Genomic DNA, 144,179 nt, shown 5'->3' with positions numbered 1-144,179 from the left:
GTTGTTTAAGCACCAGTAGGAACGTTGCCAAACACCACCAAACACCATTGCACAGGGTGGAATAGTTGACATTCAACAGCAGGGGCAACATTAGATGCCATTTACAAAACAACAGGACAGACCCAGTTAGGAAAGTATGGGCGGTTTGGGCTTTTGACACAAATACCTGTCACAAAAATGATTCTTGAACGTCACCAATGGACTCAGTATGAATAAGCCAGACCTATCTTATGTACAGATAACATCCAGAGGTAGTGAAATCCTACAGTGTAGGGAAGTTGTGTCTTTTTTTGGGGGGGCTAGAAGCCTCAACACTGACAGTAGTGAAGTGAAAGTTTCCTTTATAAAATTCAATGCTTGAGGCAATCTGAAAACCATGCTTGTGAGGCACTTTTATTTTTCATTTCAAATCAGGTAAAGAAATATTTTTTCTTGTTTGCAAAATAGCACTCCTAAATACAGACTGCCCTTCTTTCCCTTTTGATAAATGTTATCTTTCACATACAAGCAGTGTGATGCACCTTGAAAATGCCTCGAACAGGAACTAGGCTTCTCATGGTTTCTAATATTCAAAAATCAGTCTGAAAAAACTGCAACATACCTGTTCTCTGATGCATGGTTTTTGCAGTGAAGAATGCCTGGTCATAATCTGTCTGACACTTCCAAAGGAAACGCCAGTGTCATTTACCACCAGGCTGGAACTGCTGAAGTCCCATGCTTGGCTGTGTCCCAAGCGTATTCCCCTCAAACCAAAGCATTCCTTGCAAATCCAGTGGGTGCCTTTTTTCTTCCTTTAGCAGCACCAAGGTATGGATTACAGCACCGGCTGTCTCAGAACCAGCAAATGACTGCACTGTTCATTCTGTGCTCCCACAACGATTCTTTGAGGTATTAAAAAGGTCAGTTCCCTGCAGCAACTAGCAACAAAAATGTTGTGTCTCCCAGCCAGCACTTTGTATCTCTATTTTTGCAAAACATGTCCTGAAAAACATTTTTTGTCTTATTGTTTCAACTTTCACCAAGTGCTTGGAGCTTTCCTTCTAAATTGACCTTTTATTTTTTTCTAAAGAAAGCATGGTCTTCTGAACAGCATGTAGGAGTTTTCAATTTTAGGAACAGAAACTTTTATAAGTAACTATTGACTCTCAAGAGTATTTTTTTATTGACACTATAGATTTTTCCTGTATCCACAGAGTCTATAGTTATTTTACATATTTTAACAGCTGCTATTTTTTCAGCTCATAAACCACTCTCCTGCAACTACCTGCCAATTATATGCAAATGCCTATTTTAGTCACGTCATTTGCTTTTAATGGGTTATTCACGATTGTCCATAGATTGAAGTGGGTGTTATGTGTTGGATTGAGGCCCTAACATAGGCACGCCATTTCAGAGGCAGAAATCCTTCGTGCCACAAAGACAGGCAGGCCCTTCACCCACTTAAGGCCCTTTCACCTATATTAGCCCTCTCTTCACAATAACGAGCAAAAGAGGCTGTCCCTAATCTGACATGTGCTCTGGGTGGCGAAGACGGTCCATCCTAAATACGTCATATCCATGTCCAAAAGTGACTAAACTAAGTCACAACAAATTCTAAGAAACAGACCCTTAAGCTCTTGGGATTTTCCCTAGCACAGGATTATTGATTTCACCAAGAGCTCATTAAATATGCATGAACCCCTATCCCCTAAGGGTTCATTCCTCACGTCTTCCTCTGAACGACTTTACGTCAATACCAACATTCCAAGGCCCCTATCAGGTATAAATATACCTCGCTTTGCCCAAGCAAACCAGAGGAGACCAAGACTTCCATGCCGACACTCTGACCTGAGACGCTGCAACCTGCATCATACCACAGCTCCAGCTGGCAGAAGTCCATCCACCCATCTTGGAAGGTCCAGCTCGAGATCAGGATGAGGTCCCACTAAGAGAATGGGATTAGAATAAATCCTGAGGGGATTCTTGGCTCTCTAAGACCTACACACATGCTAGGTACACTTAGGTACATCTAGTTAGGCATCATAGGGGTATAGGCTTTATCTTAATGCATTCTGTATTTCATGTATGCGTTCATTAATATTGCGAAATGGTAGAACTATACAATGCCTTTTTATTTAACTGCACTGCTGGCCATATATCTCTGCCACTGTCCAACAGTAGTCTCAGCACACATAACCAGTACTAGAATAACAACTGTGCAATCATTTTTATTGTAAACACACCTGACTGTTTCTTCTATGTACTTCTCTGAGATGAGTGACTGAATGAAAAGTAGTATATTGTTGACACAATCCTGAGAGATCAGGGTGTTATGTTATGTGGTTGGCAGAAGCTATTCCCTTCTTGTCTTCAAGAAGTTTCTAGTGGACTCTGAGCTAGCTGGTACGCAGTAATTAAGTTTAATATACATGATAGGGCATACTAACCTCAGTTCTATGCCAAGCCTGTCGTGTATGTTATTCCAATGCGCAGAACCTATAAGGGAAATAGGAACTATACTACACATCAATGGGCACGGGATGGAGGCTCTGAGAAACACAGGAGCCAGTATGAGCACTGTCACTTGTCAGCTAGTGTCTTCAGAGCAAGTAGTCCCTAATGTGTTCCACCAAGTTGTTGCTGCTGCCTACTGTGAGAGCCACCACCCAGTGGCCATGGTTCCCTTTTAATGGTGGGGTTCTCAGGTCTCCATAAGGTAGCTGTGACTGCATCTATGCCTGTGGAGTGTCTGCTTAGCAGTGATCTGGAACGTACCATCTGGAAGGAAGTGGATCTCGTGAGTGGCTGAGCCTGACCACACGGTCCCTGGGAGCCCGACATGGTGATCAAGAGGACATGGAGCCTAGAAGAATGGTCCAGATACCCACTAAAAAGAGGAAGGGCACAAGGCGCTGTAAACCCGTTCTTGAGATTCCCATGTTCTAGAAGGCGGTAGCCCTAAGGGGAAAGCCCCAGTATCTACAGGGGAAGATGTAGCTGCACTGGCGAACCTGCCTGAGCTGACCAACTGGCAACAGGAAGGAGGTGCATCTAAGGAAGAGTTCTGCAAGGCATAGAAGGAGTACCCTACTCTTGTGGGTCTGCAGTAGCAGTCTGAATCCCAAGCAGCTGGTGATGCCTCTAGCAGGCACCTGATTTATTGTGAGAATGACCTCCTGTATTGTGAACCTAAGGCTCCTGAGCCTGATGCAACACATGTATTGGTGGTATCCGATTTCTTCAGGATCTTTCTACTGGGTCTGGCTTATGATGTGTTGCTGGCAGGTCGTTTTGGGGCAAGACAAGACCTTTGGCAGGCTTGTCACTCATTTATATTGGCCTAAATTGGGGAAGGCCTCAAATGCGTTCTGTAGATCCTGTACTACCTACTAAGCAAGTGGAAAGTCATGGGAGAAGTGTAAGGTCCCCCTGCAACCATTTCCTGTCATTAGCACACCTTTTGAGTAGGTTGGCATTGACATTGTGGGGCCTTTTGATCCCAAGACAGCCATAGGCAACATATTCGGTCTGGTCTTGGTGGACCATACCAGCTGGTACTTGGAAGCTATTCTTCTGAGGACAGTGACTGCACCCATCGTAGCCAGGGCACTGATGAGGAACTTTACCATCTGGGTTTCCCCAAGGACGTGATATCTGACTGTTACCGGAGTGTTGGGGTAACCTACAAGTTTGCCACTCATTACCACCCCACACCAATGGGTTGGCTAAAAGTTCAACCCACAACCTTAAAGACATGATTATAGGTCTACCTGAACACATGAGGTGTAAGGGGAATGTCCCCCTGCCATGTCTTTTGTTTGCCTACAAGGAGGTACCACAGAAGGGGGTTGGCTTCAGCTCTTTTGAACTTCTGTACTGGCACTCTGTGAGAGGACCTCTCAGTTTGATTAAAGAAGATTGGGAGCAAGCTCCAAAGAAGCTACCCAAGGATGTAGTTAGCTACATGCTGGCGCTCTGCAAGCAGACAGTCCACTTCAGGAGTCGCACACAGGAAAACCTACAAACCAGCCAGAAGGACATGAAACACTATATGACCAGAATACCACTCTGGTGGAGTTTTAACCTGGCCAAAAAGAGTGGCTGATGGGACCAGTGGAGCCCCAGGCCCTGCAAGACAGTTGGTCCGAGTCTGATGAGCTGAAGGAGCACAAGAGTGATATTGCCTACTTGGTAGACCTCAAAGTTTGTAGGAACAATTTGAGGGTCCATCATGTAAATAGCCTCAAGCCCCACTTTCAGAGGCCTGAGATTACCATGCTCCTGGATTCTGATGATGGTGTAGAAGAGGAGAGCGAACCTCTCCCTGAACTCTTATTTTCCATGGGGCAGGAAGAGTCAGTGGAGGGTGTAAGAGTCTCCCCTACACTGACCCTAGATCAACAGAGAGACTGCAGTGGCAGTTTGCCTCTTTGTTCTCCCTCGAAGCCACTGGTGCAGGGCTTAATTGTGAGCCGCATGGACTATGGAAATGCTCTATTGGCCTCCATAAATGAAGACCTCCTTCCTAAACTGCAGATTCTGCAGAATACTGCGGCCAGATTGATTCTAGATCTACCTCCAAGGTCGCCTTCATGCCCTAATCTAAAACTTCTTCATTGGCTTCCAAATAGGAAAAGAAGACATTTGAAAATCTTGTGCCTAACACATAGAAACATCTATGGTACTGGTTCTGGCTATTTAGAAAAAAAACGTAAAAGATATCAGTCCACCAGAATTTTGAGGTCCAGTTCTAAACTTCTCCTCACCCCTCTGCGAGTCCGCACTGTGCGAAACGGAGGGCATTCTTTTTCACATCTTGCGCCTAACCGTTGGAATAGGCTGCTGCTCTATCTATCGTCCATCTCAGATAACCTGGACTTTCGCAGAGAATTGAATACATGTCTGTTCTAAATGAAATCAGGTCTAATCCCGGGTAGTGGAATCTCCCGCAAGCGCCATGAGACCTAACAGTGATTAGTGCGCTATATAAGATTCTTTGACTTTGACTTTACTCAAGGACTCACTACATGGTGTACCCATGATATTGATACTGTGGACAGTACACCTGTGAAGAACCAAATTTACAGGTGGTCTGAAATGGTGGGAGCTAACATTAAGGAGGAGCTCTCCAAGATGCTGGCGTTAAGGGTTATTGAGCCCTCAAACAGTCATTTGTCCAGCCCAGTTGTGTTGGTTCCCAAGGCTGCCCCTTCTGGTGTCACGCCGGAATTTAGGTTCTGTGGGGACTACTGTGAGCTCAATGTAGTCAATAAAACTGATGCACACCCCATCCCCAGAGCTGAAGAGCTACCTGATCGGCTTGGAGCTGCAAAGTTCCTTAGCACATTTGACTTAGTGCCTGGGTACTGTTAGATTGCCTTAATCAAGGGGGCCAATGAGTGGTCAGCGTGCTCAACACCATAAGGGCCCTTCCAGTTCTGAGTCATGCCTTTTAGTTTGTAGAATGCCCCAGCTATTTTCCTAGAGGGTGGTCAATCATTTTCCGGCTGGGTTGAAAAACATGAGTGCTGCTTACCTAGACAACATTGAGGTCTTCAGCTCTAATAGGAAATACCACTTGAACCACCTCCAGGAAGTGCATCGGGCTCTGCAGAGTGCAGGCCTGACTATCAAGGTCAGTAAGTGCCAGATAAGGCAGGGTTCCCTGGTTTACTTGTGACACCAAGTAGGGGGCAGCAAGGTGCACACCCTCCAGCCCAAAAGTTGCACCTCCTGGCCTGGATACCCCAAGACCAACATAGAAGTAAGAGAGAGCCTTCTTAGGCCCCACTGAGTATTACAGATATTCATCAAGAGATAGGGCACCATTGTTGCTCTCTTGACAGAGCTAACTTAAAAGAAGCAGCCACATCAGGTGATCTGGACAGAGGTGTGCCAGAGACATATTGACACCCTGAAGGAAGCCATGTGCGCAGCAATCAAGCTCAAGGCCCCCGATTTCTCCCAAGAGTTTGCTGTGCAGACAGATACCTCAGTGCATCCAATAGGGGCTGTGCTCACACAGCTAAATGTAGAGGGCCTGGATGAGAGTGTAGCCTTCATCAATAGGAGTCTACCTCACATGGAACAGAGGTGGAGTGCAGAAAGGGAAACCTTTGCTATGTTCTGGGCGCTGAAGAAATTAAGGCCATACCTGTTTGGCACTCACTTCTGGGTTCAGACAGACCACAGGCCCCTCAGATGGTTAATACTTATTAGGGGTGAGAATCCTTTACGGTGGAACACTGTCTCGGAATAGACCATGCCAGTGCTGATCGTCTCTCCCGGTTCTTCCACCTTAGTGAAGAGAACTCTGAAGGGGTTGGGTTGATATCCCCCACTTTAGCTGGGGGCCATGTGTTAGTCCTGGCATCCTTGGCGTGGTTTCCCTAGACATTTTGCCCTCTGACCTCCTGCTTGCTGACTTCGTTTTTGCTGGGTTTAGGATTCTGGGCACTTTACCTCTGCTAACCAGTAATAAAGTGCATATGCTCTGTACGTTCAACATCAACATGGTAGCATTGGCTTATCCATAACTGCATATTTAATTTACTTATAAGTCCCTAGTAAAATGCACCACATGTGCCAGGGCCAGTAAATTAAATGATACTAGTGGGGCTGCAGCACTGATTGTCACACCAACTTCAGTAGCCCTTTAAACATAGCTGTGGTCTGCCACTGCCAAGCCTGTGTGTGCAGTTTTAACTGCTTTTTTGACCTGGCAAGTGAATCCTCCTGCCAGACGCAAACCTTTCTTTTTAATACATATAAGTCACCCCTCACGTAGGCCCTAGGCAGCTCTAAGGGCAGGGTGCAGTGTGTTTAAAAAGTTGGACTTGTACTTTTAAGTTTTACATGTCTTGATAGTGAAATACTCTTACATTTGTTTTGCACTACTGCAGGTCCTGTCTCTCCCTCGTTTAACATGGGGACTTCCTAATCACATGTTATATGTTTAGTTTCCCATTGAGACAAAATAGGAAAATCAAAGTTGGTATCTCTGGACTCAAAATTTAAAAACACAACGTATGATGAAGTTGGTTTGAACTTGCAGTTCAGAAAATAGCACTTTTTAGAAAGTTCAAAAGAAAAAAAAATGTTGTGCTGTTCTCAAATGATCCAGAGATTGTGAAGCAGGTCACAGTTGATGCTACACAAAAATAAATGGGAATCCATTTATTTTTAATGTAATGCCCTCACACACCCCTTAGGGTGTCATGCTTCATCATCGGGCTGCTCCTTGTCTGGCCGGCGCTGCAATGCCTGACGGGCTTCCGATGTGGGGCACTTTGGTGGAGATCTTTTTTCCAAATTGCCGTTTGGTGCCGTGGGGGTGAGGGGCCTAGTGAGTATAGATGAAAAGTGTTGTGCCTCTCATCTCACTGTCATCCTCATTATTGTTGCTCTTAGAGTGTTAGCTAGCATTAATTCTGTGTTCTCTTACCTGTATGTATTCCATGCTCCGCATTCTGTTCCTGGTGGTTGCTGAGGCAGGATGGTTCATACTTGTACTGCTGTACCTGTTAATAAACCTACCTAATTCATACTTCTGGACCACGACTCTTCACTTCATTTTGGCGACGATTTGGCCTTCCACGTCATTGAGAAGTCTCAGCTGTTCCTGGGAGGTGTTGATCTGCACGTTTTTCGTCTGCCGGTTGGTTGGTGTTTCCCTGTTGGTTTCCTGTTGGCGCTGGCTGTTCTCCAACCTGCCTTCCCGCTGTCGCCTTCGGAATCAACACTCTTGAGGTACTGTTTTTGCACTTTTAAGATTTGCCGGCATCCCTGTGTACGCTCGAGCGCACAGCGCGAGCAACGCACAGCGCGAACGTTCTTGTGCGCCAGCATTCTCTCGTGCGCATCCTAGTGCGAGTACTCATCAGAGCGCCTTCCGCTTGCGCTGTCAGAGACGCCGTATGCGCCCTGACGTCATCGCGCACAGCGTCGAACGGCCATTTTGAATTCTCCTTCGTTTTGCCAACCACGCATTTGTTTCTACCGGCAATCTGACTTTCTTATACAATATAATGCCGATTTGCCAACCACGTTTTTTCTTTCTACCGGCAAGCAACTTTATTGAATCCTATCGTGCTTATTAAGCACTTTCTTCTTGGACAAGTACATTTAAAGTACATTCTACATTTTACTAGTGCTTTCAATATACATTTTAATACAAGTACATTCTATTCTTTCATTTTTTTTTCTGTCACCTGCCTCAGCTTAAATCCGCAACAAGTACATATTGAAGCATATTTACATATTTACATGGCAACTACTGCAAACCATACGATTTCTCCTCCACCTGCCTTCCTCATTGAAGGTGAAATTCCGACCACTGAATGGGAAGAGTGGTTAGGATTATTTGAAAATTACCTTGAAGCCATAGATGGTCTTAGGTTTCCTGCGACCAGAAAGAAGGCTATCTTATTAAATTCCTTAGGGAAAGCTGGACAGCACGTTTTCAAATTTCTGCCAGAGCTTCTAAATGCAGATGGCGAACCCATTGATAACCCCTATAATGAAGCAAAATTGAGGTTGGAAAAATATTTCGGAAAGCAAATACACATTGTCATGCAGAGACATAAATTTTATACTGCTCCCCAGAAGGGCAAAGACACAGTTGATCAAATGGTTGCTCGCTTGAGGGAGTTATCTCTTAAGTGTGACTTTGGAGCTATGGCTGACCAGATGATTAGAGACCAATTGATAGTACAGTGCAAAAACAAGAGGATGCAACAGAAACTTTGGGCAGCTAAAAACCCTACGTTGTTGGAAGCCATCACAATTGCGAAAGTTGTCGAAGAATCTGACAAATGCATGGAAGAGATGCGGCTTCTGGAAATTAAGAAGGAAGAGACTGTCAATGTTGTCAACAAGTCGGATAAAGAACCTGCTCCAAATATAGACAAATTTAACTCTAAACTAAAAGTTTTTCTTCCCAAATCTAGGTCTTTCTCTAACAATCCTGGTGGGAAGGTGAAATTTGTGGGATGTTTTCGTTGTGGTGACATGTCTCATGCTGCTGATTTTCAAGGTTGTTTTGCAAGAGATAAAACTTGCAGAAAATGTGGTAAGCGTGGCCACATCAGCAAGGTATGCAAATCTCCTGCATTTAATAGAGTTAATTTTGTCGAAGACGACTTTGTTGCTCAAGAAATGTCCTTGTGTGTGGATGGTGATGACAATGCTCATTTTGTCTTACAAAGGCCAAGGGCTTCCTTTATTCTCAACGATGTTACTGTTACTCTTATGGTTGACCCTGGCTCAATGTTTTCTATTATACCATACAGTATGTATAAGGAGTATTGGCCAACAATTCCACTCCTACACAGTGACTTCATGCCAAAAGGTTATACAGGGAAAGTTATTACATTGATGGGAGACATGGATACTTCTTTTCAATTTAAAGGTAGATCGGCTATTGGCAAAGTTTTCATTTCTGAAGAGGGCCCAGCTATTCTTGGGTGGTTACAACAGTATGATTTACATATCATTCTGGACCCAAGGTCCGATGATGTAGTACTTGCTGTTGAAGATTTCTACAATGTTGAAAATGTTCTTTCTAAGTTTACTGATGTTTTCCGTCCTACTTTGGGTAAACTAAAAGGTTATTTACATGAAATTAAGGTTAAAGAAAATGCTTCTCCAGTTAGACATGCTCTAAGAAGGATTCCCATTGCCGTTAGAAAGGAGGTTAAGGAAATGCTTGATGATATGCAAAAGCAGGACATAATTGAACCAGTGGAAGCTTCCGAGTGGCTTTCGCCAGTTGTGGTCACACAGAAAAAGGATGGTAAGCTCCGTTTTTGTGTTGACCTTCGTTCCCTAAACCAGAACATCATAGTTGACAAATTTCCCTTGCCCAACATTTCAGAAATGGTTCTCTTAATGGACAAGGTTAAATTCTTTAGCAAACTGGACCTAAGGTCCGCTTATCATCAAGTTGTGTTACACCCTGACTCCAAAAAATGTACTGCTTTTGTTACCATTGAGGGGGTGTTTCAGTTCAAAAGATTGCCTTTTGGCTTAGCCTCTGTGGCAAGCGTTTTCCAACGTATGATGTATTCTCTATTCAAAGACTTAAAGCGTGTCCACTTCTTCCAAGATGACATCTTGATTACAGGGATAGACGAGCTTGAGCATAATTGCAATTTGTCCAAAGTTTTACAAATCTTATCAACTGCTGGTCTCACCCTCAGAAAAGACAAATGTCAGTTCTTGTTAACCGAGATTGACTACTTGGGGTACACTATATCACAGAATGGTGTTAAGCCCAAAGAAGATCTTCTAAGAGCAATCAAGTGTGCCCCTATTCCTACTGACAAAGACCAACTAAAGTCTTTTCTTGGTTTAGTAGAGTACTACTCAAAATTTGTACCTAACTTCTCGCACAAAACTGAACCTTTACGAATGTTACTTAGGAAGGGTGTGCATTTCGAGTGGGGAACTCAACAGTCTCAAGCATTTGAACTGATTAAGAGTGATATTATTAATGCGGGCATTTTAACAACTTTTGAACCAGGTAGAGACACTTACGTTACGGTTGATGCAAGTGCTTATGGGATTGGTGCCGTGTTATCTCAGAGGTGTGGTGGCAGTGAGAGGACTGTAGCGTTCGCTTCTCGCTGTCTCAATTCCTCTGAGCGTAACTACGCTGTTATCGATCGAGAAGCCCTGGCTGCGGTATGGGGCGTTTCTCACTTTCGCACCTATCTATGGGGCATGCAGTTCTGTCTAAGGACTGACCATAAGCCCCTCCTTAAAATCCTGTCTCCAGGTGGGGCTAATAATGGTTCTCCCCGCCTGATGAAGTTTGCTGCCAAGTTACAAGACTATACTTATAGATTAGAGCACATATCTGGTTGGAGAAACACACAAGCGGACTGCTTGTCACGTCTTCCTGTTTCTTCAGAGAGTGTTAGTGAGGATCTTGAAGACGAGAGCGTGTGCTTGATTGCTGCCTTCGAGGATGTTTGTTCTCCTGAGTTCCACTCCATCTCTAGAGAAGAGTGGCATCAAGCTGTCTTAGAAGATTCTGACTTTAGTGAGTTGGTTGATGCAATTCGTTTGGGGTGGAGAAGGGAAGGGGATGTTAAGCCTTCCTTGTGTTCCTTTGTTAAATTACAAGAAGAGCTGAGTCTGGGTGTTTCAGATGATTTGGTTTTGCGTGGTGAGAGGTTTGTCCCACCCTTCTCTCTTAGGAAGAAACTTTTTTGTTTAGCTCATGAGGGACATCTTGGGCAAAACATGACTCTTAAGAGGATTAAAAAGAACTTTTGGTGGCCCGGAGTTGACGATGATGTGCGTAGGTGGGTTGAGTCTTGTCTTTTGTGTAAAGAGAGTGAAAAGAGGTTGAAGATTTTTCCTCCTTCACAGGGCTCCATCGTAAGCACAAGTGATTTGCCTTGGGATAAGATCTGTTTAGATTTTATTGGTCCCATGGATTCCTTACCTTCTGATTGTAGGTTTGCCTTAGTTCTTGTTGATGTGTCCTCTCGGTAGTTATGTGTAGAATTCATGAGGAACATTACCACTGACGCTGTTATAAAGCAATTGAGGTCTTTGTTTTTAAAGGAGAGTTTTCCGAAAATACTAATTACAGATAATGGCACCCAGCTTACGTCTTCCTCTATGCATTCCTTCCTGGCCAATCATGGAATTAAACATATCTGCACTTCCCTTTACAACCCCCAAGGTAATGGTTTGGTGGAACGAATGAATCGATTGGTCAAGGGTACTATACAGTTGTCTGTGCAAGGACAAAAGGATGTACGCAGGGCTGTAGAGGATATGGTGTGGTCTTACAATACTACTGCTCATGGGGTTACTGATTTAGTCCCTTTTGAATGCATGCATGGAAGAATTCCCAGAACTAAATTGGTCCCGCAGTGGTTGTGGGAAGGAACTGTTGTTTCTAAGGTAGTTCCTGGAAAAGTTGGTAGAGTTGAAGTGGGTGACTTGGTCAAAATTAAATTGGGCCGTAGGGAATTTGGCATGAACAAGTTTTCCGATCCGATGAGGGTCAAGGAAGTTCATAAGTGGCATGTCGTGCTAGAAAATGGACAAAATTGGAATTTCCGCAGGATTGCCTTGTATGCCAAGCATGAGGTTTCGGATGGGGGTTTCGATGTGCAGTCTTCCAGGGATGTGTCCTTGAGGAGGGATTCTCATCTCAAGGGATCTCAGTCTGCTTCAGATCTTTCCCAGGGTACATTTCAGTTACCTAGTTCTTCCCTACCGACACCTAACTGTTCAAAGAAATGTTCCTCTGTACCAGAGTCACCAGGAGGAGTGACTCCTAATTTAGATCGGTCCTCCTTTAGGAGAACTCATCGTGTTCCTAGGAGATTTGATGAATTTGTAAGATATTGATTTTCCACTGTATTTTGAATTTGATGCATTTGTTAGATACTGATTTTCCACTGTGTTTTGCTTTATTGTTTTTGCCCTCTTTTGTTTTTTTTTCTCCCTTTTTCTTTGTCTTGTTTTTTTTAGTGTTTTTTTTTCTCTTTAAGGGGAGGAGATATGTTGTGCCTCTCATCTCACTGTCATCCTCATTATTGTTGCTCTTAGAGTGTTAGCTAGCATTAATTCTGTGTTCTCTTACCTGTATGTATTCCATGCTCCGCATTCTGTTCCTGGCGGTTGCTGAGGCAGGATGGTTCATACTTGTACTGCTGTACCTGTTTATAAACCTACCTAATTCATACTTCTGGACCACGACTCTTCACTTCAAAAAGTAGTGTGGTTAGGGTGTGAGTTAAAACAGGTCTGGGAGTACCAACAAGAACTACTTTAATTGGAGTTTCTCCTACCCTGATTAAAATTGAGAGGAAAGGTGCACTGCTAGGGTAATGTCTTAGGGATGGCGCTCTTCCCTGGGGTTGGTCAACATGTTTCTTCGCTATTCTTCAAAGTCTAGAAGCGGTTTATCAGGACCTAAAAAGTAAAAAAACGATCTACACTCTGTGTCCTATGGTGGCCCTAAAATTCATCATAAATCAATTAGTTCAAATGTAACCAGCATACCTTATTCTGTTAAGTGGCTGGTAGTAATGGTTCTATCTGAAAGGAGGAAAAAACATATTAACATATACATTTGACAAGCCACTATAACGTGGGTATCATGTGTTATTGTGTATATCCTGCTCACAAGTGGTATACCAAGGTGAGATGTCAAAAGCATTAACATCCCAGGTGCCAGAACATAACGTGGTTACTAGAATGCATTGTCATACCCGTAACACAACCTCTAGAATGAGACCACGGTCGCCTAAGAAAACTTTCAAAACTTACCCTACTTGAAGTGAGCTATTGCTGCATCAATCCCCAGCAGGTCAGAATATGAGGAACTGCCCTGTGTACAGTAGGGAGAGGAAAGGGAACATTTTAAAAAGAAACATATCAGAAGGAACAGAATTGCACACTTTGTAGTCGTATTCAGGGTACTCCTAACAATCAATCTCTCAGCCTGATTTTAATAATCCAACAGTTTAGAGTCATAGCCCCTTGCAGATGGGCTGCCACATCATTTATTCATCGTCATTGCAGTCTAATATGTGAATCGGACACAAGCATATTTAATTGTGTGTTGTTATTTTGCTGGTTCGAGTCTAAACCTGCAACCAACTATGCGTCCTGAGGCGCCCATAGTTTAATTCCTAACATTCTCAACAGGATTTGTGAGTAAGAGGTAACATGGACAAACTCATACCTAGCCTTAGGTTTATCTTTCCCTGCATCAGAACTACCCAGTGGTGGAGACGCGCGTGCGTGTCAACCAAGATGGCCGCCGCCACCGGAGGTCTGTGATTAAAACGGCCCAATTTTCGGAAAAACAACAATTTTTGTGTCATACTCTCGGCGCAAATGACAGCGCTTGAATGCTGTTGCTGTTTCCTACCTGTATGGTGATTTGTGGATGATTTTAACAGGCGGAAGTCTTCTTTCTGGCTTCATGTTTCCTGCTCCCAGCCTCTCCTTCAGGTACTGCCATCTTTGAGTGCCTAAGGGGCGGAGTGTTCTTCAGGAAAGAGCCTGGCTTGGGCCTAGCCACGCCCACAGTCCAATTTAACTGCTGCACTGTTAGTTTTGAAAAGATTTTTGCTGTTTTTTTCACTAATTACCTCATTTATCTCACATTCTGGGGCTATTTTTCGCATTTTGTGTATTATTCACGCCTCGTTGTGAATTTAATCACCTCATAATGGCAACGAAAAATCCAGTTACTAATAAAAGAAAGCAGCAAGTTTCTCCCCCCAAATAAATCTAAAGTGGTGGAGTCATCTGAACCTTCCCTTGCATTAATTTTGGAGGAACTTCAAGCATTGCGTCTGAACACTGACTCTATTGCCTCAGAAGTTAAAAATATCCTTAAAGATATGGCTTCTATATCGATGAAAGTCTCTGATAATTCTATCAAAATTCATGAGAATAAGAACAAAATTGACGCTTTCACGACTTTAGTGGCTAAAATACATCCTATGCATGCTCAGCTGTTGGACATGGAAAATCGTAATAGGCAGTACAACCTTCGTATCTTTAATTTGCCTGGAGAAGTTGAAGGGTTTGGTTGTTGTTTATATCTGGAATCTCTCCTTCCTGGTCTTCTGAATATCAAATTTTCAGAAAAATTTGAGGTGGGTAAAGCCCTATGAGTCCCCTCACACCGTAATCCTCGTCATACCAAACCCAGGCAAATGATATTCAAAGTTCTACGTCATCATCATCTGGTTCTAATCAGGAAAGCTGCGAGAGGAATTCCCTCACTTTTAGTGAATGGTAACAAAATGTTTATTCATCAGGACTTTGCTAAGGAAACGGTTGCTATTCGTAAAGAGTTCTCAGCTTTTCGCCCGCAGCTAAGAAGCCTTGGATTTAAGTATGGACTTTTTGATCCTTCTACAATGCGCGTCTGGAAAGACAACGTTTCCAAATCTTTTCAACGTCCTGAAGATCTCAGGCAATTTCTTGAACAACAAGCCCCACCATCAATGGATACTCATGATCCTAACACTTGAGTCTTTCTAATTTGACTTCTCTTGACACATACATGCATAATCGCATATATATGGGCTCCAACGGTTTCTGGCCATGCTTGTGGAACAGGTGTGTGTTTCCATGTGTCTATTTGTGTTTCTTGTTTGTTCCTTCTTCTTTTTTTTCTTTTTCTCCTATTCATATCTCGTATATAGAGTTGCTATTTGTATTTATACTCTAGTTATGCTTTTCCTCATCTCTTCTTATTTCTGTCCTTTTTCTTCCTTGCTTCTTATTTCTAATGGCTAATATTCATAATATTAAAATTATTTATCTTAACGTGGAAGGTTTGGGTCACCCAGTTACGATCACAAAAATGTTAGATTATTTAGGTAGATGCAAAGCTGATATTTGTTTTGGTCAGATATCACAGTATATGAGTAAAAAGTGGGTAGACACTATTGTATCTTCTCCTGCTAAGGGAAAGAAAAATGGGGTTGCAATTTTCTTCGCTAAAAGATTACACTGTAAGTTTTTAGGTAAAATTTCAGACTCTGAAGGTAGATATATTGTAGCCAAAATTAAAATTAATGATTCTACTCTACTTTTGCTCAATATTTATGGTCCTACGGCAGATGATCCTACGTTTTGGTCCACTATCACTACTGAAGTTTTAAAATTAGGTAAAGTTCCATTGATTTTTGGGGTTGACTTTAATGTTATTGCAGACCAGTTGTTGGATAGGTTATCTGCCACTAGATTCCATCCTCCCAAAGTGTTCCATGCATTTAAATCCTTTATTCATACCACAAAATTAGCAGATATTTGGTGCTTACACTTCCCTACTGAAAAATGTTTTACCTTTTTTTCCAATCCTCACAATTCCCACTCTAGAATTTATTATTTTTTAATTTCCCCATCTCTTATTTGATCTGTAACTACCCCAGTCATTGGTACTATTGACATATCGGATCACGCTTTAATTTATTTAATTTTAAATGTTTCTTCCACTTTCACTAAACAAAATAGATGGCGTATGAATACTGGTATTGTTCTCGATGGAAATCATAAACCTAAATTGTTACAGGCTATTCAAGACTACTTTTTGTTTAACCCAGAAGACTCTACTTCAGTAGTTAATAGATGGGATGCTTTTAAAGCTTATATTAACATTCTCTAGTGTGGCTCATGAGAATAAGCTGTGCAATACTAATGTCAAACATCTAGAGAAGCAAATAGCAAAATTTGAGAGACTATTCATTACATCCAATGATCGCCAATACAAAATCAAGCTACAAAAGCTTCGATATGACTTTAATGCTATCCTTAGTAAAAGAGCTGGGGTTCAACTTGCTAAATCTAATGCTTGGTTCCGTTTTAATTCCAACAGGTCTGGGAAACTCCTTGTAACCTACTTACGTATTAAAAGGGATAAAACACAGATTACCTCTATTCATGGTCCTCAAGGCAAGATTGCATTGTCCCATAATGATATTGTAGAACAATTCCTAAAGTTTTATTCTACCCTATATAATAGCCCGATTTTTGTGATAATTCATTAATTTATGCTTTTTTGAATGCTTGTGATTTACCTCAAATTTCCCCTTCAGACAGATTTGGATTGGATTCACCCATTACTAATGATGAAATCCTAATGGCCATCAAATCGCTTCCCAAAAATAAGTCTCCGGGACCTGATGGTATCCCTGCTGAGTTTTATAAAGAATTTCAATCCCACCTTCTACCTTATTTATTTCAACTTTTTTCATTTTTTGTTTCTTCTGGAACCATTTCAGGCTCTTTTGCGGAAGCTTTAATTGTTGTTCTTCCTAAGCCTGACAAGGATCCTACTTTAGTCTCTAATTATCGACCTATATCCTTAATAAATCAGGACTGTAAATTATATGCTAAAATCCTTGCCACTAGATTAGCCCCTGTTCTTCACTCTATTATTCATCCTGATCAGTCAGGATTTATGAAAAATAGATACTATGGTAACAACACGCGAACCTTGTTACATGTTATTGAGCAGAGCTCTAGCCTTCTTGACCCTGCAGGAGTTATGGCTTTAGATGCAGAAAAAGCCTTTGATAAAATTCATCAGCAATTTTCATTTAGTACTTTATTGTCATTTAATTTCGGTCCCTCTTTTATTGCATGATCTCTGCCTTATACTATGCCCCCACTGCTCGTTTATGTATCGATAGCCAAATTTCCTCTCAATATCCTCTTTTTAGAGGTACACGACAAGGTTGTCCACTTTGTCCACTTTTATTTCTGTTGGGAATAGGGCCTTTCCTTAATTATATACGTAATTGTGATGATGTTCAAGGTATTACAATTAAAGATGTTACTATTAAAACTTTAGCATATGCAGATGATGTGTTATTGTTTATTAGAAATCCAATCTCCTCTGTCCCATCCTTATTAGACATTATTGCCAAATAGTCGTTTTTGGATATAAACTCAATGTTACTAAAACGGAATTTTTTCCTCTAAATGTTTTTTGCACCACTGATCTGCTGCCTGTATCAGATAATATTTGGCAAAAAAAGTAAACTTATATACCTGTGCATTCTATTTTCCTCGTCCTTATCATCAACATTAAAATTGAATAGTAACTTTATTCTTGAATATGTTAAAAATATGACTTCTAGATGGTCTTCCCGCGGCAGGGTCGTGGACCAGGGTCAGCGGACTCGATAATTCTCATCTCGGTGCCTACTCTAACCAGGGATCACACTCGGCAACTCTGGGCATTAGCTTGCCTCATCTCCACAACGGCCCCCCACATACGCTGGGGATGCATGGTTTCACCTTGGAGATACCCAGTAGGGACCATCTCACAGGGAAAGCCAGGACGGGTTCCCCAGCGGTCTACTGCGCAGAGATACTCCTTCGGGAGTCGATTCTAGCGCATTACAAACCCACAATTAATTAATTTATCAATTAATTAATCTTACCTGGTGGGGGAGAATGGAATCTATAAAATGAATATTGCTCCAAAAATGTTTTACTCCCTTGCTATGATTCCCACTCAATTTCCTCAAATATTTTATAAAGACATTGATAAATTGTTATCCAAATTTCTTTGGAACAATAAACCACCTCAAATTGCGTACAAAAATTCGAAAATTCCTAAATGTCAGGCAGGTTTTGGCCTTCCTGATTTTTATCTTTATCAGAAAGCTTTTATACTTAAACAAAGTTCCATATGGTTTAATGCTTCCCTGATAATTAAACCCCCTATTTGGTTTGATATAGAAAAATCTATTGTAGATCCTTTCCCTCTATCCTCCTTGTTAACTATATCGCATAAGTCCACTATTGTACATCGCTCTTCCATAATCAAATCCTCAAGATTGATACTCAATGATTTAGACTCCAGTTTTGCTTTACCCCTAAGTTCTACTATGGAATTATCTCTTTAGCATAGTGCCTTTATTAAACTAAATAGGAAGATAACTTTCTGGACTTCATGGTTTAAGGCGGGTATATTCTCTCTTAAAGATGTATTTTGTGATGATGCCTTCATTCCCTTTGATCACCTTCAATTAAAATTTAAGTTACCTAATGCTGATTTGGTGAAATATCAATTGTTATGTAACTCAATTTTAGACTCTTTCCCGACTGGTATTCCTTCTGAGCTTACAACTGATTTGACCCGTTATCTTCATGCTGTTTCTGCATCCTCAAAGGCTGTTTCTATTTTGTATAAAAAATGTACTAATTCTATAGGTACCAATATTGATGGACTGTCAACATTTTGGAACACTGAGCTTTCAATTTCTCTCTCTAATGACTCTTGGAAGGTTATTTGGCTCAATCGCATTTCTGGTTGGCTGCCGGTGTCTCTTTATCAAACAAATGCATATATTTTGTTCAATTCTTTATGGTCACCAATACGTTCGCATAATGCTAAACTATTACCATCAAATCTTTGTTGGCATTGTAATTCAAATCCTGGTTCACTACGTCACATGTTATTCGACTGCCCTATAATTTCAAAATTTTGGTCTGAAGTTTGGGACATGATATTGAAATTATTACCAATCTATGATGTTCTTTCTTATAAATTGTTAATTTGTAAATGAGTTGTACTTACACATTCCCTTCCTGATTGTGAAGCAAAATTGTTTAATTTCTTGATTTCGGCTGCCCTAAAATCAATCACTTTTTGTTGGAAAGATGCTACTTCTCTTTCTGTTCATGCTTGGTGGTCATGGATTATACTTACAAGAAGAGGTGCTCAACTATCACTGCAGGGAGTTAATGATAATTTGCTTTCTTTTCCATCTTTTTGGTCACCAATAGATTCTTACATGATGTTATAATTACTGCTTTTATTATTATTCTATTTCTAGTTTCAAATTGTTTGAAGTTTATATTGTTATGTTTGTAGTAACTCTAAGTTCTATTTAATATGATATAATATGTACCCTTCCCCCTCCCCTCTTTCCTTCCTCCTTCCTCCTCTACTCTCATTTTTCTTTCTCTCTGATTGACTGTTCTTTTATAGTAATTTATTGATCCATTATTACCTCTTCATATTTTGTACTGCTCAATCGATTGGATTTTATTGCTATGTCATGCTTTTTTGTATTGTCTATTTATGTCACTTTTTGTTTGAAAATTCAATACAATTATTCTGAACTGAAGAAAAAGAACTACCTAGTGGCAATCACCACTTGGAAATAGATATTTATATACAGAGCCACTTGAGGAAAGGCTGACAATTTGATAAAATAAAGAATTACGAAATGCATATGTACCCAGGTTCTGCGATTCCTGTCCTGTCAAGGGCCTGTAAGACAATATAACATAGAAGTGAAAAGTTGGGTCAGGGGCATTTTGAAGTCGCTGAATTCCCTGTTATGGCTTTAAAAAGGACAATGAGCATGTGACTTACATCTCCAGTAAGGTGCATCTATCACTGTGTCATTTAAATGCAGAAATGTTCACACTTTGCCTGTCAACATGAGGTTTATTTCCCGTGAATCATATATGTGTCACCATTTTCACGAGCTGCATCACAACCAAGCGGTAATAGACTAAAAGAAAATGCATGAATATATATTGATCCAGCAAACACCTGCCTTTTAATTCACATCACGCCTGTCCATCACACCCTTCCAAGGGCTCTTCAAATATTAGCAGCGACTATTCGAGAACACGAGGCAAAAACGTGATGCGGAGACCGGATGCAGCTCCTCGGCGACCTGCTTCCTTGAGGCAGCAGAGCATATTGATTGTTGGCATCCTTTTGACATTTAGCCTGTGCAGCAGCACGAGAGACAAAGGCGCTGTGCCAAAAATAGCTCCGGCTTGTTGAAAAGAATAAACTTTCCGATGTTCAGAATGATAGCAATATAGGCCTTTTGACGCTTCCTCACATAGTCCTAACTCCTTCATTTGAAGGTGTGCATCACCATAACCTTTTCAAAATGGCGATTATTATCAGTCTGAACACCTGCATCACCCAAGATATATCCTGCCTCACTCTCATTAAAACAGAAGGCAAGGTAACAACACGCCTCTTCAGGGCATTTCCAAATCAAGAATCTATCAAGCAGGGAGGAGGCACCCTCCACTATAATATGGCGCTTGCTGTTTATTTAAAGCAAGCCTGTCTTGTGAGACAGACCCCTTGCGTTGCTCACATTGACAGTGGCATGGAGAGGGGCTGTATGTATCAGCGTGGAGGGGTCTGTGAAAAGAGGGTAGGTTAGGATCATCAGTGGGGAATGTAATTAATTACTAATCTTAGGTTACAAGAGCCTCTTTTCCAATCAGAGAGGGACTCTACTGATTGTGGAACACAATAATAGAATTAGGCTCAAAGGTTTCAAACATGAGGGTACATTATTTATCACAAAAAATTAACAGGAATGCACGTTTTTATTATTTCCGTAATTAGGATTAATAGCAGTGGCAGTTGTTGTAGTGATAATAGTAGCAGCATTGTTGATAAACAATATAATAATAATAACAAGAATAATAATACTAATAATAATAATAATACTACTACTACTAATAATAATAATACTAATAATAATAATACTAATAATAATAATAATACTAATAATAATAACTGATATTATTTGTACAATTTTCATTATGTTATTTTCATTATGTTGCTATGTTATATGGTAAAACATCTTAGGAATTTAGAACACCTAATCAGAGAGCATGGAGGATCATACTCACTCCTATTAACTCCTCGTGGTTTTCTAAAATTGGGACACAGAAGGCATTCCATTGGACAGCATTCTTACACTTCCCTGACAGGATGTTCTCATAGGTGCACAAAAGCGCCAGGCCCAAAATATACATTAGGCACAATGTCTTAGTTTGTGCTGTGGTGCAACTTTAATTCCAGGCGCTCAGCGCAGACCAAGACAACGTGCCCAATCACACAAAAAAGACACTGTCCTCAGTTCAGGTGCAAATTCTGACAATTCGCCTCTGCGCTTAGGAGAGCGCCTAAGTGAAAAACAGAGCTTTGGTTTGCAATAGCGGCTCTATTTTTCATTGGAGAAGGACCTGCCTCAGTTTCAAGAAGGAGCAGAGGGCAGGGGGGTGTCTGTAGGTAGTCCAGGGGCCCTACAGTCCCCTCCTAAGATGCAACAGTGGAAGGCGTCCTGACTGTGCCCTACTTTCTATATGACTTTTTAAGTGAAACACAAACAGTGCTCCCCAACTACCGCTTAGCCATAGCACCCTTTTCTGTATGGTGTCACATGCCCCATGCAAATGAGGGAACACCCTGTTGTGATAGCGTTGGCGCACATCCATATTTTAGGAGGGCTGTGTAAGCTTTTGCCGCTTGCAAGACTGCACTGGGAGCGTGAACAATACGTGTTCATGTCAGTTTGGCCCATTGTCATTTTACTGGAGGAAGCTTGATCTGGTATTCTGAGCTGGGCTGTTCCTATTGTCTGTAACTGCACAGTGGGAGCAATGGTACTGGAAACATTTTCAGGGGGGTTGGGTGTTGCCATCAATTTTGCATTACTGAAGTCGCAAGGATATGGTTCTTAGCCCATGTTTGAAAATATATTACCAAAGCATGAAGTGGTACCAACAGCACATTTTCCATTTGAAATGGCTACTGAATCTGCACAGATTTGCAGTCTTACTGATAAAACTATATTGCACACAAAGGATAATGTGTGGATGTTGGGTTCTAGCAAATATTTATCATTTGCAAGTCACGAAGTTAAGTGTATTGATTTGTTTCGATCCTTTTAAAATCTCCTTTTCTCTCACGCTTTAGAATGACAAAAGTGACTTCGTTTTGGCTTTCCTAACGGCTGATAGTGTTTGAAATATTTCTCTACAGGTCATTTACAGAAATTCACAATTTGTTTTATTAGAAATAAATTGCATCCTACAGTCCTTGCCATCACTCTAACTGTTCCCCAGCAATATTGTCATATAATTCAGTTTACAAAATCCTATCACTTTGCAATCTGAGAAAGAAAAGTAAACACCAATTTCCATGTTTAAAGAATAAGCAGCAATTTGTCAGAAGATAATGTGTTATCACAGCACCAGTCGCCTGACCGCCTAGTCCAACGTCAGCGATGAAGACACCAAACGGTTTTCTGGTTTCCAGGTGCTTAATCGCTTTCTTGTATACATTAGAAATGGTTTGACCATTTGGTCCCACAGCTACAGGTAAATATTTAAAAACTATTTGACCATCATTGCCCAGTACGCTTAACAATAAGGCTTTCTTCTTTGCTAGAGAGAATTTTTGACCATCTAATGCTATAATCTAGTGTTCAAGCATTTCTACCCATTCTTCCCAAGTTATTACAGGAGTTCCCGATAAATTAAAGAAAAATGGAGGGGTTATTAATTTGCTATGAGCAGCTATAACTGCTGATTTAATATAAATGTGTACCGGATTTATATGAATAGTCTGTACAAATTATAATACCTCAGGTGTGCAGATCACCGAAATAATATCTGCACATACTCCTGAATATATGCTTTACACGTAACACTATGAGCAGTTCAACAATACCTTATGTGTGGAGATCACCAGAATACTGTCAACTGGCATAAACAATGCCTGCACCAATTATAATACTATGGGTGTGGATATCACCGTAGACAAAATATGCACACAGTTCTTCCATGTATCAGGGGGCAGACCAAGACAGAAAGGGTGTGCAGATCACCGAAGCACAATAAATTTGGCTGCACAATACTTCAAGGGTACCTTAGAATTCCGGGTATGCAAGTTACTGAGATTCGATGTTTGTAAGATTCTCTGGAGCCACACTTGCCAGCTGCTGGCAGTTTCCATAAGAGCTGGCAGCAGTAAAGATGGGATGACACATGCAGCGCGAGTGTGCTGCATTCCAGCATTATACTGCCATCTTTCTGAGTAAACGAAAATTGACAAGGTAATAAAAAAAACAAGATGGCCTCATGCAATTTAAAATGCTGAGGTTGAATTACAGGCAACATCAAACTTCCAAAATCCAGTGATGACAATAAACAATGTCCCAGGATGCTTCACGGGTGCTAAAACGTCATGCTGAGTGGGACAGGTGGTTGCTGTGTCCTCGCGATTGCCCTCGTGGCGCTGCTCCCAATGGTAAGCTTTAATAATAAAACGTCAAAGAAAACAGTACCCTGGCAAGGAAAATTTCACATTTCACGCCTCACCCACACCATTAATGAAGGTGCCTCAGTCATCAGCATTGCCAACTCTTGTTTTAGTAATCCACTACATACTCATAGCATACCAAGCACTTCTCACAGCTTCGACCACCCAGGTTGTGCTCGCCTTTTTCCACAGCGTTCCGAGTCATTGCCAAAATGTACTGGAGGGAACATACACAATACAATAAATATGTAGGGTTATTCCAGTGAGCTTTATTGGTAACACAAACTGGTGTCAGTTAATCTTAAGGTAACTGGAGCAACTGCTCACCTTAGAATTTCTTTAGCCTCACAATCTAACATGGAACATGGACTCTTCAACGTGGAATACTTGCAAATAGAGTAGAATTCAAGATGATGTACTTACATCATAGCAGGTATCAATATGTTTGTGGCTTAAAGGTTCGGTAGGCAGTTTACAATCGGCAAAGAATGATTCTCAAAGCAGATGTCATCTATCTCAATGCTGCAAATGCCTACAAGTTGTAAAGATTATCACAGGTACTAGTTATTACCTAGGCTCTCTGTATTTATTTGCATTTCCTGTATCCTAATGTTTGGTAAATGTCAAGGGCCCAATACACAAAGGTAAAATAATACCAAAAGTCTAACTTAAACCAAAAGTCTAACTTTACTACTTTTTGGTATTCACAAAGTTAAACTACTTGTCACTTTACTACTAGTAAACTTACTAGTAGTAAGGTTACTAGTAGTAAAGTTACAACTAGAAAATTACGACTAGTAAAGTTACTAGTTGTAACTTACCTTTCTGAATACCAAAAAGAAGTAAACTTAGGGCCCGATTCACAAAGGTAAACTTAGATGTTTAGTCTAAACTTAGACCAAACATCCAAACGTTTAAAACTTAGGGAAATCACAAAGGGAATTTACGAGTACTATCTGTATGTCATCATTCGAAGCTGATCTCTATCCCAAATTCAACATAAAGATAGTACTTTGAAATGCCCTTTGTGAATTCCCAAAGCTGTAAACTTAGATGTTTGGTCTAAGTTTGGACCAAGGGCCTATGTTTCCCTTTGTGAATCAAGCCCTGAAAAATAAGTATAAGTTTACAACTTCATTCTAAGTTTACTACATTTTGGTATTCAATACAGGGATTTACTACTGGTAACTTTACTACTAGTAAACTTACTACTGGAAAAGTTACTTCTAGTAAAAGTACTAGTTGTAAAGTTAGTAGTAGTAACTTACCCTTGTGAATACCAAAAAGTAGTAAAGATAGACTTAGGTCCAAGCTTGACTTGGTCTAACTTTACCTTTGTGAATCAGGCCATTAGTTTTTAGTATCATTTAGTCATTTCATGTAAATAATTGTAGTTCTACTATCTTCTATAAGATAAGGAAGATTCCCATTTCTATAAGATCAACATTTAAAGAAGTATTAGACAAGCTATGTAAGCAAGACATAATAGAAGAAATTGAACCTCCTCAGTGGTTATTACAGTGATTTCAATCAATAAGCCTAATGGTATAACATTATGTGTAGATTTGAAGGACCTGAATGATTGTGTATGGGTAGATCTCCATCAATTGTATAGCACTGGAAACATGTTTTCAATGGTAAACGGTAAAACTGTGCTTTCCAACTCAGATCTCTCCAGTGTGCACCATCAAATTGCTTCAAATGATGAAATGAGATATTAAACTTTTTTGTAAAACCAGAAGAAGCATCTCGCTTTAAAAGGATGCCATTTGTATTAATACCTGCATCTGCGGTGTTTCAAAGGACAATGCATAATCTATTTAAGAACAAAAAAAAGTGTTATACTTTCAAGACTATATTCTTGTATTTAGCAAAACAAAGAAGGAACATACATACATACATGTTATTTAAAGTTTTAACACTTTTGGAACTTTACAAAATCCTCCCCCTTTGCAGTCATAGAAAGAAAAATAAACACCAAATTCCATGTTTAAAGAATAAGCAGCAATCTTTCAGAAGAAGGCCTGAAATTTGACTCCTATTTTGAGCACAGAGCAAATAATGATCAAAACTACATTTAAAGGCAATATTATTGCTCATTCAGCTTCTGGAACTTCATCATGGGTATTTTGGGGCATCTGCAGCACCCCTGCATCACTACTTCCAGAGTTTATGAGATTGATGATAACCAATGGAATGCAATGCAACCCTGAGTGGCTGCGATTAATTCAAATATTCCTTGAAGCAATTTGTTTTTGGTTTCGGTATACACCTTCAGTGTGTTGGGTATACCCAGACTTCGGTCCCTCCCTGTGCACCTCATTGATGAGGCCTAAAAACACAGAACTGGGTCTGGGATTGGGTTTGTTTTCCCTGCTGGAGGTGCCCTGGTCTGTGAATACAGGCAGGACTTTTCCTTGCATTGAACATGTTGTGCTCTGTCTTGCCATCCAACATTCTTCCCTTCCTTACCTCAGCCTCCCCTTCTATGCTGTAGCAAATCCTGCTTTTCTGTATCATCATCTCAGATTTTCCATCTTTACCTGCACCCTATTTTAACAGTATTTTTAACTCTGTTAACTTTACCCCTTCTAAACAGGAGTGAAGTACCTATGCTGCCCTTTTAAACATGGTTAAATTGGCTTGTCCCTAATTAACTTATTTAACTAGCCTAAAAGTCCCTAGTATTTGTTATTGAAAATTTACACAGGGGCTAGAAGCTAAATGCCACCTTTGGACTGCAGCATCTATTGTGCCATCCACAGAGTGTACCTGGAATATATGGCTTCAGGCCTACCATGTGTAGCTTAACTGCAGCAGTTTCAAAAACCTGTCACACCTGTCAAAATAACTATTTTGCAGGTGGAAAATCCTCATTTTAAATATTAATGAGTCCCCACAAAAGTACACCTTGTTAAACCACAAGGTAGGGTGCCTGATATTAAAATGTGTGCTCTCATACAGTGATTGAACTAAAAAAGATACTTTCACTCGAAGGATTGTAGCTGAACCTAGAAAATGTCAAAATCAAGACGAAGATACTTGAATGTAATGCTTACATGTAGCATGGTGTACTTCATCTTACCCTTATAGTTGAAGCAAATAGTTCCACCCCGCCTGGCATCGGCTCAGGACACGATACTTTGTATTTGTCTGGCTCGATTAATCGAGCCAGACAAATAAAAAGTAGAATTGAATACCCTCTCCCTGTGAGCATAGTGGCATATATTTACCAACTGCCAAGTTTACATACTCGGTATGCAAACTGACATATCAGCGAAGACCCTTGTTCTCAAACAGCCATTACAAGAAAACCTAGGGTCTGAGTTATGAGGTGTCCTTTTACAGATTCTCCTGTAATATAAACCCTGTATCAGATATTTTCTCAGGGTACTATTGATGTGCACTATTTTCAATTGACCAGGAGGCGACGACATATCCTTGTTTTTTGCTTCCTTTTTATTAGAGCGGTGCTTCCCTCGTGTCCTGAGTGGTTGCCAGGCGGGGTGGAGCTATTTGCTTCAACTATAAGGGTAAGATGAAGTACACCATGCTACATGTAAGCATTACATTCAAGTATCTTCGTGTTGATAAACTACAGAACCAATGCGTTGTTATACCAGAACTATTGGTTTATCGTTAAATGTGGATCAATTACACGTTACTATGTCTATGTGTATGTGGTTATTTTACTGGTCTTTGTCTGTGTCTGTTTTCTCCCTGACAGTGACATACATAACATCTGCGATCAAAGACTACACCTAAGATATCAGGTGATCTTTTTTCATGTTGCAGTTTGTTTACTATGTAGTCACTTTTTAACAATCCACAACACTTTTGCAGTAGCATTATTTAATATCCAGGTCCTGATGAAAGCAATGGACTCCTTAGTCCCTTAAAATTGCTGAAACATGTTGACCATATTTACATCTAGGTAGATATTTGTTAAATCTACTTTTTGCTGTTCTTTTAATATTGGTGGAGCGAGCATACAACAGAATAAAATTTATTTAATTCCTGCTCCCTCACCCAATTTTATTTTTCACTAATCACACTACTTTTCACTAGCACTGCAAATCAGTCACCCTCATTTTTATTGATGGGTAGTTTGTGACACTCTAAACCATATTGGCCACTACTAGGTTCTCAAGAGGTTATAAAATCTGACCTTCCATCTCAACCGGTAGTGGACCTATTACATGGTTAACAGGAATCCCAAATGATGAAGGGCGGTTCCGAGTGGTGACTGATGGGTATCATGTTAGGGATCACAGGATACTTATCTATGTCTCTTTATAATTGTTAAATGGGTTTACACAGACTTCTTTAGTTTAATGAACCACACATGGACTTTATAGACCCTTTGACACTTTTGTGTTTTATACATTCAGTTAGGGAATGTGTCTCTGTTTGGTCTTTAAACTCCCTTCGGCCCTCCCTCACCCTATTGTTTTTTCCTTTCTTTCTCTACAGAGGTTGAAAAACAAAATTAAAATTGACAAGAAAATTTCAACGCGAGGTGGAAGATTACTTCATAAGTACAAAACACCTGCAGCTTATATGTTGGGTGAATATGGTTATCATACTTGTCTTTGGATCGAGAATTGGATGAAGTATACTGAAAATAATGGTGTATTAGCATGGCCGGAAGATGGATCATTTAACATAGCAGTTTTGAAAATTTAAGAGAAAAAATGATGAAACTTGTACCAAAGCCTAAACCTACTCAACTTGAGGCTTTAGTTGAATGGGAAGATGAAATGTTTGAATTAGAACGAGAGAGTAGAGGTATATTAAGGGGAACAGGATTAGGTATTGATAGAGAAACACATGAGGATAGAATGCGTCGATGGAGAAGTGCAGACATGTGTGATGGCTTGTACCCAGTGAGATTAATTGATGAGATAACTGGACAAAAGAGTGCCCAGAAGAAAAATAGAAATAGTGAAGAAAGTGATTCAGAAGATGCGGTATTAGAAGAAATTTATACCAGAAAACCACTACCTTATCAACCAGTTTGTCCTCCAAGTGCCCCTTAAAGAGAAATTATTGATGAGACATCTTCTAAAACAAATCTGAATTATAGAGAAACACCTGAAAGAGTAGAAACAGGGCGTAATTCAAATATATCAGGAGAAAATAGAAATTATACTAAAACCCCAGTTCAAAGAAATGAAACACCAAAAAATGGAAATAGAACAGAAAGGTATGAGGAATTACCAAATACCTCAGAATATATTTGTTCTACGAATGAGTTAATACAGCAGTTAACTAAAAGCATGGAAGCAGTAACAGTACCTGTAACGATTGGACCTGTTCTTCCAGTATTTGATCAAAAGGAAATTAGGCATTCAGCTTTAACTGTTCCATTAAATTCAGAAATACAGAAAGTGACTGAAAACATTTATTTGGACTTGTCTGAAATACATTGAGAGAAAATAATGATGCCTGACTTAACTTTTAATCAAAGTTCGTCATGTAAAACTCCATCTGGTGCAGAATCTGACTCTGGAACTCCGGAAAAGAGTCTGAATAAAATGGATTTAGCACAAACCCCAGAATGTAAATTACTTGAAATTGCAAAGTTGAAAGCAGATTTAGAGGAATTGATAATTGGAACAATTGGAACTGACAGATTGAAGGCATATCAGGATGATGAATTATTATTTATTTGCAAAAGCATAACATGGAAAACAAAAAACAAATATGACCAATAAGAGGATATGGCTTTTGAATTAGAAGTATATTTAAGTAAGCAGAAGAATTTGCCGAAAAATTATAGGGTGGATTTCGCTGAAAAGGACATTGAAAATATGAATACCACAGGAAGAATCATAAATATAAAAGACTTAATTGTGATTTTGAGAAAATGGGGTAGATTAAGTAAATGGAGAGCAAAATGGACAAAGAAAAGAGAAGAAGACAGAACAAGTTTAGCTCTTCGAATCAGAGAAAAGGAAAAAGTAGTAAATGAGTTTACAAGGAGAGAAATAGCGGGAGGAAGGTATGTACATGTCCCATGGACAAGAGAGGACATTTTAATGTTTACAAATGATTTTCCTCGATTAAGAGAAAAACCTGTAGAATGGTATCGACAGGTAGACAGATTTGTGAAAGTTTCAAAAGTTTTGTGGATTGATCTTGATGGATTCTTTGACATGGTTGTCCCATCAGATCTTTGGGCAGAATGTAAAACTACTATAGATTGGCCTAGAGAAGAATATGTTCCAGATAAAGTAACAGGTGCTCCTTCACCAGATGTAATGAGAAAGTATGAACAGGTAATTGTGTTTTTGAAAAACAAGATCCCCCCAAAAGAGATAGATTGGTTAAAATAGATAGAACAATCCAAGTTTCAAAGGAATCAGTACATTCATTTTATGAAAGATTACTGCTGGTATTTAAACAATACAGTGGTTATGAACATTTATGTGAGAAAGACATGCGCCATTTTATATACAAATTTGTATATAGTTTGAGACCTGAAATCAGTGAAATGGTGAGAACTGGAATAGTTGGTTGGCAATCAAACACAGTAGATGAGATCTTGAGAAAAGCAAAATACTGTAGTGATGAAATAAAAGCTAAACAAAAGAAGTTGAAAGAAAAGGCTATGTGGGCACAGGTAAAAGTGGCTTAACAACAATTAGCAAGTTTAGGAAATTAGAATGTTGATCAGAATCATGGGACATTTAAAGGTAATTATAATAAACCAAAATTGATGGGAAATATAGAAGAGTTAAAACAGAAACTCCTATGTTTTAATTGTGGCGAAATTGGACACTGGAAGCGTGAGTGTAAGAATCCGCCCAGAAATTATTTTAAAAATACATCATTAAATCCACAGATGCAGAATGAGATAAATGAGCAGCAACAGCTACAGCGACAGGTAGTGATTCAGCAAATTCAGTTACCACAACCGCCACTTCCTAACTGTGTAAATGTGCAGAGATACAGTGCAGAAACAGGATTCAGCGGAGATGAACAGGTAAACAGATCACCAAGGGTGAATGTGTCGAATGTGTCTCAACAATATTGGTTGAAAGAAGATGGATGGAGTGAATCTGAAGAATACTTCTGACGGTGCCTGAGAGAGGAAGAAGAGTGTGTGCTTGGAGCCACTCTTGAGGTAGATCAATCTGGTCCATTTGTAAATGGTAAAGTGAATGATGTAGAAATCACTTTCCTAGTGGATACAGGTGCTACCCGTTCTACTGTTAGATCAGTGGAAATTGAAAACCTTCCTTTCTCTGGAGATAAAATCCAAGTAGTAGGTGTAGCTAATCAGCAAATAAAAACAGATTTAACTGAACCAGTTGAAGTTGAAATAGGTAAATTTAAAGACATGCATAGATTTGTAGTTTGTGATAGCAGTCCAGTAAATCTATTAGGTAGGGATATTCTTTGTAAAATGAATTGTGCAATATATTACTCACCCGATGCTATAGAGCATGGGTACTTACAAGCTTTCTCTCCGGGGCCAAATTTACAGTGTGGTTTGTGGCTGAGGGCCACACCGGTGGGGACGGGGTCAGAGGGGGAGGGGGCGGGGCTAAAGCAAACAAAAATTGTGACCATGAGGTTAAATACAGGTCCCTGCAGCAGACACCTTCGTCCACTGAGCCACCAGACCCAGCATACACACATCTTTCTCTCTCTCCCTCCTTCTCTCCCTCCTTCTCTCTCTCTCCCTCTCTCTCTCTCTCCCTCCCTCCCTCTCCCTCTGTGTCTCCCTCCCTCTCTCTCCCTCCCTCTGTGTCTCCCTCCCTCCCTCTGTGTCTCCCTCCCTCCCACTGTGTCTCCCTCCCTCCTGGTGTGTCTCCCTCCCTGTCTCCCACTCTCCCTCTGTGTCTCCCTCCCTGTCTCTCACTCTCCCTCTGTGTCTCCCTCCCTGTCTCCCACTCTCCCTCTGTGTCTCCCTCCCTGTCTCCCACTCTCCCTCTGTGTCTCCCTCCCTGTCTCCTCCTCTCCCTCTGTGCCTCCCTCCCTGTCTCCCACTCTCCCTCTGTATCTCCCTCTGTATCTCCCTCTCCCCCTCTGTGTCTCCCTCCCAGTCTCCCACTCTCCCTCTGTGTCTCCGTCCCTGTCTCCCATTCTCTCTCTGTGTCTCCCTTCCAGGCCCCCATTCCCCCTCCGTGTCTCCCTCCCAGTCTCCCATTCTCCCTCTGTGTCTCCCTCCCTGTCTCCCACTCTCCCTCTGTGTCTCCCTCCCTGTCTCCCACTCTCCCTCTGTGTCTCCCTCCCAGTCTCCCACTCTCCCTCTGTGTCTCCCTCCCAGTCTCCCACTCTCCCTCTGTGTCTCCCTCCCTGTCTCCCACTCTCTCTCTGAGTCTTCCTTCCAGTCTCCCACTCCCCCTCTGTGTCTCCCTCCCAGTCTCCCACTCTCCCTCTGTTTCTCCCTCCCACTCTCCCTCTGTGTCTCCCTCTGTGTCTCCCTCTCTCCCTCTGTTTCTCCCTCCCACTCTCCCACTCTCCCTCTGTGTCTCCCTCTGTGTCTCCCTCTGTGTCTCCCTCTCCCTCTGTGTCTCCCTTCCAGTCTCCCACTCTCCCTCTGTGTCTCCCTCTGTGTCTCCCTCTGTCTCCCTCCCTGTCTCCCACTCTCCCTCTGTGTCTCCCTCCCTGTCTCCCACTCTCCCTCTCTGTCTCCCTCCCTGTCTCCCACTCTCCCTCTGTATCTCCCTCCCTGTCTCCCACTCTCCCTCTGTGTCTCCCTCCCAGTCTCCCTCTCCCTCTGTGTCTCCCTTCCAGTCTCCCACTATCCCTCTGTGTCTCCCTCCCAGTCTCCCACTCTCCCTCTGTCTCCCTCCCTTTCTCCCACTCTCCCTCTATGTCTCCCTCCCTGTCTCCCACTCTCCCTCTGTGTCTCCCTCCCTGTCTCCCACTCTCCCTCTGTGTCTCCCTCCCTGTCGCCCACTCTCTGTTTCCCTCCCTCCCTCTGTGTCTCCCTCCCTCCCTCTGTGTCTCCCTCCTTCCCTCCCTCCCTCCCTCCCTCCCTTTGTATCTCCCTCCCAGTCTCCCACCCTCCCTCTATGTCTCCCTCCCAGTCTCCCACTCTCCCTCTGTGTCTCCCTCCCTGTCTCCCACTCTCCCTCTGTGTCTCCCTTCCAGTCTCCCACTCCCCCTCTGTGTCTCCCTCCCAGTCTCCCACTCTCCCTCTGTGTCTCCCTCCCAGTCTCCCACTCTCCCTCTGTGTCTCCCTCTGTGTCTCCCTCTCCCTCTGTGTCTCCCTTCCAGTCTCCCACTCTCCCTCTGTGTCTCCCTCCCAGTCTCCCAGTCTCCCTCTGTCTCCCTCCCTGTCTCCCACTCTGTTTCCCTCCCTCTGTATCTCCCTCCCTCCGTGTCTCCCTCCCTCCCTCTGTGTCTCCCTCTCTCCCGCTGTGTCTCCCTCCCTGTCTCCCACTCTCTGTTTCTTTTCCTCCCTCCCTCTGTGTCTCCCTCCTTGTCTCCCTCTCTCTCTCTGTGTCTCCCTCCTTGTCTCCCTTCCTCTCTCTGTGTCTTCCCCCCTCCCTTTGTGTCTCCCTCCCTCCCACTGTGTCTCCCTCCCTCCCACTGTGTCTCCCTCCTTCCCACTTTGTCTGCCTCCCTGTGTTCAACTCTGTTTCTCTCCCTCCTTCTGTGTCTCCCTCCTCCCTCCCTGTCTCCCTCCCTCCCTCTCTGTCTCCCTCCCTCCCTCTGTGTCTCCCACTCTCTGTTTCCCTCCCTTCCTCTGTGTCTCCCTCCCTGTCTCCCACTCTCTGTTTCCCTCCCTCCTGGCCTCTCTCTCTGTCTCCCTTCTCCCTCCCTCTGTGTCTCCCTCCCTCCCTCTCAATCCTCTCACTTGTGTGTGTGTGTGTCAGCCATCAGCCCGGGCTGAGACAGCTTCTCCGGCCGCGCGCAAACAGCCGCACCAAGTACTTCATGGGTCTTTAAAAGACCATTTACATGTTAATTAGGAATTGTTGAATTTCACCTCTTAGGCCCCTGCAGCTCCCCTCTGACAATCACTGGAATCACCCGGGCCCCGACAGAGCACAGTCTGAGTCCGGCTGCTGCGGCTGTATTTGCGAACACTATTTAATTTATTTAATTTTAAACACAGGTGTCTGCAATGTCCGCGGGCTGCCCAGGAAGGCTTGCCGGGCCGCCACCGGCCCGCGGGCCGTACTATGAGTACCCCTGGTAGAGAGCTTCAAACTCCAGAAGAAGATGGGCTTTACAAATTAACAATATCAATGGTTGAGGCAGAAGAAAGTAAATTATTTCCTGTGTTTGATAAGAATAATTTACCTGAAGAATTAAAAGACACAGTGAATGTAAAAATTTGGGATTTCACTGGAGATGAAATTATTTTGATGAAAAATATAGACCCAGTAAAAATATCAGTAAAACAAGGAGCAGATTATCCAAACATCCCTCAGTATAAAATGAAAGCAGAAGTGATTGAAGGGGTAACTCCTGTAATAGCAAATTCATAAAACAAGGTGTTTTTTAAAGAAATTGAGAGTAGTCCATGTAATTCACCAATTATGGGAATCAAAAAGGAAAATTGAACTTTCAGAATTGTTCAAGACCTGAGAAAGGTTAATAAAATTATTGTTCGATGTTGCCCAGTTGTACCAAATCCAGCGGTAATTTTTTATCAGATTCCGCATGATGCAGAATGGTATACGGTTATTGATTTGTGTAATGCATTCTTTACTGTTCCATTGCATCCAGAAAGCCAACAAATTTTTACGTTCTGGTTCAAAGAGCGTATTTTAGCATGGTGTCGAATTCCTCAAGGGTACACCGAAAGTCCATCTATTTTTAATCATTTGCTAAAGAAACCATTGGAAAATCTAGATTTACCTGGAAAATCTACGTTAGTGCAGTATATTGATGGCCTTCTTGAGGCTGCAAAAACAAGAGATAATTGTGTAACAGATACCATTACTCTCTTAAATCATCTGGCAGATGAGGGACATAAAGTATCTCCTGCGAAGAGACAGTTTTGCAAACAAGAAGTAAACGGCCACATGCATCAAGGTATTTAGGAGTCGCAAACGGTGCGATTCGGTAAAATCGGCCGTTTGCGATTCCTAAATATCTTTTTAGTATGCATCAATCATTTTTGGCAAAATCGCTATTTTTAGCGATTTCCAAAAATGCGATTGCTTCTAACAAATCTCAAATCTGCGATTCCTTAAAAGCAATGCATGATTGTTTCTAAAATTGCGAATTCGCAATTAGGGGGTGCAAATTACCACGAGGGTGAACCTTGTGGTAATTTGCGAAAAAGAATTAAAATGCTCAAATTAGCATTTTAAATAGCCCTGGGCGTAGTGTGCGTAGTGGGGATTCGCGGAGCTACGCGAAGTGGGTGAGAAACTACGCCCACCTCCGCACTCCGCGTAGCCCCACTACGCAAACACCACTGGCCGCCAGCCCCGCCACCCGCCTCCCTCCCGCCCTCCCTAAATACTTTCAATTAAAGGAGTAAAATAATTAAAACGCACTTACCTTGCCCGCCGCTGCCCGCCGCGTCCCCGGGGCTCGCTATCTTCCGTCTTCCGTCTTGTTTACTAATGCGCATGCGCGGGCGGCCGCGCATGCGCATTTCTCACGAGAAAATGCGCATGCGCGGCCGCCCGCGCATGCGCATTAGTAAACAAGACGGAAGACGGAAGATAGCGAGCCCCAGGGATGCGGCGGGCAGCGGCGGGCAAGGTAAGTGCGTTTTAATTATTTTACTCCTTTAATTGAAAGTATTTAGGGAGGGCGGGAGGGAGGCGGGTGGCGGCCAGCTACGCTCCGTCTGCGGAGCGTGCGTAGTGCCGCCTGGCTACGCCCGCTCCGCAAAATGCGGAGTAGGCGGCACTACGCACACTCCGTGCACGGAGCGTAGCTGGCCGCCCACCCCTAATTTTAAACACTGACATGTTACAGACACACATGTCCTTAGGACATGTGTGTGTGAAACATCCACTTTAAAATACATTTCAGGGGTGCAAGGGGGGGTCCTTCGGACCCCTCCCTGCACCCATGGAATGCATTTACATTTTGTGAATTCTAATTTGCGAATTCGCAATTCCCATTGATTCCTATGGGCCTTTTGGCCCATAGGAATTAATGGGAAATGAGAAATCGCAAACTAGAATTCACATAATATTTGCGATTCGGTAAAAATCACGATTTTCACCGAATCGCAAATATTATGCGAAAATATACATGCATCCCATTTTGCGAATTCCAAATTGCAAGTCCTATTTTGCGCAGTTTGGAATTCGCAAACGGCCAGGATGATGCATGTGGCCGAAAATATCTTGGTCATAGAATTGCAAAGGGAATTAGACAAGTAACAACAGAAAGAATAAAAAGGATTCAAGCAATGCAACCTCCAAAACACAGAGACAGGTTAGAATGTTTCTAGGAATAGTAGGTTATTGTTGCCAATTGATTAATGGTTTTTCAGTAATCGCAAAACCACTGCAGAGACTGACAAAAGCAGACTTAAAAGACCCAATTAGCCTAACAAAAACCGAATTAGAAGCTTTTGAACAGTTAAAGAAAAGTTTGTGTGAAGCTCAGCATTGGGAATGCCTGATTATGTAAAGGAATTTGAGCTGTATTTCAGTGAAAGAGATGAATGTGCATTATCAGTTCTGATTCAAAGACATGGAAGACTGAGAAAGCCAATAGCATATTCCTCAGCTGTTCTTGACCCTGTTGCAAAAGCATTACCAGGTTGCTTAAAAGCAGTAGCTGCAACAAGTGTAAGTTTGGAATGAAAAATAATGGGATTTCCTGTAAAAGTATATGTACCACACTCAGTTGAAATTCTCCTCACTAGAAGCAGAACACAACATTTGACAAACAATGGGCTATCAAAATATGAAAAGGTTATTCTTGGCTCGGACAATGTTTCAATTGCAAGATGTGTGAATTTAAATCCTTCCACATTATTACCTGACACTACTGAAACAGAAATCAGGGATGAGATTGATCATGAATGACTGCATGTATTAGAATATTGCACTAAACCAAGACAAGACATAAAAGATGTCCCGTTAGCTGATTCAGATTATGTTCTATTTGTTGATGGTTCATGCTTATGAACAGATGAAGGTGTTCTGAGTGCAGCATATTCAGTATGTACAGTTGCAGATGTGATTGAATCTTCCTGACTCAAAGGAATTCGTCCAGCTCAAGTAGCAGAATTAATTGCTTTGATTCGTGCATGTGAATTGGGAAAAGAGTTAAAAATTACCATAGTGACTGATAGTCAATATGGTTATGGTGTAGTCCATGACTATGGCTCAGTTGATCAAAAGATTTATTGATGGAATTCCGCTACCAGAAAAAATTGCAGTAGTAAAGTGCACAGCACACAAAAAAGGAGAAGATTACATAACAAAAGGAAACTCATATGCTGACTCAATAGCAAAATTCTGTGCAAAACATAATGTGTCCATTAATCGGGAAAAAGAAGATGAACATGTTTTGAACTCACTTATGCTAACAACTGTAGTTGAGAATTGGCAGGGAGTAAAACAGTTGCAAGATGAGGCAAATGATGGGGAGAAAAACGCATGGTTAAAAGCAGGTTGCAGACAAAGAGCAGAAGATGAGGTTTAGGTTTAGGTTTACAAAGATGACAGAGCAGTAATGCCAGATAGTATGATTTCTGACATGGCACGCATGTACCATGGTCCAGGACATATTGGAAGAGATTCAATGATTAGATTATTCAGGCAAATATGGTACAATCCAAAATTCAGAATAATTGCAGAGGTTTTTGTCAAAGATGTCTTATCTGTCAACAGATCAACTCAAACAGAAAAACTGTTGTGAGCATGGGACGGGAGTGTGGACCATTTACCAGAATACAGCTTGACTTCATTGACATGCCACCTCACAATAAACTCAGATATGTCTTGGTGATAATCTGTTTATTTTCAAGATGGGTAGAAGCATTCCCAAGACGTCACAATGATTCAATTACTGTGGCAAAATTGCTTTTGAGAGAAATCATACCAAGGTATGGATTTCCAGTGACGATCGAGACAGATCGCGGCACACATTTTGAAAACAGATTGCTAAAATTGATTTGTGAAGCATTGGATATAAAGCAAAAATTACATTGTGCTTACAGACCAGAAGCATCAGGTGTGGTTGAGCAAGTGAATGGTACGATAAAAAACAGAATAGCAAAAATGTGGTTAGCAACAGGAATGAAGTGGACAGATGCACTTCCACTTGTTTTGATGTCTTTGAGAAGCATTCCAGATAGAAAAACAGGATTGAGTCCTCATGAAATTTTAATGGGCAGAGTTATGAGGCAAGCATTTGTTCCAGTTGATAAACTGTTAAGCATTAATGATAGCGTCATTATGGATTATTGCAAACATCTATCTGATGTGGTGACTTCTGTGTTCCATCAGGTAGGAACTGAAGTATTTACAAATGAGAAAGAACAAGCTCATGATCTGTTACCAGGAGACTGGGTAAGGACAAAAGTACATCTACAAAGGTGGCAGAAGGCAAGACAGGTGATAAAAACCTGAAAGAAATCCAGATCCTGAAGATCGACAAGAAAGTCGACATCTGGAAAATTCAAATGAGAATGAAGCATTGAATGAAGAAAATTAAGAGATTGTGATACAAGATTCTGAAGAAAAAAATGATAAAGATCTGCTACATCAAGAAGCAGAAAAAGAAACTGAACAAGAAGTGATTCAAGATCAAGATCAGGAGAGTATTGAAAAGCAGATTGGAAGCTTTGGAAGAAGGAACGAAAATTCTGAAACTGGTGAATTGGAAGTAATTGAAGAAGAAGAAGAAGAAGACGAAGAAGAAGAAATTCCAAGTACCAGCTATAAGGATGTTGTTCCTAACAGAGTGAAACTGCTGAGTAAAGAAGTACCTGAATATAAAAAAATATTTGATACAATAAAACAAATTATTAATGAATCAGCTGATAACACAGAAAGTTAAACAGATGATAGTGGAGATGAATCAAAAGTGAAAAGATCATGGAAAAGAGCTTGGAGAGTGGAGTATAATTTAGCCGAACCGAAAAGGAAATTAACAAGAAAAGGAGATAATTGGCCAAATGAAAACGAAGGCCTAAAACTTAAATTAGTGAATAAAGCAAAGGAGCAGGTGAATGAAATCACAAGTCAAAAAGAAGAAGACTTAACCCCTTCGATGCTCGTGACAAACTCAGCTCGTCATGAGGCACGGTTGAGCTGTGCTGATGACGAGCTGAGCTCGTCATGAACAATGGGAATAGAGATCATGCAGCACAGGAGGGGAATTGCTGCAGCAGCGAGGGTGTTCAATAAGAAAAAACAAGCAGGAAAGAAAATAGAAGTGATAAACAGCAGAGCAAACAGAATAATAAAGCCAAATCAGAAGTACAAATCACCTGAGTGGACCTATATTATAATTCCACCAGTAGTAGAAGTAAATAGTAGTCAAGAAAATTTAGATGATGCAAGTGATAAGGATTGAATTTGTTCATTAGGTAGCACAAGGTTGAAGAAATTGTGTTAGGTGATACAAGGTCGAAGAAATTGTGTTAGCTGGAAAACACATTGATGTATGACATAAGGTCGAAGAAAAACTGTTAGAAAATAAAGGTATCTGTTGAAGAGAGAAAAAAAAGAGGGGAGTATATTAAGTAATTTTTCAATGTTTAATTTTTTTTTAGGGCTTTTGTTCAAAAAGTAAAGATTGTTTGAAAGTAAAGATGCCTTATACTAATAATAATTCGAGATGCTCAATTTTCAAAAGATGTTGCAAATTGTCTTCAATATGTGTAATCATGAAAATTTTAGTTTGGTTAATTTCAGCTGTAATTTTTCCTTTTGAAATAGATAAAGAGATGCATAAAACTGACATGACTAGTAAAGTTGTGATTAATCATGATAAAGTTGATAAGACTGATAAAACTATTTTACATAAACCAGAGATTCATCAAGATAGATCTGTGGGAGATTTTTCTAGTAATACCTTTTCAAGACTTCTATTTGAATATGTTAAGGTGATGGATGCAAAAGACTGCTATATTTGTGTGAAGTTACCTACTTCTGTGTCCGAATGTGTTACGTATAATATGCTTCCTCTTACTTATGGCATAACATGTAGTGTAATAGCTAGTTTGTTTTATAAAACTGGACGTTTGGAATATTATTATTCAGATTTTGATGAGATTTTTGCAAATGTAAAAGTTGAAGATAGTTTGAATAAAGTGAAACAAGCTAAACAGATGGGGGAATTTTTCCTAACGACTAGTGAACTCACTTATGAGTATGCTTTTAGAAATAATTTAACTTGTAAATTGAGAAGAGAAGAGAAGACGTTCTTAAATATGGTGGAAGAGAGAAGGGCAATTTACACGTGAAATCAAATGTTGTAACCTATTAACTCTAAATTTTGGCAAGTGGAAGATGAAAAGCTTAATGGTGGAAATGAAAATGTTGCAATTCACATAGATAAACCTGTTAGTGGAAAATTTTGTATAAGAAGAGATAATACTCTGTTTGATAATTATTTTGTAGGTGCAAGTCAATGTGAAGACACTTATCGTATTATAGGGGGTTGGGGATTTAAAGGAGGCAAGGATCCAATTTTTCCTGGAATTTATTTTGTTTGTGGGAATAAGGCTTATTACAATCTCACAAACCATTGGTATGGGCCATTTTATGTAGGTTTAGTTTTTCCCCAAAATGTTCATGTAGATAGAAATGCAAAAGGTTCATTTGAGATTAGTAATCACTTGAAAAGATTTAGAAGGGAAAGTTTTACAGAAATAATGGGAGACATATTTGGTGCACTAATACCTATGGTAGGAATAACCCTGAATGCAAACAAAATCAGAAAAATGTCTACAATTGTTGTCTCTGTAATATACGGCTGGCCGAGTTCTGCATGACAAATATAAGCCGCGACACTATCAGGGAGAGTTAAAATGTGTCTCAAAAACATATTTTCGGGCGTTTGGATTGTTTTTATACTGGCATATCCCCAGAGACCTGATCCATAAAGTACAGCTGATATACAAGTAGCATTATAAATAGTTAAGATTTCCCTGATCGGTTTTCTTCCCATTTTTTTAATAACATTTTTTAAAGCCATTATTGTTTTTAGGAACAATCGTGTTCTCGCTTTTACCGCACTTGCCCATGTGCCAGTCTCATGGAACAGGATACCTAAATAAGGGAAGGTAGAATCCAAGGGAATATTATTTATATAAATCTTTTTTCTTCGTTGCTTACCACCTGCACCGCAGTTCATGGAGAACGTTTTTGTACAATTAATTTTTAGATCCAGGTTTGACATAAAATTATTAAAGGATGTTGTCAGATTCTGTAGGGACAGGGGCGTCCGTGCCATTAATACTGCATCATCCGCATACAGGAGTGCAGGGATAGATCTGTTACCAACCATAGGCATATCCCTGCACTCCTGCAGCAGATGCTGTTCAAGGCCATTTATATAAATCAAAAATAGAAAAGGGGCCAGAACGCACCCTTGTCGTACCCTACGGCCTATCCCAAAGGATCTAGTACATTCTCCAGCCCTCCCATAGCGGACAGATGCTGTGGCCCCTGAGTATAATTCCCTTAGAAAGCAGATGATAGTTTCTTACACCCCTAGCATTTCTAGTAATGCCCAAAGTTTACTATGGGACACACAATCAAATGCCGATGTGAGATCGACAAACGTAAAATATAAATGTTCCCCCTTTACCCTGGTATATTTTTGATGCAAAATAAATACATTTAATCCTTGTTCAACTGTTCCTATACCCTTCTGAAAGCCATATTTCAGGTCACTTATTATCCCATTTCCTTCTGCCCAGTTCTGACGTCTCGCTAAAATAACTCTACCAAGGATCTTTATGGACAAATCTAAAAGGGAAATGGGTCGATAACATGCACACTTTTGCCCATCTCCCTTCCTAAATATTGGCACAATTACCGAGGTAAACCAAGAGGGATTTAGTCCCCTCGCAAGAGCAGCATTAAAAAGCTGTACCAGCATGGGCTCCCAAATCTCTCTATTATCTTGAAACAGGTCTGCTGGGATCCCATCTGGGCCTAGGGCTTTTCCGCCCTTAGTTAATTTCAGACTCTCCATGACTTCTTCCAGGGTTATGACCAATTTCAAATTCAGAGCCCTTTTTCCCCTAGTTATATCGGGCAGTAATTGGGGTGTTCCATATGGGCAACTATAAAGTTTGGAGAAGTGGTCAATCCATTCGTCCTCAGCAATCTCTATTTCTATGCGTGGTTTAGTATTATCATAAAGGAAGGGGGCGTTTACTGCCTTCCAAAACGCAGATGGATCTTTTGATAGCGACGCTTCACAAACGGCATCCCAGGCCTCCCTTTTTATAGCATTTTTCCTGTTTGTCAGTGCCTCATTATATGTTTTCCTTAAACCTCTCACCAATAACAGGTCTCGGGGAATCCTATGTAGTGCATTTTTGAGGTCGGAGAGTGCCTTGGTGCGTGAAATATCAAACCACCTCTTATTACCTTTACCCCGATTCTTAAACTCAACCCACAAACTATCCCTGATAGTAGATGCTAGATAGTGAAAATGTTCAATAATACACTCACTGTCTGTGTGCTCTTCCAGACACATCATAAAACTTTTGAAACATTTCTTAACCAATTTCCGTATACATTTTTCTGGGGCCAACTTACTCCATTTAATTGTCTAACCGTTTTGCCTCCCAAGTATCACATCAGGGGCTGTTTGGCTAGAGGACCCTTCACCATCTAACTCCTGAAATGGATTTTCGATCTCTAATGTAACGGCTGATGGTCGCTCAACGGCAAATCAAGGGTCTTATATCTTTTAATCTGGCGACCATATCTATTCACAGATATAATGAAGTCAATAACAGACAGTGCTCCCCTACCAATAAATGTCGGGACAAAAGGGGATGATATTTGAGCAATTTCATTTGCATATCCCAAATCATAAGTAAACAATATTTCATTTAAAAGGTCCCCACACAAGGAATGTTCAAAATGGGTAAGGCTAATGTCTTGTTCTAACATAAGACCACAAATGCCTTGTGGACCCCTTTTACAGAGAGCACAGTTAAACCCTCCCCAAAAGATTATTACTTCTTTCTCATTGGTATTTATTTCATGTTTTAGATTATCCCTCAACGTTTTTATAGTGATAACAATATCGCTATTCGGAATGGTATTATAAAAATTTATAATAATAAAACTAACCGCCTTTTTACCATCTATCTTTACCAGCTGATAGAAGCTACTTTTTTATAGTAATTGTACTCTCTCATTTTTAAGCTGGTTAGAAAGGTGCATGCTCAGGCCACCCTTAGCTCTCCCATGAGTTCCCCCCAGTGCCGGTGTGAAGAGGGTTTTATAACCATTAATAAGAATTGGCTCTATTAGCCAGGTTTCCTGTAAGGCTAAGATGTCATATCTATTTACTACATTTTCCCAGATAGGGCTTTTAATTTTCTATTTTAATCCTGCCACATTCCAAAACATAAGGCTACAAAATTCCTTTTTTTCAGTAGTACTATTGGTACATGGGGCAAGATAACCCTGTCTATTGAGTCAGCCCTAAGCGCATCACCCCTTTCACTCCTTTCGACCTGACATCCGGATCTTTCACAGCCTTCCTGCAGCATTGGTTTAACATTACTGTTATTCATTTTACGTTCCCCTTCAATAGTACTAAGACTCTCTGGGGGCAGGCAATCTACACAGTTTGGGACTACCTTCCCTTCACACAGCACAACTTCTTTAATATTCAACTTGCTTATCTCACTATCCTGTTTTATACATTGCATACTAATAGCAGGATTTTCCCTAGGAAGTCAGTCCACCAATTCAAGACCTGAAAGTAAGTCAAACCAATTGTATGTTGGTATATTATAGCTGCCTGGTACAAAACCTGCACTACCTCTGAAATGATTATTTCCTAATCGAGGTCTTACAGATGGCAGGTATGGTGATCTCGGGTAGAAGTCACCTAATTCCCCTATTTGGGGTTCCCAGCTTCGGAGGTAAGGGATAACATATTTGTCCCTAAAGTTTACTATAACCACGTCTCCTGCTATGTCCTTTGGCATATGTCCCAACCACCCCACCCTTCTGACATTCAAAATTTTTCCGTCAATGTTAGCTGGAAGAGGTCTGTTTTTACTTAGCCAAAAGGCTACTTTGTTTTTTAATTCCTGGTGTCCTTCAGTTTTCCCAATTGTAAGCTCAGGCACCCCCGAGAGAACGCTCACAAAGGGTGCAACCTCAGGGGGTAAATCTTTACGGTTAATACTTCTGTTTACCCTACCCTGACTGATACCTGTCCCATCTAAATTGATGCTTTTTTTAATCTGCCCTACTGTAGGTGCAGCACTTTTTACTTTTGTAGGTTTTTGGATTAATTTTAACACCACAAAATCATCCCAACTAAATGTCTTAGACCATGTTTCAGGTTTTTTCTCTTTTGTTATAGCTTAAACATAAGTATCTTTCATACTTTGTCTTTTTGAGTTGTTATACACCTTCTATTTATACGCTTGCAACTCAATTTCTCCCATTTCTCGTTCTCTCTGCTTATTTTTCTTAATTTTTACTTGTATCTGTTTTTTAGCTTTTCTTTTCCTAATACTTATGCACACTAATCCTACTTTTGGTGCTATTAATATTACTATTGTTACTGGTATTAGTATCTTCCCTACCAATGAACTTCCTATTCCTGCAAACCATGTCTTTACAGCAGAACAACTCCTACCAAGTTTCTCTGGAACACCATCAACCTCCAGTGGAGTAATTTCTTTATGTCATTCAGTAATATTCTTAATGTATCCTTGAATGTTCTGACTTTTATCCGGTATGTAGGTACAACAGTGTGGCACTTTCAATACTCCACAAACTCCCCCTTCTTTTGCTAATAGTATACCAAGAGCAAGTCGATGTTGAATCACCATAGCTTTTATGGCAACCATTTCAGTATTTACCATTAAAAATCCTCCAGCAGTATTAGTTGATAAACAATCAACTATCGTTGAAAGTTTTCAAAATGTATTTGCATTAAATGAAACACCCACTGGTGGTATCAATGCTCCAAAAATGTCACCTATTATCTCTGCAAAACTTTACCTTCTTCTACGTGTTAATGGTTTACCTATCTCTTGAATTCCTTTAGTTTCTTAATCTACATGAAATGCACCCAAAAACCAGGTCCCATACCAGTGGTCCGGCAACCTATAATAAGCTTTGTTTCCACATATAAAATAAATCCCTGCAAATACAGGATCATTTCCACCATTAAATCTCCATTCCCCCATAATTATGTATGTGTCTTTACATTAACTTGTACCGACAAAATAATTGTCATACATAGTGTTATCTCTACAAATACACAATGTCCCTTGTTGCGGCAAATCTAATCCTATTGCTACAATAGTATTACTCTTCTCATAATTTCCATCCATTTCAGTTGCTTTTCTTTGATATTTAATTCTCCTGTCCTCAACCATGTCTACAAAAGCTTTTTATTCCTTTCTCAATTTGCATGTTAAATTGTATCTAAAAGCATATTCTAAAGTCATTTCTTTTGTCTCAAGAAAAAAATCACCAAAAACTTTGCCAGATTTCACTTTGTTTAATCTATGTGTTATAGAAAGTTTAGCAAAAACATCTTCTACATCTAAATAATAATATTCTAATTTACCTGTTTAATAAAATAAGCTGGTTAATACACTACAAGGTATTCCATATGTCAAAGGAAGGTGATGATATGTTACACCCTCTGATACAGACGCAGGCAATTGCATGCCAATGTAGCAATCACGGATATCCATAGTCTCCACGTACTCATAAAGCAATCTTGTAAAAACATTCCTCGAAAAATCATGAATTGATCTATCTCTTTGTAGCTCAGTATTATCCACAATTTTTACATCATTCTTTAAGTCATGTAGCTTATCATTCTTTGTGTTATTTTGTTCTTCAGAAAAATGTTCAGAATTCGGTCTGAATGGAATAATTATTGCTAAAATGAACCATATGAGCATTAATAGACCTGAACAATAAAACCACTTTCTGCACCATTTACGCAAAAAGCCACATTTGGATCTTCTATCACCCATTTCAGACATTATGAACCCTTTTTTTTTCAAATAAAGTATTTTTCACATAGAAATATGTCCTTTGAGCTAAGCGTTCATTAAATCGTTTCTTTTGAAATGTCTCTTTTAACACATTGGAAGTATGTCCTTTGAGCCAACCGCTCTTTTAGATCCTTCTTTTCAGTTATTCTTCTCTCTGTTTTGCCAACTTTCTTTAGTTTTACATCCTTTGGTTTTTCAGTACGATCATAGTTTATTTATAGTCACTTTTCACTCACAATGTTCACCTTGGTTCTCTTGACTGCTCTCCACTTCTTCTATATCAGGCAGTTCAACATAAGTCCACTGCAGGTGATTTATATTTCAGGGTTGGTCTCCTCACTCTTTTTGGTCTTTGCAAGAGTTCTTTATTCCTTTTTTTATCCTCTCGACTGGTTACTTCATTCACTTGTTCTTCTTTGTTTTTGTTCACATTTATTAATTTGCACTTCAGTCCTTTAATTTCTTTAGGCCAATTATCTCCTTTTCGTGGCTTTTTATTTTCAGTCTCTATTGTCCCACGTTCAACTTTCCAAGCTCTTTTCCTTGGACTTTTTCTTTGATTTGTTTCTCCTTCACTTTTATCAGACTCAGATCTTATTTTGCTTCCTCTTATCTTGAACCTTAAGATGTCAGATTCTACAATTGAATCTTGATCCTCTTTTGTTAATTCAATTCTTTCAAAAGGAATTTTGCCGTAACTGGTGCTTGGAGTCTCATCCTCACCATGAGTTAGTTCTTTTTTAACAGTTTCAAGATCAATATTTTGTCTCTCAGAGCTTTCAATTTTATTTGCAGAGTTCTCAATTTCACCAGTTTTACTTTGTTCTTTCTCTGGGTCCAAACTGGTATTCAATACTTCCTAATGTCAACTTGCAGGTCGATCTTCAAGATCTGGAATTTCAATGATTTCAGTCTCTGCTTCAGATGCTGAACTTGTATCTGATATTTCCAGATATAGCCTCACTGGTCGAGCTTCCGGATCTGGAGTTCTGTCTGTTTCAATTTCTGTGTCAGAATCTGAACTAGTATTTGCTTCTTCCAGATGTTGACTCACATGTTCTGGAACTTTGATTGTGTGGCTGGCATGAACTCACCTTTTCACACCTGCACACTTCACTGCTGTGGTGCTAACCAGGATCCCTTGGCATGGTTTGTCCCAACGTGGAACCAGGCAGTTTCTTCTTCTGTGCACTTTAATTCAAACGCAGTCTCCAGGGCTCAGGTCATGAGCTGGATGTTTTTCCTGAGTACTCGCATCAGCTCTAACCTGGTGAAACACAGAAGTTACCACATCAGCCAGTCTTACAATAAACCAGAATAAGATCATCATTTATAGCCAGCAGTTTGTTGACGAGTAATGAGACGAGTAATGAGACAAATGCTTGTCTCATTACTCATCCCATCAGTATTTCATTGGGACTCAAACCTGTTTTACTGTCTGGTATGCATTTTAAGGTCATTAGAACAAGTGGCAAAGCTTCCGGCCAATTGAGTCCTGTGGCCAAACACATTTTTCCCAGTCTGTTTTTGATTTTTCCATTTACTTGTTCGACTACCCCGAAGCATCTGGTCTGCAGGCACAATGCAATGTCTGTTGAATGTCCAATGCTTCACATATCATTTGTATTATCTCATTCTGAAAGTGGCTTTTCTGTCTGTTTCAACTGTTACTGGAAATCCAAACCTTGGAATGATTTCTCTCAACAAGAGTTTTGCTACCGTGACTCCATCATTTCTACTGGTTGGAACGCCTTCACCCAACGAGAAAATAGACAAACAATCACTAGGACATAACGTAATCGAGTACATGGTGGCATCTCTATAAAATCTAATTGCATTTTGGTAAAAGGGCCTCCCTCCCGTCACAATTATTTTTCTTCCTGGATTCAATTGTAGACATATTAGACATTTTTGACACATGCTTTCATCAATAATGCGAAACTTGGAGTTATACCAAGTCAGTTTGAAAAGTCTAATCTTTGCATCCCTGCCAATGTTTGCCTGTCCATGGTACATCCGGGTCATGTTAGGGATCATTTTATCAGGCATAACAGTTTTTTTCATCTCTGTAAACCCAAATTTTATCTTCCTCTCTTTGTCTACAACCTGCTTTTATCCATTTATCTTTTTCCTCATCACCTGCTTCTTCCTGTAATTGTCTCACTTCCTGCTAAGTTTCAACTATGTTAGTAAGCAGTAAAGGACAAGAAACATGTTCTTTTTGGCTTTACCTATTCATGGATGACATGTGCCTAGCACAGTATTGAGCTATAGCATCTGCAAACTTGTTTCCTTCAGTGATGTAATCATCTCCATTTCTGTGAGTAGCACACTTTACAACAGCAATCATTTTAGGCTGCTGTATCACCTCAAGCAACATTTTCACAAATTCACCATTTCTTATTGAAGATCCCGCAGAAGTCATATATTCTCTCTGGGACCATATTTGTCCATAGTCATGGACAACTCCGAATCCGTACTGGCTATCAGTAACTACGGTGATTCGGACATTCTTTCCCAATTTACATGCTCGAATCAAAGCAATCAGCTCAGCGACTTGAGCTGAACGAATTCTCATCAAACATGATGCTTCCATTATAGTTGCCACTGTGCATACAGCATACACAGCACTCAAAACTCCATCATCTGTTCTTAAACATGAACCATCCACAAACATCAAATATTTTAATTCTTCTAAAGGTTCACCCTTAATGTCAGGTCTTGGTTTTGTACAATACTCAAGCACATCCAAACATTTATGATCAATGTCATTTTTGACTTCAGCATCCGATGCATTAGGCAATAAAGTGGAAGGATTCACATTTATACATCTTGCAACCATCACATTGTCTGCACCCAGAATCACATTTTTATATCTGGTCAAGTGACTATTGATCATGAACTGTGTCTTTGTATGTTTCAGAAGTATTTCAATTGAAAGTGGCACATATACCTTTGTTATATATTAAATTGAGGTCCTAACATAGGTGCACCGTTTCAGAGGCACAAATCCTTCGTGCCACAAAACCAGGCAGGCCCTTTCACCCAGTTATGGCCCTTTCACTTACATTAGCCCTCCCTTTACAATAACGAGCAACAGAGGCTGTCCCTTATCTGATGTGTGCTCTGGGCGCAGAAGACTGTCCATCCTAAATAAGTAATCTCCATGTCCAACAATGACTAACCTCAGTCACAACAAATTCTTAGAAACAGACCCTTAGCTCTTGCGATTTTCAATAGCACAGGATTATTGATTTCTCCAAGAACTCATTAAATATGCATGAACCACTATTACTTCAATACCAACATTCCAAGGCACCTATCTGGTATAAATATACCTTCCTTTGCCCAAGTAAACCAGAGGAGACCGAGATTTCCATGCCAGCTCTCTGACCTGAGACACTGTAACCTGCGTCATGCCCCAGCTCCAGCTAGCAGATGTCCCTCACCCACCCTGGAGGGTCCAGCTCGAGAATCAGGATGATGTCCCACTAAGGTAATGGAGTTAGACTAAATACTAGGGGGATTCTTGGCTCTCTAAGACCTACACACATGCTAGGTTCACTTAGGTACATCTAGTTAGGCATCATAGGGGTATAGGCTTTATCTTAATGCATTCTGTATTGTATGCATGTTTTCATTACTATTGTAAAATGGTCGAACTATACAATGCCTTTTTAGTTAATTGCACTGCTGGCCATAATTCTCTGCTACTGCCCAACAGTTGTCGCAGCACATATAACCAATACTAGAATAACAACTGTGCAATACATTTTATTGTAAACACACCCAACTGTTTCTTTTATGTCCTTCTCTGAGAGAGACTGACTGAATGAAAAGTAGTATATTGTTTCCACGACCCTAAGGGATCAGGGTTTTATGTTATGTGCTTGCCAGAAGCTATTACCTTCTTGACTTCAAGAAGTTTCTAGTGTCCTCTGAGCTAGCTGGTACACAGTAATTAAGTTTAATGTACATGATAGGGGCATACTGACCTCAGTCCTATGCTAAGCCTATTGTGCATGTTATTCCAATGTGCAGAACCTATAAGGGAAATAGGAACTACACTACACCTTCACTGGATATCTCTTCATAATGCCTTCACTCTATTCCAAATTCTCACTTGTAGCAGCTACAGCTTTCAGACAACCAGGCAATGCTCTGGCTACTGGATTTAAAACAGCTGAAAAGTATGCTATTGGTCGTCTCATTCTTCCATGCCTTTGTATCAGAACTGATAATGCACACCCATCTCTTTCACTGCAATACTGTTAAAATACCTTCTCAGAATCAGGCATACCTAACGCTAGTGTTTCATATAAACAGTTTTTCAATTGTTCAAAAGCTTCCATTTCTTTTTCATTCAGCACTATAGAGTCTTTCACATCCCCTTTAGATAATTGCTGCAGACACTTTGCGATTAATGAAAATCCACTTACCCACTGTCTGCAGTAACAAACCATTCCAAGAAACATTTTCACCTGTTACTGTGTCTTTGGGGAACTCATTCCTTTAATAATCCTGATTCTTTCAGTGGTCACTTTTCTCATCCCTTTTCCAATCTTATGACCCAGATACTGTACTTCTTGTTGACAGAACTGTAATTTAGAGACACTTTATGTCCTCCTTTTGCCAAGTGGTTCAGTAATGCAATGGTATCAGAAATGTAAGCTTCTTTGGTCCTAGATGCCACTAATAGGTAATTAATATATTGAACCAAAGCAGATTTTCGGGCATTTTTAAACTTTCTAATGACTTCTTCAGTATCTGTTTAAAAATGGAAAGACTTGGGAGGGGTGGCCAACAACATGGCCGAGTAGCTGTGTTTGCCGGAGCTCCGGCCGCCCCACAACAATCCTATCCGTTATCCTGTCTTCAAGCTGCTTTTAAGTTCCCACTTTGTCGACCACAAATCTCCTGACTCTTGGCCCGCAATTGCTGCACTTCGCAGAGTTGGTCTGATGGAGGCGCAGGGATGGTGAGACCTCGGAGGAGACGGGGCCAGGACGCCAAGATGGCCGCGTTATCCCCGCAGAGCTCCGCTGTAACAAAGGAAGCCCCCCCCCCCCCGGAAGGAGTTGAATCATCCTATGCTGGTCGGCCGGGACTGCGGGATTATTAAGGAGCCGCAGATTGCCCGGGAGCTGTGGGACCTGCGCTACACGCATACGATTGCTGTGACTGCTCTTCCTAGATGGGAGAGTGGAGAGAAACTACTCACTATGTGCCTCTTTGTCCATTGCCCCTGTGATGCTGCTCCAAGGCTCTGATTGCTGAGGAGGCCGCGGCAGACTGTCTGTTCAGCTGCCGGTGCGGCTCGCGCTCTGCCCCTGGACTGGATCCCCAGGGTGCTGAGATAAGACTGCAACAGCGAGATACAGCGCTGGGAATGTGTGCGGCCTCATCATCGCCGCCTGCCCTGATGTGGCAAGGCCCCCCTTTGCCCTCACCGGTGGGGGAACACCTGGGTGCCAGACCCCCTTTGACTCCTGTGGGGGTCCACATGGCCAGCACCTGGCTGCCTGAGAAGTGGCAGCCTGACCTATGAAGGACTAGCACATGCAAAGAAGGGGGTGCTGTTGCCCTGAGCATTGGAGCCAGATGGGAGTGACCACGTTGCGGTGGCAGCATCCAGCGAGATAGGGGTAAGAAGGAAATTGGGCAAGGACTGTTGAGCCCAGTATCTGATGGGCTAAGGAGCTGCACCCTAATCCTGCATTGAGAGAGTGGGAGGCCATGGGGTGGCAGTGAACGGAGATCGCTGCCTAGCGTTTTGCCGCGCCTGCTTTACCATTCTCCCCATGCTGCTCGGAGGCGTCCCATGGAGGGCGATAGTGCTGCTGTACATTACACTGTTTGACTGATTCCTTTGTGCCCCCCTGCGGGGGTGTGCTGAGGCCCCATTGTGCCCTGTGACCTAGGGACAGGAGCACTTCTGGCCAGTGACGTCAGCTGGACTCCTGCTGCGGAGACATACGACGAGGCGGCGCAAGATCAACACGACCTACGTGCAGGAGGGATCATGCCATACACCACTCTTCGGTGGCCATAGACTTCGCTCTGTATAGAACTACACTCCCTGCGATGTATCTGAGTGACAGGAATTGGGAAACCCCCTCCTTAAACACTAACCATTTTGAAGAGAAGGCCCTGTTGCTTTGCGGCCTGAGGAGACGATACAGAAAGTTGGGTGCTCTGTCTACCTGCGGGGCTGAGGGGACGTGCCGGGCTGTCTCCAGCGATATCAGCTGGAACTCGATCTTGCGATCTTCACCTTTGGCGCTTCCCCTCCCTGACAAGGTGGTTGATTGACATACACCCCCGGCCTCAATGATGGCTAAAGACAGGGAGCATGAGTCCCAATGCTAAGGGAAAATGGACAAATACACTACGGTACTCCCCACACACACTGCATCTGAGGGAGCCTCCGCCGATGTGCCTGATAATACCGCCATTTTCAAGCAATCCAGGAATCAAGAAAAGCCATTGAGGACAAAATGGCAGAGATACAATCGGATGTGACCCTTTACCAACAAGATGTTCACAAAATCGCGGATCGCATCACACAAACAGAGGTTCGCATATCCGAAATGGAAGACTCAACATACACCTCGAGGGGCGATATTAAAGAACTACAGGCTACTGTGAGGGAACTCGTGTGGAAACTCCATGATGCGGAAAGTATGGCAGGGAGAAATAACCTTCGCTTTGTTGGAATACCCGAAGGACAGGAGAATAATGACTTCATCACTTTCTTGATGACATGGTTGCGAGATGCTTTGCCGGGTGCTAAGTTCTCTATCTGTTTTCTCATCAAACGGGCACATAGGATGCCAGCTGCAAGACCCTGACCCGGCACTCCACCCTGCCCGTTAATTGCTCCATTCTTAAACTATCAAGACCGGGATGCAATCTTAAGAAAAGTGTGGAGCCTCAGGGAACTTAAACTAGCCCATTCCAGAGTCATGATCTTCCCGGATTACTCAGGGGAGGTACAGAAAATGCGGAGGTCCTTCGATTCAGTGAATATCAAAATCCAGGCCCTCAACATTAAATACATGCTTCTCTTCCCAGCAAAGCTCAAGTTGATATTCCAAGACTCAACTCAGTTTTTTCAAATGCCTGATGATGCCTGGGCCTGGATTGAAGAGCGCCCGAGGCTCGGGCCGGGGGCAAGCGGAGTCGCACCACGTTCGCGGACTCTGCCACCGATATGGGAATTCAGACCCCGAAAGGGAAAACAGAGATGGCATCTTATAGCGAGCAGCTCGAGGCACTTGGGGACAATGCAGGCAGGGACACCATATATAAGGATAGAGACATCCCCAGGGGGAGACCCGGAAGGGGCGCAGACTGCCACTGGAGACTCAAAACATGAAGATAGCACCCATGCTGACCAGTTTGATCAAGACTCCCTGGAGGACACAGATGGTGACCACCCCTTGCTAATGGCTATCCACCAGGCAGAGGGGTCTGGGATGACAGGCCCGGAAGTGGAGCCTGATCCTCAACAACAGCAGCACCAAAGTGGTGAAGAAAAGTAACTCATGGGCATGGTGGAAGAACCGACCGGTGACTGAGCCACCCCCCCTCAAACATATTTTGTGTCCGAGAAGGGACTGTACGAATCATTTTCCCAGACTAAATCCATATCCTTTGCAGTTTTGGTTATTGGTTGGGGCTAGGGAGGAGGGATAGGGTGGGAGCAACAGACACCTCAATGGAAAACTATGCTTGTTGTTATTTTGATGATTATAGGGTTGAGTATAGGAAACATGAGGATGTGGGGTGTGGGGGTCAGAGAGGGGAGGGGCAGGGTGGTTGGGGGTCTTTTGAATGTTATGGGGCAGGTAAAGATATTGGGTGGGAGGTTTGGGGGGGTTTGAGAGGGGAGTTTGGGTTTTTTTGGTTCATGATCGTTCATAGTTACACACAGCATGTTATCTATCACTACAGACTCAAGTACCACTGGTTGGGGAGGACACGGATAAGTTACACTCCTCCTGTGCAATACACAAATCACAAACAGGATGGCTGATACACCATACAAAGTGCTGATATGGATTGTTAACGGCCTGGGAAGTGAGATCAAGAGGGGACTGGTGAACAGATACATTAAGCGGCTCAAGCCTGACTTAGTCCTTATACAAGAGACTCATCCCGAGGTACCCTGTGTGCATTCTTGGGAAGAGGGGCGTACACAACACTTGTACATGCAGGCTTCCCTCCCGGTGCTCGAGTGGTGGCGGTCCTCATCAGGAAAACCCAACCTTTTCATATAGTTAAAACATGGGCGGACCCTGGGGGAACATATGTGGCGGTCCGGGGCACATGGGGTCGGAGGGACTTCACACTGATTAGTATGTATGCCCCTCCACGCTTGCAATGCCAGACGCTGCAATCCGTGGCTCAAATATTGTTGGATTCAGACTCCTCTACTCATATATTAGGGGGTGACTTTAATGATGTGATCAATCCCCCCATGGACAGGTCCAATCAGGCGACAGGCACCCGGACACCTACTCCACTGGCAGACTTTGTACTTTCCTTAGGCCTGACGGATCTTTGGCGCCACCACCATCCTTCTGACCCTAGTTATCCGTTGTTTTCTGGGGCTCATAGGTCCTTCTCCCGGCTGGACTATCTTTTTGCGCCGGCAGGAGAAATTCAAGTTATCATGGCTGTGGTATATTTGGCTAGGGGCATCTTTGACCACTCCCCATTGGGGCTGCAGGTTGAAGGTAGGGAGCACAAGCCCAAATCGGATTGGAGATTAGACACCTGGGAGTTACGCGATGATCACGTAGCAAAGACCGTGACCGTGGAGACTAAATTATTTTTTAAGGACAATAAGGGGTCAGTATCGTCAGTGGCCACTCTTTGGGAGGCATACAAGGCGGTGCTCAGCGGGAGGCTGCAAGATGTAATTGCCCGCAAGCATAGAGAAGAAACAACACAAATATATAGCTTAGAGGGCACATTTTTAGCCCTGGAGAGGGACAAATCCCCAAGTACTAAGACAGAGACGCTCAGACAATTGGAGGTCATGCTAAGGGAATTCCGAGCCCTAGCAGAGAGAGAGGCTTGCATGCAAATTCTGGCCACTCACCACTGACTATACGAAGCTGGGGACAGGACGGGACGGCTCCTAGCCTGGCTAAGCCGGAAAGACCTGGAAAGGAACTGGGTGGACCAAATTGAAGAGGGGGAGACACAACACACGACGGCGCCCACAATTGCGAATGAGTTTGCTAATTATTATGCCAACTTGTACACGGCCTGTTCAACAACAGGCAATTGCAAAATAGACGATTATCCCACCGGGATTGACTTGCCCACTTTACAAATGGGTGACACGGAGACTTTAGATCAGGATATCACCCTGGAATAAGTCACATCAGCCATTGCCAAGCAGAAGTCGGGGAAAACCCCGGGCCGAATGGACTCCCAGGGGTATTGTTTTAACAAAACAGAGCTATTCTTGCCTCCGCATCCTAAGCCTGTTTATGGTGGCAAGGGAGGAGGGATCACTCCCGCCAGACCTCTGCCAAGCCACAGTTGTGGTCATACCATAAAACCATTAATGGACAAGGACCAAAATATCTAGAAAAGAAACTTATGAACTACTGTCCAAGTAGAACCCTTCGATCCTCTGCCAAGTCTTTTCTAACCATCCCCAAAGTGCGTACAGTCAGAAATGGCGACAGGTCCTTTTCCAAAATAGCTCCTGAAGCCTGGAACGCATTACCCCTATGTATTAGGACAGAACCCAACCATCAGAGATTCCGCAGACACTTAAAAACCTGGGTTTTTAAACTATCTGGCTGCCTGTTTCTCCTCTGAGCATCTGCTAGCGCTTTGAGACCTACGGGTGAATTATGCACTATACAAATATAAATACAAATACAAATACCAAAACAGGGTAAGCCCCCAGGGAGTTGCGGCTCCCATCGCCCAATATCGCTCCTTAATGTTAAAACTAAGATATTGGCCTCCATATTGGCCACGCGCCTCCTAACAGTCATAGCATCCCTGATATACAAAGACCAGTCGAGCTTTATGCCCAAACGCGCCACCCATTTCAATCTCTGCAGACTTGCAAACTGTCTCGACACAACTGCAGGAGGTGCGGTCCCACATTTACTACTGTTGCTGGATGCGAAATGGAAAGGGGCGACCACTCGGTCCCCCCGAACATTTGGTTGGGTGCCCCGATCCCCCCGGGAAACCATTTTGGGCGGGGGCGTGGCTCGGCTGGTATGCCCGAAGTGGCGTAGCCGGGGCGCGCCTTTTCCCGCCCAAGAAGGGCTGTCCTAGACACCTACATGGAAGACCACGCCCAGTAGACGTACCGGAGGAGGGTACACGCCCTCCCGCAGAAGAATAAATAGAGCGGGAATCCGAAGAAGCATCCTCTTGTTCCTGTGCTCTGAAGGCTGCACCCACTCGTTGCTCATGAGCCCTCGACGGAACAAGCGGCAATTTTGAGAACTTGTAATCTTGTTGTTTCTCTTTCAGTTATTTGGAGTACGAAGGATCCAGGACCTCGTTGATCGACTAAGAGCAGAATACTCGAAACCATGGCTGGCAAGAAAGCAGGGAAGGGCTCCGAGATGGAGAAGGTATTGCGCCTGTTGTCGAACCGAATGGCTGGCATGGACCGAAAGCTCGGAAAAGTTGATTCGATCGGTCGAGGTTTGTCGGAGGTTAAGAAGCAGTTGGCGGCCCTGAACAACTCAGGTCGTTCTAAGAAGGTAATAGGCCCGGCCTTGCCGGGAGTTGTCCCCGAGGGTAGGGGGAAGCGGGTCAAGAGGAGGGCGGTTTCTGGGGAGGTCCCGGTCCCTGAGGTACCCCCAGTCGCCCCGTCATGCCGTCGGACATCCCGGTAACAAACCCAGATATAGGTTTGCCGATCTCGGTTGTAATTACTCCCGCTAATGATGAGGAGATGCCTCCCGAATTGGCCATCCAGTTAGCGGCGGTGTTGCCATGGCTCAAGAAAAAAGCAGGGGGGGGCAGTGGCCGCGAGGGACCCGGCCGAGGAGGCCAGACTAATAATCGAGCAATTGCGGCAGTCGAGTGAGGCCACAACGGCGAATGTTCCTCTTGTTCCCCCACAGGTGGCGCCGGGAGGACCTGCGGTTGGTCAGGAGAAGGCGGCAGAAAGAACGGCCGAACCTGGTAAGCACACATTGCCAATGGCGGGGGAGGGTTCATTAACCTCGAGGCGGGAAAGGGTGGCACAGCACATCCCTATGGCTACAAAAGAACTAATATGGGGGGAGAAATATGTTAACATGTTTTCCTTATTGACTGACCATCGCGAGATGGAATATGCCAAATCCCAGAAAGATTTATGGCATCCGAGTGTATGGCGCGCCAAGATGGCGGAATTCAGGGTTGATGAGACGGTAACGAACTGGGTTAAGGCCTTTTCCATATTTATTGCAGTCATGGGGGAACGAAAGCCTGAACTGATGACCGAGTTGACTTGCTATCAGAATCGGATTATGGATTTTTATTCCATGTATGAGGGGGATGAATGGAAAGGTTATGATATGAAATTCCGGAAAGCGAAAGAGTTTGATGCTACTTTGACTTGGGATTGCCTTGACTCGGTGTCATGGCACAAGCAGCTCTTGCCAGGGGCGGCAGGTACGTCCTCGCCGAGCGGGTCGGGGTTCGTCCGCCAAAAGCCTGCGGCGCCCTTTCGAGCGGGCGCCGGTGGGGACTATCAGCCCAAGACCGGCGGGAATGGCGGCAAGCGTGGGGTTTGTTGGGGCTGCAACTGTAACAGATCCCAGGGAACATGTAGGTTCAGGCATGCGTGTGCGGGCTGTGGGAACTCCTCACACCCGGAGAATAGCTGTAGATCTAAAAACAGCGGGATGGGAGGTAAAGGGGGGTCTAAGCAAGAGTGAGGTAAGACTTTGTAACCGATTGCCTACACCTGTTGATATCATGGCTCTGACTCCTTGGTTGAATAAATACCCTGATCATGTATCCGCTGGGGTGTTGAGGAAGGGATTCTTACATGGCTTCCACATCCCGGCGGGGGATTTTCGGGGGGGACTCTTTTTGTAAAAAACAGTTATCTGTCCAACACAACCCAGGCGTTGCAGCAAAGAAAATTGCAAAAGAAGTTAGCTAGGGCGGGTGGTGGGGCCTTTTCATCGCCCGCCGGTGGCGGAGTTCATATGTTCCCCGTTAGGTGTTGTCCCGAAGAAAGACCCTGGGGAGTTTAGACTTATTCATAACTTGTCCGCCCCAAGGGGTTCCTCGGTGAACGAAGCCATTGACCCGGAAGTTTGTTCAGTGCGGTACGCATCGTTCGGTGATGCCGTGGCCATGTTAAATCGCCTGGGCCCCGGGGCGCTGATGGCGAAATCAGATATCGAATCGGCGTTCCGGTTGCTCCCGGTACACCCAAAGGATCAGCGCTTGCTAGGTTTTGCATTTCAAGGGAGTTATTACATGGATAAATGCATGCCGATGGGTTGCTCCATTTCTTGTTCTTATTTTGAAATGTTCAGCTGGTTTTTACAGTGGGTATTCACTGAGGCCACGGGCCATAAGCATGTGATGCACTATTTAGATGACTTCCTGTTTTTGGGTGCAGCTGGCGATACTAGTTGTGCGCAGGCGCTACAGGACTTCTGCATCCTCATGGGGAGTTCGGAGTCCCACTGGCACCAGGTAAGACGGTCGGACCATCTACTTCACTGGAATTTCTGGGAATTGAGCTCGATTCGGTGGAAGGATGTTTCCGTTTACCGATGGAAAAGGTAGCCAAATTCAGGGCTTCCCTGATACAATGCCTGGGCAAGGAGAAAGTGACCCTACACCACTTACAGCAAACAGTGGGTCAGCTTAACTTTGCCTTGAGAGTGATGCCAATGGCCCGCCCCTTCTCACGCTCTATTGCACAAGCTATGGTGGATCTCAAGGAGGGACACCACCGTACGAGACGGTCGACGGAGGTTCGCCAGGATATGCGCATTTGGTTGGCATTTCTGGCGGACTTCAACGGTCGAGTTGTGTTGAACAAGCCGCCAGCGTCTTCAGACGAACTTGGTCTGTGGACTGACTCAGCTGGGAGCGTGGGATTTGGCGCCATCTTTGGTAACCGATGGTCGGCGCAAGTATGGCCGACGTGGTGGCACTCCAGCGGTCTCACAGGTAACATTGGGTTCTTGGAGTTATTCCCCATTTGGGTTGCTCTGATGGCATGGCCAGACGATTTCAAGGACCGCTCAGTGGCGTTTTGGTCTGATAATATTACTGTGGTCGAGTGCATTAACCAGCAGGCAGCCCGCTGCAAGTGGATCTTGAGATTGTTGAAAGAAATTGTACTACTTTGCATGCGATTGAATGTACAGTTCAGGGCGAAACATGTGCCAGGCGTACTGAATCATGCAGCTGATGCACTCTCTCGTTCACATATGCAGGCGTTCAGGGGTTATCTACCCACAGCGGACCTATTGGCGGCACCATTCCCCGAAGCGCTATGGCTAATCGGTGCCCCGGATTACAAGACCTTGTGGCAGCAAGCTTAGCCCCCAGGACAAGGAAGGCATACGAAGGAGCGTTTCGTTCCTACTGCACATTTTTTGGTCCAACAGGGAGACAGAGCTGGGGTCAGGAGGAATCCTTCCTGGGGTTCCTGGTAGCGCTGCACAGAGAAGGCCGATCAGCGGCAACGGCCAATAGACATAGGGCGGCCATTTCATTCATGGCACAGGTGCATGGCATGAAAGACCCAACGGGTTCCTTTTTGGTTAAGAAAGCCCTTCGCGGCTGGCAGCTCCTTGAGGGTCGCAAGCAAGATGCAAGGTGCCCGATTGGCTTAGACAGGTTGTCTCTACTAGTAGCAAAACCGGACGAGACGTGCTCCTCCCATTTCGAAGCAGTTCTGTTCCGGGCAGCCTTCGCATTGGCATTCCATGGGGCTATGCGAGTGAGCGAACTTGTCGCGAGGAACAAGAAAGATGTTGAGGGAGGCTTGTGCAGGGATCACGTCCAAATCAGGGGTGATTCAATGGTGATCTCGATAGCCAGGTCCAAGACTGACCAGGGAGCTATGGGAAATAGTGTTATCGTGCAGCGCGCGCGAGGGTCCCCCACGTGCCCGATAAAGTGTATAGAGGAATACTTGGCACTAAGGGCGGCTACATGGGGGAGGAGTTTGCTGAGGCACAAGGATGGCACCCCACTGACGAGATTTCAGTTCCAGAGGGTGCTAGCACTGTCAATCGCTGCTGCGGGCATGGACCCATGCGATTTTGGGACCCACTCCTTTAGGATAGGGGCTGCTACTGAGGCTACAGCCAGGGGTCAGAGTGCGGAGGAAGTAAAACAGTTGGGACGTTGGTCCTCGAATTGCTTCAAAAGGTATGTGCGATTGCACATGTTGTAAAGATCAATTGACATGCACTCACGCTTCTTGTCTTTTGTTTGAATTACAGTTTCGCGAGCCTGTCACGCGGGGCGGAATTTGCAGTCGACCCAACACCAGGAGACCAGCGGTCAAGGATCACCGACTGGAGAGAGAGTGGTATGGGTCGTGGGCCACTCATATGTGAGGCGCGCCGGGGACGTATTCAAGGCGGGTGACGCGACTCACGCAGCTGGGGAATACGGGTACAGAGTGACCTTCCATGGGAAGGGCGGGCTCTGTTTTGACCAATTCAAATCGTTTTTTGAGGGTCTCTTAGGGCTGCAAAGGTCACCGCCATCTGTAGTCATAGTACACCTGGGGGGCAATGACTTGGTGACACTGGGTAGACGAGTGTTATTGGAACGAGTCCCGGGGTGCACGATTGCCTTGTCCCACATGATCCCAAGGAAGGTATGGCGGGGGGGCATTTCGGTGTCAGCACTGAACCATTCAGTGAAAATGGTTAACAATAAAATTGGTAAATTGTTCCGCTCTTCGCAGTTGCATAGCATTCCTCACGGGTGTATTCGGGGAGATCACATGTATCTGAATGATGGGGTTCATCTGTCCAGGGAGGGGAATGACTTACTCATAGGAGACTTCATAGCGTGGCTAAGGGGTTTGAGGAAGCATGACCTTTAGGAGGAGTAGGGGGGGCCGGATAGTCGGTCAACTATCCGGCCTGTGGCGTTAAGGTCATGATCGGTGAGCAGTAATTTCAAGGTCCCTAGAGGGGGGGCGCCACCAAGAATGGATGGGAGCGCCCGGTGGGAAGGCGGCCATTGGCCCCTTCCACGGGGAGGCGGCACCCACTAAGGATGGGTCGCCTAGGGGGAGACGGCCATAGGCCCCTCCCAGGGGGGAGGCGGCTAGATGCCCCTCCTACTAATTTCCCGGGGGCCGGATATCCGCGACGGCGGATAGAGAGTGTGGGGATGGGGGGGAGTCCACGCTGTCCTTCCTACAGATACCTCACACGGGAACTCGGACGACCTTTTAAGATGGCGTCGAGTGGAAAGGGGGCCCCACCACGACAAGGGAAGTTACAGTTGGCAATGAGGGTAGAGTCCTCTGCGCATGCGCCACTCACACCGTGAGGGTGAGATTTTGGTAGTAGGGATCTGACACCGGTTAAGACCTTGCCGTTGGCCCTTAATGCTAGGATGTACAATTTTAATTTAGAATGTATGCATTTTCAGGATGTTAGACTCGGCTAGGAAACCTTTGTATTAGAGAGCTGTTAAGGTTAGCCAAAGAACATGTCTTCATCGAAATGTAATAAATGTAAAATTGTACATAATGATGAAACTTTTATTTAATGTTTTAAATTTTGTTTCATATTTTAATAAATACGGCCGGGAGGGTGACTCCCTCCCTCCTTCCAAAAGTTCAAACCTGTGTCCGACTTCTCCCATCCTTGGGGATTGGTGTTGGGAGGGGGTGGCGGGCATCCCGGCCATATGGAAAGGGGCGACCACTCGGTCCCCCGAACGTATAGTTGGGTGCCCCGATCCCCCCGGGAAACCATTTTGGGCGGGGCGTGGCTCGGCTGGTATGCCCGAAGTGGCGTAGCCGGGGCGCGCCTTTCCCCGCCCAATAGGGGCTGTCCTAGACACCTACACGGAAGACCACGCCCAGTAGGCATACCGGAGGAGGGTACACGCCCTCCCGCAGAAGAATAAATAGAGCGGGAATCCGAAGAAGCGTCCTCTTGTTCCTGTGCACTGAAGGCTGCACCCACTCGTTGCTCGTGAGCCCTCGATGGAACAAGCGGCAATTTTGACCCACCCACCAGCCCCTTATGGCAATGGTAGTTTAAATAAAGTTTTGCTGAGAAATAGACGTATAGGCCTTTTTTCCTTTGTAGAAAAAGTAAAGGAATGTTTGAGATAAGGATGTGACTTCTGCCTTTAGGATAATGTTTTTCCTTTGTAGGAGAGAGCAGTTGAGGACGCATCAAGGCTATGTCAGAATTTTCTTTCCTTAGTAGGTGAACAACTGTCGTATTTATTTTTTGGTCGGGCGGTAAGGTCATGATCGGTGAGCAGTAATTTCAAGGTCCCTAGAGGGGGGCGCCACCCAGAATGGATGGGAGCGCTCGGGGCAGTCGGCCATTGGCCCCTTCCACGGGGAGGCGGCACCCACTAAGGATGGGTCACCTAGGGGGAGACGGCCTTAGGCCCCTCCCTGGGGGGAGGCGGCTAGATGCCCCTCCTACTAATTTCCCGGGGGCCGGATATCCGCGACGGCGGATAGAGAGTGTGGGGATGGGGGGGAGTCCACGCTGTCCTTCCTACAGATACATCACACGGGAACTCGGACGACCTTTTAAGATGGCGTAGAGTGGAAAGGGGGCCCCCACCACGACAAGGGAAGTTACAGTTGGCAATGAGGGCAGAGTCCTCTGCGCATGCGCCACTCACACCGTGAGGGCGAGATTTTGGTAGTAGGGATCTGACACCGGTTAAGACCTTGCCGTTGGCCCTTAATGCTAGGATGTACAATTTTAATTTAGAATGTATGCATTTTCAGGATGTTAGACTCGGCTAGGAAACCTTTGTATTAGAGAGCTGTTAAGGTTAGCCAAAGAACATGTCTTCATCGAAATGTAATAAATGTAAAATTGTACATAATGATGAAACTTTTATTTAATGTTTTAAATTTTGTTTCATATTTTGATAAATACGGCCGGGAGGGTGACTCCCTCCCTCCTTCCAAAAGTTCAAACCTGTGTCCGACTTCTCCCATCCTTGGGGATTGGTGTTGGGAGGGGGTGGCGGGCATCCCGGCCATATGGAAAGGGGCGACCACTCGGTCCCCCAAACGTATAGTTGGGTGCCCCGATCCCCCCGGGAAACCATTTTGGGCGGGGGCGTGGCTCGGCTGGTATGCCCGAAGTGGCGTAGCCGGGGCGCGCCTTTTCCCGCCCAATAGGGGCTGTCCTAGACACCTACACGGAAGACCACGCCCAGTAGGCGTACCGGAGGAGGGTACACGCCCTCCCGCAGAAGAATAAATAGAGCGGGAATCCGAAGAAGCGTCCTCTTGTTCCTGTGCGATGAAGGCTGCACCCACTCGTTGCTCGTGAGCCCTCGATGGAACAAGCGGCAATTTTGACCCACCCACCAGCCCCTTATGGCAATGGTAGTTTAAATAAAATTTTGCTGAGAAATAGACGTATAGGCCTTTTTTCCTTTGTAGAAAAAGTAAAGGAATGTTTGAGATAAGGATGTGGCTTCTGCCTTTAGGATAATGTTTTTCCTTTGTAGGAGAGAGCAGTTGAGGACGCATCAAGGCTATGTCAGAATTTTCTTTCCTTAGTAGGTGAACAACTGTCGTATTTATTTTTTGGTCGGGCGGTAAGGTCATGATCGGTGAGCAGTAATTTCAAGGTCCCTAGAGGGGGGTGCCACCCAGAATGGATGGGAGCGCTCGGGGCAGTCGGCCATTGGCCCCTTCCACGGGGAGGCGGCACCCACTAAGGATGGGTCACCTAGGGGGAGACGGCCTTAGGCCCCTCCCTGGGGGGAGGCGGCTAGATGCCCCTCCTACTAATTTCCCGGGGGGCGGATATCCGCGACGGCGGATAGAGAGTGTGGGGATGGGGGGGAGTCCACGCTGTCCTTCCTACAGATACATCACACGGGAACTCGGACGACCTTTTAAGATGGCGTCGAGTGGAAAGGGGGCCCCCACCACGACAAGGGAAGTTACAGTTGGCAATGAGGGCAGAGTCCTCTGCGCATGCGCCACTCACACCGTGAGGGCAAGATTTTGGTAGTAGGGATCTGACACCGGTTAAGACCTTGCCGTTGGCCCTTAATGCTAGGATGTACAATTTTAATTTAGAATGTATGCATTTTCAGGATGTTAGACTCGCTAGGAAACCTTTGTATTAGAGAGCTGTTAAGGTTAGCCAAAGAACATGTCTTCATCGAAATGTAATAAATGTAAAATTGTACATAATGATGAAACTTTTATTTAATGTTTTAAATTTTGTTTCATATTTTAATAAATACGGCCGGGAGGGTGACTCCCTCCCGCCTTCCAAAAGTTCAAACCTGTGTCCGACTTCTCCCATCCTTGGGGATTGGTGTTGGGAGGGGGTGGCGGGCATCCCGGCCATAAGACATTTGACCCAGTACATTGGCCTTTCATGAATCTGGTCCTCTTAAAATTGGGCTTTGGGCACAGCTTCTGTGGGTGGGTTGATCTTCTATACACTAACCCCAGGGCTAGAGTACGAGTAAATGGCATCAAATCGGCTGAGTATCCCATTCAAAGGGGGACTAGGCAAAGATGCCCGCTGTCCCCCTTGCTTTTTTTGTTTGTTCTAAAACCCCTGGCATGCCTGATTAGAACACACCCAGACCTCACAGGGTTCTGTGACACCGCGGTCAGCGACTAGACAAACGCATCTCCCTATATGCAGATGATATTCTGTTATAAGTCACTAACCCAGATAAGACGCTCCCAGGTATTTTGACGGTAACCGAAGAATATGGCAGACATGCGGGATATAAGATTAATTGGGGTAAGACAGTCCTCTACCCAATAGCAGGTCACTTTCATATACAATTCATACCGGCACATCTTCCGATGACTAAGGAAGGCTTTCAGTATTTAAGTCTCTACATATCTGTTGATGCGACAAAATGCCTCTCCCGCAACATTCAACTAATTGTATCAGATTTCAGGAGTGATGCGACTAGATGGCAACATCTCCCCCTGACACTGCTCGGTAGGGCGACTATGTTTAAAATGATCACCTTGCCCAAGTTATTGTATGTCCTCCAAGAAACATATCATAAAATACCGGATGCAATTTTCAACACTATAAACTCCGAGATGCGTACCCTGCTCTGGGACGGGGGACACCCCCGAGTGTCACTCTGAATGCTGCAACGTAGCCAACACAACGATAGGATTGCGCTACCAGATATTAGGGCATACTGAAGAACCAAATATTTACAATACTCCTTCTCAGGGGTCTTACCAATAAGTAGTCCATTCAAGAGTGGCAAAGAAATCAACACAGAATCTGAAATATGAAAAGACATCTTTATTATCATTAATTGTGAGGCTCCGTCGCCCAGCCACTCTTAAAGCAACTGGATGAGAGAGTCTGCCTGCATGGCCTTCGCACAGGCCTTTTATACAGAATATTTCGCTTTAAGCACACATTCCTGCTTTGAAGTGCATTATGTTGGAAATTCCCAGGACGTGCATACAAAGCACCACTTTCAGGATAAGTCCAGGCTAAGAAAAGAATTGCACACATGCTTGGTTTCCTGTTCCATCAGGCCGGACAAACCCACCATAAAACCCTTCAACTAGATCGATGAACATGTCTTAAAGGAAAAGCAGCAACAGATGGGACGGAGATAGAAGCCGTGGGAATGGTGCCATAAAAGGTCGGACATGTCCTGCTCTTTGAACTTTATTGCGCCAGCTGCTGAACAAGGAACTGGCTTGGGACTGGCTTGGGAGGTTAGCCTCGAGCAACAGGGTCAGCTGTCGTCAGGTCATGCAGAAGTCAGCACAAAACCCATGCTAAGGTTATGTCCTTTAAATGCTTACTCTGCCATGGGAGAGAGCCTACTGTAAGGGCAACAAAATAACATGGCTGCTATTTACAAGATGAAACCCAAGTGTTCAATGCAAAACCTTCAAATGCACAGTGAATCCATTGGTGTAACATGACGAAAATACTCATGAATAACGCATTCATTATTTGCGGTTCACTGATACCAAATTCATAACAGAGTCATGACATTTAAAACACAGGTTCAGAATGCCAAGAACCTCAGAGCATCCTTTTGCCCTTACATAGGCAATAACCTATACATGGCTATATTCATCACTAGCTGGTGTTGATGTAAATACTGTACCAAAGGAATTATCAGTAAACTCTGACCTAACCAGTTCATGTTCAGGTAAAATGTGAAACTCATGTGAAGAAAAAGAAAGAGTATGTTGGGAAGTTGGTGCAGACGTCAATAGTGTAGGGGAAAACATACCAAAATATAGTAGCCAATAAAATACATAAAAGTATTAAATCGTCATTCCTCAATACAATCTCCATTTTCTAATGTCGCTCACGCAATCTTGGTAGAGTACATCAGCTGTGATTATTAGCAGGTCATAGGGACACTGCAGGTCCTGCAGGCCTACTGCCACTACTCAGGTCACAAACTGAACCATTTGTACTCCTACGTGACCCTGCAACTGGCAAATGGTAACCAATCAAAAATTTAATAAAAACCATAATACAATTCAGCAAGGGAAAAAGAACAACAAAAGGTCAAATGCGTAATACTTGCACAGTCCTAAGCAGACAGCAAATCCTAGAATTTTCTAATAACGTTTTATATTGCTTCCTACGCATTTCAGTAATTCATTATATGTTTAAGTGAAACAATGGTGTTCTTGATCAATGCTCTCAGATGAAAAAGGGATACTCTTCCACAGAGAGTGGACTTAATTCTGCTTTTACTAAACAGAAATACTTTAAAACAATGCCAGCAAAGCAGCAAAAATTATTTTCCAAACTTCAAGTCTATATAAGCTCACAGAAAATACCCAAAGTCCATCAGATCCGCTTCCAGTGTTTTCTTCGCGTTGGGCCTCTTCAAGTCAGGCCTTTCATGAGGAGACAATACTGTTTAGTTGGAGTGTCGTCCGGGGAAAACACTCACAGCTCACTCGAAAGTTTCAATGTTTCAAAACAATGCACCAGTGTCTCTTCTTGGTGGCAGGCACTACAAATGATGTGCTGTTCATTGATCAAGGGCACAAAGCATCTCGTGCAGATCCAAGCACTGTCAAGAAAACTCCTTCAGCAACTCAGCAGCACTTCCAAGCTCCAACACTCATCATTTAGTGTCAGAGGACGCTCAAGCTGCTCTCTCCTGGGCACCAGAATGTAGTGCCTTTTTCCAAACGTGGATCCTTGGGTGCACTGCCTTTCCACTGGTGCAAAGCAAAAGAGGTGTGAATGTGGCCAAAACTCGGGCCAATGGCTCAAGGGAATGTACACTGACAGAGGTTTCCAGCACATACCAGGTACAGAGCCCAAACAACAAATAAACGAATCAGCTCCTCCTTTCTTCTGCAACGCCTTTCGCAAATCAAATGCCTTGCCTTGGAGGAATCACCGATGTCGCGCTGATGATCGTTCGTGACTTTCTTGTTGTAGAGCCAGGAAATCTGTTCATCTTAGAGCGGTCACTGATGGGGTGTGAGCTTAGTGTTGATCACAGGTCTGCAGGGAATCACTCTTCCTTTAACTCTGGAAGATCTTAGCAGGACCTGTTAATGATGCAGGATATGTAACACAATTGTTAGTTTCCTTCAAATCAAGCACAAAAAGCAGTTAATGTGTTTTAACAAAAGGACTGGCAAGCAGGTGACCTACAATCTGCATGGGAGTGACAATGTGCTATGAGCATAAAATACAAGAGCAAAGGCAAAAGGGCCAATCAGTATCTTTAGAATCTTCAGGTATGTTCTTTTCATTATTCTCTGTCATCTATAGCTACACAGGATTTCTATCAAAATGAATTTCCTCACACAGTGGCATTATCTAATGGGGTAAATACATGTGTTCCCTCAATGACTAAGCCTAGGTGTTCCTAAATTCCTTATCTAGAACATCTCGAATAGAAAGATAACATCATTCACATTATCAAAGACATGAAGAAAAGTCCCTTTAAAAATGTGCATTAAGTGCACTATGCAATACAAAAGGCTAATGATCAAATGTGAAGACAAAGAACAAACACTAGAAAGTCCTGGTATTTGCATGTTTAGAACACATCTAATCCCACCAAAAAAATTAAAGCAGCAGGAACACAAGAAAGCTGAAAAATTAAAAATAGACATTGGAACCAACCTATCACTACCTTGACAGTCAGTCTGAAAAAAAACATTTTACATAACATGGGGGGTCCCTAATACATAACTACAGTCTAGAAGTGTGCACATAAACAATACACCCATAATAATAAATGGGCTGACTGGTGAAAGGAATATGGGAAAAGGGGAAATGGAATTAGGACACAACTAAAATGCCTAATAACTAAGCATAATGCGACATTGGTCAGGGGCATTGGTCAGGGGCGGAACAACAAAAGAAAAATCTATAGGAAGAACAAGAGTGTGCTTGGGTGTCTCAGGCATGTAACACAGCACCAAGAGAATGGGGAATACACAAAAGACCAAAGTTACACAAATTCTAATTCTATGTTCATGTTCTCTCTTCAGGGAGAGGAAAAAAATTAAACCTGGCTTCCTTTCAAGGGGACAAAAGCCATATGCTATTTGAGAAACAAAACATGATTAAATAACGCCATATAAAAATTAGGTCACCGTGAGTCACAGATCTATAATTCTATCCTTAGGTCCAATCAAGGATACATAACAATTTAGGGCTGCCTATTCCTTTAAGGGAATGTGCAGTACGTAACATCAGGTGATACACTTTGAACCTGTTATATTTGTTTAGTTATTTACTTTCAATACAGCCAAATGTATAGCCAAAGGTAGGCATGCACTGGTAAAAGTGCTGCCATCCTTCCTCACAGTATGCAAACCATATCTGTGAAATTTATCATTATACCAAATTCATCCAATACAGGAGAACTTGTGATGGTAACAACATGAACAGACATACAAAAATGCAGCACCATGGCATGTGTATTTTATGCACTTTAAACCTGCAGTCAAAAACCCAATATTTGGGCCTGTCTAAATTGTCAGGTCCAAACTCCATACAAACTCTATACCCAGCGTTTGACATTTGAGCACAACGCAGTTGTAGATCAATTGTCAAAATATAATATGTCATGACAGCTGTAAATACCGCAAACAGAAACATGTACATTTTTTTTTCTGTTAAAGAAATGACGCAAAAACACATCTTTTGTCAATTAGCCAAACTCACGTGTCTTCTCTTCTTAAGAACAATCCATGAAAAAATCTGTTGGCAAAAACAGAAAAATACACAACACAAAAACATTGTACCATACACAAAAAATAACTGTGTATTACTTAACTGTTAATGAGCAAATCTGTACTGAACGTAGGCCTGTAACCTATAACCTTCAAAATTGTGTGAAAAAGGCTGCATGTTATTTTTATCTAAAACTGGATGCATCATTTCGTTTTCCGTAAAATAAAACACAGCTAGCAAACATTATTTTCCATAACGTGGAAACATAATGTAGCAGTCCTGCCAAGCATTTAACACAATGTGTAAAGAAACCCCTTTTCATCTCCCCGTTTAAATCACAGTCCTTCATGTTACCACGTGAAACCAGAAACCTCACTTCTAGCAGCCCTTGCAGAGAGGTCATTCTGCATTCCTCGGAAACAAAGGCCTAATTAAAAGGCTGTAAATGGCAACACATGAGGGGCCTGCTCCATAATTTATGGGGAAACACTTAAAAGAGAACATCTCAGCGAGCGCGCTGAGCCAGCTGTTGCAAATTCTCCCAGCCCCCAGCTTCTGCCACAGTGGAGCTGACAAAGCCAGTAGGCTGGATCTAATCAACAATAATTCAAGCTATTTTAAAAAAAAAATTTCTCTTTTTAGGCGCTAAAATGATCACTATTCCCATATTATTAGACTACATTCACTGTCAATGTGTCTCAAAAGCTGAAGACACACAGACCAGTTTTTAGAGTAATTTACTTGTTGCAATCCTATGGCACACACTGCATCAGTGTTAAATAAGCAAACTGTCCGTAGGCCTAGCTTGAAAGTAGAACCTCCAATCCTGATATTAAAACAAGCCTGTGTACTGGCACATTAACCCACTGAATCACAAGAAAGCACAACCTTATGTCAAAACCTAAATGCATGCATTTGCTTAAGGCTGAGACACTTTAAGGAAAGCAAAAATGCAGTTTAAACAGTGAATTTACTCAAAATCGACTTTCTGATTTTGGGCATTACAAAATGAATATTTTACAATTTTCTTGCAGAATATGTATTACTAGAAAGTCTATTACATAATCCAAGAGTCAGGTATCTGAAAATAATAATTTATATGTTATAAAAATGAGCTTGCTTGCGCCTATGGCAAGCGAATTTATACAAATGAATTCTTGTCATTTAAGTGATGCAACATAACGCAAATCACATTTTAATGCTAAGAGGTCATAGCATGAGTGTTAAGCTTTATGAATATTAGAAAACGATTTTAGTAGCACTAATTTTTATGAATTATTTTTCCATAATTAATAATTTTTGTCTTCTAATAAAACCCAATTATTTCTGTTTGTGATTGTTTTTACATATAAGAGCCCGCTACATCCCTTGCCTATTATTTAGATGCATTAACTCACAAACCTGAGCGCATATGCCTAATTTAAAAAAAAAAAGCGTCAAATTCTGCGTCACTTTCTAGGGCCCCTTTAATGTAAAAGGGCCATCATGCAAAATTCCACCCGTGTTTAACTACAAAAAATGCTGGCTGAAAAAACATTCCTATCAAATATATTGCAGCTAAAAACGTTTTGCCTGTGAACATTTAATACAGTGCATTTAAGTGAAAAACGCTGTAAATGCATTTATTTCTGCAAAAACATGTTACTTCGTTTTTGGCTGGGGCCTAATTTAAATCCATTAAATGTGAACCACACACATTGAGCACATTTCAGACATAAACAGAAAGTGTGGAAAACATTTAGGACACACAATACAGCGCTCTCCAACCATTTCTTGTAAATCGCGTCGTCGCAATGTACAACAAAACTCACAAACAAAATAGACATGTAAACACACATTTTAACCACGCATTCAAACACACATTTAAACCCACAAATCAACACTCAGAACGAAAACAGGACAGTCCGGACCATACGTAGCTGTAAGTCATATTTACAAGAAACACTGCTCAACAGTGTAAAAACCAAAAATACACTCAATTCACTAGCTGCAGCTGGCAGAACACCAAAAATCGTTCTGCATATCCATTCATAAAATTATACAGAGTAAAGCATCCTTATTATGTATTATTACATATTTTAATTCCCTGCGAATACAAAATCACCAAGGAAGAAATATGTTTGTAAACCTAACCTATTTAGATAAACCGGCTAATTCAAGCGCATACAAAGTTGGCCAATACAAAGCTTCAAATTCGCTAAGATCAGGCATCTTATAGCTCACTAATCCAGCATCAAACTTCAAGGGTTACGGGATTTACCAAGTCCCTGCAAAGAACAAATACCCTCGGTTTTTGGCGTCTGCAGGCGTCAAATAACACAACAAAGAATCAAGTACTAAGAACCACAAATGCAATGGAACCATGCAACAACAAAAACGCTAGCAAAGTGTCACCGACAAAAACACTAGCAAAGCGTCAACAACAAAAACACTCGCAAAGGTGCATACGACAAAAGCACCAGCAAAGTGTCAACTACTAAGGACTCTGGGAGCGACCCACTTAAATACTTATCACAGCTGTACCAAAGAAATAGATGTCCAAATTCTAACTGCCAATTTCTAACTGCACTAACAGTCTCTTTAAAAAAACTTGCGCCAAAAAGGGTTGCTCAGTCAGGAGTGACATCTTTTGGAGAGTTTTAAGTCAGAAAAATCAAAAATATGCCAGGCCGCAAAGACAGAGAATCCCCCAGAACCTCCGTGCACAGAGTACCTCTTTTAGTAGATTCCTGTCTTGCCTTCCCCAGCATAGTTCTTTTCTCTGAAAAACTCTCCTCCAGGTATTCACTTCCATGATGATGCCCCTGTTGGTTGCGCCAACTGAAGAACCAAATATTTACAATACTCCTTCTCAGGGGTCTTACCAATAAGTAGTCCATTCAAGAGTGGCAAAGAAATCAACACAGAATCTGAAATATGAAAAGACATCTTTATTATCATTAATTGTGAGGCTCCGTCGCCCAGCCACTCTTAAAGCAACTGGATGAGAGAGTCTGCCTGCATGGCCTTCGCACAGGCCTTTTATACAGAATATTTCGCTTTAAGCACACATTCCTGCTTTGAAGTGCATTATGTTGGAAATTCCCAGGACGTGCATACAAAGCACCACTTTCAGGATAAGTCCAGGCTAAGAAAAGAATTGCACACATGCTTGGTTTCCTGTTCCATCAGGCCGGACAAACCCACCATAAAACCCTTCAACTAGATCGATGAACATGTCTTAAAGGAAAAGCAGCAACAGATGGGACGGAGATAGAAGCCGTGGGAATGGTGCCATAAAAGGTCGGACATGTCCTGCTCTTTGAACTTTATTGCGCCAGCTGCTGAACAAGGAACTGGCTTGGGACTGGCTTGGGAGGTTAGCCTCGAGCAACAGGGTCAGCTGTCGTCAGGTCATGCAGAAGTCAGCACAAAACCCATGCTAAGGTTATGTCCTTTAAATGCTTACTCTGCCATGGGAGAGAGCCTACTGTAAGGGCAACAAAATAACATGGCTGCTATTTACAAGATGAAACCCAAGTGTTCAATGCAAAACCTTCAAATGCACAGTGAATCCATTGGTGTAACATGACGAAAATACTCATGAATAACGCATTCATTATTTGCGGTTCACTGATACCAAATTCATAACAGAGTCATGACATTTAAAACACAGGTTCAGAATGCCAAGAACCTCAATATTATAGAGCAGAATACCTAGTGAATCTTACTGAATGGAGACATGCGCCGCAGGACCACCCCATATAGGCCCTAGAGCGACTTCAATTTCATAAACACTCACACCTCAACTACATTTATGGGGGGGCAAGGAAGTAGACGCCGTCTACCTGCAACGCAGAGAGTGATTGCGGCATGGAGGGAGCCCGAACTGGAGATGTGCTGGGACAAATGGCTGACAAAATCCACGCCAATATGGGAGGGCAGATTCCTGCCTGAGCTTGTAAAGCTGCAGCGGTTTAAAAGATGGGACGCTATAGGCATCACTACCCTGGGAGATGTAATGCGGCGGGGCGCTCTGATGACATTTGCAGATCTGCAAGCAGCCTATAATTTGACAGATACACAACACTACAAATATGTTCAACACCGACACGCATGGCTGGCGCGGAAACCGGACATTGCAGAGCTCCCGAAATATGCCCCGCTAGAGGGTCGGTTCTTACAGGAGGAGATACAGGAGAAAGCAGTCTCCTGGACCTATAAGACTCTAATAAATAATATACCTGACAAACTAAAATCACTCCAGGGCATGTGGCAAGACTTTCTAGGTCCACTAGAAGACATAGACTGGGAGATGGCTCTGATGCACTCCATTGAGGTGGAGATTAAGCTCAGACTTCGACTGATCCAGTTCAAAATCCTCCATAGGGTTTACTACAACTGGGCGAAGCTAAACGCGATGGGCAGGGCCGAGACGTTGGAGTGCCTGCGATGACACACAGAAAGTGGCTCTTTCATTCATGCATTATGGGATTGTAAGCCGATACATTGCTACTGGATGCGGATAGTGCAAGAGTTAAATAAAATACTGCACGTACAAATCCCGATGAACCCCAGATATGTATTGTTAGGCCTAAATACAGGTGTTGACATTTCTAGATATCAACTTTTGCTTAGTAATTTGGGTCTTATACTGGCTAAACGAGACATTGCCAGATACTGGGGGAGACCTGACCCTGCCACACTGAAGGAGTGGAAACCGGGTATGAAGATGTATATGGGAGCTGAAAAAACATTTATAAAGCAAGGGGATGCGCGCGGAAATTTCAGAAAATCTGGCAACCATGGCTGAGTTAATACAATTTAGAAACGGAAGAAGACGGGAGGGAGGCGAAAGCCGGCATCTAAACTGGGTCTTGGGTGGGGGGTTCACTCCCCTAAGTCTACACTCCACCAGGGGATCTTTGCACCATCCCATATTGGGGGAGAGGACTGCTCCAGGGGTTATGGGGAGGATTCGTACTCCTGTTGCTATTGTGTCTTTACCAAATGTAATCCTTGTCACCTGTAACAGATGGACGCTGATTGAGATATATTGGCTGTATTGTTTTGATGTTTTGTTTAAAATAAAAAAATTTAAAAAATAAAATAAAATGGATGGACTTTCAGTATACCCTTGAGGAATTCGGCACCATGCCAAAATACGCTCGCCAAACCTAAATGCAAAAATTGTCTGGCTGTCAATTCAATGGGAATTTTCTCTTTTTCAAACACAGGAAACGTTTCACTTTACTCTGAATCAATTATCGACATGGTCATTTAATACAAAACATCATTATCTGCCATCTGTAAAGTAATGGCATCTGGAGTACAGTAAATGGCACAGTTTATTTTACAAAGTATATTGCGTCCAAGTAAATTTACTGGACTGCTATCGCACACTACAAAGCGATGCATTTCTTTAAAATGACCAATTTCCACCTCCACTGGTTGTGTGATAGGGGTTTTAATCTGTCTGTTTGTTACACCTACAACTTGGATATATTCTCCTGATACAGGAAGGTTTGTAATTTCTACTGATATAACTGTAGAACGGGTAGCACATGTGTCCACTAGGCAAGTAACATTTACACCATTCACCTTTTTATCCACAAAGGGACCACACTGATCTACCTCTGGAGCTGTGCCAAGAACGCACTCCACTTCCTCTCCTAGAAGCTCTCACCAGTTTCATTTCCATCGGTCTCAACCAATACTGTAAACCAGCAGCTGCAAGCGGCGATCATTTTACCTACTCTCCTCCGTAGAATAATGTCCCTGCACTCTATCTCTGGGGATTTACATTCTGTGGGAGAGGTGGCAGTGGCACCTGACTTTGCTGAGTAACTACCTGCTGTTGTGGCAGTGATTGTTCATTCACCTCATTCTGCACCTGTGGATTTAATTATTTATTTTCGGGATTAACTTTTGGAAGTAACTTACACTCGATCTTCCAATGCCCTATCGTTCCGCAATTATGACATGGCCATTTCTTTTTAGCCTCATCTATATTAATTTGCCATTTTCCTTTACCCATATTAAATTTCATTTTTGTTTGAGCCATTTCATTAGCCTGATTAATCTTCTTGTTGTTCCGCAACTTTCACTGTGCCCACATACCTTTTTCTTAAAGCTTATGCTGCCTAGCTTCTATGTCATCACTACAATATTTTGCATACCTCAATACCTCATCAACTGTACTGGATTGCCAATACATGATGTGCTGTTTTATCATGTCACTTATCTCAGGTTTTAAACCAAAAACAAATCGATATACAAAGTGACTCATATCCATCTCACTCAAGGTTTCATATCCACTCTATTGTTAAACAGTAGAAGTTATCTTTCATAATAAGCATGTACAAATTCTTTGGACTCTTTGAGTAGGTCTATCAATTTTTACCCAATCCGTTTCTTTTAGAGGAAATTCTTTTTTCAAAAATGTTATGACCTGGTCATATTTCCTCATTACCTCTGGACCTAAAGCTCCTGTTTTTGCAACCCTTGGATATTCCTCCTTTGGCCAATCAATTGTAATGGTACATTCTGTCATCAAATCTGCAAGCACAACTATGTCAAACAATCCATCTAAGTCTTCCCACAACACCTTTGAAACTTTTACAAACCTATCTACTTGTCTATACCATTTTACAGGTTTTTTCTCGTAATCATGGAAAATCACATGTAAATGACAATATATCTTGTCTACTCCTGGTATTTCTCTCATCGGATATTCTGCTACCACTGGTTCCTTTTCTTTAACAGGGAAAGCTAAGGATGTTTTATCATTTGTCTCTTCCTTCTTCTTTATCCACCTACTTCTCCATCTATCTACATCTCCCCATTTTCTCAGCAATACAATTAATTCTTTTATTTGTATCAATCATCCCAATGTATTTAAATTCTCTATATCCTTTCCAGTGAAATCTACTCTGTAGGGTTTCTGTAATATTTTTATTTTTGCAAATTCTACCCCTAAATCATTAGCTATTTCCTCCAATTAATCATGCAGATTTTTATGTTTTTACACATAAACATCAGCTCTTCATCCTTATATGATTTTAGTCTATCTGTCCCAATCGTTCCAATTATCAGTTCTTCTATGTCTATTGTCAGTCTAACAACATTTAAAAGTTTAAGTTCGGTATCTTTCTTTTGCAAGGTTGCTGATTCTGATCCCATAGGAATTCTATATATTGGGCTTTGATTCATAGTTAAATCAACAGGTGGTCTTGTTCAAATTGTACTCTACTTCATTAGGGTCAGGATACATTTTTTCTCCTACTTTTTGCATACTGGAGTTCAAAGGAATTGTTAACGAATGCTCATCTACTTTTTGATTCTCAAATACCGGTGTCACAGGACCTATAGTTACTGACATAGATACAGCTTCTACATTTTTTGTTAGTTGTTTTATTTTTTCTGCTAATTCTTTTGTTGATCTTTCTAAATCTGAACTACTATGTTTTTCAATCTGTATTATTTCCTGCTTTTCAGATGGACTTTTTATTTCATAATATAGTTTTGGGGATTCTGTTATCCCAATCTCCATTGGCGGTGCATTTGGGGTGAGCAGCCTTTTCAACGCGGGCATTACCATGCGCTGCCATTACTACGCTGCTTTTACAATGCTAGTCATTACAACGACTTGCGCTGGAGGGCGCTGTTGGATAGGGAATAGTTTAATTTTATATTTCAACTCCAGCCCATGTTACAGTAGGGAAGGTGTTGGAATAGAAAATTAAACTATTCCACTATCCAGCGCTTACAGCGCAAGTCTTTGTAACAACTTGCTTTGTAAAAACAGCATTGTAATGGCACGCGTTGTAGTGTCATACAACCGCATTTGGTGTCACCACTGCAGAAGTTTGTTGATATGGAGGGGGTCTCCTATTTAGAATGTCCTCCAACACCTTGTCTTCTGTGTCACTAATTCAACAACTACCCTTTTATGGTATTCCATGTTTTCTTTTCTCTGTACATTTTTTCCCTACTGTCTCATCTACCGCTCGCATAGGATATATTCCATCCCACATATCAGCACATCTCCATCTTTTCATCTTACTCTCCTGTGTAGTTCCCCATAATCCTCTTGGACTATATCGGTTTTCTTTTGTGTCTCAGAATCTCTCTCTTTCTTTTTCATACATCTCATCTTCCATTCCATCAAAGCTTCAAATTATGTTGGTCTAGGTCTCATATCAAGTTTAATAATTTTCTCTCTTAGATTTCGTAACACTGCTGTGCTAAATACACCTATTTCTGGAAATGCCAATACTCCATCATTTTTAGTATACTTTGCCCAATTTTCTAGCCAAATACAAGTATGATAGCCATATTTCGTCATCATGTTTGATGCAGGGGTGTTCGGCAGGGGAAGCATTTTTTCCTCTCTAGTGATTATTTTTTTATCTTTCTTAAAAAGGTTTTTAACTTTCTTGAACCATGAAGGTTTCTCCTTTTCTTGCTCATAATAATAACCCATTTTCACAGATTTTTCTAAAAACAAAACCGTACGCTCCCTTTCAATCTATTCTGATATTCTGACCTATCCCAGTGCGAATCACACTAACGCACCAATCAGAACAGTATACGTCACAGTCACGTGGACCTATTCCAGCGCGAATCTTGCTGATGTCAGCTCTACTCTCGCTTCTGCTGACACCTTGTTCACAAAATTTATCGGGACTTTATTTACATATTTTATACTAATAAAATCAGTTCATTACAACACAACACACATTTCCATTGTCTATTTCACTAAACCAAGGAGATAGTTTGTCCACGTATACAAGAATTCTGTATTTTCCAGTAGGCAGTGCTTACCTCTACCCTACCACAGAATTTTGTTTTACCGAAAAAGTAGCACTTCCCTCTATCTTACCCTTCTAGCAAGCAGAAGGCAAACACGTTTCTCTGGGGATAAAACACATGTGGAGACTATACTGCTCCTGTGAATTCAAGGCCAGAGTTTCACAAGAATACTTAATGCTATTCACTCAACGTGACTCACACAAGAATTTCCTAACATAGCACCTTCCTGTGTTATCAATATTGAAACTATACAATGCACAATTCCATGTAAATACCTTGTACATATATCCACTACCTACTTCCCGGAGGCTTTAAAATTTCTGACTACATATAACAAGATCCAGACTCAATATATAGTGTTAAACATAATACATCAATAATCATCAATCTCCATACTGATCTATAGTAACCAGACCTCTGCTACCAAGAAATCTGATGCAGCGCGGCTTTCAAACAACCCTCATACCCATCTCACTAACCCAGCAACTTATTTTAATTGTCGGTGGGGCCCATAGAACCATGAGTCACACACTCACGCACAAGACCACACTGCCCCTGAATCCGTAAAAAGAAGACGAGCTGCTGGATAAGCAGGGTACCTTATTAACCTATACACTAATTTTATACATTATATACATGATAATTTCAAATACTCAACAGTCATAAGGAATAAACATCAAGGTACTCCGCTATTTGGTCGATGGACCAACTGTTAGGAATCAGTTGATGGCCATTAAGTTCAGCTCAATCACAATATTCCCATAACATTCTAACATTAAATTGTCATGACTTTTTTATTCTAATAAAAACAGACTCAAGTTTATATTTTACAGAATTTTATCTAGATTCCTTAGGAAACACATTTTTATACTGCAAAAATCTTATTAAACAAGCACATTCTGAAACATTATTTAATACATTTTATGCAATGAAAATTTTAAACAAATACACATTACAAATTTGTCACAGGTGATGTAAAAACTGCATAGAACAGGTTCCCAAGATGACTGTCCTTCTAACGTCCTCAATGTCTCCCTCCCGACATAGAATCTCCGCGACAAATCTTGGTTCTTTCCTCCAACAAAGTCCAAAATATTTCAAAGTCTCTTGCACCATTAAAATTGTTCAAACTGACAGCATGTCGTAGTGTGAAAATAAAAACCCACTGAACCAACCTAATCCTCATTTGCACAGGCTCTTTTATACCCTTTTTACTAACTATCTAAACCCAAATTGAAACTTTGAAGGTCCACACTCATTCTCATTGGTCCATTAGAGGGGTGGTGATGATCACCTCATGTCCTCCTTGCTTAAAATAGTTCGTGAATTTGCAGAGTCATATTTAAATTTTTTCATGACTTAATGTTCACATTTGTACTTTTCTATAATTTCTTGTATCCATTCCAAACATTCAAGTTTCAAAACTTCTTCCTTTCCCAGACTTTTAAATGCAGGCAACTCTGGCACAACTCCCGTTCATAGGCAAGGCTGGCAGTATGGGGGCCACTTGTGCCCCCAGTCTGACATTCCTTAATGTGGGAGCTTTTGAGGTCAAACACATTTATAATGAGTTAGCTCCTTTTTTTGAGAATGTAGCCGGCTGGTACCGCTACATTGATGACATTTTCTTTATTTGGGAATGCACCGTTGACCTCCTAGAGGAATTTCTCACCTGGCTTAATCTAGGTGATTTAAATCTTAGATTTATATCCTCTTATAGCACTTCCAGGGTGGACTTCTTAGATATTACAATAAAGGAGGTTAGTGGACATTTGGAGGTTGAATTGTACACCAAACCATCTGCAAAGAATACTCTCCTACATTTTTCAAGCTTTCATCCCAAGACTCAGAGAGAAAGCATCCCTTTCAGCCAGTTCCTCCGGCTGAGGAGGGATTGTTCTGATCTTGGAGACTTTTATAAACACTCTGAAACTCTAAAAAAGAAGTTTAGAGACAGGGGCTACCCAAAAAAACTGCTGAGCCACTCTATGAAAAGAGCTAGGTTCTATGACTGTGATGCGCTGGTTGAAAAAAAGAAAGAGAAACAGAAGGAGCCACTCAAAAAGCTAGTCTTTGTGAGCCAATTTTCAAACTTAAGCAACCAAATCAAAAACGCTGTCAATAAGAACTGGCACATTCTCAACCATGATGAGTCCAACAAACTTGAGAAACCCTTGTTTGCATTTAAAAAGAATAACAATTTAAGAGATCTCTTAGTACACACCTATAGGGAAGAATCACACTCATGTCAAAGAACCCTAGATAACAGTGTTGTGGTAGGGAACTACAAATGTGGGGCATGTAATGTGTGTCCGCAATGCATGCAAGCAAAGGAGATTAACTTTAATAATCATGTTTTAAAATCAAAGAGCTTTAGGAATTGTAAAAGCAAAAACATAGTATATCTATTAAAATGCCCTTGTGTCCTTGGCTATGTTGGAGAAACAGGTAGGGAGGCCAGGACGAGATTTTAGGAACACAGGTCAGCAATAAAAACTAGAAAATTAACTGCACCCCTTGTTGAACATTTTCTCGAGGTGGGTCATGGTGAAAATGATTTCTCATGGTTCATCCTTGAAAAAATTGTCATTGGAAAAAGAGGGGGTAACCTGCTATCCAAACGTAAGGCACGGGAACAGTGGTACATTTCGTACCTTAATACTGTAAGGAATGGTCTGAACTCTAAAGAAGAATGGGAACGCTTAATCAGACCTACCTAACAACATCTGCTGAATTTCATTGTATAGGGTCGTTTCTTTTGGAACTACACTATTAAGAACAATGTTGCCTGTACTAGTGGTATACGTGTTATTTAATAATGCTGAGAATGTATATGGTAATGAATATAAGGAAGGGTGATGAGATTGTGATCATTAGCATAGGGATACTGAGCTACGGATTCTATTTTAGCTCCGATAATGTATAGGCCCCTACGAATGTATCTTTAATGTTTGATTACATTAATATGATTTGTCACTTACAATATGTCATTGACAAAATGTAGACAATGTATTAATTCGATGTTGTTTTGGCTTATTGATTGATATGCTGTATTTTTGCTGCCTAAATGCAATGACTTTGTTTCGAAATTGTAACTACATGTATCTCTGATTAACTGTTAGTTGCATAACGAGACCAAACACATAATGTCTAATAGACTAAGATCTGTCTGTCCGAAAGAGCCGCCATCTTTGAATGTAGATTCGGGCATGTGTCGTCAACATATTTTTGTGCTGATATGACTTTTTAAGCTACAACTGATTGAGGCTGCCATTTGAATAGTGCGATATTACAGCCTTAATATTAATAGAAAAAAATCTGACCCCATAACATTTTTTTACGTGTGTCGAATTTTCAAATGAAATCTTTCGAAGTACATTACTGGCTATGACTCAGTATTTATGTATGTTCATGCTAGTAATATTGGGTACATAATTCCAATGTCGAGGTTTTCTTCCCGTTACATCATTATTGATGATAAGCTTTATGTCCGTCATCTAATCGTTTTTGTGGGTGAGGATGGGATACTATGACCCGGAAGTACCCGCCTCTAATTAAGACCAATCACGCAGAATAATGTGCGACTTTCAGTGCGCAAAATCTCTGTATTTAACCTCGCAGAACCAGAGCCTTTTGATAGGTGCCGCCGTCACGGAGAGCCAGAACCCCATCAGACCGTTCGTTAATTATCACTAGCAGGTACGTGATAAAAATAGGAGCCTCTAAAGTCCGCAAAATAGTGCGAGAACGGTATTTAATTTTCCCGTTCTGCTCTCTCTTTTTTACATTTCTAGACTGCAGGCAGTCTAGCTATAGGAAGGATTCAAGACGAACGTCATAATCAAAACATCACTGGTAAAACAGTGCAATGTATATCTACGTGCACTGCTAGCTAAATAAGAAAGGTAAATTAGACCCATATAATGGCTTACTCCCTGTAGGTCTATGTGTGGTATTCGTTATTACGGAGGGCAATATTAGTAGAACCGGGCCACTTTCCATCGAGCATAGTATGGCAATTTCAAAAGTATCGCTAATAATGGAATCGCCATTTTTTTGGGTAGAAATTATGTATGCCTATGCAATTACCCTATAAGTCTATGTGTGGTGTTGGTTATCATGGAGGGCAATATTAGTAGAACCGGGCCACTTTCCATCGAGCATAGTATGGCAATTTCTAAAGTATCGCTATTAATGGAATCGCCATTATTTTAGGTAGAAATGATGCATGCCTATGTAATTACCCTTATTCATCAAATATGTGACAACTGGAGAGGGCGCAATACTCAAACTTTCTTATTTAATATGGCACGTTGCTCCAATTCTTCAGGCAACATGAGCACAACTGGGCCACTTTCTATCAAATATAGTTCGGCATTGTCTAAAAGTATCGCCCACAGTGGACACGCCATTATTTTAACGTAGACAAGATATATGCATACGTAACTAATATCATTCGTTAAAGCATAATACGTGATAACCAGAGAGGTCGCAAAATTCAAATTGCTAAAAATTTCATGTTGCTTTAATTCTTCAGGCACCAGACGGTAGCTGGAGGTAGCTGAATATAATAGCAGCACCTACACTGACCTTTTTTGATTTTACCAAAGGTAACCAATTTTAAATAATAACTCTACCTTAGGAGCATTTTTGTGCCCACTCATTGTGGCGAATATTAGAAATTACTATCTACTCTGTTTTGTGAGTAACTAACTTAGTTCTCCTTCAATTAGAAGTGAATTTTTTTTTACTGCCCAACAAGATTATACTGGCAACTAGGTCACTATAGGTTTATAAACTAACATGTTGTCATCCCTAGAGGGAACAATATGCTCTTGACCGTTGTTAACAATTAAATATAGATTGTGACAAGTCTTATTTGCACACCTTGATATTGTTATTTCAACAAGGAACATTGTGACAAGTCTTATTTGCACACCTTGATATTGTTATGTCAACAAGGAACTTTGTGATGCTGACCATTGTGAGTGATTAAAATATAGTGTGTATGCATGTGTAGGAGCAGTATTTTGATAATGATGTTTGTAGTGTTATGATCAGTCATGCAATACATAGTGTGTATATCTTATATTGTATATATTTTTATTCTAGATTCATGGTTATAGTGGGATACTATTGTTTTTTCCTGGAGAAGGTTTTTAGCTCTGAATCAATATATGCCATAACCGAAACAGGTCAATGCTTTGCTGGGTGGAAATGCACTAAGTCATTGGACAAAGAACTCCTTTCAAAGTGATCAACTATACATTTTGGAGTGTGATCCTAGATAACAGTTTGGACTAGTGTATTTCCCTCTTATTAAATAGGAATTGTTTTCCTTATGTACTGTCCCATTATATATTGTGTTCTTTTAAATCTTTTTTTTAACCTTGTTTTTAATATATCAAAATAAAATGTACATTTATTTTCTTGTATGATTGTATCGGTTACATTATTTGCTGCTCCTGAGTTATGGTATTGGTACTGATTGTGTATGTGTGTTTCTAAACTGCGGTTAGTCCAAAAATTCACCCAAAGGGGAATCTTTTCTGACAATGTATCATTTCTTGTATCCATTCGAGTTTCAAAAATTCTTCCTTTCCCAGACTTTTAAGGCAGGCAACTTTGGCACAAATCCCGTTCATAGGCCAGGCTGGCCTTGACCTCTCTTGCTCCGGGCTTAGGCCAAACACTCATGACTTGACATTGAATTCGCGCACGTGTGGGGGCCATCTTTGGATTTTTTTTCCACCATCACGTTTAAACAGCCACTTTCAGACTAGGCCGCACAGGCCACAATAGGAACTAATATAAATACAAACACAATAAACATTAGATTTAGAAATGAAGCCCTTCTGTACACCTCCCACCAGTCTAATTTTCCACTGTTAGGTGTTACCTAGCAAAGCAAACATATAGGCAATATTTACTCACCAACTGCATTCTTTTGCCACAAAAACACTTCTAACATAAGCACAAAACACATGCATTTATTCAGTTATATCTACGACATAACAGCTCTATATTAGTTTGACTCATTGTTTTTAATAGAAAATTAGAGTTTTGCAAAACAGCAGTTAGTTTTCCCAAGTGTTGTGTCTAATTCAGGTGCATTTGGTTGATTAGTTTACATGCTTCACATAATTAACATTATTATGGTTATGAGAGAAGGACTTTACATGGAGTACAAAAAATGCTTCTCCCCTGCTCCATCAACTCCCCCTTTAGTGATTTTATCACCACAAAATCATCCCAACTAAATTTCTAAGAACATGTGTCAGGTTCTTTCTCTTTTGGTATAGCTTAAACATAAGTATCTTTCATACTTTGTCTTTTTGAGTTGTTTTACTCCTTTTCTTTATACTCAATCTCCCAGTCTCGTTATCTCTGCTTATTTTTCTTAATTTTTACTTGTATCTGTTCTTCAGCTTTTCTTTTCCTAATACTCATGCACACAAATACTACTATTAGTGCTATTACTATTACTATTGTTACTGCTATTAGTATCTTCCCTACCAATAAACTACCTATTTCTGCAAACCATGTCTTTATAGCAGAGCAACTCCTACCAAGTTCCTCTAGAACACAATCAACCTCCAGTGCAGTAATTTCTTTATGTAATTCAGTAATACTCTTAATGCATCTTTGAATGTTCTGACTTTTATCAGGTATGTAGTTTCACTTTCAATACTCCACAAACTCCCCCTTCTTTTGCTAATAGGATATCAAGAGCAATTCGATTCTGCATCACCATTGCTCTCATGGCAACCATCTCAGTATTCACCATTAAAAATCATCCAGCAGTATTAGTTGATAAACGATCTACTATCGTTGAGAGTTTTCGAATTTCATTTGCATTAAATGATATACCCACTGCTGGTTTCAATGCGTCAAAAATGTCACCTATTATTCTCTGCAAAACTTTCCTTTCTTCTACGTGTTAATGGTTTACCTATCTCACGAATTCCTTTAGTTTCCCTATCTACATGAAATATTTTTAGAAACACCAGACCCAATAACAAGTCTCATACCAGTGGTCCGGCAACCTATATTAAGCTTTGTTTCCACATATAAAATAAATCCCTGGAAATACAGGATCATTTCCACCTTTAAATCCCCATCCCCCATAATTATGTATGTGTCTTTACATTCTCTTGCACCCACAAAATAATTGTCATACACAGTGTTATCTCTACAAATACACAATTTCCCTTGTTGAGGCGCATCCAATCCTATTGCTACATTAGTATTACTCTTCTCATAATTTCTATCCTCAAAATTCCACGGTGGTGTTTTCAATTTACGTTCAGTTGTTTTTCTTTGATATTTAATTCTCCTGTCATCAACCATGTCTAAAAATATTGTTTCTTCCTTTCTCAATTTGCATGTTAAATCATATCTAAAAGCATATTCTAAAGTCATTTCTTTTGTTTCAAGAAAAATGTCACCCAAAACTTTGCCAGATTTCACTTTGTTCAGTCCATGTGTTATAGAAAGTTTAAAAAAACCATCATCTACATCTAAATAATAATATTCTAATTTAACTGTTTAATAAAATATTCTAGTAAATAAACTACAAGGTATTCCATACGTCAAAGGAAGGTGATGATATGGTACACCCTCTGATACAGACGCAGGCAATTGCATGCAAACGTAGCAATTGCAGATATCCTTCGTCTCCATGATTTTTCGAACAATATTTTTACAAGATTGCTCTATGAGCAATCTTGCAATCTTGTAAAAACATTCTTCGAAAAATCATGAATTGATCTATCTTTATGTAGCTCAGTATTATCCACAATGTTTACATCATTCTTTAAATCATGTATCTTATCACTCCTTGTGTTATTATGTTCTTCAGAAAAATGTTCAGAATTCAGTCTGAATGGAATAATTAGTGCTAAAATGAACCAAATGAGCATTAATAAACCTGTAGAATAAAACCACATTCTACACCATTTACGCAAAAAGTCACACTTAGATCTTTTATCACCAATTTCAGACATTATGAACCCTTTTTTTTCAAATAACATCTTTTCCACACTTAAGAAATATGTCCTTTGAGCTAAGCGTTCATTAAATCTTTTCTTTTGAAATGTCTCTTTTCACACTTTGGAAGTAACCAACCGCTCTTTTAAATCCTTTTTTTCAGTTCTTCTCTCTGTTTTGCCTACTTTCTTTAGTTTTACATCCTTTGGTTTTTCAGTACGATTGTGGTTTATTTCTAGTCACTTTTTCACAAAAATGTTCACCTTGGTTCTCTTGACTGCTCTCCACTCCTTCTATATCAGACAGTGCAACATACTTCCTTTTCAGGTGATTTATATTTCAGGTTTGGTCTCCTCACTCTTTTTGGTCTTTGCAAGAATTCTTTATTCCTTTTCATTTATTCCTCTTGACTGGTTATTTCATTCACTTGTTCCTCTTGGTTATTATTCACATGTATTAATTTGCACTTCAGTCCTTTAATTTTTTTAGCCCAATTATCTCCTTTTCTTGGCTTTTTATTTTCAGTCTCTATTGTCCCACGTTCAACTTTCCAAGCTCTTTTCCTTGGGCTTTTTCTTTGATTTGTTTGTCCTTCACTTTCATCAGACTCAGATTCAGATCATATTTCACTTGCTCTTATCTTGAACCTTAAGATTTCAGGTTCTACAACTGAATCTTGATCCTCTTTTGTTAATTCAGTTCTTTCAAAAAGATTTTTTCCATAACTGGTGCTTGGAGTCTCATCCTCACCATGAGTTAATTCTTTTTCACCTGATTCAAGATCAATATTTTGTATCTCAGAGCTTTCTATTTGATTTGCAGAGTTCTCAATTAAACCAGTTTTACTTTGTTCTTTCTCAGTGTCCAAATTGGTATTCAATACTTCCAGATGTCGATTTGCAAGTCAATCTGCAAGATCTGGAATTTCCATTATTTCAGTCTCTGGATCAGATGCTGAACTTGTATCTGATATTTCCAGATGTCGCCTCACTAGTCGAGCTTCCGGATCTGGAGTTCTGTCTGTTTCATTTTCTGTGCCAGAATCTGAACTAGTATTTGCTTCTTCCAAATGTTGACTCACATGCCGAGCTTCAGGTTCTGGAACTTTGATTGTGTGGCTGGCATGAACTCAACTTTTCACACCTGCACACTTCACTGCTGTGGTGGTAGCAGGATCACGTGTAATGGTTTGTCCCAACACAGAACCAGGCAGTTTCATCTTCTGTGCACTTTAATACAAACCCAGTCTTCAAGGCTCAGGTCATGAGCTGGATGTGTTTCCTGAGCACTTGCATCAGTACCAACTTGGTGAAACACAGAAGTTACCACATCAGCCCTTCTCTTACAATAATCCAGTATAAGATCATCATTTATAGCCAGCAGTTTGTTGACAGGTACAAATGCTTGTCTCATTACTCGTCCCATCAGTATTTCATGAGGACTCAAACTTGTTTTACTGTCTGGTATGCTTTTAAGGTCATTAGAACAAGTGGCAAAGCATCTGGCCATTTATTTCCTGTGGCCAAACACATTTTTCCCAGTCTGTTTTTGATTGTTCCATTTACTTGTTTAACTACCCCAGAAGCCTCTGGTCTGTAGGTACAATGAAATGTGTGTTGAATGTCCAATGCTTCACATATCATTTGTATGATCTCATTTTGAAAGTGACTTCCTCAGTCTGTTTCAATTGTTACTGGAAATCCAAACCTTGGGATGATTTCTCTCAACAAGAGTTTTGCTGCAGTGACTCCATCATTTCTCCTGGTTGGATACGCCTCCACCCAACGAGAAAATTGACAAACAATCACTAGGACATAACGAAATCGATTACATGGTGGCATCTTGATATAATCTAATTGCATTCTGGTAAAAGGACCTCCCTTCCGTCCATTCTCATATTTGGTCAAGCGACTATTAGTCCTGATCTGTGTCTCCGTACGTGTCAGAAGTATTTCAATTGAAAGTGGCACATATACCTTCACCCGATATCTCTTCATAATGCCTTCACTCTGTTCCAAACTCACACTTGTAGCAGCTACAACTTTCAGACAACCAGGCAATGCTCTGGCTACTGGATCCAAAACAGCTGAAAAGTATGCTATTCGTCGTCTCATTCTTCCATGCCTTTGTATCAGAAGTGTTGATGCACACCCATCTCTTTCACTGCAATGCAGTTCAAATTCCTTCTCATAATCAGGCATACCTAGCGCTGGTGCTTCGCATAAACTGTTTTTCAATTGTTTAAAAGCTTTATTTCTTTCAGCACTATAGAGTCTTTCACATCCCCTTCAGTTAATCGCTGTAGACGCTTTGCTAATAATGAAAATCCACTTACCCAATGTCAGCAGTAACCAACCATTCCAAGAAACATTCTCACCTGTTTCTGTGTCTTTGGAGGACTCATTCCGTTAATAATCCTGCATCTTTCAGTGGTCACTTTTCTCATCCCTTTTCCAATCTTATGACCTGGATACTTTACTTCTTGTTGACAGAACTGTAATTTTGAGACACTTCATGTCCTCCTTCTGCCAAGTGGTTCAGTAATGCAATGGAATTAGAAATGCAAGCTTCTTTGGTCCTTGATGTTACTAATAGGTCATCAATATATAGAACCAAAACAGCTTTTTCAGGCATTTTTAAACTTTCTATTGACTTCTTCTGTATCTGAATAAAAATGGAAGAACTTTTAGTATACCCTTGAGGATTTCAGAACTATGCCAAAATATGCTTGCCAAACCTAAATGCAAAAATTGTCTGGCTGTCCGGGTGAAATGGAACTGTAAAAAATGCATTACACAAATCAATGACTGTGTACAGTTTGGCATCATGCAGAATTCGTTATAATGTCACAGCCGGATTTGGTACAAATGGACAACAGGGAACAACAATTCTATTTACTTTTCTCAAATCCTGCACTATTCTAAAAGTTCAATTTGGCTTTTTCAGTCCCATTATAGGTGAATTACATGGAAATACTCAAAATGTCCTTCAGGATCCCTTGCTCAAACATTTTAATAATTACCTTGTTTATTCCTTCAATGATTTCTGGTGTCAGTTTATACTGTAGGGTATTTGGATAAATTGCTTCTTCTTTTACAATAATCTTTACAGGGCTAACTCCTTTCAATAGACCTATCTCTTCTCCTGTAAAATCACATACCTCATCTTTAACCGTTCCTTTCAATTCAATGGGAATTTTCTCTTTGTCAAACGCAGGAAACATTTCACTTTTCTCTGAATCAATTATCAACATGGTCATTTTATACAAAACATCATTATCTGCCATCTGGTGTACAGTAAATAGCACAGTTCATTTTACAAAGTATATTGCGTCCAAGTAAATTTACAGGACTGCTATTGAACACTAGAAAGTGATTCATTTCTTTAAAAGAACCAATTTCCACCTCCACTGGTTGTGTGATAGGGGTTTTATCTGTCTGTTTGTTACACATAGAACTTGGATATATTCTCCAGAGAGAGGAAGGTTCAGAATTTCTACTGATATAACTGTAGAACAGGTAGCAACTGTGTCCACTAGGAACGTAACATTTACACCATTCACCTTTCCATCCACAAAGGGACCAAACTGATCTACCTCTAGAGATGCACCAAGCACGCACTCCACTTCCTCTTCTAGGCACCATTAGAAGCTCTCATTGGATTCATTTCCATTCGGTCTTAACCAATACTGTAAAACAGCAGCTGCAAGCGGCGATATTTTTACCTGCTCTCCTCTATAGAATCCTGTCTCTGCACTGTATCTCTGGGGATTTACATTCTGTGAGAGAGGTGGTAGTGGCACCTGACTTTGTTGAGTAACTACCTGCTGTTGTGGCAGTGATTATTGATTAACCTCATTCTGCACCTATGGATTTAATGATTTCTTTTTGGGATTAACATTTGGGGGTAATTAACACTCGATCTTCTAATGCCCTATCTTTCCGTAATTATGACATGGCCATCTCTTTTTAGCCTCATCTATATTCATTTGCCATTTTCCTTTACCCATATTAAATTTCATTTTGTTAGACCCATTCCATTAGCCTGATTAATAAATTGCGCTTCTTGTTGTTCCGCAACTTTCATTTGTGCCCACATAGCTTTTTCTTTAAGCTTAGGCTGCCTAGCTTCTATGTCATCACTACAATATTTTGCATACCTCAATACCTCCTCAACTGTACTGGATTGCCAACACATCATGTGCTGTTTTATCATGTTACTTATCTCAGGTTTTAAACCAACCACAAATCGATATACAAAGTGACTCATATCCTTCTCACTCAGGGTTTCATATTCTTTATATTGTTTAAAAACTAGAAGGAATCTTTCATAATAAGCATGTACAAATTCTTTAGCCTCTTGAGTAGTTCTATCACTTTTTACCCACTCCGTTTCTTTAGAAGGAATTTTATTTTTCAAAAATGTTATGACCTGGTCATATTTCCTCAATACCTCCAGAGCTGGAGCTCCTGCTTTTGCATCCCTTGGATATTCCTACTTTGACCAATCAATTGTAATTTAACATTCTGTACACAAATCTGCAGGCACAACAATGTCAAACAAGCCATCTAAGTCTTCCCACAACACCTTTCAAATGTTAACAAACCTATCTACTTGTCTATACCATTCTACAGGTTTTTCTCATAATCTTGGAAAATCATTTGTAAATGACAATATATCATGTCTGCTCCATGGTACATGTACATAACCTCCTCCTAGTATTTCTCTCATCACATATTCTGCTACCACTGGTTCCTTTTCTTTAACAGGGAAAGCTAAGGATGTTTTATCATTTGTCTCTTCTTTCTTCTTTATCCACCTACTACTCCATCGATCTACATCTCCAAATTTTCTCAGCAATACAATTAATTCTTATATTTGTGTCAATCAACTCAATGTATTCAAATTCTCTATCTCCTTTTCAGTGAAATCTACTCTGTAGGTTCTGTAATATTTTTATTTTTGCAAATTCCACTCCTAATTCATTAGCTGTTTCCTCCAATTAATCATGCAGTTTTTTTAGCTCTCCAAGTTATGATTTCATACATAAACATCAGCTCTTCATCCTAATATGATTTTAGTCCATCTGTCCCAATTGTTCCAATTATCAGTTCTTCCATGTCTATTCAAATTCAAATTCAAAAAAGCTTTATTCGATTTTATCAAGAAAATCATAAAAGCGTACAAGTACAATTTATGCACAAGAATTAAAAGACAATTTTTTTAAAAAACTCACTTGAGCAAAGTTACCAAATAGTTAAAACATATCTCTAAAATTTAAAATCTACAAGCAATCATTGGACAAAGGGCCTCGTATTCCACTGGTCGATATTGACGTGTACTACTTAACACATTGAATTTCTAAATTTCATCACTGACTTCAAAAAGCAAGAAACAGCAAAGATAACATCCACATCTTCTAAGAGCAATAATTTCAAATATGCAGGTTTACATGTTCTTATCCCCCAGCGCTTAAGTAGGGGTAGAAGGAATAGTTTCCTGGGGCTGGTATACAGATTACAAAAGAGCATGATGTGAATATTGCTTTGTGTTGAATGGTCGTCACATGGACATATTAATTTCAGCGAGGTCCAATCATTCTGTTTCGGTAGAGTGACCATGCGAAAGAAAATCCCTAGGCGCAGCCTAGTCAGAAGCATGCGAGGATAGGGTGCTATTTCGATCCTAAGATAAGATTGTAAGCCTTCAGTAGGGGTAATTTGCTGATAGCTTAGGATTGTACCTTTAAGTTTCTCTATGTCCCATCTTGCACTTTCCAGGTGTGTAATTAGTGATTTTTTAAGGGCCGGCCTAGTCATGCTTTGTAAAGTCTCTGGAAACAAAACAGGTGATGGACCGAATGTGGATCACTGTCACACATTCATCCCAGTCCAAAGATCTGGGCCCAAATCCATCGTTTTTTTGCACTCCACACCACCCTGGGTTAGACAATGGCGATATGCAAATCAGCTCTGACCCTGTGCCCCATGGGAACAGTCCAGTCCGAACTACAAAAGCCATGTCCTTCCCAGAACGGAATCAAGCATCCGAGGACCGGACCGGTTTCGAGGTAACACCTCTCATCAGCCCGGCTAGCTTGACTCCAGTGGTGTGGAGTGCCTGGGACCCACGTCTGAGCATCCCCAGCGCACTTATGGCGGCAATTGCAAACAAAACAGGTGATGGACAGAATGTGGATCAATGACACACATTCACCCCAGTCCAAAGATCTGGGCCCTAATCCATCGTTTTTTTGCACTACCTCGAAACCGGTCCGGTCCTCGGATGCTTGATTCCGTTCTGGGAAGGACATGGCTTTTGTAGTTCGGACTGGACTGTTCCCATGGGGCACAGGGTCAGAGCTGATTTGCATATCGCCATTGTCTAAGCCAGGGTGGTGTGGAGTGCAAAAAAACGATGGATTTGGGCCCAGATCTTTGGACTGGGATGAATGTGTGACATTGATCCACATTCGGTCCATCACCTGTTTTGTTTGCAAATTCCGCCCTAAGTGCGCTGGGGATGCTCAGACGTGGGTCCCAGGCACTCCACACCACTGGAGTCAAGCTAGCCGGGCTGATGAGAGGTGTTACCTCGAAACCGGTCCGGTCCTCGGATGCTTGATTCCGTTCTGGGAAGGACATGGCTTTTGTAGTTAGGACTGGACTGTTCCCATGGGGCACAGGGTCAGAGCTGATTTGCATATCTCCATTGTCTAACCCAGGGTGGTGTGGAGTGCAAAAAAACGATGGATTTGGGCCCAGATCTTTGGACTGCGATGAATGTGTGACATTGATCCACATTCGGTCCATCACCTGTTTTGTTTGCAAATTCCGCCCTAAGTGCGCTGGGGATGCTCAGACGTGGGTCCCAGGCACTCCACACCACTGGAGTCAAGCTAGCCGAGCTGATGAGAGGTGTTACCTCGAAACCGGTCCGGTCCTCGGATGCTTGATTCCGTTCTGGGAAGGACATGGCTTTTGTAGTTCGGACTGGACTGTTCCCATGGGGCACAGGGTCAGAGCTGATTTGCATATCGCCATTGTCTAACCCAGGGTGGTGTGGAGTGCAAAAAAACGATGGATTTGGGCCCAGATCTTTGGACTGGGATAAATGTGTGACATTGATCCACATTCTGTCCATCACCTGTTTTGTTTGCAAATTCCGCCCTAAGTGCGCTGGGGATGCTCAGACGTGGGTCCCAGGCACTCCACACCACGGGAGTCAAGCTAGCCGGGCTGATGAGAGGTGTTACCTCGAAACCGGTCCGGTCCTCGGATGCTTGATTCCGTTCTGGGAAGGACATGGCTTTTGTAGTTCGGACTGGACTGTTCCCATGGGGCACAGGGTCAGAGCTGATTTGCATATCGCCATTGTCTAACCCAGGGTGGTGTGGAGTGCAAAAAAACGATGGATTTGGGCCCAGATCTTTGGACTAGGATGAATGTGTGACATTGATCCACATTCGGTCCATCACCTGTTTTGTTTGCAAATTCCGCCCTAAGTGCGCTGGGGATGCTCAGACGTGGGTCCCAGGTACTCCACACCACTGGAGTCAAGCTAGCCGGGCTGATGAGAGGTGTTACCTCGAAACCGGTCCGGTCCTCGGATGCTTGATTCTGTTCTGGGAAGGACATTTAATTACATACCCGTTAGTCTTAGTTAGAGTAACCTCATATGGGTATGAAACCCTGCTAGGTTCCTTTGCTTTGTCCCCCAGCAGTTTTACCCCGAAGGTGATGGGATAATGATCGCTCATAGGGTCATCCCCAATTTCCCATTAGGTTATAAAATCAGAATGAGTTGGTGATATCAACGCAAAATCAATTGTGGTTTTACAACCTCTTCCATTATACGTTGGGGCAAAGGGAACCGGGGAGGAGCTTGCCTGGTTGATAAAAGTGAGGTCAAAGGTAAATATAACGTTGTTAAGGAGAGACCCCATGTTGGTGTGGGAGAAGTGCAAGGGACCATCCTCCCTGAGATCTGACAGGCCGCACAAACCTAGCTCACAAGACGGGCAGACGGTACAATTGAAGTCACCCACCCACAACATTATATGATCCCCTGTACCTTGTTCTCTCAGTTTGTGGATATGATGCATCATAATGTTCATATTTGATTCCACTTCACTAATTGGCAAGTTATTATAGAAGTTCACAAGAACCACCCTTTGCGAAGTGCCCCATTTAAATGATATAATTTGGAAATACTGACTGGAGTGGAAGTTGCAAACTTTTACATCCCCTACATTCGAGATGTATGTGCACAAGCCCCCCTTGTTGCGACCCTGGGCTGATGGCACAGCAGGAGAGTGAAAGGTTCGATAGCCCAACATGTGGGCTTCCTCTGTAAGCCAAGTTTCTTGAAGACACAGGATGCCATACTTCTACACAATCTCCAGCCAAGGTTTGTGGGTGATCTTACTACCAAGGCCTGCTACATTCCAGGAAAGAAGAGAGTGCATTGGGTTTCTATATCCCTGTGGATGAGGCCCTCCATTCCCCTTTGTGCCTTTCAGATCTTGCGAGTGTGCAGGCTCTACCTGTCGTGTAACCTGGGCAGTGAGATCGTGCTGTTCAGGGGGGTTTAAGTCTAGCCCAATGTGACTTGGAACTTGGGATCTAGGCATTGATTTTTCACTCGAGTCAGTCTCCATTGGGGGATTATGGGCATTGGTAAGGATTGAAGCAACACTCATTCCCAGTCAAATCACCTGATCCAGACACTCAAACCTATTCATAGTGGGCACTCCGTCCCACCAGTTGTTAATGGGTTGCCAACCATCCCCGTGTCCTTTCCATCTGCGATTGTGAACTATTGACCAAGCCCCAGGTGGCGCGACAATCTGTTTTGGAGGATAGAAAAAAGTAAGGGGTCTGGTGACAATGGATTGGTCAGTATCACCTGAACCCCATGAGCTGATATATTGGGCTGTGTGGGGGTCTGCAAATGAAACCACTATGCAGTCGCCAGGGATGGATTTATGTGTAGGACCCACCCATGGCACTCTCCTAACCATTAGAACCCTACTCCTAAGAGTGTTAGGAAGCTGCCTATTGACATTAAGCCAGTGAATCACCTTATTCTTTAGGGACCACCGGGTCTCCATGGAATGTGGGTCAGGTGCTGGTACACCAGCCAGTACAACGACATAGGGTCCGGCGTCAGGAGGGAGATCAATATAACCCCCACGAAAGTTCTGGCGACCATGGTACTGATTGGCTATACACGCAGTAGGAGGCATGTTAATCTTATTCGGCCTGTGGGCAACCTTAGGGGCTCGTTTGGGTAAAGTCACGTTCTCAGGGCCTTTTGTCACTGGTATTGAGAGTTTTGGTATGAAGGGAACTGGAACATTTGGCTTAGACCGGGGTTTGGGTATTGGGGTAGGCTTAGGTAGGGGTGGAGGCAAGACAGGGGGCACCATTGCAGGGGCAGGGGGACTAACGTCAGTTACTGGAGCCGGATGGATACCATCATCACCATCCTGGGGAGTACCTTCAGCAATACGAGGAAAACTTGCTTCCAGTTGCTTTAGGCTAAAAGTGGCCAGGGAGACTAAGGTCTTATCCATCTCTAAAAGATTGTTCTCAATACGTGAAAGTCTGAGTTCCAAAGGCGACAGTAACTGTTTTAATGTAACCCAAACTGTTCGTCATCACCCCCCTTGTCTCTGTCCCTCCCTGGCTCACTTTGCCCTCCCTCTATAAGTTTCTCGTCGTGTGTGGAAAAAGGTCCTAAAGTAGGGTCAGGGACCACGTTAAGGTTGCTGTGTTCATTGCCCCCCCCCCCCATTAGGTGGCTATCCAAATTTGGCGCTTCTATGATCTCCCCCGTGGTGGGTAGTGTTCGCCTATTATTAAAGAACTGCAACCTTGCGATTTTAGCTTTCTTGCGAGCGTAGGCAGACCTCGCGTTGCTTTTCTTTTTTAGAATTGGCCCATCTTTATTTTTAATTTTCGCTGCAGGGGGGGGGGGTCGGGTCTGTCAGGCAAAATAATGGCAGTCCCAGGCCCAGTGGGCACGATTCCCTCGGGAGTTTTAGGGGGCACAGCAGTTGGGATGGGTATAGGCTCTAGTGGAAGAGAAAGGGGAACATGGTGAACATCAGCATGAATTAACAGTGAGGGTGGGCAAAAAGCATGTTGTGGTGATACAGCAGACGCAATTTTCCCCAGAGAAGATTTTTTAGAATGGGCAAAGGTCTGTGAAAGCCTACGTGCAGCGTCAAGCTCTAATAACACCCTCTTCTGCATTTTCGTGATTTCAACGTCAATTGCCAAGTTAGTCTTCACAAGAAAATCATCCAATGTCCCATTGGACTTACTCAGCCCCATTGCAGTTTTACTGCGACTACCCCGTGTGCTCATAATAAGTATGAATCACAATACCAATAATGTGCTTAATAATAACAATAGGCAAACCAGCAAACATGAACCAAGGGGGGTGGGCCAGGCCAGTCCTCTTTGTCCTCGAACGGCCTAAAACGGCCCGCTCTTAGCCCGGTCTTCGCCCGCTTCTTCGTCCGCGCGCGTCCCGCGTTCGCGTTCGGGCGGAGTTAAGATGGAGGAGGAGAGGAGGGGGCGGGAAGAGGAACCAGGTGCGCGCGGTGGACGGCGCAAGCACTTCTGGTCCTCGCAGTCCCGCTCCCTAGGCAGGTGACGATTAAGGCTCTCCCCCAGCAACAAAACAACGATGGTGACTGAGCTGGTGTACTCCCAGGTCACAGGAAAGGCTCCACAAAGGGCTCCGCTGAGCAAAGTGCCCCAGATATGGCCAAAGACATAGTCCTCACTGTGTTTCAATTCACGAGCGGCCCCCGCGCCAGCGGGGGCCGTGAGGAGTCTTTAAGCCCACAGAAAGGTCGGAGGGAGGAGGGGGCAGGAAGAGGAACCAGGTGTGCGCGGTGGACGGCGCAAGCACTTCTGGTCCTCGCAGTCCCGCTCCCTAGGCAGGTGACGATTAAGGCTCTCCCCCAGCAACAAAACAACGATGGTGACCGAGCTGGTGTACTCCCAGGTCACAGGAAAGGCTCCACAAAGGGCTCCGCTGAGCAAAGTGCCCCAGATACGGCCAAAGACAAAGTCCACACTGTGTTTCAATTCACGAGCGGCACTCCATGTCTATTGTCAGTCTAACCACATTCAAAACTTTAGGTTCGGTATCTTTCCTTTTGCAAAGTTTTAACCCAATCATTTAATTCTTCTGCTATTGGCCCTACTGGAGTTTTTGACAACTCTATTCTATCTACATTTCTTTCTGGAGTTTCAGTTGCTGATTCTGATCCCATAAGAATTCTATATATTGGGCTTTGATTGATAGTTAAATCAACAGGTGGTCTTGTTCTAATTGTACTCTTTTCTTCATTAAGGTCAGGATACATTTTTTCTCTTACTTTTTGCTTACTGGAGTTGAAAGGAATTGTTAACAAATGCTCATCTATTTTCTGATTCTCAAATACCGGTATCACAGGACCTATAGTTACTGGCACAGATACAGCTTCTACATTTTTTGTTAGTTCTTTATTTTCTCAGCTAATTCTTTTGTCAATCTTTCTAGTTCTGAAGTACTAGGTTTTTCAATCTGTATTAATTCCTTCTTTTCAGATGGACTTTTTATTTCATAATATAGTTTTGGGGTTTCTGTTTTCCCAATCTCCATTGGCGGTGCATTTGGTATCACTACTGCAGAAGTTTGTTGATATGGAGGGGTCTCCTATTTAGAATGTCCTCCAACACCTCGTCTTCTGTGTCACTAATTCCACAACTACCCATTTCTGGTATTCCATGCTTTCTTTTCCCTGTACATTTTCTCCCTATATTCTCATCTACCAGTCACATATGATACATTCCATCCTACATATCAGCACATCTCCCTCTTTTCATCCTACTCTCCTGTGTAGTTCCCCCTAATCTTCTTGGACTATATCGGTTTTCTTTTGTATCTCGGAATCTCTCTTTTTCTTTTTCATACATCTCATCTTCCTATTCCATCAAAGCTTCAAATTGTGTTGGTCTAGGTCTCTGCTCAAGTTTAATCATTTTCTCTCTTAGATTTTGTAACATTGCTGTGCTAAATGAACCTATTTATGGAAATGCCGATACTCCATCATTTTTAGTATACTTCGTCCAATTTTCTAGCCAAATACAAGTATGATAGCCCTATTTAGTCATCATGTATGATGCAGGCGTTGTCGGCGGAGTAAGCACTTTTCCCTCTCTATTTCTTTATGTTTCTTAAAAAGATTTTTTAACTTTATTAAACCATGAAGGTTTCTCCTTTTCTTGCTCATAATAATAATCAATTTTCACAGATATTTCTCAAAACAAAATCGTACGCTCCCTTTCAATCTACTCTAATATTCTGACCTATCCCAGAGCGACTCACACTAACGCACCAATCAGATCAGTACACGTCATAGTCACGTGGACCTATCCCAGCGCGACTCTTGCTAACGCACCAATCAGAACAGTATACTTCACAGTCACGAGGCCCTATTCCAATGCGACTCTTGCTGATGTCAGCTCTACCCTCGCTTCTGCTGACACCTCCTTTACAAAATTTATCGGCACTTTATTGATATATTTTATACTAATACAATCAGGTCATTACAACACAAAACACATTTCCATTGTTTAGTTCACTAAACCAAAGACATAGTTTGTCCAAGCATACAAGAATTCTGTATTTCCAATAGGCAGCGCTTACCTCTACCCTACCAGAGAATTTTGCTTCACCGAACAAGTAGCACTTCCTTCTGCCTTACCCTTCTATCAAGCAGAAGGCAAATCCATTTCTCTGGGGATAAAACACATGTGGAGACTATATTGCACCTGAGAATTAAGGCTAGAGTTTATCAAAAATACCTAATGCTATTCACTCAACGTGACTCACACAAGAATTCCCTAACATAACTCCTTCCTGTGTTATCAATATTGAAAATAGACAATGCACAATTCCATGTAACTACCTTGTTACAGATATTCACTCCCTACCTTCCGGAAGCTTAAACATTTCCGACTACATACAACATAATACAGACTCGACATATAGTGTTAAACATAAAACATCAATAATTAATCTTTAAACTGCCCTATAGTAACCAGACCTCTGCTACCAAGAAATCTGACGCAGCGCGGCTTTCAAACAACCCTCATAATCATCTCACTAATACAGGAGCAACTTATTTTACTCGTTGATGGGGCCCATAGCACCACGAGCCACACACTCACACACAAGACCACACTGCCCTATAATAGGTGAAAAGAAGACAAGCTGCTGGATAAGCGGGGTACCTTATTAACATGTACACTAATTGTATACATTATATACATGATCATTTCAAATACTCAACAGTCACAAGGAATAAACATCAAGGTACTCCGCTATTTGGTCGATGGACGAACTAGTAGGAATCAGTTGATGGTGATTAAGACCAGCTCAATCACATTATTCCCATAACTTTCTAACATGAAATTGTCATGACTTTTTTATTCTAATAAAAACAAACTTTAGTTTGTATTTTACAGAATTTTATCTAGATTCATTAGGAAAGAGATGTTTATATTGCAAAAATCTTATTAGACAAGCACATTCTAAAAAATTATTTAATACATTTTAAGCAATGAAAATGTAAAACAAATACGCATTACCAATTTTTCATAGGTGATGACAAAACTGCATAGAACAGGTTCCCAAGCTGACTGTCTTTCTAACCTCCTCGATGTCTCCCTCCCGACATAGAATCTCCGCGATAAATCTTGTTTCTTTTCCCTATCAAAGTTTAAAGTCCAAAATATTTCAAAGTCTCTTGCACCATAAAAGTTGTTCAAATCGACAGCATGTCGTGGTGCAAAAATAAAAATCCACTGAACCAACCTAATCCTCATATGCATCGGCTCTTTTATACCCTTTTCACTAACTATATAAACCCAAATTGAAACTTTTAAGGTCCACACTCATTTCTCATTGGTCAATTAGAAGGGTGGTGATGATCGCCTCTTGTCCTCCTTGCTTAAACCAGTTCATGAATTTGCAGAGTCATATCGACGTTTTCTCATGATTTAATGTTCACGTTTGTACTTGTATATCAGTTCTTGTATCCATTCCAAACATTCAAGTTTCAAAACATCTTCCTTTTCCAGACTTTTAAACACAGGCAACTTTGGCACAACTCCCGTTCATCGGCCAGGCTGGCCTTGACATCTCTTGCTCCGGGCATAGGCCATACACTCGTGACTTGACAATTTATCCACGCATGTGTGGGGGCCATCTTTGGATTTATTTTCCACCATCGCGTTTAAACAACTACTTTCATATTAGGCCGAGCAGGCCACAATGTGAACTAATATGAGAACAAACACAATAAACATTAGATATAGAAATTAAACGCTTCTGTTTACCTCCCACCATTCTAATTTTCCCCTGTTAGGTGTTACCTAGCAAAGCAAACATATAGGCAATATTTACTTACCATCTGCATTCTTTTGCGACAAAACACTTCTAACATAAGCACAAAACACACATGTTTATTCAGTTATATCTACGTTATCACAGCTCTATATTAGTTTGACTCATTATTTTTACTAGCAAATTAAAGTTTTGTAAAACAGCAGTTCGTTTTCCCATGTGTTGTGTCTAATTCGGGTGCATTTGGTTGATTAGTTTACATGCTTCACATAAATATTATTATTATGGTTATGAGAGAATAACTTTACAAGGGGTACAAAGAGTTTTGGTTTCTCCCCTGCTCCATCAACTCGTCTGTGAACATTGAAACATACATACACAACATGCATTTGTTCAGAAAATGTACATATCCATGTACAGGCACTCTCCATGCATGTCCCATATATGAAGGAGGTACTGCCTTGGTTTCTGAATGAACGTTTTACATAGGGTGCAGCTAGTAGGTTATTCTTCATCAGGTACATCAGTAAAAAGGCTTTCTCCTCTTACATTTATGCTGCCACCACCGCCAATCCCCCATACCATGGTAGAAACAGCAGTAGCCACTCTCTTAAAGAGGTGTGTACATTGAATACCCACATCTTATTTGCTAGCTATTTGATCTGATGACAATCAAATGCTGGTACCATAATTGAAAGAAAAACACAAGCCACTCAGCTCAAAGGCATGGGGCACAGAAGCATGATTTCCTATAGTCATGCAGTGCAATTTCCATCCAACATAAGCAACAATTCTGAGCAAAGCCAATATTTCTGATGTTCCTAAGTAACATCCACAATGTATGTGCTGTACTAATCTCTGTTGCATTTATTCTGCAATAGTGATTTACCTTCTACCCTAAAGGCCAAATAGATAAGCCTAATGCTCTCTAACCCTTGACACCATACTTCCCTTAGGTGCATGAAATAACAACCCCCTAACCCCACCAAAAGAAGCTAAACCAGGCAGGTATGTGGATCTAAAAAATATATCTTCTCTTTACTGCATACAAAAGAAAACTACCATCACTCCTGGGGATTAATTAGATTTCTTTCATTTCAAATGTTCCTTTGTTTAATAACAATTAAAAACAAATGCCATATGTTACCTCACAGAAAAGTAGCTAAAGCTGGTAAAATTAGAGATCACTAACATTTTGTTTTATTACAGAACGAAAAAGTGCCTTCTGTTGTTGGGTAGATGCCAACATTATTTCTTAATTGCTATATAAAGCAACATGCAGCCCATTGCAAAAGTTAAGAAAGAATCATTGTTTTCTATTAAAAAAAAGATAACACATTCTCTTTTTGCACACAGTTAAGTACAATAAGGAACAATTGCTCTTTTATTGTGACAGAACATGGTGTAGCAACAAGTATCAGCTTCACCCAAGAAGGAACACCATTTCTTTTCAGGTTACACTGACAAAAGCCTCCTCTAGGCACAGTATGAAAGCTTTGGACTGGTACCATACTGCCCAAGCCAACCTGGAATGAATAAAAACAACCCCTTACATGTGTTTCACTATCAGCTTGGCATGGATGGCACTGTGCTAATCCTATACTTAAAGACTTTGCTGTTGGAATGGTAAAACACTTTCTCGCTTTGTATCCTGGCGTGGATGCCACTGTGCAAATTCTAAGCTTAAAACTTTGATAGAAAAGTAGACATTTGAGGTGAGCAAATTTAGAGTGTTGCTGGGGTTGTAGGGTGCCCCATACAGGACATGCTCTCCACCTGAACTTGAGAACTAACCAGTGTTCTTTGCTTCTTTTTGCATATATAAATATATATTCACTGAAAAAACAAAGGTAATAAGGACGTTATCATTAGGCTGACATTTCACTCATATAAAACCAGAGAAATTCAGCAGGTATAGTTAGCTGAACCTACTATAACGTGCGCCTCTGCAATGCACTGCTTATGACCTCACATATTACGATACTCATGACATGGTCAGTGGAATCATTGATGACATCACTGATGACATCTCAAAATACATCACTGAAGACATCAGTGATAACATCATCAATTGACTGTGTTTTAAAATTTGGTATGAGTGTTAAATATATATACAATTAATGAATCAGACGGTGTATGAGTGCCTGTATGGATGGTTCAGTGGGTGAGTAACTGACTGTACAAGTGAGTGATCAAGTGTCTCAGTGAATGTATGGTGAGTGACCTGGTTGTGTGAATATCTGTATCAGTCTTTCCATCCGTGTCTACGTGGCTGTATGAGTTAGTTAATGGGTACCTGAGTGTCTGTATTGGTGATTGATTGGTTGTCTTAGTACCTGTATGGGTGCATATGGGTGGGTGAGGGTGTGTGTGACTGCCTGCATGGATGAGTGAGTAGGTGAGTCAGTGGCCATATGGGTTAGTGAGTATGTAAGTGAAGGGCTGTATAAGTGACTGGGGTGTGCATATGGCTGTGTCGTTGGGAGAATGGATATGTTAGTGGTATATGGGTGAGTACCTGGATATGTGAAAGGCAGTATAGCTGTGTGTTGGACTGTATGTGTGAGTGAGTGATAGGGATAGTGGCTGCATGGGTTAGTGAGTACATGTACGACGGGCTGTATGGGTGAGTGAGTATATCTTAGTATCTATATGAATATGTGAATGGGTGTCTGTGTATAACTATATAGGTGAGTAACTAGCTGTGTGCATTACTATATAGGTGAGTGAGTAGGTGTGTGAGTAGCTCTATGAGTGACTGACATTGTGTGAGTGGCTGTATTGGTATATTAGTGGATATCGGTGGCTGTAGAATTGAGTGAGTTGGTGTATGAGTGGCTTCATGGATAACTGAGTGGATGTGAGTATAGACCTATGAATCAGTGGGTAGGTGTGTAAGTACTGGTAGGGGTGTGTCAATGGTTTTGAGTTTGGACTGGTTGTATGAAAGGTTATCTTGGATGTGAGTGGATGTATCAGAGATTCTGTGGATAACATCCTCAGTGTTTTCAACAGTGAGTCCATTTGATGTAATCAGTGATGTCATCAGTGATGTCACTATCCATGTCATGAGTGATAATATATGTGAGGTCATAAGCAGTGCATGGCAGGGGCACAGGTTATAGTCAGCTCAGCTAACTATAGCTGCTAATTTTCTCTGGTTTTGTACAGGTGAAATGTCCCTGTAACCTTTGTTTTTTTCAGTGAATTTCTAAGGTTTTTAAAAATCTATTTCCTACCTATAATGCCCCTGTTACCTGTGGCCTTTTCAGTGAACTTTAAATGTTTTAAATGCTAAATCCTAACTATAACGTTCCTGCAAAATGTGTTTTTTTCTGTGAATCTGTAAAATTTTTTAAATTCTATTTCCCAACTATAATGTCCAGGTAATCTATGATTTTCTTTTATTGAATTTTTAAGTTTTTTAAATGGTATTTTATATCTAAAATGCCTCCATAAGGTGTATTTTTATAAGCTTGTATTTTCGTCAGTGGATTAATACTTTTTTTCTTTGCATTTTCATATTCGCAACAACATTGAGATACCCATGGTGATGTTGCGAAAGGCATATGTTTATGAGGAAGTCTTAAACATATATAGACAGACTTTACTTAATAGCTGACATTAGTTTTTTATTAATGTAGAGTTTATATATAAGATTGTGTGATGGTTTTGTGAACTAATGTCTTCAATTGTATTTTTCTAAATATTTGTGGTGAATCTGTAGACAATGGCATCGTCTGTGGTCATGAAGTCTGCGTTTTTTTTTAAATGCGGCAAAACATACTTAGACATATAATAATTGATATTTAACACAAGTTGTTGTTTATTGATATACTCTTTAATCCTTTGGATGCATCAGACGTCCCCTGTCCGTATCACATCATGGGTGGCGTGTGCATCGGATGGCCGGGAGCTGTCCTATTTGCGCACATGTGAAATTTTCCCACACTGCAGGAACATTTCAGTGCATTTAAAGGGTAAAACCTAACTTTTGGAAGAATTTTTTAAATTAAAAGCCTTTTATTTGGTGGATTTTGTGATCGCAGAGGGGCCTGAAGTTGTGAGGAAGTCGGTAACTGCAATGAACGGGTATTTTTGGTGTATAACACATATTTATATGTATTACGCTGTATGATACACATTTGGGGTTTAATATCAGTCAATAAACATTTATGTTTGACTACTCATTATCTAACAAAATATTATTCTGTTAAATTTCTTCTCTTTGCGATGACACTGATCGTCACAAGATCATGCCACCGGAAAACAAATAAATATGATTGGATGATACACTTTCAACTATAAAATTGGGAATAACACACCAATATACCTTTCTGGTTGATTCTATAAGAGCACTTCAGTGAGAGGTGGTGTCTGGAACTTTGTGGTGTAATTTTAACAACAGAACAACACCAGGGGGAAATGGCAGCAACAACAGAAAAACCTGGAAGTCCAGGAGCTTCATTCTGAAGACTCTAAAGATGAGGGATCTCCACAGAAAAAAAGCAGCATTGCATGGGAGTTCGTCACAATCCCTTCTGGAGAATCGAAAAATGCGGAAAAAATTTAGCAATGCATAATTTGTAAGAAAACTTTGTCTGGATGTACAACTAAAAAATGGTCTTCCATGCTCTACCATCTGAACACTTTCCACAACAACTGATTAAAGGCTTCCAAGAGACAACGAGAGGCTGGACTTCCACTTACATCTTTAGCAAAGGCATCAACACTTGGAGAAAGAGTGCCTTCTAAAGTTCAACAACAGTCTCAAGATATCGTACCTGAGTTCACACAGATGGCCACTTGTTGAATGCACTGTTGAGTTGTGGTTAGTGCTGGTGAGCAGAGCAAAACAGCTTTCTGCAACAGTTGCAAGACTCACAAATGTTGATTTTGTCTCTGTATCCTTGCAGTATTCTCATGTTTTTGAGAGCTTCTTCAAATTTTTCCACTGCCAGTTGCAGATGATTTTCGTTGAAAATAAGAGTTGGAAAATCACAAAAAAAGCCTCTGAAAGATTTTTTTTTAGAGTTATAAAAAATGAATGAATGAATGAGTGTATATGTATGTCTATACTGTATGCAATAGTGAATGACTGGATGAGTTGCATATTGAAGAATGGATGAATGAATGCAAAAGTGGTACATGGAATATGTGCATGGATAGTGCATTAGTGAATAGATGAGTGCATGTGTAGTGCCTGAGTGAATGGGTAAATGTATGGGTAATGTGTGAGTGAATAAATGAGCGCAAGGGTAGTGTCGGGGTCATTGAATGGCTGCATGGGTAGTGCCTGAGTGAATGGGAGAGTGAATGGGTATTGCCTGACTGAATGGGAGAGTGAATGGGTATTGCCTGAGTGAAAGGATTAGTGCAAAGGTAGTGGCTGAGTGATTAGATGTGTGCCTGGGTAGTGCCTAAGTGAATGGATGAGTGCCTGGGTAGTACCTGAGTGAATGGATGAGTACATGGGTAGCACCTGAGTGAATGGAAGAGTGCAAGGGTAGTGCCTGGGTCATTGGGTGCATGAATAGTGCCTGGGTCATTGGATAAGTGCATGGGTAGTGCCTGAGTGATTGAATGAGTGCATGGATACTGCCTGGGTGAGTGAATGAGTGCACAAGTAGTGCATGGGTGATAGGATGAGTGCATGGGTACCGCCTAATTGAATGGATGAGTGCAAGGGTAGTGCATGGGTGATTGAATGAGTACATGAGTAGTACCTGGGTGATTGCATGGTGCATGGGTAGTGTCTGGGTGGTTGGATAAGTACATGGGTACTGCCTGAATAAATGGATGAGTGTATGTGTAGTGCCTGAGTGAATGGATGAGTGCAAGGGTAGTGCCTGGGTGATTGGATGTGTGCATGGGGTATGCCTGGGTGAATGGATGAGTGCATGAGTAGTGACTCGGTGAATAGATATGTGCACAAGTAGTGCCTCAGTGAATTGATGAGTGCAAGGGTAATGCCTGAGTGATTGGATGAGTACAAGGTAGTTCCTGGGTAATTGGATGAATGAAACAGTTGTGCCTGTATGAGTACGTGAGTGCATGGCTAGTGTCTTGATGTTTGGGTGAATGCATGGATAGTGGATGGGTGATTAGATGAGTGCATGAGTAGTGACTGAGTAGCTGGATGCATGCAGGTGTAGTGCCTGGGTGATTGGATGAGTACATGTATAGTGTCTGGGTGATCAGTGAGCGTATGGAGAGTGCCTGGGTGATTGGATAAGTGCCTGGGTAGTGCCTGGGTGACTGAATGAGTGTAAAAGTATCATCTGGGTGATTGTATGAATACATGGATAGCACTTCACTAAATGGATGAGTGCAAGAATAGTGCCTGGGTGATTGTAAGAGTGCATGGATAGTGCCTGTGTGATACGGTGAGTGCATGGGTTGTGCCTGGGGGATTAGAAGAGTGCATGGGTAGTGCTAGGGTGAGTTTATGAGTGTATGGGTAGTTCCTGAGTAATTGGATGAGTGCATGAGTAGTGTCTGAGTGAATGGATGAGTGCATGGATAGTGTTTGGGTGACTGTATGAGTAGCACCTAGGTGATTGTATGGGTGCAAGGTTATTTCCTGGGTGATTTGATCAGTGCATGCGTAGTGGCTGGGTGATTGGATGAGTGCATGGGTAGTGCTGGGGTGATTGGATGAGTGCATGAGTAGTGCCTGAGTGAATGAATGAGTGCATGGGTAGTGCCTGGGTGACTGTATGAATATTTGAGTAGCACCTAGGGGACTGTAGGGGTGCATGAGTAGTGCGACAGTAATTGCATGAGTGCATGGGTAGTGCCTGGGTAATTGGATAAGTGCATGCATAGTGTCTGAGTGATTGCATCACTGCATCAGTAGTACCTGAATGAATGGATGAGTGCAAGGGTAGTGCCTGAGTGAATGGATGAGTGCAAGGTTAGTGCCTGGGTAATGGGATGGGTGTATGGGTAGTGCATGGTTAATTGCATGAGTGCATGGGTAGTGCCTAGGTGATTGGAGGAGTTCATGCTTAATGCATGGGTGATTGCATGAGTACATGGTTCTGCCTGGGTAATAGGATGAGTGCATGGGCAGGGCCTGAGTGAATGGATCACTGCATGAGTAGGGCCTGAGTGAATGAATGACTGTATGTGTAGAGGCTGGGTGATTCGATGAGTGCATGAGTGGTGCTTGAAATATATGAGTGTATGGGTCTGGCATGAGTGAATGGATTAGTGCATGAGTAGTGCCTGGATGATTTGATGCATGCATGTGTAGTATATCAGTGAATGCATGAGTGCAGGGGTACTGCCTGGGTCATTGGATAAGTGAACTAATCAATAATCGGTAACCCAGGTAGTAGGGCGCTCTGCAGAGAGAAGGGAAAGTTACAATACGCCAGTATATTTCTGGTGCTTCAAGGAGGAGAGGTGTGGTTACCAAAACACCCACCACAACCCACAAAGTAGGTCAATAGAAATTAACAAATCTCCCCGAGCACTCAAACTTATATTCAGAACAATGTATTCAAAATCCAAAGTATAAAGTGTAAATCGACACAGTTACAGATCCGTAGTCCATATAATAATCAGTAACTCAGATCCTTTCAATCAAGGTTGGTATAATTCTTGGTAGTTCTTGTCTTCAAAATTCATAGTTGTCCACAGACAGCAGTCATCAAAATAAAGCAGCCAACACGTGTTTCGTCGTGTCAGGTAGCACACATTGACTTCATCAGGGCGTAATCTCAATGTCCATCGCCGAATTCTCTTTCCATCTGATATATAAATATAGATTCAATATTGCATGCGGACCCCCACACTTCCAAAATATATTCAGAGTGGGAGTCTTCTTCACTGTAGTCATGTAGCAAAATCTCCACAAATTACGATCAATCTGTTATCGGGGGTCCGTCTATCCACAGAAACCGCTCCGTAGTCGGCGTCTATGGAGCGGTTTCTGTGGATAGACGGACTTGCGATAACAGATTGATCGTAATTTGTGGAGATTTTGCTACTGCAATTGCACTTATATAGCGCTTACCATCCCGGGGGAGGTGTCGAAATGCTTTTTTGGCGGTAGCGTACTACTTCAGAACCCATAAAAGATTAGTGTAGAATTAGTATAGTGAAGTATGAAAGTGAATTAAGTGGTGGATAGGGTAATAAATTATTTCGATTCAGAAGGAAAAGTGAAGGATAGAAGAGGGAAAATGTTTTTTTGCATTTATATAGTGCTAGTTACCTCTGACGGGCTGTGGAAGCGCTTTTCTTCGGCGAGTATCACGCTACTCTGGAACCTATAAAGTATTAGTGTTGAAAATTAGTATAGTGAGATATGAAAGTAATTTGCATGGTGGATATGTTATTCAGTTATTTGGATAGAGAAGGGTAGCAGTGGGATAGAAGAGGGAAAAGAGGTTTGCATTTATATAGTGCTTGCTACCCCCGAGTGGGTTTTGAAGCGCTTTTTTGGCATGTAGCACGCTACTCCAGAACACATAAGGATTAGTGTGGAATTAGTATAGTGAATTACGAAAGTAATCTGAGTGGTGGATATGTTAGTCAATTATTTGGATAGAAAAGGGTTGGGGAGGGCTAGAAAAGGGAAAAGGTTTGCATTTATATAGCGCTTGATACCTCTGATGGGGTTATGAAGTGCTTTATTAGTAAGTAGCACGCTATTCCGGAACCACTAAAGGATTAGTGTTGAAAATTAGTATAGAGAAATACGAAAGTAATTTGAGTGGTGGATTATAGTCAGTTATTTGGAGTGCGAAAGATACGGAGGTCTAGAAGAGGGAAACAAGGTTTGTATTTATATAGCACTTGTTGCCCCTGATGGGGTGTTGATGCATTTTTTTGGCAAATAGCACACTACTCCGGAACCCATAAAGGATTAGTGTTGAAAATTAGTATAGTGAAATATGAGAGTAATTTGAGTGGTGGATATGATATACAGTTATTTGGATAGAGAAGGGTAGCAGTTCGATAGAAGAGGAAAAAGAGGTTTGCATTTATATAGAGCTTGTTACCCCTGATGGGATGTTGAAGGGCTTTATTTGCAAGTAGCATACTACTTTGGAACCCATAAAGAATTAGTGTTGAAAATTAGTATAGAGAAATATGAAAGTAATTTGAGTGCTTAATATGTTTTTCATTTATTTGGATAGAGAAGGGTATATGAATCAAATTCAAATTTGTCATAATGGAAAAACGGGGGCAAACTCTGAATTTTGAAAAAAAACTCCAAATTAGTAATCACTTTTGTGCACAGCAAAGCCGATAGGCCTAAAAAAAATAGTTAAAAAATCTGATGTTCAACATGTGACTCCAGCTGTGTATCAGAGAGAGCAGGAAAGGCACCTCACTCCAATAGTGTATATGCACAGTATATTGCAACAGCCTCCAACAGGAAGTCATTGTTCTCATCTGAAAACATTTCAGCCATCCAATTTAGTAACGGGAATGAACATACATGTTCCTCAAGAACTGGAGCCTCTGGTGCCATCAGAGGACAACTTACTTCAATATAACTGCGTGCCAAGAATCCATGTGCCGCTGCAAAAACATTCCAAAGTCCCAAGACTCCATGCATCGCTGCAAAGGCCATAATCCCGCCGCCAGAACAAAGCAATTCATGAGCAACTAAGGGGCTCATCAGTTGATCATAATCTGCATTGGGGGACACGGTACTGCAGAGACACAAATCCAGAGCCCATTTGAAATCACAGCTCAGGCCATGAAAGACAGGCTGGACGCATGTGAAAAAGGAAAATTGAAACGATAATCCATAAGCTGCACTCAATGTAGACAGAGGCAGCACTCCATTGTCAGTCAATTTAGAGAAATGAAGCTTAACTGACGCCAAAGTGGAGTGTTTGAGCCAATTCTGAAACAGCTAGCCTACGGAATAGGTAGTCACAGGATGGTCACTCTCAAAACAAGGATCCACCCTAACCTGTGCGTAGCCAGGGCCTAAACCCAGAAAACGATGTTGGCAAGAATCTGCACTTCTGTGCCACAACAGCCAACCCTTAGGATCCAAACTGGATATGTTAAAAGAAGAATTCAACAATAGGATCTGTAATTTTCTGATAGTAATACTGGTATTATTATCCCAACCGGGGTACTCTTCCAATTCTGGAAAAGAAGGAGCATTTCATTTTTTAATAGTAGCCAATCCAAAGCAGGTGGTTTGTAAAATAGTCGAATATAAAAACAACATATGGTTTGGTATGAGACAGGCATGATGCAAAGCCTCTGTGCCTTGCACTTGCCAACTTTTGGAACCCCAAACAGATTTAATATCAATAGTATCTTTCCACAGTTCATAGCCCCCAATAGCCAATTGGTCAAGTAAGGACTTAGAATATAATAATTTCGTGTGGGTACGTTTAACTTTGGAAGAGGACTTTTCGGTCATCTTCAAATAAAATGCATTTAGGATTTTACAGATTGAAATCAGTAAAATAAGTGAATCTCTTTAAAAGAGAACTGGAGCTGCCTTCCACAGGAACGGGGCAATGTTCCCATTGCGTACAATTAACCATATTTCTCCTTGTGTTTGCTTTATGCAGATAGTGATTGCCATAGGGTTGATAACAGAACAAATCTCCATAATTAGCCGAATCCAAATACAAATCCTCATCATCAAAAGAAGCATAATATTTCAAATATCTTTACAAAGCATCCACGGCTTGAACATCCCAATCATTAGAGCGTATATTTTGTTTATTCACATCCCCCATAGAAACTCTTAGTACGTTAGGGAGATTAATAACCTCTGTGGACCATGAATTTGAAATTTAACAGCATCCCATACAATCCCATCTAAGACGGGCCAAGCAGTAATGTTTAATAAACTCAGGTCCCTCTTCAATCTGTGTGATGAGGAATGAGGTGCCAATGTTCTATTAATATGTCGAATAGCAGTACTCTCTTCAACATAGTGTGCATTTACAAGACGGAAAAAATACACCACAAATCCAATTCACATGAACAAAAAAATTGAAAAAAGTACCAACCAAATGTAAGTCCAAGGAGGAATCAAAAAATGTTTTTTAAACCATGTTGCAAAAACAGAAAGTTTTGAAGGGGACTTCGATGTGGTAGAGTTAGGGTCAAATGAAAATCTGGGCTCAGCGGCCAAACAGGTTTGTAAATCGGGCATCGACAAGTCTGTGGGGTAAGTATACTCAGTATCATCAAGTTGAGCATCAGGTGGGGTATTCAATAAAGGGCTTGAAATTGCAGGCATCTCGAAGTCAACGTCAGGCCTGTTGTTAGGAGCCGGAGCCGAAACAGAATTTCTCAGTATCGATGTACAGGAGACTGCAGGTGTCATACTAAGAAGAATCGGACACTCTGTGTAATTTAACATTATCAAAGGAGATGTACCTTTTTTCCTTTTGACCTGGAAGTGGCGGTAAAATGGCTGTTCTTGTAGTGTAGTTCCTATATTCCCAATAGGCTCTGCGCATTGGAATAACATAAACTATAGTTTAGACATAGGACTGAGGTCGACTAGGTCTCTATTGAATATGTTAGACTTAATTGTGTGTGCCAGCTAGCTCAGCGGTCACTAGAAACTTTCTCGAATACACAAGAAGGGATTAGCTTCTGACAACCATATAACATGATAACTTTGTTCCCCCTGGAATAAGGAATATCTCCAGAGTCGCGGAAACAATAGATGGCTATTTCACTCAGTCAATCGTGCATGCTTCGTTTCACCAGAAGTGCAGAGAAATAGAGAGACGGGCGTTTTCAATAAAAAGGTTATTTATTGAGCAGTCTTCTTTCTCATGCAAGAGAAGTGAATTGCAACAATCACAATAATTGTCATAAAGTAAAGTGCGTTCAGTAAAAAGAGTATTATGAAATAATACTGTAAAAGTATTTATATGGTTTCTAAGCCATAAGATACTTAAAATGGATAAAATACATACAATGATAAAAGATGACTAAACGTACTCAACTGGTGCTTCTAAGATACGCCTACCCCAGTGTACCTAACCTAAGCCTACTACATGGGAAGGAGTAAGTGAGGTGTAGCTTGAAAAAATAGTTTCTGCCAAGAATCTATCCAAGAATTCTCTAAGGGTCTAATCAGCTCCGTACCTTGATTATAGAATGAAGGAGGTCTTGTATCTCTCTCTCAGGACTCGATCTCCCAGGAACCCACAAGGGTAGCAGGGAAACACTGGAGCTGGATATCTCGGCAAGAGAAAAGACAGCGTCTCTCTCAGTGCATCAGCTGGAGAGTCAGCTTCCTTCGACACTCGCTACAGCAGGGCCTCGGGCAAGTAGTCAGTCGATCTGCTCCAAACCACCATGTGTTTTGCTAGGGCAGATGCTGGTATATTTATACCTGGAAGGTGCCGAGTTTGACATAAGGTTGGACATAATACGTCACTGAGAACTCGCAGTTCTTTTAGGACTCCAGGAGTTCTAGGACAAATCAATACAGAAGCAGGGGAAAGTACCAGACTGCTGGAGGTTTGGTCTCTCCAAGAACTCGTTGTGATTTCTAGGAATCTGTGGGAGTAGCCATGCCGTATTTGGACTACATTGGCTGTGTTCAAATATGGTTATGATTCTGATGCCTATATAAGGATATGATGAGTTATACCTATATAAGGGCATGAATCGGGAAAATTACACTAGAGCCCTAGATTTGTCTACAACAATACGCTGCAGCCTTTCTTTGCTGCATAATTTAGTCAACACTGCAACATAATTTTGTACTCCATTGCTGCATATTTGCAGTGGCACCAAAGCAGGCAGAACATTTTAAAAGTGATTGTGCAAGAAGCAGAGAGACAGTGAAGTTTGCGCACTATGTAGCATATGTACAGGAATGGTGGTGCCGGGCAGCACAGCAAGTTATTTTGCTGTGCTGCCCTGCGTCACAGGGAAAGGGCAGAATGCACCGTATTTATCCAATATATCCAATATAGCAATTTCTATCTTTTCCCTCTGCACTGGCGCTGTTTAGTCAGCCTAGCGCCAATGCAGGCACCCTGTTGCATGCAGGATTGTTTTTGTGCAGGAAGGGGCACCTTCCTGCACAAAAACAATCCTAAGGGTTTTTTTTCTCTCTCTAAGTGTGCTGCACATATAGAAAGAGAAAAAAACAGAGAGAAATAAAGATATTACTCCTTGTTGTGCATCCCTTGGGGAGGCATAAGATTTTGATATATTCCCTGGTTTACAAGTCCTTGTAAATCTAGGAATGCATCAAAAACCATGGGAGTTGCATGGGAACACCCACCACAACGCGTCCCTTGTGCAAGGAGGTCAAAGCGGTGATTTGCGCTTTGTCGCATTACTCCATATTTATGAAACAATTCAACTCCAGGCAAAGTTGCTATGAGTGGCTTCATAAATATGACTTTGAGATTTGCGTCATGCATTTACCACGTTCCGTGGTGCAAACATGATGCATGGTCCTCGTAAATTGGCCCCTTAGTTTTATGTGCGTGCAAATCCTGCATTGTCGAACCCTGATGAGTTTCACTACTATTGCTGGAACAAAGCCAATAGAGGCACCAATGGGTGAGATGGACTGACCTCAAGGGTCCTTTGACCTCAGTGACAAAGTCTCTGTTTAGCTAGGGTGTGCTGCTTTGCATGCCTGCCTGCAAGACTGGAGATGAACTTCAGTATGGATTGTGGTGGACAGGGCTTCAAGGTTAATCCACCCTGGCCACCGGAAGGGTCCACCTGCTGGTGCAAAGAGACAAGCGCTTCTATGGCCTAGCAAGGCCTTCTATGGTCAAGTAGAGGAATGTGCTCCCTCAGGAGAGCGGTCTGGTCATGAAGCTTGATCCTGGTTCCCCAGTTTCAAATTTGGTAGATCTGGCCATAGTGCTACATCTTCCCCACCCCCCCCAACATCTTTCTGCCCCACTGAGATAAATTTGCACTGCCTTCAACTACGACCCAATTTTGCCCAGTTAAAACACCTGGATGTGACTCAATTTTTGAGAGTGAGAAGTGAGTCATTGTGCTGGACAGTCCTGCTAGTTTTGTTACTGAGGGCCGGTTTTGCAGCCCCCAGTAACAAAACCAGTCTCTCACCCCTCAGGCCTCCTGCCTCCCACCTGATGCCATTACGCCAGTCTTGCCTTGGTGCCTGGGCCTATTTGTTTTTACAGTTCCACCCTGGATGGGGTACACAAGTGGCTCAGGTGCTCGGGTGTCACAGAACTAGACATCTAGGGCTGCTTTTTATTTCATATCCTTAAAAAAGGTAGAGTATTTTTGAAAAGACCACATCCCTGAACACCGGCAGCGCAGCTTAAAACATTTTATAAAATAAAATAAGGAAAAGAGCTGATAAGACATTAAATGTTTTCTACAGTTATTTTAGGTTGTGGCTAGGAAGCGCTTGTGCTGTCTCTTCAAGACATGCTGTATTGAGGTATAGATTTTAAGCTGCATCCACTCTCCGCCCATATTTTGTATTGTTTTTTTTGACTGTCCTTTGTAAATGTCGGAATTTGATTTGTTAAAAGGCTTATTAGTCCCTCCTTAGTACCTCCCTGTCTCCTGTTGTTACCTAACATCAGGACTGCCCCCCTTACATGTGTCCCTGCATTCTACCTTTCATTAAGAGGTTGGATGCACTTTTTACTTAATTCCCGTCTTGCTGAAGCAGGCAGGTCAGAGGGCATAGAAATGGCACCCTTCTTGTTTGTATTTGCAGCAGTGCGCCATGCGCGCTTTCGCTTTAATAATACTTGCCACTTACTTTAAATACATTCGTGGGACACCAGCTTCGAAGCCAGTGGTTGTTTTGCGCTCCACCGGCCGGCTTTGGCAATGGCGTCCGCGTGTTTATTTTTGTATAGCGCTTTGACCTTATTTCGTTTTAAAGCTAAGGATAGTTATTTGCATAGCTGCTAGTAGTAAAAGAAATGGTTTGAGGTATTGCAGCATTGCACGTCGATGCATATGAATAATGATAAAGCACTTACTGTTATATATTCTTACATTGAGTAGCATTGTGGTTTATATAAATGCGACACAAAAGATACTTGTATAATACAAACCTGAATTCGTGTATTTCAGAGTGCTCTCAAATGTAATGGGGAAAAAAAAGCACTGTCAAATAAAATATTTGACCAGGATCAAACAGTTTGGTCAAGTTAGGAAGCCAGGAAAAGTCCTCGATTTTCTGATTTCACATTGTGCCATTCATCCTCTAGATGGGCATCTATTTCCCCCTCCTGTACTTATTCTGAGGTCAATGTGTTTTTCTTTCATTCTTGGTGCTTTATGTTAGTGTGGTGGCAGACAGAAGCAACATCAAAGGTCAAAGCTCATTTTGGGATCAAGGGTCAAAGAGTTCCTCTGGCTCGAGCTTGCAGTGGCTCGCCAATCTCTGATTACTGAAGGGTCATCAGACACGTGCAAGCCTCCTTTGTAAATTAGATCTTGCCAGCACTAAAGGTGAACCAAAGTGATCCCAACAAGGCGCACCCAGATGTAAATAAGGGTACCCTTTGTCTCAACACTAATGTCATGTTACAGCCACAGGCACAAAGGCAAAGAGTCGCTCCTGTGAGAGGGTCAAGAAGGTTTCAGGACACCCAGGCACCAGATTGCAGGCAGGTGGCATCGGTGCTTCCATCTGCAGGGGAATATCCACCCCCCTTTGAAATGTAGACTGGGCACCCACCTGCAAGGAAAGACAGACCAGCGACTTCAAATATCAGGTCTGCCTTTCACTAATGCACTGTTCACAATGCAGGTGTGAGTTAGTGGCTGCACTCCAAACACTGCAATGAATGTGTAAGGGTGCAGAGTGCCGTCTGCACCTGGTGTACCCAGTTAATGTATGCCACAGCACAGAGAGGAGCAATGCATCCTATATATGGCCATGGTGCATCCGATCTTGCACATGTGTTAAATGGAGCACTAACCCCTGCGTTCTCCATTAGGAGCAGTACACCTGAGGTGATGTGGTTTGCCACGTTTTTACCCTGTGCAAGTGTGGTTTGTGGAACTGAATGGACCGCCATTTACCTAATCTTAAAAAATTAATTAGGTGCCCCTCGTCGTTTTACCACTGCAGAGCACTAGAAAAGCGCTGCTTCAGGTTAATCCATCGGGTAGGCAGGTTAGCGTTAAGCCTTTTAATTTTTGTGAAGGTGTGACTGCAGCACGTGCAACTTTAGCTGTAGGGTGGAGAAATTACTAAAGTATTGCATGATATAGCCAACATGATAGCTCCGGTCCTCACTGTTTTGTTTATTACTATCATTAAGGCGTAAAATGGAAAACTGCCTCAAACCTTTCCCTACTGAAACAAGCATTTGCAATGCAATAGGTGACGCAGTTGTGAGAGTTTGAGCTATTTGCATTGTAAATGGCAATGCCTTTTTTTATGTGTTGGCTTTTGAACATAAATAAAAGGCATTGTCATTTATAATGGCAATAGCTTAAACTCTCGCAAATGCAAGACCTATTTCATTGCAAATGCCTGTTTTTAAAAGCTCCAACGTTTGGGCACAGTCTGTCACAAATTCCACACCTGGAGTGCTCTTCCTTTCCTTCTGGCGCCATCAGTCTGATGTGACTATTGAATTGTTCACAGTGGGGGCAGGCAGGGGGGCCCGTTACTAAATGAGGTGTAAATGGCTGCAGCAGCAGGGCCACCAAAGGAAGCAGTTTTCGCTCCTGATTGATTACTCCTCCGGTGAAACTTCTTCTACAGGGTTATTGGGTAGGCTCCTGGGCCCAGATACAGAGGGGAATGGGGAGGAGGTCGTGGCGACTTCAGAGGCCTTCCTCAATCTACATCACACAGGGCTGGACCGTCTTGCAGTACTTTTACATTAGACCATCCCTGCCGTCCCGGGACGCATTTTTAAAATAAAGAAGTAAGGGAAAGGACTCCGTTAAATTTAAAAAGTAGGGGCACGCCGTTCCCTTCCGATCCCGCCCACTTCTACCACTGCTTGTAAGCGATAGGAACTGTGTCACCTTCGTTAAAAGTAAGGTACATGAAACCCACCGCCCCAGGGACGATTCTTATCACCAGGTTGGCGTGGTTATCATGAGTCAGTCAGAATTTAGATTCTAGCAGATCAGCCTGAAAGTATCCAAAATGGCTGAATGTTCAGGCTCAAGAACAAAAAGGAGACACGCTTCTGTCTCCATTTAGCTGCACAACCTATTTTTATGAATTTAATGAATTAAATTCGTACACCATAGTTTCATTTTTCTCAAATTTTCACCATTAATTTCATCATTACTTTACTCTGCTTTCACTTCAATCCATTATATCCATATATTAAATCCTTGAACTCTTGCAAAAAACACAGGAGAATCCTTGTTTCCTTGTACCACGTTTTATTTTCAGTCACCCAATGCATTTCGGGAAAAATCCCTTCTTCGGGGGTTTCTAAAGTATAAAAAATATATACATTCCAATCAATTGTAAGGCACTCATGTTATGCGCAAACACACATTTTAAACACAAACATTTTGCACGTTGGAGCTGAACAGTGTAAAATGGCATCTACTTTTTTTCAATTAAAGGCACAGTTAAGTTGCAATGCTTATTTATGCATATTAAAAACGCTTCTGGTGTTCCCCGTGCTAACCGCTTCTCCACCCGTTCCTTTAAACATAATTATTTTAACTAACAAGTTGACAAGCTTCTAAAAAAGGCTTCTAAAAAAATGCGTGTTCCCCTGCCATCCTCAAAGCTGCAACACACAGTTATATTCAGAAAGGCGCTTACCGTGGCACTCGTTTTCTCAGTCACATAGCTACCTCTAGGTTGTAAGTCAATTCCACCGCTCTGCTAACTACAGCTCTCAGTGTGGACTTTGCTCTGTACTGCCGTTTGCTCACCTAAATCTCCTTGTCAGAATCTGCTACGTAACCATGTGACCTCTTAATTAGCCTCAGGCTTATTTTCAACTGCTGTGGCCTTCCCTTCGCTCTGAATGTTCAGGCTGCCAGCAGGATTTGGTAAAAGTTGGTTGTATCAAAGCATATAATGGCTTGATACGCTGAGCATATTCGGGAATGTATGTATGCCCGAAATTCCAAAATCTCAGCAAGGATTGCAATTTTTTCAGTGTAGGAGCGCGCAGTTGTGCGCCTTTCTCCAAGAAGTGAGGAGCCAATCCTCGACCTTCATTGTTGAGCTTATAGCCCAGGAACAACACTGTGAAGTCTGCAATGTGAGACTTTGCAAAGTTAAATTCGTAACCAAAATCCGCAAAGTTACAAATTATGCAGTCATGGCGGCACAGATGCGTCCATATCTTGTCGTCTTTGAGATAAATGTCATCCACATACGAACACGCATCTGGGTCGATTCTCTGTAAAAGAGAAACTATACGAGCAGCAAACACACCCGGACTATTCTTTTAGCCCATTGCCATAAGTTTAAATTTGTTCTGTGTGCCACCACTGGTAAAAGCAGTCCATTGACTAAATAAATCAGGTCAAAAGGGATAAAGAGGAGAATCTTTTTCAGTCCTCTTAGGATGAAAAAACATGCGGACGTGACCTGATTAATTTGTGGAGCCCAAGGCAGGTTTTTATCAACTATTACTCCTAAATTCCTGACTTTTGAAACTGGTGTCGGGGTCGGCCCTGCCTCATTTGGCCACCATTGTTGACTCCAGATTGGACTTCTGTTTTTGCCGTATTTAGTTTTAAAAAATTAGTATTCATCCAGCTCATCAAGGACTAAATGCAATTACAGAAGTCAGTGGCTCTGGTGCCTTCTGACTCCGCTACCGATACTATGAGTTGTGTATCGTCAGCATACGATACCAATTTGAATCCGTATATCATTCTGGCTAGTGGGGTTACATATATATTGAATAATGTCAGTGATAAGGCCGATCCCTGAGGTACTCCTCCAGGCAGGGTAAACTCTTCTGATTTTAATCCATTCCAGCTGATCAGTTGCTTTCTGTCTGCCAGAAAGGATAATAGGAGGGAGAGTGGTGCGCCCCTTATTCCCACCTCCTGCAGCCTTTGACTCAGCACAGTGTGGTTCACTGTGTCAAAGTCTGCAGTTAGGTCCAACAGGACTAGTATGGCCCTCCCCCCAGCATCAGTTACCTTACGTATTTCTTCTGTTGCCATTATTAAAGCAGTCTCCGTAGAATGTTTAGTACGGAAACCATGCTGAGTGGAATCTAGCAACATTTTTGCCTCAATGAAAGTCATCAGTTCACAGTTGATGCCCTTTTCAAGTACCTTTGCTGCAAAAGGCAGACAGGAGATGGGTCTGTAATTCATATCAAGTTGAGGGTCCATTTTTGGTTTTTTCAAAAGTGGGCGTTTGCAGGCTTTTTTGCATGCCTTGGGAAACATTCTGTCAGACATGCTTTTGTTAATTAGTGGGGCTAGGGCAGCACTAATGACTTTTGATGCCATATGAACTATATGAAGAGGACGGGGGTCCAAAGGTGAACCAGATTTTATGCTCAAGATCAATTCCTCCACCCTATCGTCAAAAGGCTTCAAAGTGGGAGCATTAAAATTGACTTCTTAATTTCTGAAAATGAATTGTCATGTTGAACATCCCATAGAAACTGCTGCCCTTTACGTAATAGTGTTCTTAAGGCTCAACCAAATTGGCATCATTTTCTATAAATCTTGAATAATACTCGCTGAGTCCTAAGAACGACCTCAGCGAATCTTTGTCTTATGGTCTAGGAGTGTCAGAGATGGCCTTGGCTAAATTCAATTTAGGTTTGATACCTTCATGACTAAGAACAGGACCCAAATTTTCCAATTCGGTCTTAAGAAATTCACATTTTTTCTTAGATACAGTCATTCCTTTCTTCTGCAACTTACCAAGTACAGCATCTAAAATAGCATTGTGTTCACTTGAAACCTGAAACTTCTGGACACCTACCATTCAACCAAACATGTTTTCTATAAGCTTTTGGAAAACGCTAGCTGAAGAAGCTAGTCCAAAAGGTAATCATATGTATCTGAAAGCACCAAGGGGAGTGATAAATGTAGTCAATCTTTTAGATTCATCATCAAGCTTAACCTGGTGGTACGCTGACCTGAGATCGATGAGCGAAAAGTATTTAGAACCTGCTGTAGCAGCCAAAATTTATGGAATATTAGACAGTGGGAAACAATCCACTAATATATTTTTGTTCAACGATCTCAGATCAGCACACAAACCAAATTCACAATTTTTCTTTTTAATTATTACAATACCCGAAATCCATTCAGCAGAATCGGCTGGTTCTATAATCTCTTCTTTGACAAGTTTGTCCAATAATACATGTAACTCATCTTTGACCGATAAAGGTAGTGACCTGACTTTATGTCTAACTGGTACAGCATCTTTTTTGAGAATTATCTTATGTACAAAGCCTTTTACACATGCTATACGGTCCTCAAACAGAGACTCATACTTACTCAAGATAGAAGAAATTCCGTCATTGTCGGATATAATAGAAGAAACATCAATACTTGATACAAAACCTTCATCAAGCACAATAGGGTCATCTGCGCCAGGTTTCAACAATATTTTTAACCTGGCAAGATCTCTCCATCCGACAATATCTCTACCTCGTTCGGCTACATATATTTTAGTTTTAACACATCTACCCTTGATGTTTAAAATATCTTCAAACAATCCAAATATGTTGATATCAAATTATCCGAAAGCCTTGCGGTTAATATCAGAAGATAACAAATCCACATGTGGCCAATGTTGTAAATATTTTTTGTCAGAAATTATATTTATTGGTGAACCAGAATCAGCCATTATATGAATTTGAACTTCACCAACATGGGCTAACCCTAAGGGGCCTTTGACATTTTTGTATTCCTCTTCAATTGTTAATACTATGTTCGAACACATGTTCTCATCAAATTCTTCCACACAACTCACTTTAGTAGGTATGAAACGTTTCTGGACAAAGGTACCACACACCCCCGCAAAATGCCCTACCTTTTGGCATCTTGTGGATTTCTTTCCAATTGCTGGACAACTCACCGAATCAGCTTTGTGATTATGAGAACCACATCTAAAACATACAATTTGAGATGTGTTAACATTTGTATTTGCTTTAAATTTGCTGCTTATATAATTTTCTCTTTTCCTTTTTTCATTTACTAAACATACATTGGAACTTGAACCTGAAGCCTTTGATAATTCCTTTGAACCCTCTAATGATCATTCAATACCTTTGACAATATCAATTGCTTTAGAAAGAGTAGGCCTTTTGCACGGTAACAACCATTCTTGAATTTTGCGTTCGTAGCAGTGGAAGACAAATTGATCCCGTATATACTCATCAACTCTATCTTGGTAATCACATTTAGTAGCCAATACTCTCAAACTGGCTATGTACTCCTCTACGTTTTCCCTTTCGGTTTGCTTTCTCATAACAAACCGGTGTCTGCCTACCATATTATTTTCCTCCTCATCAAATTGCTTCTCAAGCCTTTTTACAGCTTCTTGGAACTCATCTAAAGTAATGAATTGACATGGGGCTGGTTCATATTCTGGCAAACTGTCGAAAATTTCTTGGCCAGCAGAACCTAAAAGTCCAAAAAGAATAGCTTTCTTTCGTTCAGCATCAAATTTCTTTCCATTTATGGCAACTAAGTAGTTCTCAAATGCTCTGAACCAATTGCGCCATTTCATGACCTGTTTACCAGGTTCATTTAGGAATGCTGTTGGAGCACTAAAATTGGATTCAATGGCCATAACTTCCTGCTTCGAATCTGCAGTCTCTTTCTTAATAAAGAAATCAATGATGAATGACCTGAATGTACTTGCTAGCTTAAAAATTGGCATATATAACTTCACAGTTCTTCCAATAACTTTTATATATTGCAAACTAGACTGTATTACTGCTTAGTTACTTTACCACTGCACTGTTTTTCTAATTGAACTATAGTGAAAGTTTTTACCAACACAATATTACCTTGAACCTAGGAACAACATTTGAAGAACTTTTTAAATTCTTCATCAGTGAACCGATTTGTTTTTAGCTAGAACGATAATATTTGTTTGTAAAGTGTAAGCCATACATGAATTGTTACGAAGAAGTAAATCATCAATTCCTTTGGAAAACGCTAAACTGATGATCACCAAGTCTTCCGCCTATGCGATTTCACCTATAATTATTGCCTTTTCGAATATTAAGCATGAATAACGATACCTTTGAGCCTTCGCCACGAACTACAACAGCTGAGCTGTTTCGATAAACTGCTGCTTTGAGGAAACAAAAAAAATGCCGTCCCTTGACCTACGTCGACGACGCCATGACGTATATGCGTCCAATCACCTGCTGATGTACAGCTGCTGCGAAGAATGAAGAAGGACAGTTGAACTGCCCTAACTGTCAATGGCAAATGCACTCCTTCACAGAATCCAGTCTTGCGCTGTGGAAACAGACAAATATGAATCTTAACAATGGTGTCAAACTCTGCCGACGATGAAAAGCATTAGTAACTTGCCTGAAAGCTTCTTTGCGTGCATTTGTCGTATACGAACACTGCCCTCAGCAAACTTCTTCTGTTTACACAGCACAACGTAAGAAGAACATTGATTGAAGACAATTTCGTAGCTCCATGAAATAATGGAAAAGGAACTTACTAACTAGCGAACTTATTTATATCAAAATGCAATATAAGCACTTGCCTTGAAATTGAATTAGTTGCTACAAAAGAATCTCTTCACAAGCCCGTCACGTAAAATCAGCATCCCGTCCTCGTCACCATGTATGTTGTGGAGTACCCGGTAAAGAATAGAAGGAAACTGAGGAACATTTCAAGTATTTATTCACGTATAACAAGCCTGTGAGAGGAGTTGGGAAAACAGCTGTCAGGGGAGGGGTGGAGGAAGAATCACCGCTCAGCTGGTATTACGTCATATAAATACAGGTGGCAACATTCCAATGCGCGTCATGAAGATGAACCAATAACAATGAAGGAGGAAAGAATAATTGGGTAACAACTAGGCCTGAAACAATCCTCTTGTTAACGGGAAGCCAGTGCAGAACTTTCAGGTGGGGTGTGATGTGGCTGTGGCGGCGGATGTCGAGGATCAGGCGGGCAGAGGCGTTCTGTATGAGTTGCAGTTCTTTCAGCAGTTTGGCCGGGGCTCCTGCGTAAAGAGTGTTTCCGTAGTCCAGTCTGCTGCTGAAAAGGGCCTAGGTGACTGTTCTTCTAGTGTGAGTGGGGATCCACTTGTAGATCTTTCTGAGCATGCAGAGGGTGTTGAAACAGGAGGTGGGATGGCTTTGACTTGCTTGGTCATGGAGAGCGTTGAGTCGAGGACGAACCCCCGGTTGCGTGCATGGTCGGTGGCCTTTGGGACCGCCCCCAGGGCGATCAGACACCAGGAGTCGTCCCAGGCTAAAGGCATGGACCGGAGGATGGGGACCTCTGTCTTGTCCGAATTCAGCTTCAGACGGCTGTTCTTCATCCATTTGGCGACCGCTTTCCACCTTCGTGAAGGTTGGTCATCTCAGCTAGTTTCAAATTGATCCAAGACCTATCTACACTTGGATTTCTCACAACAATAACCCAGTCAAACCCCTCGGAAGATATTCTTTATCTGCCCAGTACCATTATCTCCAATGCACTCACTTGGTCTCTTCAATTGTGGTCCTGAGGTCCTGTCTATCTTCAAACAAGCTTCACTGCAAATTCAGGTGAACTCCAGGGTTGCAGCCAAGGGACTGTTGACATCTGGTATCAATCCCTGTGATTCCCTTATTCTTAATACTTTTTTGTTTTCCACATCCCAACCCCTATACTGTGTCTCCATTGACATCAGTCCAGCCACATATCTTTTCCAAGAGACGGTTTCTTTTTTCATTCCCTTTATGTGGTCATTGTTGGTAGTTCAGTCAAGTTCATGAACAATCTACTGTAAAACCAACAATTAGCTGTTCAAAGTTACTTTGATTCCAAGCTGGCAATATACCAACTTTAGCTACTCCTGCACAGCATTTGGAGATATAGGGCATCTAAGGAACTGAGGTTTACCAGCTTAGAATAAGCATGATGTCCATATACGCCTTTACTCCTTAGCTGAGTGGTATATTTGCAGAGTTATTGACACCATAACATATTGAACTTTTCATGCCTATCTGACAACACTGTGAACTATGGAGGAATATGGCGATACTTTTGTTGGAGGAGGCTACCTTTCTCTAATTTATCTTCTGGCATTCAATTGCATCTGCTGCCATTTCATCCAGTGCCTCATGATCCCATTCCCCTTAACAGGTGCCTCCAGTAATTACCAGTTACACCTTCAGGCCCACAGGGACCCAGGCAAAACAGGTAAAGCATCTGCAGCCCCCTTTGGAATTCATCATAAGGGCCTCAGACAGAGTAGCAAACCGTATAGACTCAGGAATTGGCAGATGACAAAACAAATTGATTTGGGAAACCTCTAGCTTCCTTTGTCCCAGAATAACAGGTCAATTCCCATTGCCAGAGGCTGCAACAATCACTGACTGTTGATCAAAGGTGATGTGCAAAAGAAAATAGACTTCAAAGCTGGTAAGGGTCCCAGGTCATTAACCCTTGGCAAGGCATGAAATAAGGACTGGCATTGTTTAAGTAAAGGCTGCACAGTGAAAGTTGTGTAGGCCGGAGCCCGCAAAGCAAACAGCGAAGCTAAAAAATAGTATCTGCAAGCCAAATTGACCTTCATATTAATGGAGTCAGCAGGAGAAGTTCTCTCTGAGGCAAAAGCAGTCTGCAAAGACCCACTGACTAGCTGATAATACACCATGGTAAAAGAGGGAACCCTCCAACCAGCACCAAGAAACTCGGATGGCAGGCTTCTCAATGCCTTTTCATTCTTCATTTTCTTTATTTGTGATATGCTGAATTTCCTTCACAAGAATATCTCCATTGTGAAGAAAATTAAGGGAGTGGGTTGTTCCTCGTATTTGGTTTCCATTGGGGGGTTCCCCCCCACCAAACTCTATATAATGGTTTCTGTTTCTTGCAACCTGAAGCGACCAAAGAATCCCTTGTGGATCTCTTCAGTCCCAAGAAGGAATCGCGGAATATCTCTGATGTGCTGAAGTACAAAAAGCAATTTAGTGCCAAGAACATATCTCTATTCTCATCTTCATCTTCACCCTCAGCCACATCCTCCACCTGACCCAAGTTACACGGGCAGCCAAGTGCTGCAGAGCAGATGCCACTGCCCGATCCATAAGACCCTTTATCTTTATGGGTGTCCATGTGATCAAAGGAGCAGGCTGCTCCACGTTTTGAAGGAGACATCATTCTTTCACGACATGGAATGCTTTTCCAGCTCACTCTCTATGGCTGAGATAAAAGCAAAGAAACTGCAAAGACCTCCAAAGTGGAAAGTCAAAACAAGCATGTTCCGGTATGCTCCACGTTGCTCTTGTTCAGTTGTATTTCAGACTATTGATAACAAAACAAATCACCTGGTATAATATCATGGCATGAATCCCATTTAATACAACATCAGTCGAATGGGTGTGCATTTTCCGTTACTAACTCCAATGGGGTGGTATTTTTCTAAAAGATAATGTATTTGTCAGGTGATATCCTTACTCCCAGTCCACTACAACTCATGCAATGCCAGAGTATCCTCACTGGGGTCAAGAGGGCAGGAAGCTTTCCCTGGGGGAGGTGAAGGGTATGTGCTTATGACAACCACCCTGAGAGCAGTACAACCAAGAATACCTCACATATGGTAATGACCCGAAAGGGATGGACTCACATGGACCAGTGGCTGCTGCTATTAACAGGAGAAAGGGGCGTTGCCCTCCCAGCGTTAGGGAGGAAAGAAAAGGGAGAAAAGAAACACAATGGAGCAGCTTTTTTTTTAATTCAATGACATTTTATTGAATTTGCTTACAGCACAAAAAACATAAAAGAACGGGTGAAGTATTGTATGTACATCACGTCATTCATGTAACCAGTACTAGAGAAAACAAGTAATGGAACGGCCAGCATATTACAATCGGTTACACACTAAAGGGACGAGATAGCATGTTCAGTGGAAGTACACTGGGTGGACATGGCAGTTCCATGTCAGGTCCATATGCTAAATTGTACTTTCCTCAGTAATGTTTCATTGGAGTACAATTTGAATGAGACCAGTCGTCATGCACAGCATATTATCCATGGAGCAGCTTTAAGTGTTCACTGCTTGGTGCTCCACATCTCCCCTGAGAAACAATTTTATATTGTTTTTTTGTGAGGTCCGATTAGAGTCCTACTACTTTTGTGCTGGGCGAGGAATTCCCCTCCCTTGAGGCACAGGTGAGGAGACTGACATCAGCCTAAGGCAATGTTCTTCAATCTGTGGGGCGTGCCCCCCGGGGGGGCGCAACACCAACCCTGGGGGGGCGCGAACTCCACTCCAATCTGACCTTTGTTCCCTCCGTCCGATGGGGCACGATGTTCCCATTCTTTTGTCTTCTTAACTCTCCCAGGAGAGGGTTAATTCACAGAGCTGACAGCTTCAGCTGCAGTGGGAGGCAAGGAGTCTCCTCTGCTAAAACCGAAAGCAAACAAACAGACACGCTTTTGATTTTAGCAGAGGAGACTCCTTGCCTCCCACTGCAGCTGAACCTGTCAGCTCTGTGAATTAACCCCCTCCTGGGAGAGTCAAACGAGCCTGTGTGCTGCTGCTCGGCGCCAGATGCCTATTGTGCGAGCTGTGTTTTGCTACCGGCACCAGCCAATTCCAAGTCTAAAGTTATGATTTACAGTACTCCCCTGCTGAGAAGCTTTGAAACCATTATTTAACCCTCTGACGCAATCACACCCTAGCTTAGTAATAGTCTTTAGAAACATTCCTAAAGCTTTAAAAGTGCCTGAAATACATAGTCTTATCTTGTGAAGAGGAACAATGTAATAATGAAGCAGATAAACTCATGTCAGCCTCCCCGTGACACAGAATACAAGGAAGCAATGTGCGTAGTACTGTTTATGCCCCCATGTTGTTCATGTACCACTTGCCTTTATATTCAGCCATGTATAGTGCCTGGGCGCCTCACAGGGAATACTCTCCTTGGTGCATGGAGCGATGAAGCCGTGGCACTGCAACCACCCAATGATACTGGCTTGGGATAAGACAAGATGTTCCATGGAGTAAACTGAATTAAAGTGTTATACCTCTATTTGAAATAACATCGCCTTTAATTATGATGTTTTAGTCTATGTATATTCTGCCAATAGATATAAATGCAAATTATATATCATGTCCTGATGTTGACATGTGACACTAAGGGAGTGTAATAAGCTGCTGCATGCTTAAGTACTAGCTGACTTTGAATTTCAGACTCATTCAGTTTTATAACTTCCTTTTCACCACTAAACACAGTTCAATTATAAATCTGTACCAGACTCCAATAGAAATGTTTACCCTCCTGTCTGAGATGCAGCAGGAAGTTTTGGATCAAAATATTGATAATCAGCCGTTGGGGCCTGACCTTGAGTTCATCCTTCTTCCTTTCCAAATTGAAGGCTATCAGTGACCACTCTCAGGAGATTCCCAACTACCTAACCAGCTTCTGTCAGTGAGACCTTATCAAGTGCTTCCAGCCATTCCTGCTTTGTTCCTCTTTTTTAGCCTTAGAGGTGAACACCTCTTTGAATATCAGATCATGGAAATATCTACCAGCTTGTCAAAAACGAAGAATGGAGAGTTACGAGTTAATATCCTCAATTGTAATGTGCTCTGTAATCCAGTAATTGGTTAGCTTTATACTCGAGCAACAAAACCAATAGCAAAAGCACTATGTATCTGCTTTACACTATACATTGAAAACATGAATAAACTATAGTCGACACTGCTGCATCTACTATGGGTCTGTGTTTCTTATGGATAGCTATTGGTTCAGTTTTCAATAAGAAAGGTGCTGTAAAAGGAATACAAGTAAATAAACAGCTATATAGAACAGTTAATGTAAAAGACAGAATTAAACATCAATGCTATGAAATATATGCCCACAATGGAATGAAGAACTCTGATGGTATCTCCATTGTGTTACATACTGAAAACACATATCACTATCCCTGAATATCCGATGTACACACATTTAGTATTTGACCAAAGAAGGCATGAAAGAGCTGAGACTGGATCATAAAATCAAAGCTGGTCCGAACAGTGGCCCCAAAAATACATTTGGCCCACAGGCTCCAAAATCCTTAAAACGTCCCTGAAAGTTTCTTTTAAAATTACACAGGCAGGCGCTCAAAATGCCAGCCAGCCATGTGTTGTTTAAAGAGCTTGCAAATTGCTAAATATGGTTATGATTAAGAAGTATGTATTCATTTTTAATGTTAACGAGCTCCCGGCCCCCCCTTCTTTTTGTTGATTCATTTGTAATGTGACTTTTCTTTGTTCCCTTTTATTATCAGTCATGGATCATTCATGCAGCTCTAGATACCAATTAAAGGTTCCTTCTATTTATATTTGCTGTTCAAAGTATGCACAGACAAGTGCTGAAAATACAGCTTTAGGTGACTGCTTATTTTTATACCATCTGTGACATCAAAATAATGGGCTGGCAACTCTAACCATAAGACTGGATTATTTATTTCCGCCACCCTGATCCCTGGTTACTGCCATAATAGCAATAGTTTAACACATTTGAAACCCTACGCTGCCGTCAATAAAATGCTGAGTTACTTCAAGTGTCTGGGAATGCACCCTGCATTCAGACTACTCACTCTTCATTCTCGCCCTTCACTTTCACTCTCACCCAGCATTCACACTGATCCTGATGCACTCCCACCATTCATCTACTTACCCTCCACTCACAGTGATCACTCTGCACTCACAGCGATCACAATGCACTTACACTGATCACCATGCACTCACACCATTCACCCGCTCACCCTGCACACACACTGATCACCATATTCTCACACCATTCACCCACTTACCCTCCACTCACAGTGATCACTCTGCACTCACAATGCACTTGCACTGTTCACCCTGTACCTCACCCTGCAGTCACACTAGCACACTACTTAACCTGCACTCATGACACTTCACTCACCTGTCCCCCTCACTGTACAATCTGCAATCTCACTCCAATAAGCCCACCACTAACCTTACATTAATTCGCCCCACTCTGCACTAACATGCGTACCCAAATACATATGGTCGCCTTACTCACCCCTGTACACAAGTATGGGCATGTCGTGGACCATTAAAATGCACTACAATCCAGCCTTCCAGGGGCCCCTTGATAGAGACAGTTCTGTTTTTGCCCTGATGGACTGGAATAATTCCTAAACAGATTCTTGCAAATACCGTTGTGTTTAATTTCTTTTTAATGTAATTGATGTGAGGGAGTCTATTACTATTTGTAGAGAAATGTGTTTGTTTCATGCAACAACCATAAAAAGTTAACCATAAAAAAGTTAGATCCAAAAGGGTTCTCACATATGAGAAATTGGAGGATATCACAGATATTATTCACTGTAAAATGAGTGGGCGGCTACTTTGTTACAACAGTGAAAACACATCACTATCGCTGGATATTAGCTGTAAACGATTTTAGAATTTCGACTACAGTGCCTGTGCACCCTTAGTAGACTGGCTAAATAGGGTATGGCAGAGCTGAAAATAATCATTTAAACTCAAACCTGTACTGAACAGGGGCCCTCAAAATAGTTTTGGTCCAGGGCACCCAAAATCCTTAACATGTCCTTGCCATCACGAAGTCTGTCACACACCATTACTCTGAAGTAAACTAGACAACATCATTAATTTATTATTAGTTCTATTTTTTTAAACATAAGCCTGACGTGTCCCAAACCCCCACTACATCAGGCAAGCAACTTATCGTACCACTAAGGAATTCTCAATGAGGTGTTTGTTCAGCGCCTTCTCTGTGGACTTTCAACTATCTTCGGATCCACAACTGGTTGGTGGGCAATTATCCCATTATAATGCTGCCTAAAATGTGTGTTAATGATTTCTAGAGAAGATTTGTTTCTCGTGTACCAGCTCTGAGCTAGGGAGTGCTCGAAACATCTGACAACACTGTCTCCCTTACAGTCCCTGTCTTGGCTGAAAATCTCTGCAGAATACACAGCTTTGGGAGAAACTGCTATCAAAACTCTCTTGCCTTTCAGCTCGTCCTATTTATGTGAGCTTGGGTTCTCAGCACTTGCGGTAGGTATTAAAGACTAAGTACCGTTCAAGACTGGATGTGGAGCACAACCTTAGGATGGCAGCAGCAAAAATCCATCCACAGATTGACGGTCTCTGAAAAACAGGCACACCTGTCACATTTATGTTGGTGGTGTTTTTATCAATCCATGTCATGTGTAAAACAAAGCATCCTAGTCGAAACAATTTTCACACATTTTATCTTGGAAAGTGGTGTTTTGAGCTGTGTAATAAGCCTCTGTCATTTCACCACACCCACTCACAAACACTCTTATTGTATTGAATGTTATTCGCTGAATATGCCCAGAATGTGCACGTGGCGGTCGAGTCCAGAAATTTTTGTCAGGTGGTGGGGGGGCCCAATGTCTAAACAAATTCAGCTGTGGGGGCTCAACCTACAAAAGTTTGAAGACCTCTATCCTGAGGGGAGTAGCTGCACAAAGCAGCAGTGAATAGGCTTCAAATGGGGTGCTTCTGACGTGGCCCAGGGCGTGGTCAGCAGAGTGTCATTCACATTAAGGAGAAGGAGTGGGGCTGGCTGACAGCAACACAGTGCAGTGGGTGGCAACGTTTGCAGTACTTAGTTTGCCTCCACTCTGTTAGGCTTTTTAATTGGGTAATGTAAGGTGGGGGCGTGAGTTATGATTGAGTTTGGCTGTTCCTAATTCTGGGATTATCAACACTGTAGTGTAGCGTTATGGCACAAAACGGACACCATCAAGCTGCTCCCGAGCTAAAATTACACTACAGGCACCAGTCGGAATGAAAAAAGAAAGGCACCTGCAGCCACGGTAAAAACAAGCACACAGCTGGTTTGTTTTTTCCAGTTACTAAGTGCTAAATTGAGGGTGGGGGCTGTAATTAAATATAACATACGTGCTGAGTCTTCCTGCCTGCCATATTTATAGGGACACAGCCTGTCTCTGAAGAAGAACTGAAGAAGACACCTTGGTAATTGCCTTTAAAACAATGTTTAATGTTTTCTCCAATTTTTTTGTAAAAACTGAGGGAGCAGTACCACTGGCTAATGATTGGGATAGGTCATATTTGGGCAGCTGCTGCGAAGGTACCGGTTTCCAGTATGGACTTTACAAAAATGCCTCACACCTCAATTGTCTTGGCACATTCTTGTAGGGTGCTACCACTTCCAGCACCTTCCGAGTCCTTGCCAGTGATGCAAACTGAACAGATCACAGGTGCTGCATATTAATCGTGGGGCGCACATCCTTTATAATCTATTAGCAGATGTGGGGTTTCCACCTTTCTTAGGGAAGTGCAGCGCTCGTCAGTACTTTCATTGCTACAACTTCTCCTATTCTGCAGTTTTATAAAAGAAGTATCTGTAAAGTAAAAACTGACCCAGAAGGTTTACTTGGCGCTGAATTCCAGATGTTTGTTACCAAACGTAATGGTACTCATCTCATCGACCCGGGAAAAATGAAAGACTGACCGGCCCTGCCGAAACATGAACATCTGACAAGGAAGTCAAAACGTTTCTCTGCTCAATGCAAACTTACTTAGCTTGTGAACTGGTATATATTGTATTTTTCTCCGCTGTCTACAGTATTACTTTGAATCACTAGTACTTTTTAAAAAGGCCTATAAGAGAGAAGAAATGCCCCTTCGGACTTATTTTATACAGATTTGGACTTTTTTCAGTTACGTTTTAGAAGAGCTCAGACTGTACTGTTTTAATTTGAGATGGCAGCAGATAATGCGGTGGAAACTATTGCTGAGAATATTAGATTCACTGGTAAAGAAAGGGCTTTAATCAGACCAGTGTTTAGTGCTTCTGTCATTACTGATATTTTTTTTGCAGCCAACGCACCCCTCCACCCTCCCAGTCAATGTAATTTTTAAGGGGCTAATTTGTATTTTACCTGAGGTCCGACTGCTAAATGAGGTCTATGATTCAATTGTGTTGCTTGATTAACCTTCCTGCTTCCTCAAATATGCTTGAAAATACACCATTTATCCACTCTTTTTTTTTAAATTTCTCGGGAGGAGAACCCCCCATTCGGTTGTTCGGGCACGCTCGCTACACTCGCTCGCCGCAGTGCAGTATGGCAATAATTTTACACCCCAACACTTTCAAATGTCACCAGCTGGCACTGACATGGACAGCACGAGGTGCCAAACAATCCCTCAACCGATTTAGGCACCACACCCAAGGTTAACTTATGCAGGCAAGTCAATGCATGGAAAACACGTAAAAGAAATTCAGGTTCAGTGTAAAGAGAGACAAAGGCATGAACATTTAAAACAAAACACACCTACCTATATTCATATCAAAGCACACGCTCCAAGGGAGACAGGTAAAACAGAAGGTGATGTGAGCCAGATCTATGATATATCCAGGAGTTGAGGAGCAGAGTGGATATGTTTTACAAAAGTGTTAATTTTTTTTAATGGAATGGTGGTGGCAAGTTCATTGCCTGTATCTATTGTGAGGACTGTGCGCAAATGTTCGTAGTGCACTGACATAAGTAGATGAGGCAGTAATGATTTCTAATAAATGCCATTTTATGTAAAATATAAGCTATTATAAAAACTGTTAACTTTTCTAATTGAGCACCCACTATGCTCTCTACCTTTATTTTTCATTATAACTTCCCTCTGCCCCCCACTAGTATCTTTTCTTTTTACTTTCTATCCCACCTTTTGCAGACTATTTTTGCTTTGAACATACTCTGTGGTCTTTTAAGGATTATCATATGCATTCAGCCAACCCCTTGGGTATGAAAATAGTCCCCTGACAGAAAAGCCATCATGAAAAGTTCTAGTTCTAGCGGTTGCTAGGTTACAATCTCCTCACATAAACGTGTTCGCACCATGCAAAGTTGAAATAATAAATGAAATGTATTTCATCTCGGTAGGAATGCGCCTATTTGTGTTGATTGGATTGCAACAAGAATTGTGAAAGTCATCAGTCCCTGAAAATGTACATTAAACACATGGAAGTTCAGATCACCTGTAGGAGGACGGCAGAGATTACATGATGATCCGAACTAAATGATGAGCCACAAAGGATGCAAGCCTCTGCGGGTGACTTTTTTCATTTCAATAAAAATGTTTCTATATTAATACTTGACATCTGGATAATGATCACTGGTACAAAAAGTAATGAGTGTTTGCTAGGCAAAAACCTTCCATTGCTTCAGCTGTGTGTGCCCCTCATCCACTTGGACAAAGCATAAATGCACGTACTCACATACTAATCCATTTCTTGAACTTATAATATTTGATCTGATCACTATTTAATATAATTTTGGCTTTTGTTGTCACAGAGATATTATATTAAGATTGAATAACAGACAAATAAGGGCCTTATTTAGAGTTTGGCAGATGGGATACTCTGTCACAAATGTGATGTATTTCTTCTCCTGTCCACCGTATCATAAGCGCATTGTATCCTATGGTACTGTTAATACAGCGGAAGGGATATATGTAACATTTGTGACAGTGTGACCGTTTGCCAAACAGTAAATCAGGGACTAATCCTGGGAAAGGTATTTAAAGTGGATCCAACTTCCTACAAATTACTACTTTCACAATAGGTGAATTATAAAAAGACATCTTGTCAGTTCGTGGGCATAGACCTTTGGGAGATTTATGACTAAAGGAGACTGGATTAAATATTAAAATATCTGCAAGAATATTCAAATAGCAGCCAAGAGACATTTTCTTTTCAAATCAATCTCATGCACATATCTCCTATGACTTTTGAATATGAGATATATCCTTGTAAACAATGTTCATGCAAGATAGCATCCAAAACATTTTGATGCAACACGTATAATTTCACATACTTTTTCAACATTTCACAAAAAATCTTTTTTTAGCCACCATTAGTCATGAATGCCAATTCACCCAAATTCCAGGGGTAGAGGAATTGACATCACATGCCATTTGACCTCTACTTTCACTCACACACAAGCTTAGATATACACACACATTCATCCATACATACTCTCTCACACAAACACACTCTCACCCACAAGCATGCACAATATATGGATTTAAGAACATGTTTTACTCACCTCATATTCCAACCAATTGCACACTATTCTTTATCACACTACTAGTGAATAATATTGTACTATTCACTGTTATTGTAATAAAAAATTGACAGAAAACAAGGAAAGTAGAGCCCTAATTGACATCCATAAGGCTGAGTTGCCTATGTGTTCCTGTCAATGATTTTGCAACCTTTGAGGCCAGGGGTCCCAAGGCAGGGTCATCTGCGATCCTTAATGACATCCATTCCATTACATACATGGTATAGACAGCAAGAACAGGAACAGTGAAAGTTTGTTATCCAAAAAAACAGATAAGCGGAAGGTGTCAACAGCAGTGCAAGGTTGCCTCACACAAATTGAATAGGTAAGAAATATGTAGCAACTGTAGATGTTTCCTTAAGTTTACAAAAAAGCCTGCATTCTTTAGATTCTTGCCGTTTCCTGGGGGGTTTGAGTCTGAGGTTCCCACTGTTACTATAGTGGATTGTTTCTTGACCAGTAGCTTCTCTCTGTCTGCTCTTACCTCCGAGGTCACTACTTCTGCTGACCTCACTGACATGGAGGTCAGTCTGGTTTGGAAGTGTTACCTTCTTAAAGCTTCAGTATTGGCTCTCAGGGCTAGGGTCTATGTAAAATGCATAGCAATAGCCTTACCTATATATTACTATATGATTTTTATAAGAGACCAAAGCTTAGAAACCAGGTATCCTTACTAGCTTTGAAGTCCATTCCCTTTTAGATATGCCCTTTGATGAACTGTCAGTGATTGCTGCAACTTCTAGGGCTTGACATTGACTTGTATGACTTGGAAACTGTAAGTTTGAGGACCCCCAATCAATCTGATTCCACATCTGCTCCTCCTTCCTCACCCATGGAAGGACCTGCCTCCTTTTCCCCTGTACACTTGGATGTGCCAGTGGGTAACATTTGTTCACTTTCTGTAGCATTCGAAATTGTGAAATTCACGCAATATTCAGGTTCTGGAAAGGGATTACTGCATCATGTCCTGGTCCCCGCCAGTCCTGCGATATTTCTGTGGGGAAATTATGCATGTCGTGTATTCAATTCAGTTTTTGAGTAAAGTCATAACAGAGATTTTTGGCTCACTCTGGACCTCAAGTTGGTATACAAGTACTTGCTCAATCCTCACTTAATGCTGACCACTGATCCAGCGCTCCTACCAAAATGCTGCATAAATGATGTCACTATCTACCACCATACTTACCAATCAATACCAGGACCATAAAATTACAGAGCAGCTGAATCATGAGGCGAATGAATCTAATATGTTGTTTTAAACTATCTACAATAAACAAGACCAGCTTGTCATTTTAAAAGTTTATTCAAACATATTTATGAAAAACATAGGCTTTGGAACTTTATTAAACAAGAATTAGAAAATGTCATGAAGAGAAGTTTATTCAGCATTTATAAAGAGAGCTTAATTCAAGAAATATTATTCATTAACAGAAATAAGTGAAAAAGAACATTTCCAAACCCTAACTAATTCCCTGTCTCCCAATTTTCTTCCAAATCTTTCTGACTGCTACTGCTGACCTCAACTACTGATGGTATTATTATATAGGCCCATCCTGAAGACTTGTGTTTTTGATTTAGCTTCAATGGTCTTTTGCTCTTCCTGCTAATTACTTCAATTTTCTTTCCAACTTGTTCTTTTTTATCTGATCCACTTTCATGAATTCGCTCTTTCGATCTGTTCACCAACTTGAACTTCAAGTCTTCTTCTGGCCAGACATCACCTTTTCTCAAGAGTTTCTTCTTAGGCTCTATTTCATTAAATTCAACTTTCCAAGCCCTTCTTCTGAATTTTCTTATTTCAGACTCTTCATCACTGTCATCTGAGTCAGTTTCAGAGATTTCAATACTGTATCTAGGAATTTCTTTACTCGGCAGCTTCACTCCGTTAGGAACAACATCTCTGTAGCTGGTACTTGGCAATTCGTCCTCTTCTTTTGGAATTACTTCTAACTTCTCAGTTCCAGAATTTCTGTTCCTGCTTTCAGAGCGTGCAATCTGAATCTGCTTTTCAATACTCTCCTGATCCTCAATCTCTTCAGTCTCGTATTCTTCAGTCTTGTATTCTTTTTCTCCTTCTTTTTCTAGCAGATCTTCATCATTTTCTGAATCTAGAATCACAATCTCTAGATCTTTTTCATTCAATGTTTCATTCACATTGACATCATCATCCAGATGTTGACCACCTTGTCGATCTTCAAGATCTGGATCTTCTTCAGAACTTTTTTCTGAGTCTGAATCAGTTGCAGTGTCGTCGCTATCTTCATCAGGGTTATCAGGTGCAGGTACACAAAGGATATGACTTATACGCAACCAACGTTTCAGACCCCTGTACTTTACAGCATTTGTTGTTACTGAAATCACTTGCCTTGCTTTCTGCTTCCTCTGTACTAAACAGTTTCTCCTCCGATGAACCTTTGTTCTGACCCAGTCTCCTGGCAATAGATCATGAGCCTGCTCCTTTTCTTTTGAAATCACAACTGTTCCCACTGTATTCGTGTCATTTTTTCTTGTTGGAAAAGCTTCTACCCATTTTGAAAATAAACAAATGATGACTAGGACACATCTCAGTTCGTTATGTTGGGGCATTTCAAAGAAATCTATTTGAATACTTATAAATGAACCACCCTCCCGGCCTATGGTTCCCAAACTCTCAATTGTCTTTTGACTTTGATTGTCTTTCTGGTATGTCAGACATCTTTGACAAAGTGACTCCGCAATTAATCTGAACTTTGGATTATACCATGTTTCCCTGAACAGTTGAATCATTGTGTCTCTTTCTAAATGACCTGGACGATGATACATCCGTGCCATGTCAGCAATCATGCAATTGGGCATAACAGGTTTGCGATCTTTGTAAACCCAAATTCCATCTTCCTCTCGCTGTCTGCAACTTTCTTTGAGCCATGTGTTTTTCTCCTCATCATTTGCCTCATCTTGAAATTGTTTTAATTTTTGCCATGTCTGAATTACAAAGATTAATATGAGAAAGCTTGAAACATGTTCATTATTTTTTTCCCAATTGATTGCAACCCTCTCCTGAGTACAAAACTTAGCAATGGTACCTGCGTGCTCATTGCTTTTTGAGACGTAATTATTTTTCCCTCCAGCATATTTTATCATTGCCATTTGGTCAAGAAGCTCAAATTCTTTGTCGAAGTCTGGCATGCCCAGAACAGGAGCTTCACTCAAACTCTTTTTAAATTGCTCAAAGGCATCATGTTCAGTTTTTGTCAGGACAATTGGGCCTTTCCCATCTGCTTTTGTCAATCTTTGCAATGGCTTTGCAAATACTGAGAAAGCACTAATCCATTGACAACAGGATCCAACCATGCCTAGGAGCATTCTTACCTGTTTTTGTGACTTTGGGGATTCCATTGCCTGAATCATTTTATTTCTCTCAATAGTTACCTGTTGTTTTGTTCCTTTTGCAATTCTATGTCCAAGGTATTTAACCCCTTTTTTACAAAACTGCAATTTTGCAGGTGACAATTTGTGACCCTCATCTGTCAATTGATCCAAAAGTGTAATGGTGTCTGTTACACAATTGTCTCTTGTTTTTGCAGCTACAGGCAAATTATCTATACATTGGACCAATGTTGATTTACCAAGTAATTCTAAATCTTCTAAGGTCAATTCATTAAAAATAGAAGGACTCTCAGTAAACTCTTGAGGAAAGCAACACCATGCTACAATTTTCTCTTGGAATCTGAAAGCAAAAATTGTTTGACTCTCTGGGTGCATTGGGACCGAATACCACTCAGCATCATGTGATATCTGACAAAGGATCTCTGCTGGGTTGGGCACAAAAGGACAACAAGGGATAACTATCTCTTTAACCTTTTTCAGGTCCAGTACTATTCTGTACGTTTCATCTGGAAATGGCGGCGGAGGTATCTCATTCTGCTGAATCTCCACCTGTCGCTATATTTGTAGATGTTCATTCAGTAGCTGTTGCTGCTTATTTATCTTATTCTGCATCTATGGATTTTTACACTCTCTTACAAAAGCTAAATACGCTTTTTCCTTCTCCTTTTTCTTCGTCCATTTTGTTCTCCATTTATTCTTATTACCCCATTTTCTCAAAGCCCAAATTAAATCTTTTATATGGGGAATTTTACCTGTATTGTTCAAGCTTTCAATGTCCTCATCATCCTGATATGTTTTTAATCTGTCTGTACTGATTGTACCATTTATTAATTCTTCTAAAACAACCTTTAATTTTGACTCATCAGGCTGTGTCAAATCAATCAAGTCAATATCATAGTCCTCACTAGCTGAAGCTAGAGTCATCACTCTCTCTTGCTGAGTTTGAATTATTACTGACTCATTTTCAGGTACATTAGAACAAAATTTTTCAGCAACATTTTGAATTTCAGAATTCACTGTGTGACTAGTTTCATCTTTTCTAAGCACTGGGACTGACACTGCATCCATGTCTGAGGTTAACTGCCCAAATATATCATTTGTAGAATTTACATGATCATCAATATTAATTCCAGAAGTACTAGGTATCTCATCATACCTTACTGTTGTGACACCTTGAGAAGTGGTCTGGGCTGTGACTCTATTAATCTGAACTGGGACTCTTGGCGTTACAATAATCTGTCCTAATCTGTATTTACAACATCATTTCTACACTGATCAATACATTCTACTCCGACAGGTTTATTATTTAAATTTGCTGATTTGGGAATCGAATTTTCATTTTCAGTGTCTTCATTATTCGCCTGTTTATTCATAAATTTGCTTTCACATATAGCAACAATCTTTTCAACATTTTTCAATACATTTTTCATTTCCTGATACCAGAAAAATATTTCCTCTTTCTTTAGATAATAATTATCCATGATTTTAAATAATCACTTTATTAAAATTGTCCACAACAAATAAACAGAGCTTCCTACTTAAATTAATATATCTTGTAATTTACCTGCATACACGTTTTAATTGGGGCAGAAAAATTTGCTTTTTGCGAAAAGCAGCGATGAAAATACTTAGACTGACAAGAGTGGAAACACCTGAAATTGATTGGGTGTTTTAGGTTTAAAGCATTTTATTGCATAATGGAGAACAATACAAACAAATGAATACAGTCGTCTCAAAAAAAAAATAGTGCAAAGTTTCCGCCCCAGGAGCGCCGTCAGCGACCAAATATACTTCAATTATGAAATCCTTCAGAGCATTGGGCCAAGTGTGCATGCGGCGACAACCATTTCAAAAACCAACAACCCCTTCCCCAACTCCCCTCCACCCGTCCCGCCCCCCCAAAACCCCCGTCCCCCCTTCCCCCGTGTTGTGCGAATGTCTCAAACCTCTATCATATCTGCAATGCACCCACTTTTCTCATCAAGCATTCTTCCCGGGCATACTAGGTGGACGGGTTAGCAGGGGACGTTAGTCGCAGTAGTCTTAGATACCGGGGACAGGTAATTTCTTTGAATTCTGACTGTAGGAGGGTATGGAAAGGCTGCCACAGCTCCTCAAACTTATCCACCTCCCCCGCCACCATGAGGGACAGCTTCTCCATTCCCAGAACGTGCCACAATCTATGTAACCAGCCAACAGTGGTGGGGAGCGTGGTGGTGCGCCAGTGGATGAGTATGTTCTTAATCGCCGAGCCCAAGGCGATCGCTATCTGCCTACCCTTCCTGGACCTCAGAGGATACATTAGGCCATTGGGCAATCCTAGCAAGACATAGGCTGGGAAGCGGGGTAATTCAATGTCGAAGCACTGGTCTATCTCATCTAGGATCTCCTTCCAGGAGGGGCTCAGTAAAGGGCAATCCCACAAGACGTGTGTAAGTGTGCCAATCTGTCCACATTCTCGCCAACAGGTGTTTACAATGTTCCAATTCATTTCATGTATTCTCTCAGGTGTATAGTACCAGTATGTGGATATCTTGGTGAATGTTTCGGTGAGGCCGGTGTGGTATGCCGAGTGGCGTGCCCGGTAGGAAATGTGGTCCCAGTCCGTGTGGCTCGGTGTCCTTCCCAGCTCCCGTTCCCAGCGCTCCCGCCCGGGATTGTAAATGTGGAAAGGGGGGGGGTTGCAAAAGCTTGTATAGATCTGAGATGAGTTTAGAGTCCGAGGAGCGCGTCACCAGCCACTTCTCATAGGATGTGAGCTTCCGGTCAGCTAGAACACGCACCTGTGGCTGAAGCGCCCAGTGACGCAACTGCAGATATCGCATCCGTTCGGTCTCAGGTAGGTGGTATTCTCGCCTGAGATCCTGAAATGATATGGCGCCGTCCGGGCCGTATATATGAAACAGCGCACTGCATCTAGCCACCCGCCAGTGCACGAAGGCTCCCGGTTCTAGTCCAGGATGGAAGTCTGGGTTCTCAACCAGTGGCGTAAACGGTAAGGGGAAGGTGGTGAGCTCCTGCTTAGCATTCACAGCGTCCCAAACTCGTAAAGGGACTCGCGTCATAAAGGACACGTAGAGGTTGGGGGGACGGTGTGCCCTGCACAGGAAGGGCACCTCCTGCAGGGTCCTACCCGCCACCGCCTGGTCCTGGAACAACCAGTGCTTGTCAGATTCCCACTTGCTCCATTCCACTAAATACCGCAATTGCGCCGCCTGGAAGTACTTGTGTAGATCCGGTATACCAAGTCCTCCGGACTCAGGTGCCAGTGTGGACAAGGCCCTCTTGAGCCTGGGTTTGCGGCCCTGCCAGACAAAGTGCGCGATGTCCGCTTGAGCCTGCCCAATCCACCCCTTCGGAGGTTGAAGTGGTAGGGCCCTAAAGAGATATAGCACCTGTGGCAAGAGTGTCATCTTCACCGCAGCTATTCTGCCCAGCAGAGACAATGTACCATTATTCCAGCGGGTCAATTCCTCCCTGATTTTCTTACCTAAGGCCGCGTAGTTGGCCATCACCATGGCAGGTAAAGAGGGCCCCAGTAGTAATCCCAAGTATGGCACTAGGTCCTTGGACCAGCGCATGGGGAAGAGACTCTGTAATTCGCCTCTCGTGGCGGTGGTCAGCGAGATGTCAAGGGCTGCCGATTTCCCCATATTCATTTTAAAACTCGCCACTGCAGCGAAGGCGTCCAACTTGGCGATGCAGGCAGGGAGCGCCTTTCTTGGGTCATCGAGTGTCAAGATCACGTCGCCCGCGTATAAACTAACGGTGTGGATATACCTCCCCATCCGAACACCCGATGCATCAGGATTCAGACGAATCCTCTGGGCGAAGGGCTCCATGTAAAGAGCGAAGAGTAGCGGCGATAACGGGCACCCTTGTCTGGTGCCCCGCTCTATCGCAAATGTTTGGGAGCTGCAGCCGTTCACTCGTACCACTGCGGATGGGAATCTATAACAATTGAATATCAAAGTGCGAAATTTCTCACCTATCCCCAGTTTGCATAGAACTTTCTCTAAGTACGGCCTGTGCACCCGGTCGAACGCCTTCTCCGCGTCAACCAAAAGAAGCATTCGCTCCCCAGGAATACGGGATGCCTTTTCCAGGATATGGATCACTCTCTTGGTATTGTCAACCGTTTGCCTACCAGGACCGAACCCCGCCTGGTCCGAATCTACTAGCCCCGGCAAATGAGGTGCTAGGCGCGCTGCCAGAATCCCCGTATACAGCTTGAGGTCCACATTTAAAAGTGAGATCGGCCAGTAGGAGCCGCACTCAGTCCGGTCTTTCCCCGGCTTAGGGATAACCGACACCGTCGCTTAGAGTAGGTCCGGGGGGATAGCCCCCGGGTCAGAAAAAGAGTTTAAGAGTTGCGTCAGCAGCGGCGCCAGTTCTGGGCAGAACGTTTTATAGAAAAGTGGGGTGTAACCATCGGGTCCCGGGGCTTTCCCATGTTTGAGTCAGGAAATAGCAGTGATCACCTCCTCGATCCGAATTTCCCGGTACAAGTATTCTGCCTGTTCTGGAGCAAGGGTGGGAAGATCGACCGAAGCCAGGTAGTCTGCCTCTGCTTGCGCCGAGGAGGGCACGCCGGCATATAAATCGGCGTAGTAGCGACGGAACCCGTCTGCAATTTGGTCATCCTCCGTGGCCGTCCCCCCGCCGGGAACCGAAAGCTCCGTCACCCGGTGGCGTTGGTGTTTAACACGGAGCTTATGCACCAGTAGCCGGCCGCACCTGTCACCACCGGTGTAGTACGCGTGTTTCAGGCGCAACGCCGCGTATTCCGCTCTCTCCAGGTCTAGTGCAGATAGGAGTTTTCGGGCAGCTTTCAGTTGCCTCCAGAGACTCTAGGGGCCCCCGTTCTCTGGTGCACCTGTTCCAACTCCCTCACCTTACTCGTAGGTTCTTCTCTTTTTTGTTGGCGTTCCCTGTTTTCCGCAGAGGAAACGGCAATAAACTCCCCGCGAAGCACCGCCTTCAATGCAGCCCATTGGGTTGCTCGGGTGGTGTCATCATTATCATTGTGCCGCTGATATTCGCCGATCGAGTCTCGTATATGTTGTACTACAGATCGCCTATGTAATAGAGAATCCCTGAGGCGCCAGACCCCCGTGTGGGAGGCATCGGTGGTAGTTGGAAAGTGCCTGTTACCGGGGCGTGATCCGACAATGTAAGAACCCCTATTTCGGAGGCCGTTGCTAGTTCGGAAAGCGGCCCCGTCACTAGAAGGTGATCTAATCTCGCATAGGACTTATGTGCGTGTGAATAGTAGGAGTAGGCTCGGGCAGTAGGGTGGAGGTGTCACCACAAATCCTGCAAATCGAGATCTCCCAAGCGTGATTTACTCAGCTGCGAGATCTCCCCAGTTTGTGGGTGTCGCTGCGCCGATCTATCTAAGGATGAGTCAAAGACCATATTCAGGTCCCCTCCGATAAGTATGTGCCTATCGGGGGTGGTCGCTATGTCCGCGAGGGCCGAATGTAGAAACTGTTCGTGGTGGTCATTGGGGCTATATATCGAGCCAATAGTAAACACCAAACCTCCCATCCTGACCCTGTAAACCAGGAGCCTCTCTTTCTGTTCTGTCACTTTGTGCAAGACCTCCCCCTTAAACCTCCTAGACACTAAGATTGCAACCCCTGCTGTTTTGGTGGCGCCAGAGGAAAAGAACTGTACTGGAAATTTTGGTGATCGCAGTCTGTGGCAGTCTTTGGCTAGGAGGTGTGTCTCCCGCAAGAGACAAATGTCGGCCTGAGTGTTATCAAGTAGGGACAGTACCGCCCTCCGCTTGACCGGGTTGTTCAGCCCTTTCACATTAAGGGTCACTATTTTAAGGACCATCAATGACAATCGTAAGGGCAGTGCCTATGAGTCTGTCGTGTCCCCGTGGGGTTGTCGCTAGTATCAACAGTGTGAAATGGTGGTGCAAGGTGAGAGCAAATGCAGCAACAGTAGAACACGGTTCCAGGATCCGCGTAAAGGTAGTGTGAGGTCAAAGCAAATGCAACAATATAGCACGGCCCCTGAACCCCCCTCCCCCTCCCTTAGAACTACCCTCCAACACCCCAACTCCCCTCCCCCCCCTCACCTGCGATCCCTCGAACCCAAACCCCCCCAACTCCCCCCCACTCCCTCCTCCCTCACCCTCAACCATTCAAAAAACACCATTGTCCCAGTCTGGTCCGTAATAGACGAGTCCGCGGAAAGTTATTTAAGTGGACATCCAGCCACAACCTATGCCCTCCCGCCGCCCCCCTTCCCCGGAACCCCCGCACCTGCAATGAAGATGAAGCCAAGACGATCTCCCCCCGGAGTATGC

The sequence above is a fragment of the Lissotriton vulgaris genome, unplaced genomic scaffold, assembly GCF_964263255.1.
Source record: "Lissotriton vulgaris unplaced genomic scaffold, aLisVul1.2 SCAFFOLD_377, whole genome shotgun sequence".
Taxonomy (NCBI): Eukaryota; Metazoa; Chordata; class Amphibia; order Caudata; family Salamandridae; genus Lissotriton; species Lissotriton vulgaris.
The sequence above is the reverse complement of the archived record's forward strand: the minus strand, read 5'-3'. Positions refer to the sequence as shown.